The sequence below is a fragment of the Muscardinus avellanarius genome (assembly GCF_963383645.1).
Source record: "Muscardinus avellanarius genome assembly, chromosome: 15".
Taxonomy (NCBI): domain Eukaryota; kingdom Metazoa; phylum Chordata; class Mammalia; order Rodentia; family Gliridae; genus Muscardinus; species Muscardinus avellanarius.
Window position 1 is genome coordinate 15,485,198 of NC_137801.1, and position 144,179 is coordinate 15,629,376.

General features: G+C 42.1%; 2 protein-coding genes across 5 annotated transcripts; one reads left to right on the top strand and one right to left on the bottom strand.

Moving 5' to 3' along the window:
• Positions 1 to 2,592: 2,592 nt before the first annotated feature.
• GDF7 (growth differentiation factor 7) lies at positions 2,593 to 6,618 on the top strand (the record flags this gene model as incomplete). 2 transcript variants are annotated; one of them, XM_080711131.1, is made up of 2 exons in its annotated part: positions 2,593 to 2,914; positions 5,648 to 6,618. In XM_080711131.1, the coding sequence occupies 2 exons, from the start codon at positions 2,593 to 2,595 to the stop codon at positions 6,616 to 6,618; spliced, it is 1,293 nt and encodes a 430-aa protein (XP_080567257.1). The 2 variants fall into 2 exon arrangements, with proteins under 2 accessions (XP_080567257.1, XP_080567258.1); XM_080711132.1 differs by having other exon boundaries at positions 5,660 to 6,618.
• Positions 6,619 to 22,234: 15,616 nt separating this feature from the next.
• LDAH (lipid droplet associated hydrolase) lies at positions 22,235 to 102,593 on the bottom strand (the record flags this gene model as incomplete). Of its 3 annotated transcripts, XM_080711231.1 has the most annotated exons (6): positions 22,235 to 22,426; positions 36,789 to 36,871; positions 48,594 to 48,828; positions 81,948 to 82,108; positions 90,859 to 91,002; positions 102,440 to 102,593. In XM_080711231.1, the coding sequence occupies 6 exons, from the start codon at positions 102,591 to 102,593 to the stop codon at positions 22,235 to 22,237; spliced, it is 969 nt and encodes a 322-aa protein (XP_080567357.1). The 3 variants fall into 3 exon arrangements, with proteins under 3 accessions (XP_080567357.1, XP_080567358.1, XP_080567359.1); XM_080711232.1 differs by lacking the exon at positions 90,859 to 91,002; XM_080711233.1 differs by lacking the exons at positions 22,235 to 22,426; positions 48,594 to 48,828 and having other exon boundaries at positions 36,839 to 36,871.
• Positions 102,594 to 144,179: the final 41,586 nt, after the last annotated feature.

The window sequence follows — 144,179 nt, forward strand, 5'->3', positions numbered from 1 at the left end:
TCAGGACCAGGAAGGGTCTCTGGGGACCCAGGTCACAGGCAGGTCCTGATGCTGGTAGACAAATTGTTCCCCATGGAAGGGGCTGTGAGCTCCCCGCTGACCACAGCAGCAGGAAGGAGGCCCCTGGGAATATTTTCATACTCTTTACCTGGACCAGAGTTCCCTTCTCTGCCAAGAATGTTCCAGAGAGCCAGACCTGAAAGGCAGAAACTCTGGATCTGCACAGGGGTGTGGGGGAAGGGGTCCGTAGACCTAAGCTTCCCACAGTCCCATTCCCCCAGGATGGCAGAAGCCAGGGGTTGGGTCAAGACAGTTGGTGGCTCTGTGCTCCACCACTCATGGGGGTCACCGTGAGCGAGGTGTCGAATTTCTTTGCCACTTAATTCACTTTGTAAAATGGGAGTCAAACCTGTATCATAGGAGAGAGCAGCTGTAAGACCGAGGTGGGTCAAGTACAGTGCAGTAATAAAAAGTATCACTACTTACAGGGGAGGACAGGGGGGCCGGCCGGACACCCTCCCTGCCACCTCCTTTCTGGGCTGTGCTTGCTTTTCCTAGTCTCTTCTTCCCACCCTGAAACTTCTTGAGTTTGCCCCGAGCATTGCTGAATCCACAACACCTGGCATCTAGAAAGAAAAAAAAAGTGACTGGAGGGATGGATAAGTGATTGCCCGCAAGGTAGAGACCAGTGGGCCTGGGAGAGGGACAAGTCCTGCTGGGCACACAGCTGGAGCAGCAGTTCCTCTGGGGACATGAGCTACCCGCGGGCAGGCTCCCTCAAAGGCCTCCACAGCATATAACCTGTGCTAGGCAGCGCAGGGGAGCCCGGGGGTGGGCAGGAGTCGACTGGGGAGTTCCCCAAGCCAGGCCTCTTCCAGGGGTCAGAGTGGAGGCAGCTGGGGTCAGCTTTAAATGTGACAGCGTCCTGTTGACGCCGATCACCTGCTTAAAGCCATCATGAAGCACCCTGGTCTAGATATCCAGTTCAGTAACAAGCGCAATTTTGAAAGAAAAGGAAGCCGGGCGTGGCCAAGCATGCTTGTAATCTCAAGACTTGGGAGGCTGAGACAGGAGGATCACAGGTTCCCGAGAGTTTAGCTACTTAGGCCCTCGGCAACTTAGTGAGACCCTGTTTCAAAAATAAAAAGAAAAATAGGGCTGGGGGTGTGTAGCTCGGAGGTCCAATGGATACTGGTCCATTTGCAGTATTGCAAAAAAATAATAATAAAAAAAAAAGGCTGAGGGTGTAGTTCAGAGGTAGAATGCCCCTGGGTTCCACCCCCTAGTACCACAAAATAAATAAATAAATAAATGATAAAATAAAATAAAAAGGGGGCTGGAAAAGCAGCTCAGAGGTAGAAAGCCCCTGAGTTCCATTCCCAGTGTCGCAATAAAAAAAAGAAAAGAAAAAAAAGGAAACAAAAAGAAGTAAAGGAGAGAGAACAAGACAGACATAAAGACGTCTTCCCGTTGGGATGCTTGCGGCCAGTTTCTCCACCGTCTAGCATCATTCCGCATATCCTGCCCTAAGGGGATGCCGACCCGAGCTGACCCCGCGGACGCCCTCCCTCCTCTGCCTCCGCCAGCTGCGGACCCCTGTGCCCCGCCACTAGCGCGAGTGCGCGCGGGGCTTGGCGGCTGCGGGGCTCCCCCTCCGGGAGTGAAGCTGGGACGCCCGCCCCCTCCTCCCGGTTCTGCGCTGCTCGCATCCCCATCCTCTCTTCCCGACTTCTGTCCACGCCAGGACATTCCCATAGCGGGTGTCCATGATCCCTCCCGACCCAAAGAAAAGTACCTCTCCCACCGCCCCAGAAGTGGGGCGGAAGGTCGCCGCTTTACATAGCGTTGAACTCGAGAGTGCAGCTCGTGCAAAGCCCCCTCCGACCCCCCAACACACTACGCACGCGCCTCTGAAACTCCCCTGCTTGGCGAAGAGTTTGACCCTCGCTAGAGCGCAAGTTCCTCGCTCAAGCCTTTCCTTCCCGACAGCCGGCTGGCCGCTGTCCATCTGTCTTTCTGGACCGCCCTTCCAGCAAGTGGCTCCGCTTTCCCCTAGGGGTCCCCTCCCTGCTCTGGCCGCGGAACCCGATCTTTGGGGGCTGCGGCAGGACAGGGAGCCCCCCCCCCGGTGATGCGCAGCGCCCTCGAGGCTGGCGGACGCCCTGGTGGCTCCGGGGCGCCAGGCGCGGGCCGTGCGGGAGGAGGGCGGGTCTGCGGCGCCCCAGCCTGGGCCGAGGAGGGCGCCCCTGTCCGGGGGCGGCGGGGCGGGCGGGGCGGAGGGATGCTCCAGCCCCGGGCAGGAGCGGCGGGAGCCCGGGGCGGACATCCCTCCCTGGGCCGGAGCGGGGGCGCCGCGCTGCGGCGGGGGAGCCGGGACTGCGAGGCCGGCCGAGTGCGGAGCGCGGGGAGTGTTCAGCAGGGGGCGCTGCTCCGGGCGCCGGGCGGGGGTGGGGTGGGGTGGGAGAGGAGGGGGGCCGCGGCTCGCGGCGCTCACTTCCCCCATTATTAAACACTATGTTCAAAAGGCGCCGGGGGACTTCCCGGAGCCACGGAGCCCGCGCCGCGCGCCCGCCCGCCCGGCCCGCGGAGCCCATGGACCTGAGCGCCGCCGCCGCGCTGTGCCTCTGGCTGCTGAGCGCCTGCCGGCCCCGCGCCGGGCTGGAGGCGGCCGCGGTGCTGCGAGCGGCGGGGGCAGGGCCGGCCCGGAGCCCGGGGCGCGGCGGCGGCGGCGGCGGCGGGAGGACCCTCGTCCGGGCCGCCGGCTCCCGCTTCAGGAACGGCTCGGTGGTGCCGCACCGCTTCATGATGTCGCTTTACCGGAGCCTGGCCGGGAGGGCTCCGGCCGGGGCAGCCTCCGCCTCCGGCCACGGCAGCGCGGACACCATCACCGGCTTCGTAGACCTGGCGACACCAGGTACGCATCTCTCTTCTGCGCCCGCCCATCTTGTCCGATCCTGGGGCGGGCGAGAGCACCCCAGGAGCCACACTCCGGTTCCATTCTCTCTGGGGCCGCAGACCCCCAAGTCCCTGGACTCAGATGTTAGAAACTTCGCCGCCTGCTGAGGTCAACACACTGGAACCCGCCGCGCCTGGACCGAGGCTCGAGGGGTCGGGCCCTCGAGGGCTAAGGGGGTCCCTCTGCGGAGCTGCCTGGCCTTGACGGCCCGCAGGTCCCCTCGAGGGAGTCAGGAGGCGGCAGGCTGAGTCCCAGACCCGCTTTGGGGGTAAGGGTCTAGAGCGGCCTGGGCCCGGAGCCCTCCAGAGAAGGGCCCCAGTGGGCAATCTGCGGCTCCAGCCAAAAGGACGGGCAGGGAGGGACCAGGTAGTGGCTGCCCCCTTGCAGGACCTCCGCAGTTCTCAGTCCCTCGGGGGAGGCACACGTTGGAGGGAACCCAGGGGACTTGAGAGAAAGACGGGTATCAGAATAAAGAACACGGTGCTGGTTAGACTGGTGGCATCTCTAGGTAGGAGGAGGGCGTGTGTGGGGAAGTGAGTAGCTATGGGTCCCATGCAGGGGCCCCAGGGCGAGCCAGAGGCCAGGACTCTGCTTGTGTTGGGGAGGAGAGGCCTACCCCCCCCCCCCAGTCTGTAGAGGAATGCAGGCCTGTCTCCCTGAAAGCGCACCCCACCTCACCCTCTGCTGGGTCCGGTGAGACCCTGTGGTGCTTGCTGTAATCATCTGGATTTTATTAATCTCCACTGAAGCCATTAAAGCAGACAGATAGGGAAAATTCAACTAATTTTTCAGGCGGAAATGCAAGTAATTTTGGCTTTAATTCCGCCCAGCCAGAGACCTAGCATGGAAAGCAGGAGGAAAAGAAAGGCATGTTGGGCTGGGAAGTAAGGGTCCTGGTCTGAGGCTCAGGAGCTCCTGGCAGTTTACACACCTTGGGTGCCCAGCCTGGGGAAACAGGCAGCTGCCACTGTGCAGTGACCAAATCACTTACCCCCTACACCACACACACACACACACACACACACACACACACACACACACACAGACACACACACACACACACACACACACACACACACACACACACACACACGGTGCCTGTGCATAGACTATTTTATTTTGGGTCTATGGAAAGCCTGGGCACAAATCCCTACAATCAGATTAGAACCAGCAAAGTTTTCTGAGTGCCTGACATGGCCCTTGCCTAGGATTCTGGGATACTGATAGGAAATCCCAGTCCTATGAATGCTTGGCTTGAGATCTGTCTGCCTAGCGAGGTCCCAGGCTGCAGGAGATGGGATGGGATGAGCATGGGTCCTCAATTAGCAGAGGCAAGGGGATTTCTGAAGTCAGATTAGTTCTGCTATGGCTGTGGGAGTAGCTGAATCATCTCCTGGGAGCTTTGTTTGGTTGGCAAGGGTTGAGAGACCACCTGCCCATCCTTCCCTCCAGGTGGCTGCAGGGATAGCTCAGAGAGAAAGCTCAGTATGCCCCTGGGAGAAAGTAGGGGCTGCACTTGCTCAGCACCCTCCCGTCTCCCTCTCCACCCTGAGTCTTAACTTGGAGCAGGGTTGCCTGAGATTCCCAGAGACCAGGGACAACCACCCGCAGACCTCAGGCACAGGGCCTGCCCTCCATTGGTCAGCGAGCAGATCCCCAATGGTGGGGGAGTCTGCACAGTCTCTTTCTTTTGGGGGCAAAACGAAACCATATGACCCCCTTCAAAGGGAGCTCCTTATCTGCTTCTTAGTGGAATTTGAACTTTTTTGAGCCCCAAGAGGGGGAAAAAAAGTGCTCACGACCATAAATAAAATCCCAAGTCTGAGATAAGTTAGAGCAGAGCTGAAGAGTCAGCCTGCAAAAGGGACCACCACTCTTAGAAGCAGGACTGGCCGGCCTGCAGCTCTCAAGGGGCAAGGCTGCCCCAAATCCTTCGGAGAAGGTTCTTTGAGTTCCCCAGCCGCCTTTTTCCTCCTCCTAAGGCCACAGGAACACGGATAGGCGCCCAGCCTTGGGTTCCGGATGGCGACCAGCATCCGGCTCATGGCTGAGATCTTGGGCGAGCCCCGTCGCTATCCCCTTCGGCCCAAAGCGGAAGCTGGGCTAGAGGCTCTCAGCCTCAGCAGCGAGGCGGGGTTCACGTCCTGGATGACTCGCAGGGCACAGCTCGCAAGAGAGGCCGTGGATAGCCGGGATGTCCAGGCTGGGTTGGAGGACTAGAAGCAGCAGAAGAGGGAAAGCCTTTTCAGAGCACAGAACTTTCCTTTTCGCACAGCCGCGACTTGTCGCGGGGCTCAGCAAGGCAGCCTGGAGCTCGGGTCCAGTAGCGCAAGACCTCAGGGAGGGCCCCCGACTTCTAAAGCACCCCTACCCCTTACCTGCTGTTTGTCCCTGCTGGGCGTCTGGCTCCGACTGGGTCCTGCAGACCTATGGCTGCAGAGGCCTTAGATCTTGGCCCGGGACGCTGCACGGCTGGTCTTTCGGCTCAGCGATTATCCCGATGTCGGTGAGCCCGGTACTCCTTCTAGCAGTACTAGGACTGAGTCTCAGGTGCGGGGCCAGACACCGCCCCCCCGCAGCCTTACCCCTATTTGGAGGATGGCTGGGCCAGGTGCCCTCAGGGAGGCCCGCGTCGGGAGTGCGGCTTCGCTCTCACCCCACTCTTTCTCTGTCTTTGCCGGTGCCCCGTAGACGATTGGACAGCCGAGACCGGCCAGAGCTTCCTGTTCGACGTGTCCAGCCTTGGCGACGCCGACGAAGTGGTGGACGCAGAGCTCCGGGTGCTGCGCCGCGCGTCCCCGGGGCCGGGCGCGGGCAGCGCATCGTCCCCGCCGCCGCTGCTGCAGCTGTCCACGTGTCCGGGCGCCCCGGGCGCGTCCCGCCTGCTGCACTCCCGGGCCGCCGAGCCCCTGGACCGCCCGCGCTGGGAGGTGTTCGACGTGGCGGACGCGGTGCGAAGCCACCGCCGGGAGCCGCGCGCCCCCCGCGCCCTCTGCCTCCGGCTGCGCGCCGTGGCCGGCCCCGCGCGGAGTCCGCAGGCGCTGCGGCCGCTGGGCTTCGGCTGGCCGGGCGGAGGGGCCGCGGCGGCGGCCGAGGAGCGCGCGCTGCTGGTGGTCTCCGCCCGCACGCAGAGGCAGGGCAGCCTGTTCCGGGAGATCCGCGCCCAGGCCCGCGCGCTCGGGGCCGCGCTGGCCGCAGAACCGGGGCCGCCGGACCCGGGCCCCGGCCTGGGGTCGCCCGCGCTGGGGGCTGGCGGCCGCCGGCGGCGACGGACCGCCCTGGCCGGGACGCGGGACGCGCGGGCCGGCGGCGGGGGCGCGGGCCGGGGCCACGGGCGCAGGGGCCGGAGCCGCTGCAGCCGCAAGCCGCTGCACGTGGACTTCAAGGAGCTGGGCTGGGACGACTGGATCATCGCGCCGCTGGACTACGAGGCGTACCACTGCGAGGGCGTCTGCGACTTCCCGCTGCGCTCGCACCTCGAGCCCACCAACCACGCCATCATCCAGACGCTGCTCAACTCCCTGGCGCCCGACGCGGCGCCCGCCTCCTGCTGCGTGCCCGCGCGCCTCAGCCCCATCAGCATCCTCTACATCGACGCCGCCAACAACGTGGTCTACAAGCAGTACGAGGATATGGTGGTGGAGGCGTGCGGCTGCAGGTAGCTGCGGCCCAGGGAGGGGCCCCGCTGAAGAGCGGCCTCGGGCCGCGCCTGGCACCGAGCAGGGGGCGCGTCGGACTCCTCCGGTCCCCGCGTCCGCACGGAGAAGAGCACACGCTCGCACTCACACCCACACACTGGTGATCACGTACACACTTACCGGGGACTGCAGCACCCGAAAGCCTTGGGAGGAGAGGAGGGAGCCTGCGCTACCGAGTGTCACAGCCTTGCGTATTTTGTAAGCGGATGGATCGCCCTGGCGCCCACTGCCGTCTTTGGGGGGAGAGAAGGGTGTTTGTGTTGATGTGTAGTAGGCAACAGGCACGAAAACCGGTAGAAAGGGGTTAGGATTAAGGGCTCCAGAATGGGTCGCCTAAAGGGGTATTGATCGCACTCCTTTTTGTTTCTGGGCAGGTGCGGAGCGTGGCCCCCCAGGGGTGGCTGCGTTTCAGGTGCTGCCCCCCCCTCCCTGGGGCCCTTTGTAGAAGAGGATTGGCCTTTCTGGAAGTTTGTGTTGCACTGGGGGGCTTTCCTCTGAGAAGAAGCCGCTGCAAAAGGAACCCCCCTCCCCTCCAACTTTAAAACTTTAGCCTCCGTTTTGAAAGGGAAGTTTTGTTTGAAAGAATGTGTAGTGGAGCTTCCCAGATCTACGCAAAGGTCAGCACCGCCCCTTATCAAATTCCATTTGGGAGAGATCTCAATTGGAAAGTGTCGGAAAGGATATTTTTCTCTTCAGGGAAGGCGAAACGGGGGAGTCTGAGCTGATAGGACACTGCGGGTGGATTGGGATCTACCTGCAGTCCAGGCTTCCCAGCTGGTCAGAGGGAGGCCATTGCAGTGTCTTGGGGGGACAGCTGCTGCTTTTTCTAGACTTGCCAGGAAGGTTTTCTGAGAGGCTGGCAAGGAGGCCTGTTGGGGCTTGAGGACACAGGGCCAGCTGCCCCAGAGGAGGCAGGCCAGGAGGGCACAGCCCTCCAAACAGTGTAGCCCGCGTGGGCCGACTTGTGCTTGTGCTTAACAATTAAGCCTGTGCGGACTTTAACATGCTTTCTCCGTGTTGCTGTCGTTTTTGGCAGTGTGATAGTAATGGAAAATGAAGCCACGCAAAAGTGTTCTTGTCGGACTTCAGTGCACAGCCCTGACCTTCAGAGGAGGAAGGTCTACCCCCTTGGTTCTTCAGTACCGGCTTAGTCGCCCTGGGCGCTTCCAAAAGGCAGGAGCTGGGCTGGGGTGGGCGGACCCAGAGTCCTGGATGGTAGGATTTTGATCTATGTTAAAAGTGAGCGCCAACTCGCCAGCCTTCGTTGTTTTGTTTGATTTGCTCATGCCTGGGTCTTCTTTGTAGCCTTTAGTCAGTGGTGGGGAGAGAAAAGTTGGATTCCACCTGCCTGGGGAATCCCAGGGTTTCTTTGCAAAACCCCGCAGCCCTTCTGGGTACTGTTGGTTCAGTGTTGTGCGGGGGGCGGGCTTTCTCCTTTAGGGTCCTGGATAGGCACTGATATCCCCCTTGTCTTGGATACTAAGGTTTGGGACGTTTTATACACATTGTAATTCCTAGTGGTTACATTTTATACTCATGACAGATGGGAGCAACTAAAGATTTAGATACAACTAATTTATTTAAGGCCTCACCTGAGTCCTTTTTATTCTGTAAAATCCCCCCCCCCCAAGTGGATAAAACCCCACATATAATTTATTATTAAAATTAAGAAATTTCCCCTTTTATAATGTGAAATTTTTATGCTGTGGCCGGTGTGAGTAGCTAAAAATAACCAGAAAATGCAACTGGTTTCTTCAGGTTTAAACAAAAACCTAAAAGCAGCTGCTCCGGTACAACTCCATCTTATTTTAGCGATGGGGCAAAGATGGTGCCCAGATTTGTGGAGTTTGCCAGAGAAAGCCCCTTCTTGTTCTTTAAACGATGATTTTTAATAGTGATTGCATGGTGATTGCTCTGCTACCTGTCATTATGAAGACTTAAAAAAAAAAGAGGCACGACAGCTTTGCAAGTGGTAGACGTTGTGGTAGAAAGTTTAGAAAGGAAGTTAATGAAAAATCAGTTAAGGATTATTTTGAGGAAATTTTAAGGCATTCAAATCTTTGGACAAGAGCAAACATTTTGATACTGTTTTTTTTCCTGGTGACTAGGAAGAATAAGTTTGGGGCAAGAAATGTTCTGATTTAGTGGGAGCTTTTTAATATATATATATATATATATATATATATATATATATATATATATATTTCTTTCCCCCCTGTTTCCTTGCTAATGACCTCCTTCTAACAAGATGATTTGGGCTGATGCAGGCAGTGGTGTCTCCCTGCATCTTTTCAGGTGCACCCAGGGAGGGCTGTTTTCTTAGCACAATTCCCCCTCTGGCCCCTGAGGCCTTAGGTGTGCTTTACTGAGTGGAGGGAGTGTTTCTGGGTTTCTTTCTTTCTTTCTTTCTTTCTTTCTTTCTTTCTTTCTTTCTTTCTTTCTTTCTTTTTTGTGATACTGGGGTTCCTGGAAGCCCTTCTACCTCCGGGCTACGCTCCCAGACCTATTTTATATATTTTTTATTTGGAAACAGGGTCTCTTAAGCCAGCGAGGCCAGCTCCAAACCAGCGCGATCCTCCTGTCTCCGCCTCCCAAGCGCAGGGATTACAAGCATGCGCCACCACACCCGGCTTGTTTCTGGTTTTCAAGGGCCATGGTGCCTGCCAGGGTCCAGCTCTGCCCAGGCCTCTGGCTCCTCAGAGTCGGGCCTCTGGAGAACCAGTTTCCCTTTGTAAAAATGATAGCAGAGGGTTCACCATGTGTGGGGCAGACTGGTATCTACTGCTAGGATGTGGATAAACTGGCTTTCCGAGGATGGGAGGACAACATTCTGTCAGCATGGTGGGGCACAACCCTTATTATCTGCCTTCTAGGCCTGGGGAAGGGGCTGGGGTGGCCAGCACAAGTCCAGCTGTTCTGCAAGACTCCACAGCTGGACACTCTATCCCCACCCTTGGGGAAAAGGCTGCAGAGGGGTGAGCAGGGCTCAATTATGTTAGGACCCTTAGTGAAGGCATCCCCCCATCTGAAGTCATCAAAGTATCCCTGCTAAAATAAATCGAATTTTCCACTTTGCTGGGGAGAATTGGGTATTACTAGTTGGGATCATTGCAAGCACTATTTCCTGTGGGCAAGCAGGGTTTGGCATCCCTGTTCGGGGAGCGTGGGCCAGGCCAGCTGGGGCCCGGGGGGACTGCTGTGAGGGCTGCCAACATCATGACAGTCTGGTCACGGCTGCTTGAACTTCTGTCTTAGGGGAGATCCCCACTCTTGCAGCAGACATTTCCACAATTGACTCCCAAACACTGGCCTCGTGGAATTCTGGCTTTGCAAGCAGCTGGGCTGGCTCTTCTGGAGAGGAGGGGAGGACAGGCTTTGTGTCTTAGCTTTGCGGAAGCCAGGGTAGGGCTGTGTTCTTTCACTACAGACATGCCCACCCTGTACCCATTTCCCTGGTGTTTGAGTACGTAAGTGGATCAGAAAGGGACCAGGTGCAGATGATGTGACATTGGAACCCAGTCCCCAGAGTTCCCTGTGAGGTGTGGTGCTTCTCCTACAGTGCTCATGGTGTGGGCAAGGCAGGTGAGTCCTGAGGCGGGTGCCAGGAACCCTATGGATGGAACAGGGGGGTGATCCAAAGCCCACCAGGCCGTATCCTGCTAGCAGCCACACTCCACTCACAGCAGAAAATGACCAGGGTTGTAGACTGATTTTCTTCTTCAAGCAGGGAGCAAAACCAAGTTCTTTCCAAAGTAGCTTGTGCACAGAAAGGCCAGTTCTTTACTTGCTGGAGTCTGCTCTCCAGAAAAAAAACAGTGTAATGCTAGAGAAGGTGCCGCAGCCATCTCGGGCCTTGCTGATTCTGCAGAGAGAACATCCTCTTGGGAGAACTCCTGGCCCAAGAAGCCGGCCCCTCAGTGGGCGGAGGGCCAGGTGGCTTCTACAGGTGGGCTGGGAGGACCAGGCTCCATCTCACTGATGGAGGGGATGGCCTGTGTTTGTCTCTCAGGAAGTGTCTGCGTTGGGGAGGGAAGGGAGGATGCCGATGTTTGGGAAGGAGTGAGAGGTCACTGGATCCCCTTGGGGGCTGGCAAGTCTGAGCAGCACTGGAGTCAGGGCCCACTGTGGGCCTCTGCACACTCAGGAGCTAGCGCCCTCCACAGCGTGGCCTGCAAGTGCGGGGACGTCTCCTGAGGTCACCTCTCTGCCTAGGGTCACCTTCTGCCCCTGAACACAAGGACCTCTCCAGTCCCCGGTCTTAGGATCTTACTGTGTCCCGAAGCCCATTCAGATGATTCCAAGGCAGAACAATTGTGACTGAAGCTGGACAAGGTCCCCTTCTGACCCCACTCCCAGAGCCATATCTCATGAACATCGCAGCTTGTGCTGTGTGTGTGTGTGTGTGTGTGTGTGTGAGCGCATGCATCTTATTTCTCACTCCCAGCCTCTGTCAGCACTTCATGGATGCTGCTTTGATTTCTCTCTGGGGCAAGGCAGGTACAGGGAAGTCCAGACCTCAGGGGCGGAACTTGGCTCCCCCAAATCCCAGAACTACCTAGTGCCCCTGGCAGAGGGGCACTGCTCACCTGGCTTGCATTGTGCCCTGCCCACTCAACATGGGTCACTTCAACGTGGGCAGGGCCACACTCAGGCTGGGATTGCTCGGTGACCCAGTGCTGGGAGAAGGGTCTGACCTGCTGCTGGCACCTCTGTTGGGGCAGCACAGGAATAAAAAAAGATGGTTCATTTTGAACTTTGAAGACAGCTCTCTTTTTGCACCTGGAGCTGAGTTTTCTTCCTCCCTTCGTTGCTCTTCTGTTCCCTAATCTGTGTCCAGAGCGCAGAACTGCAAGAACAGGTAGCCTGAAGCAAAGTTCTGCTGAGAAGGCGGTTATCATGGGCTGCAGGGAGAGGCTGCGGGGCGACTTGAGGCCATGAGCTGTGACCATCAGTCAGGGACACACTCTGTTCATGATGTGCCTGCATCCAGCATCACGGTGCCGGCTCCCCTGTCTGCCATGTGCCTGTGCTGTGAACACAGGCTGCCTGGGATTTGGCACCAGACCATCAGCCAGTGAGACTTGGAGCTGGTGCTTCATGGCGGCGGCAGCAATGACATCTGAGCAAGCCAGGCTGGGAGGTCAAGGGATTCGAGGTCTTTGAAAAATGGGTCTGCACGGCAAGGCTTGCTTGCCGTTGCTGCTGTTCAAATTCACCCCCAGAGCAGCATGCCGAGTGGGATTCTGCCTCCTCTCACCCAGGCCAACCTTGCAGACCTTCTCTAGTGGCGTGGTTACATTTCTGTGACCACGAAAGCTCTCTTGGTTTCTCTCAGGAGAGCTGCAGCAAGCAGCCACAGAAACTTCCTGAGAGATGTGTTTCTGCTCAGGCAGGTGAGTTTGTTGGTAAGAATTGGACTGAATTTGTAAAAATCACCTGTCACTCTTGACAGGTGATTGTTCTTGTTCTGGATTAGAAATCAAATCTAGATTTGGAGAGGGCCGCCCGAGAGAAGTAGAGCTGCAGGAATTTTTCATCCTCTTTTAAGGGATGATGAAATAAGTTGTTTAGACACTCAAAGAAAAGCTGACAGCTGATTGGGAGGTACAGACCTTTGAGACAAGGCCAGCAGCTTTGCTTCCGCACCCCACCCCATTCCTGAGTCTAGAGATAGAGAGATGTGTGAGATGCCTCCCCCGAGTCTCTGCCCCTGACACTTGGCTGCAGGAATCTAAATCACAGTCATCTGTTCCTCTGCCGAGGTGTGCTCACGGCAGTAGCAGATTCTCCCGAGAGCTTGACTTCCCTAGGAGGCCCCGGTGGGCTGTGGCTGGCAGTCCTGGGTTTCTCAGTGGGTTGAGTCTGAGAAGCAGCATCAGGGTAGGTTGAGGGTCTTTCTTTGCTGCTGAAAGCTGCCAAGGCCAGAATATGGTGGGCTGTCCTTGCTTGGGGCAGCAACAGCTTGGTTGGAGTGGGGCTCCCCACAAACAGGGCTTATTTCCAATGACTTCTATTTCTGGGGCAGGGCCTGTTGGAGCTGGCGATAGTCAGCTATTCGGTGTTATGTTGAGGAACTGGTGGCCCAGCCCAGGGGAGGAGGACAGCTCAGGATGGAGCCTGCTTTTGGAGACAGTGAAGTGTTCTTATCAAGGAACAGAGACTCCAGAGAGGGGAATTTCTCAGGCATTCACCACCTTGGCTAAATCACAGATGAACTGAAACACAGGCACCCTTAGAGTAATTTTATTTTTGTATTTCACTTTTTAACGGTAGTGCAAATGGCTTTTATGTTTTGACAGAGAATCATAACTAAGTCACTTTAGGTCTTTTAGCTGGAAGTTTTCACCCCCAGTGAAAAGTTAATGCATCTTCATAAGGGTTAACATGCTGTCTGCGACTTGCCCGTTTAGCAGATGACCATAGGAAATTCTGATAAGTTTGGGATTGTTTTTGTTTTATACATAAAGAAGCAGATCCTTTTGCCCAGCTTCTCTGCACCTGCTTCCAAAGTGGATGCTGTTTAAGCAGGCCCTGGGTGGGCAGCAGGATTCTGCATGTAGTGAGCGGCCTGCAGCTTAAAAAGCAAATTTAATCCAGTTCCAATACCGTGATTTGCAAGAAAAGGCCAAACTCAAAAGTGATGGTAATGACAAGAAGACTCAATTACATGCCGTTCCCTCAGCAGGTCAAGACGAAATAAATGATTTTTAGGGGGAAGCCCCTTTCATTTCTCCCAGCTTGGCTTGGGAGTAAGGAGACAGAGGCAGAAGTAGGTTTAAAAACCAGTGGGTGCATCTGAAATCTCCTGTGTCGGCAGCCTGCCAGCTCTGGTTTGGACACAGCAGAACTCTAAAGCTGAAGACAGTCTGTCTCCCTGCTGCCCAGCCCCGCTCTTGGGTAGTCCTCACTGGCATTGTGAAATATTTATCTGTGACCAGGCCAGCGAGTTGGGGACCCCTTCAAGGGCAGGTATAAATCCATGTGTATATGTATTCTCAAATTTAAATACATTTGTACATATTGAAGTGTAAATGACCTATAAAACAACAAGCTCTATTTTTTTCTCGACTCTTACATAGCAGTATATATATTTGTTAAACATGCCCGTATGCTCTTCATTAACCATTTGGATATTTTGTACAGATAACGTTGATTAAATATTTTATTCATAAAACTGCTCCTGACTGGTCTCTAGAGAAGTGTCTCGGCCTTTGATAGCCAGCCTTTCTGTGTTAGTCTAGTCTTTCTTCTCCACAGCTGAGAAGGGCAGCCGAGCCTGGGCGTAAGGGATGGACAGGTGCTGCTGGCCTTTCTACCCACCGCTGCCTCTTGAACACGGGGGTCTCACCTGTGGATTCGGGGTTGTGGGGCTGCGGCAGCCCGCGTGAGCCTGCAGAGGACACGGCACAGCCCCACGCTGCATGGTCACTGCACAGGAAGGTAAAAGTCAAGCCTGGGTCCAGGGAGAAGCAGCCAAAATACAGTGGAAAACACGTTCTCTTTGTGAAAGGAGCATTATAATTCATAAAGAATGTGTATTCATCCCAAACCCAGTTGGAATGGCAAAGCTTTTGGTTTTCACACACTTCAGGCTGCTGTGGGACCTGCTTCACTCTAGGAAATGTTGAGCCTCATGGACCTTGCAGCCAGGCAGAGTCCAGCAGAAGCAGCTTCCTTTGCGAGACCAGTGTATTTTAGAGAAACCCATAAAAGCCGGGCGTGGTGGCGCACACTTGTAATCCCCACGCTTGGGAGGCTGAGACAGGAGGATCGCACGGGTTCGAAGCCAGCCTCAGCTACTTAGTGAGGCTCTCAGCAACTTAGTGAGACCCTGTTCCCAAATAAAATATAAAAAAGGTCTGGGAGTATAGCCCGGAGGTAGAAAGCCTCTGGGTTCCACCCCCAGTACCACCACCAAAAAAAAAAAAAGAACCCATAAAATCTCAGAACAAAGTTGACAGGCCATTTTGCCCAGCCCTCTTGGTGACAAGGATACAGATCCTGTGCTCAGCGACACCGCCTTGGGTCCTCCAGCACCTCCCCCAGACAAGGCAGGGTAGAGCCACGATGACAGGGCCTTCCCAGACTTTTTCCTACAGAGGTGTTGAGGAAGCGGTTTCGTCTCCTCCTTAGACATTTCTTAGACAGAGCGGCAGTTGTGAGAGGCTGACAGGGACTTGCCCTCATTAAGGCCTTGTTACCGGATCAACTCCTTGGGGACAGGGCGCCTGTCAGTGTGACCCACCTTTTTGTCAGAGTGATGGCAGCTCCGTGCCCTCTTGGATCTGTGTTTCCATATCATATGTTAATGTGAGTCCCTGGGGCCTGTGAGTTTCTCTCTGCTGAAAGATAGATTAAAAAAAAAAAAAAAGCGCTGTCTGCTCCTTAATTTCATTACGACTAAATGAAGGGAAATTTTTCTTTCTTTGGAAGAAAAATTGTGTTCCCCCTTTCACTCCCTTACTTAGCAGGTGCAATAAAAGTACAAACCCTGCGCCCGGCAGGAAAGAGTGTAAAGTCTTGTCATGCCGTTTACACCAATTCTCATCAATTTGTCATTGCTCATCTGCCTCCTTCTCCCTCTCTTGTTTGGAGATTCATCCTAGAGATATTCTTCCTTTAAGCTACACCCCCAGCCCTTTTAATTTATTTATTTTTATTTTGAAGCGGGGTTTTGCTAGGTCACTGAGGCTGGCCTTTAACCTGCCATCCTCCTGTCTCAGCCTCGCAAGTACTGGGTTTGCAGGTGTGCCACCATGCCAGGCCAAGTTTTCATTTTCTGAACCTTTTAGTCTCCACTGGGCCTAGTCCAACATGCTGTTCAGAGAGAGGTTCCACATTTAGCAGAGAAGGGCAGTTACGGGGAGAGAGGAAAGTCGGGGAGGCATTTAACATTTTATCCATCTTTCCAAACACGGATGAAAGCAAGTCTAAAAGGCTCTGCAGTGACAAAGGCTGAGGTCTCCTCCCTGCCTGGCCGCGCTGTGTCCCGGGTCTGCTCATGTCCGAGCAGGCCGTAGTGAGGATGCTTCCAACCACTGCATGCCAAGGGGGGTGCCTGGTGTGGCTATGGGTGCACGGAGCTCCCACACCCTGGGAACCTATCTGCATATGCTCAGAAGGCATGGGGGTAGGGGAGAAACTTGCCCATTGGGTTGTGTGACCAGTGCTCAGCCAGCAACTGTGGCTGTGGGCGTCTGCTGGCTCCTAATCACATGCAGGTGCACAGTCCTTTAGCAGTGGCCGTAGGAGGAAACCCAGATGTTCTGCAGAGCCTGAGCAGGGTGGATTTGCAGAGGCAGGACTCTAGTCCCTCTGCGAGGGAGGGAGACCCTGCAGGTGCACCCGCAACCCTGGCTGTAATGGACGCCCAGCCCTGAGGTCACAGTCCCATCCCCGAGAGGAGGAATTTTCCCATAGACTTAATGGGGAGGTCAGCACAGCCCCCTTTGCCAGAATGTTTGAGGAACGCAGTCCAGGAGAACGCTCTATACGATCCCCAAATGCAGTGCTGTATAGTTTTGCTGTAATTGCCACTTGGGGCGCTGCATGAAGTAACCGCTCAACAGGGCAGATTTGGGAGTTGCTAATGCCCAAACTCCAGAGGTTTTGTCATCCTAGAAGCATAGAAGTGACAGTTGCAGCCATACTGGACGAGAGGCAAGCCAGGAGGGGCGGCGGCCTTGCTTTCTTGGAGTTCTCTGGAGCCAGGGAGCAAGCCTGATGATCTTGCATCTATGTGACCCAGCGGTGCATAGCTGTGCTGGGGAAACGCTTAAGGGAGAAAAGAACAAGTGTACCTGCCTGACACTTCCACTGGCAGCCAGTTCAGGATGAAAAAGGCCTGCATGTAGTTTCCTGATAGTCTGGCCACATGTGAAAATCTGAATTTCTTGAGAGCTTGCTTATTTGGTATGGTAAAGCTTTTCTTTTTTCTTCTCTCCCCCACTTCTCCTTCTCCCCTTCCTCCTCCTTCATGGAGATCGAACTGGGGATTGAATTCAGGGCCATTCTACGTCTGAGCCCCACCCCAAACCCTTTTTATTTTGAAACAGAATCTCACTGAGTTACAATATACTGGCACCTGCGATCCTCCTGTTTTAGCCTCCCAAGTACTGGGATTATAGGTGCGTGTCACCATGCCCAGTAAAACTTTTATGAATTTAGACAAAATCTATAAAATATTCCACGTGGCAGGCCCTATTCCTGAAGCCTTGCAAGAATGGAGATGACTGGCTAAGGGATGAGTCCATCTTCTAGAACTCTCCTGGAAGAACAGGCCTCCTGGTGTGGGGGGGAGGCGTCATTCCTGCAGTGATGGCGGGGCTTCAAGGGACCTGGCCAGGGCACTGTGGGGGCTGGGCGGGCGGGAGGCACTGCTAGAGGAGGACGGGGAAGTTGGTGTTTTGGGTCTTGCCGCAAGGGAAAGTGTTAAGGACGGGCAAAACAGAAGCTGGTGCAATGAATCTCAAGGTTTAAGAGCTCAGCACATGTGCAGAGGAGCCCGCGAGAACGTGCTGCATTGGGCATGGAGCACCAGGTGACCAGGGAGGCGTGGCAGAGGTGGCCAGCCGGCGACCCAGCCCAGCAGCCCCACAAGCACGTTTCTCCTCTCAGCCCCCTGCGGGATGCAGCTTCTGCCTGTAGAACTGGTGTGTTACACCTTTCATTCTTTTCTTTCTTCCTTCTTTCTTTCCTTCCTTCCTTTCTTTGGTACTGGGGATGGAACCCAGGGGCATTCTACCTCCGAGCTATACCCCCAGCCCTATTTTTTATTCTTTACTTTGAAACAGGATCTCACTGAGTTGCAAAGGGCCTCACTAGGTAGCTGAGGCTGTCTGTGAACTGCAATCCTCCTGTCTCAGCCTCCCAAATGCTGGAATTGCAAGCGTGCGCCACCGCGCCAGGCTACAGCTTTCATTCTTTTAAAACGAATTAGTAATTACCAACATGGACTCTCCACTTCTCCTGCCACCGGGACCCTTTGCCCTTGCAGTGACTCCTCCTCCCTCTGCTTTTGCTAGGTTTGTTCACTGTGGCCTCTAGGAGGCAGCATGGTGTAGAGGACAGAGGAGATGGTGCGGGGGCTCTGGAGTGGAGGCCTGAACTGGAGCCCCAGTGTCACCCACCGGCTGCAAGTTCTGGAGCAAGGCACTTACCTTGGCACTGCAGCGGTAATCTGAGGTGGCAAAATGGGCCGAGCCAGTGCCTCTCAGGATCGGAGGCCCCCATGACACCGTGACAGTGAGGGATTCTTGCGCTCCTCCATTCCAAACCCATCCAAGTCCTACCTGTCCTTCTGGGACTGGGCAGCCTCCTCCCCAGGAGCTTTCTCTTTATAGAACTGTATCGACCCAGGGTGTTGTCTGGCTCTCACTCTCACCGGGCATCACAGTGACTCCAATCTTGCTCTGGAGATGCCTTCAGCCAGGCGGGAGGGGTCAGGCTCGTGGCCCACAGCTGCTCCCCATCTGGACCTTGTGATCACTCACCTACTGGACACCTGCAGGAAACGCAGCCTCCATGGGATGCGATCAGAAGGGCACTGGCAGGTGCTTTTCTGTCCTCACTCCTCCCTCAGGGGAGCTTTGCTTAAGGCCTCAGCTCAGTGATACATTTGTTCAGAGAGCACACTGACCCAGCCTCTGAGCTCTCTTCCAGCCCCAACCACAGGGCAGGAGCAGCCCACGTATGTCCTTCCTCTTCTCTCGTGCCAGAGGAGGCAGCAACAAGGAGCGTGTCTCATGCTATGTAAGCAATGTATTGCTTCCTGCATCTTTTCCAAGTCAACCGTGAGAGCATCCTGAACTGTGTGGGGAGGCTGAATGGCCCCAGGCCAGCAAGCCAGGCCAGGTGAGCATATGAGCCAGAAATGCAGAGACGACGAGAATCAAATTACAGGCTGGGTGAGACAAGGCAGGGGCTGAGCTAGCCTGGGGTCTTCTATTGCACTGGAGGGAGAAATTAAACAAAAAATGAATTTGACCTGCTTCCCCCTTAGGTACCATTTTATAGAGCATCTACTGTACTCCAGGCAAGATGCTAAATGCTACATGTATGACCTCACATTTTTCTCATCAAGAACAAAACAAAAATTCTTTCCCTCAAACCAAAACCCTAGAGGTGAGTACTGATATTATTCCAATTTTTCATTGGAGGAAATGGGGGCTGTGGAAGGTACAAAGTCTTCCACAGCATCACAGACCTAATAAACGAGAGATCTGGGGTTTGAACCCAGGTTTCCATCTACCATCTAAAAGAAATTTACTTTCTGGTAAAGAAAGAGTGAGAGGCGATGCAGGAGACAGCATGGTGCCTTAAAAATAATTACTAATTTTATAAACTCCCAAGCTATCTCAAATTTCCCCAAAGTTTGCAAGTACAAAAACATTATTTTTCCTTGAACTCCATGGACATGATGCCTTGGGATTCTCAAATGCTTCAGAGTTCTCAGCACACATAAGGACGTTCTGCTGCTTCTCCACAATATTACCACTGAAATTAGAAAACTGCCATCAGCATCTTATTTCCAGCTAATCTTCAGACTTGTTTAAATGGTCCCAATAATTTATAACAAAAACACCCAATATAGATTCAAGTATTAGGCTGTCATGTCTCTTTAAATCTGGGATTATTTTTGTGTTAATATAATGTACAATGAAGAAATATAATGCAAAATAAGCTGGCCTGGTGGTGCACACTTGAAACGCCAGAATTTGGGAGGCTGAGACAGGAAGATCTGTTTGGAGACAGCCTCAGCTACTTAATGAGGCCCTTTGCAACTCAGTGAGACCCTGTTTCGAAAATAAAGAATAAAAAAATAGGGCTTAGGTTGTAACTTGGAGGTAGAATGCCCCTGGCTTCTATCCCCAGTACTGCAAAAAAAAAAAAAAAAAAAAAAAAAAACCAAAAAAAAAAAAAAAAACCAAACAAACAAACAAAAAAACAAGCAACAAAATAAAACAATAATATAATGTAAAATAAAGAAAAAAGAAAAACCAAGACTTTAGAGGTGCTGGCTCTCCAGGGGTTGAGTGGGGAAGAGGACAGCGAGGCTCCGGCAGCCCTGGATAGGAAGCCTCGCCAGCTCTCCAGGGACTGTCCCTAGAGCTGCTCTCCTGGTCCCGAGTGAGCTAGGGACCGCTGTGGGCACTGGTCCAGTGGAAGCGACACCTTCCACTCAGCACTAGATGGCTCTGTAAGAAGTTAAGTCTTTGCCAAAGACCATGCCTGTGGAGAACTGAGGACACAGCAGAAACGCTTCTGGAAAATGGACATCTACTGTTCAACAATTGTTGTCTTCTGTATAATTCCTAATGAAAGCAGGTGAACTTCAGTCTCCTGAAATCTGGTTCTTCCTTATTTAAAAGAAGGTATTGTTTCTTGTTTGTTTGTTTGCAGTACTGGGGATGGAACCCAAGGGACATTTTACCTCCAAGTTACACCCCCCAGCCTATTTTTTATTCTTTATTTTGAAACAGGGTCTCCCTGAGTTGCAAGGGCCTTCTCACTAAGTAGCTGAGGCTGTCTGAGAACCGCGATCCTCCTGTCTCAGCCTCTTAATGCTGGGTATTACAAGTGTGCACCACCACACCCAGCTTTAAAAGAAGCTATTTAATAGTGAGACTTGGGTCCAAGTTTAACTCAGGGGAATTGCTACAAGGGAACCGTCCCCGTATACCCAGAGATCAGGAGAGACACAGTCATAAATGCTGGTAAAACATTTTATTTTGAAATCATTTGGTGTTTAGATGATCACTAGGAATTAAAAGCTGTATCTTTTTTTAAGCTCTAAACAACAAAAACAAAATACAATTTCCTGTGTGCAGATTTCTACTTTTAAAAGAAAAGGTGTGGGTGTTACTCTTTATTCCAGCAGGTCTCTTACCAGTACCTGTTCATGTGTGTGGATTTGGTCTACTGCGTATCACTCTATGCAAGGCACTCGAAGCCATGAATCCTGGCTTCTAACCTCTGTTTTCTAGAAGGCCTCCCCATGCAGATACCGTAAGGGCTATGCGGCCCATGCCCATGGCTTGTGCATCTAATGGCTCTTCACCTTGGGCTAACAGCACTCCTTGTCTGGAGTGTGGCTCCCCCTGAAAGTCATTTGCTCTGATGTGGAAGCCATGCCAAGGGCCCTGAACTCATCCAGCACTCACCACGGGGTGGGCAGCACATCAGAGCTCAGTCTTTCATCAGGGGCTTTAGGTTTTAAGAGGAAGGACAGCATCTCACTGTCTTTAAGGAACGATGATACCATGAGGGCTTTCCTCTGGGAGAAAACTGGAATGTTTCTGATAGTCAACTGTCACAGCAGCCAGGGGGATTTACTGGTTCCTACTAAGGTCTCAGGATTGAGCCAGTGTAAGGAAGGCAGAAATGTTGTTAGCCAACTCTCAGCTGGAGAACTCGCGTCTTCTCTACTGGACCTCGGTGTGTTCGCAGAAGACAAACTCACGTGATTTAATGGCTTATTTTGGTTCATTAGCAAAATTTAATTTCTTTCCAACGAATATACTTATTGCAAATGGAGAACCAACTTATGTTAATGCTCTACTCAGCAATTTAAAACACTTTCCCAAAAGTTATTTACCAGGAAACTTACAAGAAGAAAGGAATCATAAAGTGGCTAAGAACATCACCACCACCACCATCACCATCATCATCATCATCATCATCATCATCCATGGTTAGCACAGTACCTGGCTCCCTGCTGACTTCCAATAGTTTTATTGCAAGAATCACAGAAGGAGCGGCTGTGTGGTGGCCTAGACAGATCTGACCTGGGACAGCTCAGGGCCTCTCCTTGGTGCTGAGAAAGCGGTGGGGTGCTTGTTAGCTGCAGGCCAACGCTCTGCACACAGCTTGCTGGCTGTACTGTGGCAGGAGGCAGAGCTGAGATCTCTCAACAATTAGCTGACCATAGTACTTTCTGGTCAGAGAACTTTATTGTCTAACACAAATAAATTATGAAGTGACACTGACAATCTCAGCCAGGCCCTGTGCTGGGCTGATTTTCACCCTTCTGTCCTTAAAGGGCACCCAGGTCCACAGCCAATATCCGCTGTTCACGGCTTCCCGCTCCTGGAACAGAGCATGCTGGCTTCTCATGAGCTCCGTACTACACATCTCTGAGTTTATGTTCTACATTCACTGATGTCTTTTACCTTTCCTAGGAAGAATTTCCTAATTTCCTTCAGGAAAGCCGATTCCACGTGGTAGCGAGTACAACTAAAATGAACTTAAACTTAGATTTTCTTTTGTCTTCCAGGATTCTGCTGACCAAACGCCACTGCATGGTGCAGAAGAGGAGTCACTGTGGGCAGAAGGGGAGTCCTTGTACAGATCACGGTGTTCCCCTGAGTCTGGGAAATGCATTGCTGACCCTATGGAATGATTCACCGCCTGTGTGCGCTTCGCCGGTAGCAGGGGGAGCTGGGAGCTGGTAGTTTTTAAGCCAAGAAGTTCTCACTTTTTTCCCCCTAACATCAAACATCAAAAGGAAATACTGAGTCAAGCCTGGTAAGCCTACTGCCTCCATGAACTGGCTGTAGGTGCTTATATTCTACGTTAGTGTTTATATTTTGGACAGATTATCTTTTAACCAGTCAGCAATCATGTTGGCCATTTCCTGGCTGAAATGGAGGATAAAAGCATGAGGTATTTTTTTCTCACAAAGGCGAATATCTCCTTCTGGGAAATCTTTCTTGATGTCTTCATAAAAATATGTGGGACACCAGCGATCTATGGTACCATAGTAAAATGTCAGCTGAAAGGCAAGACAAAATATTTTATTAGAAAGACCTGCCCGTCCCGAAGCAGGTGTCAGAGTGGCTGCCCCACAGGCAGCATGTCTGTGCAGGTCACAGGAGCAAAGGAGAGGACCTGATGGAAAGGAGCCCATGGGGGAGACCCTCCTGCAGTAGGGCCCCCCAACTCACTAAAGAACTCACCAGCAAACTTGTGTGTTCTGAGGTTGGGAGGGATACTGGAGAGAAGGCAAACGAGAATGAGGATGAGGTAATGGTGACTCGGGACCACCGCGTGACCTTCATGGAGTTCATAAAGATAGGAGGTAGGCATCTGGGACATGTTTGTTCAATAAACACAAAGATAAATCTGACAGGCTCAGGTCTTGCAAGGTAGTTGATGAAATGTGATCAGGATCCTAAGAGTTTAGATGTTTGTAAGAAACAGCTCCATGCAACAGGAGAGTATTCTGAAGTTACTGGGAGGAGGTGCAGTTAGAATCCAGGTGACGGCGAGCAGGCTGGATGGGCAGAGTCTCCTCCGAGGTATTCCTAAGGTTTGTACTGAATATGGACCCACACCTGCTTGCAATATATAGAGCGCTAGGCTGCTGAAAAGTTGCCGTTTTAGTTTTGCATTTCTTTTTTATTTTTGCACTGAGGATTGAACACAGGGGCATTCTACCTCTGAGCTACACCCCTAACCCTTTTATCTTTTTTTTTTTTTTAAAACAGGGTCTTGCTAAGTTGCAGAGGGTTTCTGTAAGTTGCTGAGTCTGGCCTCAAACCTGCAATGCTCTTGTCTCAGCCTCCCAAGTACTGTGATCACAGGCGTGTGCCACCATGCCCAGCTGGGGCATTGGAAGGAGTTGAATACGACCGTGCTATCAGAGGTGAGCAATAAGCCTGGAGAGGCAGAGGGAGATCAGGTCGTGATGGTGTCTTCTGGGCATACCAAAAAGGGTGTACTTTATTCTCAAGTCTAGAGGACCTAATAAAAGACTTTGCAGAATGAAGGGACATGTTCAGGTCCTTAAGATAGAAAAGTTCCCCTGGCTGCAATGGGAAGAGAGACTGGAGTGGATCAAGAGGTGGGAGAAGGTACAGAAAACAGAAGTTACTGCCTATGGGCTGGTTTTATTGTATGAATCATTAAATGCATGATCTGCATATGGGGCAGGTGAGACTGCTTTTATAAAGGCACTGGCCTCAATTACAATAACATTATGACTTAACCAAAACTTGAAGAGACAAATAAAGAGCAAAGCGATGTAGAGAGGAAATTACTAATAATCCAGTCTTGAGGCCTAGATTTATTCTGCATCACTTCATGGGGATTTTTCTGGTTCTCTCTTGGGGCTCCAGTTTTGAATGCTGCAGAGTACCTAAGGCTGATAGACTTATTGGTTAATTTGTTATTTCCATTTTCCCATTTTTGCTCACTTTAATAATTTTTGGGTACTCTAAATCCCCTATAACTGACATTTATTTTGCCCGGTCCCTTAGCGGGATATGCACTTCTTATGCTTCTGGGAGAATGGGCGAGCCGGCAGTTGCCTGTTCTCCCTCTGGTCTCAGGACTTCCTCTGGCTCCGCACTAGCTCGGTCCACGGTGGCAATGGCATTGCGCCTTATCACCAGAGATGCCCGTTCCTGCCAGTCATGGAAACATACGCTTCCCCGGATCTCCCAGCAACTGCAACCACTTCCCCTTGAAACACTGTCTAAAGTACGAGTTGTCTGCAGGTATTAATACCCACCGATGGGGCTAATACTTTAAGTTCTCTCTGAATCATTTCCTCTACGTACCACCAGGAATCTTTTAAACTATATTCAGGAAATAGTGTCGGCAGCAGTCACCATACATGGTTATTCAGTATTTCCCGAGTGTGAAACAATGTTGAGACATCTAGAAATTTGGTTGGCTTCTCTGCTCTGAGGCACACTTGTGCCTGAAGATACCCAGACACGGAGGAAGCCACACTGGGATCCTCCCACCAGTACATGCTACGTAGGTGAGCCTGTGAAATCTGTAACAGGGAAGAGTCAGGCAGAGGAGAGCTAGGTAGAAAGATCTCTGTCTCTTGACAAGCGCATCCCGTCCACACCTGCTGTTGCTTTCTGCCTGCCATTTCAAGGACTTTTTTTGTGTGTGTGTGTGTGGTACTGGGGTTCCTGGAAGCCTTTCTACCTCCGGGCTACACTCCCAGACCTATTTTTATATTTTTATTTGGAAACAGGGTCTCTTAAGCCAGCGCGATCCTCCTGTCTCCGCCTCCCAAGCGCGGGGATTACAAGTGTGCGCCACCATGCCTGGCTCAAGGACGGTTTTTAAGAGGAATTTAACATTTCCTTTTCAGTGAAGTGATTATTAACTTGGAATACTTCCAATTAGATGCCCATCTTGGTGAGCCCTCCGCCCTTTCCTCATGCGCCAAGATGCTCGGTAGCTGAGCAGGGTATTCAACAGGCATCCCAAGAAACAAACCACATCAAGTAATCACGGAGCACGGGATGTCTGTGGCAGGTTACAGGGAGCGGCATTGGTGTTCAAGATATTGCAACAGGATTCTAGATTTCCCCTGTGTTCAGCTGGGTCTCTTTCTCAATTCTCCACGACTGCTAACTGTTTAGAGTAGACTCCATTTAGTTAAATCCCTAACTGATGGAGGGGGTCAAGGTTTTTAAAATTGTATTTTGTTTTAAAAAGTTCTTCTTCAGGCTATATTCACTGAATAGCTATGAAAATCTTAGCTTATAAGTAAAACATGTGCTTATCTAATGCCTTTATGAACACGGGCTTGAGATATTTCCTGTTCCTTATAGGTTATAAATCACAGGCAGTAGGTCTGACCAGAGGACTCTGCACTGTAACTATAGACAGGAAGAAGAAAACGTATGGGGTGTGTGGAGGTAGTGGTGGGGGCTGGAGGTGGACAGGTGGAGTGGAAAGAAAGGGAACTAACCGGATACCAAAACACGGTGACTAAGAGCCATGCTATTGTTAGGCTGGGATGCACACGAGTTGCAGCGACTCCTCAGCTACTTGTGGGAGCCGAGCATCATGTGTCAGTTTCCACATCGTAACGCACTGCATCCTTGCCTCCGTGCTGAGGGTGGCACACCATCTCTACACAAAAGGAACTTCTGCCTCAGTGAGACTCGCTTGCTTTGGTGCAGGCAATGGGTGAGCTGTAAAGCTGGGCTAGAAATCCAGAGACAACCGTCCTGATTGGTGCTTTTTATTATGCCATTTACAACCCACAGTGAAATGATCCATGTTAGGAAAACAAAGGACCTGACGAATAGGAGGTCTTAAACTGGATACGAAAACTGACAAAGCGTGATAATTGTTCACAGAAGCAAACCCAACTATATTTAAAGCCTCCTAAGACTGCGTGGTTCTTCCATGTGGGCGCTGCAGGTCATGGGGGTGGTAGCTGCTATAAAAACACTGGAATTGTTAACTAAGAATCTCAGGTTACCAGAGGGTGCTTATAGTAAAAGGTTTAGAAGAAAATAAGCGACTTCCAGCCGGGCGTGGTGGTGCATGCTTGTAATCCCCGTGCTTGGGAGGCGGAGACAGGAGGATGGCGCAGGTTTGAAGCCAGCCGCACTGGCTCAAGAGACCCTGTTTCCAAATAAAAAAGTATAAAAATAGGTCTGGGAGTGTAACCCGGAGGTAGAAGGGCTTCCAGGGACCCCAGTACCACCAAAAAAAAAAAAAAAAAACGAAAGAAAAAAAGAAAATAAATGACTTCCTATAGTCTGCTTCTCCTTAGCACTTGTTTTGACACTCAGGAGAATTGATAAAATACATGTTACTGAGGTGGGCATTCTTCTACTTTCAAAGTCTTGTCATAAGTAATCCATTATTTTACTAACACAAAATTTACACACGAAAATACACACAATGGAATTCTATTCAGCCATAAAGAAGAACAAAATTATGTCATTTGCAAGGAGATGGAAAAACCTGGAGAACATTATGTTAAGTGAGATCAGCCAAGCACAAAAGAAGAAGATACATATGTTTCCTCTAATATGCCCAAACTAGGAAACACAAAGATTACCAGTGGGACTCCAGTTATTGAAGGGGAAATACTAGCTAAGTTTGGATGGTAAGATAGGAGAGGAGGAAGGTTGGTCTTGATTAACGAGGGTCTACACCTGAACATGTGTAAAATTATGAATAAGTCATGGTTAACCTGGACAGCCATTGGTGGGAGGGGGGAGGGCATCAAATATAGTGTAAATGTATACTATTTACGTTCAATAAAAAATTGTTTAAATTAAAAAAAAACTAAAAAAAAAAAAAAAGAAAATAAATGACTTCCTATAGTCTGCTTCTCCTTAGTACTTGTTTTGACACTCAGGAGAATTGATAAAATACATATTACTGAGGTGGGCATTCTTCTACTTTCAAAGTCTTGTCATAAGTAATCCATTATTTTACTAACACAAAATTTAGTTCTCTCAGGTCTTCTAGCTTTGATTTCCCAGGACTGTACCTTTGCTTTTCTTGGGTTTTCTACAGGAAAGCAGAATTATGGTTCACACAATCTCTGTGCTCATGGATGTATTTTCCTTTAACACTTTTCTCCTAACATGTCCCTGTAAGTTGTTGTAACTTGTTCTTATACAGAAGCCAAATTTATTTATCATTTTTTTAGGTTTTACTTTTTTAGTTTATGAACTTTTGAATGAGAAATTGCTGAAACTGACAGATTCAAAAGAGTACTCACCGAGTTGAGTTGCTGGCTTTTAAGAGTTGATAATAGAGAATGAATTACTAACAGAACGGAGAAATATTGGAAACTCTTCTATGATTTGGCAAATAACTAACAAAAACAATTTTCAATGCCATATCAACATCTCAAAATATTAGCAATAAAAAGCAAACAAAACAACTCTATTTCTTCCTAATCAATTGGCTGATAGGAATACAGGTATTATTCTTATCGGTATTATAATTATTAGACTTGCCATTAAGAATAGCAAGTTCAGCCGGGTGTGGTGGCACACACTTGTAATCCCCGCACTTGGGAGGTGGAGACAGGAGGATCACGCAGGTTCGAAACCAGCCTCGCTGGCTTACGAGACCATGTTTCCAAATAAAAATTTAAAAAATAGGTGTCTGGGAGTGTACCCTGGAGGTAGAAGGGTTTTCAGGAACCCCAGTACCACACACACAAAAAAAGACTTCCAGGAAGATGGTGACGAAGAAAAGCGGGGCTTACGAGCCCCGCTAACAACCAATATCTATTATCACAAAATCAACGCCTTTCATAGCCAGAAAACACCATCAGCAGAGAAACAAAAAATGTAAATACAAGGGACAGAGAAATACAGGGTTGAAAAAACGAGACATGAGAAAGAAACCAAACCACAGTGCTGCGGCCGGAGTTGCAGTGTGAAGCGGCGGGTACCATCTTCCCTTGCAGCACCAGGCCCCAGAGAGGAGGGTGACTCAGAATGGAGCTCAGAGCCACAGAGGAGGTATGCCGGCCTCACGCCCGAGGACGCAGCAGCAGCACCATACTGTCGATGGAAGCAGCGAGCTCACCGGACGGCACCAGACCAGCGCACTCAAGGGCCCACCAGGCTCCAGAGAGGAGTGGCGGAGAGCGAGCCGAGGTGAGAAGCTGCGAATCAGCTGGGCGGTATTTGGCAGATTTTTCAGCGCAGGGAGTGTCTAAAGCTCCCAGGGGCTGGGCTCAGCACACCTTGCAGGGACTCAGAGCGGAGCTCAAAAACAGAAGAAATACGCCAGCCTCACGGCCGAGGGCGTGGCAGTGGTGCCATATTGCCACCGGCGGCAGCAGCAGCAGAGACTTCACCGAGTCCACTACAGCTCCATCAGTGCACTCAATAGAGAACGCCCAACCTTGCACCCCCCATGGTCTAAAGCAGCCTCAACTGTCTCCCTGGGTCTGAGTCTTTGCGATACAACCCAGTAAAGAAGTAGTGGGGACTGAGATACCACAGACTCGAGATCCAGAGCACCTTAAGTGAAGTCGTAGTGACCCAGGGAAGAACCCAGAGAAGGCACAAACTTCTGAAATTATGGGAAAGAGGAATAACAATGGAGCAATGAATGCCCACAACCCCACAACATCAGAACCTGATAAGACAGAAATTCAGAGATCTCTAGAAGATCAAATCAGGAAAATAACTGTAGATATAATAGAGATGTTTCGAAAAGAATTCAAAGAGAGCCAAAAAGAGATAAAGGATGCAATTAATGAAGTAAAGGCCTCAATTCAAAGTATAAACAACTGATTAGACCACATGGAGAATAGAATCTCGCTCCTAGAAGATGGTCACTCCAAAAATGAACACATAGTTTCTAATTTAGAAAAAAAAAATCCAACAGCAGGAATCTGACATTGAAGAAATATGGGCCCATTTTAAGAGAGCTAACCTAAGAATAATTGGAATAGAGGAGGGAAAAGGAGGTGAAACCAAAGGGATCAATAATCTCTTCAAGGAAGTAATAGCAGAAAATTTTCCAAACGTAGAGCAAGAGGTCGATACACAGGTCCAGGAAACTTATAGAACTCCCTTTAGACAGGATCGGAGAAGAGGATCCCCACAGCACATAATTGTCAAAATGACCAATGTGGAAGCCAAGCAGAGAATCTTAAAGGCAACAAAAACAAAGGGCCAAGTGACATTCAGAGACAAACCAATTAGAATCATTCCAAACTTCCCAAACCAAGTCATGAGAGCCAGAAGGGCTTGGAGTAACATATTCCAAACTCTGAAAGAAAACAACTTCCAGCCAAAAATTTCCTACCCAGCAAAACTTTCTATCAAATTAGATGGGGAAATAAGAAGCTTCCATGACAAACAGAAACTCAAGGAATTTATGTCTTCAAAACCAGCGCTAGAGAAAATACTCAAAGAGATTAACTACAAAGAAGAATTAGATAACACACACCAGAACCAGAGAAACAAGATTTTCCATCCAACAGACAACTAAGATTGGTTATCTGTGGAGATTCATTATTTATGTTAGTCCTTTACCTATCTAAATTGTATTGTTTGCTTTTATTGTTGCTAATTTTTAGGATTTCTAGTTGGGATATTAATATACCTTCAGATATAGCATTTGGAAATATTTTATCCCATTCTATCAGTAACTTAACTCTGTTTACATTGTCTTTGGATATACAATATTTTTTAATTTTTTAGGGAGTTTGTTTACCCTTCTGTTGCCTGTGCCATTGAAATAATATCCAAGAAATCACTGCCAATTTCAATGTTGTGAGGTTTTATGACCCAGATTTTCTTCTAAAAGTTTACAGTCTTAAGATATATATTTAGGTCTTTTATCTATTTTGAGTTACTATTCATATATGGTGTTAGGTAAGGGTCCAATTTTATTCTTTTTCATGTAATTATTATTTTTCAACAATATTTAGTTAAAAGATTAGTATTTCCTCCACCAAATGTTCGTGGAAACCTTGTCAAAAATAACTTGACAATATATGGAAGAATTTATCTCTAGGCTTTTATTTAGCTCCAATGGTTTATATATCTGCCTTTAGAACAGTACTACACTGTTTCAATTATTGTAGCTTTATAAGGTTTGAAATCAGAAAATATACATCTTGTAGCTTTGTTCTTTTTCAACCTCCAAGGAGGTCCTCCGAGGTCCTCCATCGCTTAAAGGTTCCATTACCTTTGCTAGCACCGAGCTGAGGACCAAGCCTTTAACACAAAGGCCTTTGGGGGACATCCTACCTGCGCTCAGGATGCTCCCACCTCTCAGCTAACTTTCTCTGTCCTACCATCGCCTCCCTGTTTTCATCCTTCCAACTTTCTGGGGCTCAGGGAACAAACTAGTAGGTCATCCAGTGCAGCCATCTCTGGGGTGAATCTAGGACAGGCTGGATGCCAGCAAGAGGCACCTGCGCTCCCCTCCTGGCAGAATCCAAGACACTGAGGCCTCCACCTTGCGGCAGTAAGAAAGGAAACCTACACTGTAATATAAGCATCTCCTTCAAGTGACTTAGTCACAAGTAGCCACAAAGCTTTGACACTTTACTGCGGTCTTTCTGAGCAACCTGAACAATTCTTTTAGAGTTTTGCAAAGAAAGGGAGATGGTTTAGAGTATTTAGTTTTCAACTTACCTTATTTCCTTTCTTCCATTTATCCCTATCTCGTTCAATTACCAGTCTTGAATTAAAATCTCCATAGAGGTGGAGGGGAAAACATAGTACTTCCTACTCATAAACCTGCTTCCCCCTGCAGGCCCCCAGGGAACAGGCTGGGGATGGAGGTGCCAGAGGAGCAGGGTCATTCCGCCAGGGCCCTGCCTGGCCCCGCTTCTGGCAGCTGGAGCAGCTGCGCACCCCAGGTGTGCAGAGTAGGGGCTCTCCTTCCTGCCTGGTGTAGTGTAAAGGCCAGAACTCTCCCTCCCTCGTGGAAGTCATAGAGCCTGTTAGTGACTAGCTTCACCTCTTACAGGGGACTGCAGTGAGACGCTGATTGAAGGTGTCCACTTTCCTCTGGTGAGGTAGCAGACTATGAGGTATTGGGAGCCAATTACCCCCCTGTTCTCTTCTCCTCCCTGGGCATATGCCACAGCAAAGTGAAGATGTGCTGGGATGGTCGTTCTTAAGCGAGAAAGGGATGAGTTCAGCTCATCAGAATCCTCTGCACTTGGGTACCGGGCCTGAGTCTTGGTAAAAGTGAAGTGCTGTGCGTTTTCCCTCATCATGGTTCCTATTCAACAGCTCCTGAGGGGGAGAGGTGTCTGTGACCTAGAATGGGCCTGGGGAGTCCAGGGTCTCTTGGCCAATACTTAATGTCATGAACAGCTCACACTGCACAATGAAAACACCTGGGAAGGGAGTGTGGATGGGAAGAAAGAGTTAGGCGAATAGTCTTTTTAAGAAGCACTCAGAGCAATATCGAGGCTCTGGCTAACTTTATAATAGCAACAAGGAACAGTCACTGACTGCTAACTGCATGCAGCTACTATTCTGAGGTCTAAAGGATAAGGTCTAGATTATAGCATTATACTTCTGGAACAACTGCATAAAAATACTAGTAGTAAATAATTTTATCGCTGAAAAAAGGAGGCACGGCGAGGTTCAGTAACTTAGGCAGGATCACGTGACCAAGAGCGGCAGAGCTGGAGGCTGCAGCTAGCTGAGCACTCTGCTTTCCAGTGGATCTCCTTCCGATCAGGCTCCCCTTGGAGAACTCAAGGGTATGTCAACACAGTCACCTCCAATGACGCTCTCGAGGTCAGAATGATCGAGATAAAAACAAACCTATCTGTTTCCAGGATGACATTCTGGACAGGCTTCAAATTAAACAAGCAGAACTAACGCAATCCGTTTCAGAACGGGGCTTGGCGGAAAGGCAGTCGTGGTCAGCTGGTCCAGGGAGCACTTCCTATGCTCCACCAAGCAGGACCGTGCATGTCAGAAGGATTTGCATGCCCATTCTGCAAGCAAGGCGTGAGGAGGGCTGTTCCCAAAGGCAGCGTGCACTCACCTCTGGCTAAGGAGGGTGGGAGAGCCTGTGATCCTGAGGACACTCTGCTCCTTTCCCAAGCCAGCATAGCCCTGGCCTCTGGGGCTGAGGCAGCTCGCCCCCCCCCCCACCCTGCCCACCTCATTCCCAAACCTGCGCCCATGTGTTCTATTGGGAACAAGTTCAGCCTCCTGTGGACCGATGGTAATGCTCAGATTCAGGCTGAGTAGTACACACCGGCTGTTCCCATAAGCCTGGGCCAGAGATGGTCACGGCAGTTTAGAATTTCCCTCCTGAGTTTTAAATGAAAACTTCAAGTTTATAACCAAACACTAATTCACTTTTCTATGAATGAGACATGTATCCCCTTATAGTTGAGACCAATGAGAGAACCAGGGAATGCTGACTTCTTGGTCGCCTTGGACAGGCCAGGTGCCTTATGAAGCAGGGCAGACCCCAGAGGCTCCCAGCCACACGGGGACTCGAGGGGCAAAAACATGCCAGTGGTTCTCTTCCCTTGCTTTTCTCCATTCTGGCTCCCATCCGCATCCCCGTCCCTTCATTCCCGGCTTACCCTTCCCCGCCCCGCCTTCTCCAAGAATCACCTCTGACCTCTTCTCTCAAACCACACACTTCCACAGATCACTGCCACCCACGCTCACGCTTCATCCCGGGGCTGTCACGCCCAGACCCAAGGGCGGCCCAGATTCCTCTCGTAAGCTTCATGCCATACATGCAGCTCTCTGGCAGACCCGTATTCACTTAGATGCTCCACAGACAGCTCAAACACAAGCACCAAAATGAACTGCTTTCTCAGCTGCCTCCCACAGCTCCGCTGCCTCCCCTCCGGGATTCCTTCCCTTGTCACCAAGTCCAGACACAGAGAAATATTCTTAGATTCCTACATCTCTCTTGTCTCATATCCTGTTTGCATTAGGTTCCTTTAATTCTACCTCCTAAATATTTCTACCCCAATCCCTCTATCTTCATTTCTCTACTGGCCTTGAAAATTGCCTTTCCACCTAAAGTTTCGTCACTTCCCAATATTCTGCCACACATTTCCCCCCAAGTAACCGAACCCCGCCCATCCTCAGGGCTGACAGCCATTCATAGCTGCTACGTTTCTGATCGGTCAGTGGCTATGTCAAATGCCTGTCAATATTCTGCTTATCGCCCTCATGGCTACCCCTTGCTGAGGCCCTTCAGTGGCACCCCAACAACTTACTGCCTGTTCTCAATCCAGGCTCAAGCTACCATGCATGCCATGTTACCTAAACTTTTCTAGTTTCTCTAATGCAGGGCTCCTTCTCTTGGGGTCTAGAGGCCCAGGCAGGTCCATGGGTTGGGGAGGAAGGTTATGTTAACTTGGGAAACAATTACATTTTATTTTTGTAACTTCTAAGTACAATTCAGTATTTCTCTCAGTTAATACAGACAACAAACCAGTATGCTTATATATCTTTTACCTATCAAATTATGGATATTTTCAAATTGCAGTAAACTTGTAGATAACTAAAAACATTAGTTATATTCATCAATACAAATTTACCGTAGTAGTCATAGCTAGTTTATTTTGTTGTTTGATGTGCTAATAAAGATGTACGTATAACTATATCACTACTTAGTTCTTAAGATATATTGATAATTATATTTCAATATAGTTGGCTTTTCTGGTAATCTCATGAATTTGTTTTATGCACTAAAATCATTCAACTACTTTATGAGAGAGTCAAAGAAATCCATGGCACAAAAGTGTTAGAGTTTACACTAGAAAGACTTCCTCATGGCTTTGCCGTCCACTTCACCCACCTAGCACACATTTGCTGATTATTTACTGGGTATAATGAATTGTGCTGGGTCTTAGAGGATATAAAAATGAGAATAATACAGTTCCTTATCTCAAGGTGCGAGAGGAAGGCTGACCATTTTAATAATATGTGACAAATACAACATTGTGTCTTTCCATATGGTGCCATGAGAGCTAAGGGGAAGGACATCTGACCCAAACCAGGGCTGGGCAAGGCCTCTTCAGGATGACACTGGAGCCAAGTTCCAAAGAACAGGTAGGATTTACTCCAGTGAAAACATCACATAACCTAGGATGCCAGACACCATGGTACGCTCCTCTGGAAACAACTATGAGTCTGACATATTTGCTCCAGGAGAGGGAAGTAACTATTCAATACTGGATATAAAGTCTTTAGGTCCTGGGAGGAGGATAATTAGGCTAGTGAAAATTTTAGTTAAAAAGGCCAAAATATCTCCAGAATGCTAAAATTCCTCTTCATGCAGACAATGGAAATCGAGTGGTAGAAAATTTGAACTAAAACCAAAGCCTGCTGGTTATGGTATAATTTTCTAGTGGAGGAGCTTTCTGGGTAATACAGTAGAGAGGCTATTTTTAGAATCACTTTCCTGTGGCTTTCTGGCTAAGTGGCAAAAAACCACATTTTTCAGAACTATTTTAGTTGAAGAACTGAGATATAGTGAATGATTTTTGCAACAATCTGTGGCTCAAAAACTCTATAATGGACAGGGATAAAGTTTGTGAATGCCTTGGTGTATCCTTCAAATATCAAAAATTGAGATATTTCTAATCTCAGGAACTGGCTTTCAGGTTTGACTGCTGAGGTGGCTGGAAGGCGGGAGTCAGGCACTCACTTTCCCTAGAACTATGTTCCTTGTTCGCTTCCCCACTTTCACAAGCAGACTGGGATATATTATGTTGATTCAACTTTTATCAATATTAAATTACAGCATGTTTCCCCTTTTTCATTACAGAAACAAAAAGTTGCAATAAACTTCCTGTCTTTCTGTGTCTAGTTTCAGTTAGGAACTAGAATTGTATTATTTGAGCAGAGAGCTCAAATTTAGCTGGCAGAATATATAATCAATGAACTGCAAGGTAGTTGTGAACCATTAAACTAAACAATACCCTGTTTCCCAAAATTCTACAAGTGTGTTTAATGCTGTCTCAGAAACAAAACTATTCCCCGGAGTTGGAAAAGTTTATTTCTATGACTGCGTGTTAACACTAACCTTGAAATGTCTGCCATCTACCATTATACCCCAGTATTTCTCCCATAACAGTTCCAAGTAAACTTACAGCCCTGACACAGTTACCATGAACAGACCTCTATCTGGGAATGATTACAGTTGCATATGGATTTAACTTAGCACAGGAATAAGTTAGCACCTTTCTCTGACCTCTTTCTGAGCACAACATACAAACAGAATACAGAACTGAGGAGTTCGTAACAGCAGCTGGCTTCCCCAGGTGGTAGGATGGGCTCCAACACAGGATGGGTCTAGTCATTCAGCATGTGTGAGTTTTGGAAGTGAGCATCTGCCAGTCTTATTATTAACTGGAAGTTAAATTGTTTTTTATGAACTTCCAACTTGGAGAACTTGAATGCATTTTTGAAGCAGACTCACTTGAAATTTAACTGAAAAACAAAATACTATTTTCTTGTGTTTTTACATCCCTCAATGGATGGAAGTCGTTGAGAGTCCTGGAGAGAGAGCTCTCCTGAGGCCCCCAGCTCCTGCATTCAGTAAGTGAGGGCTTGCTTCTGGTTCAATTTTTTTTTTTTTAAACCTCTAGACAGCTGCTATTTAAGGAATACAATGATCACTCGGGCCATATGACAGACACAGATTGTGAATTTCCAAAGTCCTTTCTGGGTGGATATTTTCAATATTCTGGAAATATATATTTTAAGAACACATATATTTCTTGCTTTAAGAAAACTGCATTGGGAAGTTACAGAACTATAAATGAACACTATGCAAGATTAAGCCAAATGTCTCAAAGTTTATGAGGAAATTCTAAATCTAGTAGGTATCTAAGAGTTTACTTCCAGGCTCCGGCCCTCTAAGAGTTGGCTGCTTGGCAGGGATTATTGTACTGTACCCAGCAGAGGTCATATTGTTTGGTACGGTACCAATTGTAAAGCTTTAGATCAGTGCTGTTTAACAGAAGGATAAAGCAAGGTAATTTTAAATTTAAAAAAATTTTTTTTAAATTAAAAATTTTTAAAAATTTTTAGTAACTATGCTAAAAAAGTATAAAGGAATGAGCGATTGACTTTTAATAACATATTTTATAGGTAAAATGTATCTATTATCATTTCAACATGTGATGAAAACAATTTTCAGGGACCTAGTTTTTGAAATTCAGTGTATATTTTACATTTATAGCACATCTCAAGTCAAACAATAAGTACATGTGGTGAGTGGTTATGGTATTACACAGTGCAGCTCTGGGCTCGGGTGAGGTCAGCGGTAGAGCGCCTGTCTGGCACACATGAGGTCCTGGGTTCAGTTTCCAGCACCATGAACAAAATAATAATGAAAAGAATGCAGCTCTATCCTATTCAGAATGAACAAATGATGCTGCAGAGGTGGTCCAGCTACCCATATTCTAAGGTGTTCAGGTGTCATTTAAACACGGCGGCTACCTAGTTTCAGAGACTGGTACTTCTTAATATGTTTGTGCAAGAGTCTAGCTGAGTATTTCAGAAAACTGTTTTCGAGTAAGAGTGAGGCAGTCTTACTTCAACATACTGGAGAACAGGACAGGTGGGCTTACTGCTCCCCAGGTCATACGCAATTTTAGTTCTTTTGCTATGTTTCCACACGCCTTGTTCCTTCTCAGTATAATGCATTTTCCAAATAGAAACGTACTAATTCTAATAAATTCAACAAAACAGGTTAAAACACAGTTAAATAACTAGGTAATCAGCTTTACTTACTGTACACAACTTCAAGGACAACGCTAATTTGAACTAGAACTCCGTCTGCACCTACAAACTCTTTAGGTCTTACAGACTGGTGCTTGGTAAAGATCTCTGCCCGCCTACTTCTCTGCGTGGCCCTGAAGTGATTACCTTAGATAAGTGTTCCTTTATGATGTCGTCGTCTCTCTTCACCACTTGCATCATTTCTTGGCCCCCAAGGTAGGCAGCATTAGCTACATTAAAAAACATAAAAGTCAAAACATTCAGCGTACATGGAACAAACAGCGAATTAATTTTGTTTGTTTTTTTTTAAATACGGGACACTTCACGAACATGTGTCATCCTTGCGCAGGGGCCATGCTAATCTTCTTTGCATTGTTTCGATTTTAGTATATGTGCTGCTGAAGCGAGCACTCAAATTAAATCTTAGTAAACCCATGTATCTCCCTTTTCTATAGTCCAAGTGTTATCTGATATGAGATATTGGTGAGGGCAAGAGACACACATGAACAGGTAACATGCAGAGTCTCTGGAAACAGGAGCATCTCCTTGAGAAGAAATGTGGCTCGATCTTGCTTGGCTTCTCAATAGCAACGCTTACTGGTCCAACCGTCTGGGGTCAGATTCCACAGTGGATGACACGTGCACTTGTACCTCATCAGTATGATTATGCTATGATTTAAGATTAGAAGTATAAATTGCTACAGATACATCATGTACATTAGGGAAACTCATACAGTTAGAACATAAAATTATACTTTTTTTTTTTAAGGAAACAACTAAAAATTTATTTATTTGTACTGGGTCTTTTTTTCTTTTTTTTTTGAACCTAGGGGCATTCTACTTCCAAGCTACACCTCCAGCTTGATTCTTTTTTTTATTCTTATTTTGAGAGAGGGCCTTACTAAGTAGCTGAGGCTAGCTCGAACCTGCAATCTTCCAGTCTCAGCCTCCCAAGCACCGGGATTACAAGTGTGCACCACTATGCCTGGCTCCCCTAACCCTATTATAGTTTTAATTTTGAAAAAGGATCTTGCTAGGTTGATGAGCGTCTTACTACTCGCTGAGCCTGTCCTCAAAGCTGAGATCCCCCTACCACAGCCTCCCAAGTACTAGAATTACAAGCGTGTACCACCACGCTTGGCTAGAATGTTTATTTTTAAACATAGGTTTGAAGAATCTTAAGAGTTTTTTAGTGAGGATTAGTCCCATTATACTGGTTGAAAAATAAGCAAAGTGACTCTCACTTCCAAGATGTCAAATAGAGGAAGACAGGAAGATTTAATATGAATTAAAAACATGGCTTTCTTATACATGTCAGAAAATTTTCATCCAGTGTGTTGTACCTTGAATTCTATTTTTTTTTTTTTTCAGTACTGGGGATGGAACCCAGGGGCACTGTACCTCTGAGCTACACCCCCAGCCCTATTTTTTTAATTATTTATTTTGAAACAGGGTCTCACTGAGTTGCGAAGGGCCTCACTAAGTAGCTGAGGCTGTTGGCGAACCCTGATCCTTTGGTTTCTGCCTCCCGAATGCTGGGATTACAAGCATGCGCCACCATGCCTGGCTTTGAATTCCATTTTGACTGGTGTCATTACTTTGTTTTCCCCCCATCCCATCCCCATCATGTAAGTCACAGAGGGCTGGAAGTGCAATGGAAAGGTCACCTGGACTTGTGCGGTGTGATACCAGGTAAGGAGGTGTGTGGGGAGGCCTGACTCTGGCTCATTCATGGCTGCCAAGTGAGATGCAGCCCAAGGTGCCTCCCACAATTGCATTACTTTGTAGCATTAGATGTGTGGTTTAATGCCCTCTATTTGGCATTTTGTTAATAGTTTTGTAGGGCAAGAAATAGCTAAAATGCAAGCACTGTTACTACAAAGACTTTTGATCTTCAGCTGTTTATAAAAACAGAACAAAACTTTTCCTCATGAAGTCTGTGACATGTGGTCACTTTTTATGAAGCAAAAATGTTTTCAGAGATGGTAAGGTACAATCTGCTCATAAGACTGCTGAATTATTAATATATAAGTCAAGTTTTTAAAAGTATTTGGTTCCAAAAATCTCAACTGAATTTTAATTTCATGTGGAAATGACTTCACATAGTTCTTCTACTTCTGAATATAGATTAAGAGGCGCTAGATTTGCCCTCATCTAAAACGAAAAACACAGCCAGGCGTGGTGGCACATGTTTGTAATCCCCACGCTTGGGAGGCTGAGACAGGAGGACCACGTAGGTTCGAAGCCAGCCTCAGCTGGCTTAAGAGACCCTGTTTCTAAATAAAAATATAAAAAAGCAGGTCTGGGAGTGTAGCCCAGAGGTAGAAGGCCCCTGGGTTCCATCCCCAGTACCACTAAAAAAAATATATATATATAATAAAATAAACATAGATAAAAATATGAAAACAGATTTCAAGACAAAGGATGCTGGGCCATGAAAAGATAGCCATCCTTGAGAAAAGCAAAACCCACGGGGTAACTCCTGTAACCACCTCCGATCACTGTGTGAAGTTTCCAGGCCGCAGTACAGGAAGGAAGAAGACAAGGAGAGCTTGGTAACCTCCCTGATTTGAGTGTAAGAATCATGTTTTTTATTTTCCATATTTTATTATGCATTGACATCTTGGGGGCCTTGCTGGCTGGGGCAGGACTACCCTCTGAGAATTAGCTAACCCAGAGTTAGCTAATTCTCAGTGATAGATTCTTTTCATATGCAAGCCAACTAATCCAAAGCCCATACCATGACCACCTCCTCTAGAAAACCTACACAGCAAGCCAATATTTTTTGTGGTATCTCATCCCAGGGTCAAGTACCAGCAAGGTAGCTGGAAACCACCCCAACAGACCAAAGCCGGCCCAAATTAATCCAAATAGCCCATCCTAAATCTGCCCAGCTGCTTGACCTCTCAGCCAGCCCTGCACCTGGAGTCCATAACACAGGCTCTGGGCTCCCTTGTGTCCCTTCTGCCTCCTGAGCCTACAGGTGCTTCTCTGTGTGGCCCTGTTGGGGCAGCAGGCCCCTTGCTCCTCTTGGAAACTGTAAGAAATAAACTCTTCTTTCAAAGGCAGTTGTTCTTATGTCTGTTACCTTACCATACCTGGCTGAAATAAAATCTAGGTACATTTTGAAACAAAGAGACAGGACTGATAGTGTAAGGAGGTGAATACAGTATTTGTTTTTTTAAAAACATAGACTAGTGGGGAGGAAAGGCACTAGAGACCCACTGAGGGTTTCCTTTGGCGTCAGCCAAGTACTGATCAGAACAGCTGTGTGAGAAACAATGAAGATGGAGAAAGAATCTTTTGAAAGGATTAGAGGAAAAACCCCTGAACTGAGAACAGTTATTATTCCTACCAGTCCAGTCCGGTAGAAAACCTCTTTTTCTTTTTTTTTAAATAGTCCATCAACTGGAGAACACAAAGGGATTTTTGTTTTAATGGTGTCCCCCTTGGACTCTTAGCTGGGGCTCGCCTGTCCTTATCACACTCGGTGCCAGCCACATGACCCAGGAGAGCTGGAAAGAGGATGGCTGTCCACCAGGGCCCGCTGTTGCAGGAAAGAAGTTGCTCACTGTGACCGCACTGAGAGCGCGGGGACAATTCCCACAGTGGAAGAAGGTATGTGCACGCCTGTAATCCCAGTTCTTGGGGGGTTGAGCTAGACAAGACCACAGGTTTGTGGCCAGCCTCAGCAACTTAGCAAGACCTTGTTTCAAAATAAAAAATAAAAAGGGCTGGGGGTTAGCTCAGAGTTAGAATGCCCCTGGGTACAATCTCCAATATGAGAGAGAGAGAGAGAGAGAGAGAGAGAGAGAGAGAGAGAGAGACAGACAGACAGACAGACAGACAGACAGACAGACAGACAGATACACACACACTCACACCCACACAGGTATCCAGGATGTATTTTAAAGCTTCTATAATCCAATAAAAAAAGACATGAGCAGGAATTTCAGAAGTTAGTAAAATTATGAAAAGGTACTTAACCGGATTAGTTGCCATAGAAATACAAATTTAAAAATCTTCCGGGCATGGTGGCTCATGCTTGTAATCCCCGTGCTTGGGAGGCTGAGACAGGAGGATCACACAGGTTCAAAGCCAGCCTCAGCTACTTAGTGAGACCCTGTTTCCAAAAAAATTATAAAACAGGACTGGGGGTGTAGTCTGGAGTTAGAAAGCTCCTGGGTTCCACCCCCTAGTACCACAAACACAAAAAAATCTGCAATTCTTCCAATATGATAGAATAGTCCCCAACTTTAGCTCTTACTCAGCTATTTCAAACCTTTTAGACCCTCTACTCTAAGCTCAAGTCCCATAGTAATATTTGATATTCCACAGATTTCAGAAGATGGTGATAGCCAATAAAATAGAGCATTAGACTCCTTAGTGAGTCCTTTTTACTTATTTATTATTTATTTATTTATTTATTTATTTATTTATTTATTTATTTATTTATTTATTTATTTATTTATTTATTTGTGGTACTGGGGTTCCTGGGAGCCCTTCTACCTCCGGCTATAGTCCTAGACCCATTTTTATATTTTTATTTGGAAACAGGGTCTCTTAAGCCAGCGCGGCTGGCTCCGAACCAGCGCGATCCTCCTGTCTCCGCCTCCCAAGCGTGGGGATTACAAGCGTGTGCCACCACGCCCGGCCTAGCTTATATTTTTAACGAAGCAAAATTAGACAACACTCTTCTGAATTATTCTCTTTTCCTTTTCTGCCTTTATAAGGAAAAACATTATTCAATTAATTAAACTGTTACTAACAAAATAAATCTTAAGACAGTAAAATACACACACACACACACACACACACACACACACACACACACACTATGCCTACTAGATGGATCAAAGTTAGAAAACAAAACAACAGACAAGACTAGTGTTGGTGAGCAAATGCAGAAACGTTGCCCCACATACATAGCTGGTGGAATATAAACTCTGTAACCATTTGTAATTCATTTGGTACTCTTTCCTAAGGCTGAACATATAAACTACATTTCATTTTTTTGATAAAAATTCAACAGAAATTCACGTACAAGTTCACTGAGAGGCAAGTATAAAAATGTTTTTCACAGTATTAATGTTAACAGTCCTAAACTGGAAAAAAAAAAATCTAAATGCCAGCAACAGTAGAATAAATTCACTGACATATATTCCTTCAGAGGCAAAGTATAGTCATAAAAATTAAAGAGAGATTGAAGCTACCTGATCAACTATAAGGGTGAGCCTCACCAACACAATGCTGTGTAAGAGAAGCCAGATACGATAGAACACACAAGTGGTATAAAGTTCAAAACCAGGCAAAACTAAGCAACGCGGGTAGATGTCAAGACAGTAACTACATTTGGGGGTGGGGGTGGGGGGTGGAGTAAGGGATCATCAAGGGCTTAAAGGAGGCTTCTGAGATCCAGGCAGAGGCCCCTGGGTTGGCCGGAGCTGGTCTTCAGCAGGGTAGCGGTTGCTGAAAGTTTTGTTTTGTGATAATTCATGGAGGTATCTGTCATTTCTAAATTATTGTTTTCTCTACCTGTACTGGTGCATTGTAATTACACGTCATAGTGCAGTTTGAAGTGATACAAACATACACACACTCATTTCTTGATGCATTTCCCTTTGTAACCCAGCCCACTCACCCTTCCTTCCTCCCAGTCATGTTGCGAGCCTGGTAGTAATAATTAAAAAAAAAAAAAAAAACGTAGAATTTAAATAACAGGGGAAATCTTACATTTCTTAAAATATATGTTTTCCCAATCAGGGCATGTATCTCTTCCCACCTTTATTCTTATTTATTTTTTCCTGGTAATTTCCTATCTAAGTCTACTTTTTTTTTTTTCTTAACCAGAATGCCAGTTTCTTTTCCAGTAATTGCTCTGAGGAAGCCATCTTTGTCACCCCTCAGAAATGCCCGCAATGCACCACAGTGGTCAGAAGTAATAACACCAAGTAGAAGTGTAACTTCCTCAGTGGAAAACACGTTTCTCTTGGCAATGACTGTCGACAGCATTCCTGGAGACCCAGTAGCATTCAGAATTCCAAGTGCCGCAGTGAAGGAAATGTCTAGTACCAAGAGTAATGGAAACAAAACCATGAAGGGAAGAGAATGATTCAGAAGAATGTTAATGATTTACTTTTCCTTCATTAAAAATAAAAATTCAGATGTAAACATGACTCACAGAGGAGTCTCATACTTTATTTTATTGGCTACCACCAACTTCTGAAATCTGCCTGATGTTCAAATATTACTATGGGACGTATGACTTATAGTGAAGGGTCTAAAAGGGTTGAAATAGTTGAGTTAAAGACCCATAGGACATTCATCTCACCGTTCAGTGTGATCACTGGGTTTTCCGAGTGAATACAATCTACAACAGAGGCTGCCTTCTACTTCCTCCTGTCACCTAACTTGATGCCACTGTCAGTCATATTCGAGTCTGAGCTCACTTATCTTCTCCTCCATTACTAATCCAGGTAGAAATGCTCCCATCTGAAATGCCCTCTATCTATTTTTATGACTGCCCTGTGATATATCAACAAAATTCACATCTGTTTCTTCTAGTGTACTTTCAGTAACTTTAAGGCAGAAGCTCTATTTCATTCATTATTTTCTCCTATGCATGTCTCTACAGAGAAGGGCTGTGGAATAGAAGAGCCAGCTGCCTCCTTTGAAGATGTTCAAGAGCTGACACTGTAATGGAGGCCAGAAGCAGAGGCTGAAGCACACGGACACTGCCGAGCCAGACTGGCTGGTGCTATTAAAAGTTGGATGAATACTCACTCACAAGGAAGAGGGCAAGTCCAGGTGTTTCTTTCTGTTCAGACCCCAGCTGAGAGGAGGCTACATAAGCACTAATTATAGCATCCAGGGACAATGCAGAGGCCACATACACTCACAGTGAATGACCAAAAGGAAGGTTTTGAAGAGGAGCATGAATAGATTTTGGAAGCGGAATTGGGGATGGGAAGCCGAGTCCTCCTCTATTTTAGGGGTATGTGTAAGCTCTCACCTTTGAATGCTCACTAGTAAGATCTCACAGTTGAGTGCCCTGGTTTGACAGAAAAGATGATTGGTTTTGAAGAACAGGGAATTACTGGAAATGGGCATTTAATTAGGACAGGTGAACTGTAAAGGTAAGAAACCTACCATACATAGGTATGCACACTTAAGTGTAAAATGTGATGGCTACTCCTGGTCTATTCTGAGATATTATTTGGACCACTCTGAGCTTCTTTAGAAAGGGCTGACAGAGTTTGTGTGTCTAAAACCACGATATTCACCAGCAAAAATGGATCTCTTAAAAGTGTTCCTTATAATATTTGGTGGGCAGAGAACGGGTTTGGTACATTCATCTTCATAATGGGAGGGTGGCTGGGGAGAGTAGTCATCAGTCACCCCGGATAGAAGTGAAACAATAAAATGTCCTATTTTAAGCTCCCTTTAAAAAAATACAACAATAATCCTGGGACCTGAGAGGGGCGCTACTTTGGACAGGTGCATCTGGACATGCTTTGAAGAGGACCATCAATGATTAAGAAATAAACTGTAGACCCTAGTCTGAGGTTATCTTGCCAGGGATTGTGAAGCTCAAAGATACTGTGGAAGGAGATATCTATGGTGGGTTTTAGTTATGGTGGACAGGAGCCATTTGCTGTATCAAGGAGTTTGGTACAAGAATTTAGAAGATGAGCCTCAGGACTAGCTAAGTAAGGATGCAGTAGATATGATGTGAGGACCCAAAACCCAATAAGAAATCTCTCATTTTCCTTGACCTCCCCTATGGAGACAGGGAAAGTAAAAATATATGACTTCTCCATACCCCTTACCAGGAGGAATGAGGCAGTTTTGATTTCTAATCTATAGGAAGGAGATCCTGCGGGAGGACCTCTCTTTCTTAATAAGCCGAAGCCTAATCAGGAATAAACCTTTGGCAACTCTTTCCCCTTCTCTGTCAGGACATCCCATAAGGGGCCGAGGGTTGCAGGAATAGTCCTGTGAGTGCTGGGAGGCCGAGCATGAGGGAGGCCTACATGCTGAGGACAAGAGAACAGAAATGTAACAAGAGCCCCATCCCTGATGGCATGGTGGGGATGTTGTTGTTATTATTATTATTATTAATTATTATTATTTTGTTGTACTGGGGGTGGAACCCAGGGGCTTTTCTATCTCTGGGCTATACTCCTAGACCTATTTTTGATACTTTATTTGGGTCTCACTCAGTAGCTGAGGCTGGCTTCGAACCTGTACGATCCTCCTGTCTCATCCTCCCAAGTGCTGGGATTACAAGCGTGCGCCACCGTGCCCGGCTGCTGTGGGGATGTTATTTACTTCTAGCTTACGTCTAGATTTTCTGGTGTATGAGAAAAATAAATCCCTCTGTTTGGCTACTGTAATTTTATTTTCTGCTAACTATATTCAATCTCAATCTCAGTTGATGAAAGTAAAGATAGGGCCTTTGAATTTTCTGGGTGTTTCTGGCCAGAGGACAGGGGATGTTGTGCTTAACTTCCATGAGAGTCTGGCACTAGCGTGGCGGGAAGAGGGTAGCCTCTTGCCACATCTGTATGTTTCTAGGGCTTCCCTAAGAGGAGGCAGAGGAAGCAGCTGACTAAAAAGAGCCTTTCCAAGGAAGCCTTTCCCTGCACATCCTCTGATGACCCTGATGGTGCTAGGGTTTGTTGGGTGCAGGTGGGGTTGGCGAGGGCAAGCCAGGCAGGTATGCATGCAGCAAAGTCTGGGGCCAAGGACATACTGTGAGAATGGACGGTCCTGGTAATATGAGCAGCTCCCACTGGAGCAGAGATCTACGCAGACAGAGCTGCTGACAGAGTAAGGCGGTTATTCAGAGGTGCTCAAACCAAGCAAGAAACTTGGATAAAGCTGCTGAACGGGGAAAAGTTTTAGCAGTTCTTGATCTTTCTGCAGTTATTTTCCATCTTTCCTAATGGTGCCACATGTGGCTTTTAACAATGTAGAAACCAGCCCCCAAAGAGAAATTCTCTCATTGTATAATTTCTACATAATATGTTAAAATATTTATTATTCATGCTATTTATTATGTATTTCTTCATAAGCCAGAACTCTGGTTATTATTACTATCCAATTTACTTGCAAATAGATAAATCTACTTAAATGGCAGTGTAGTCCCCAAGCAGGAAAACACAGCTCAAGGTGTTTTATGATTTAAAAAAATAGGCTGAAAGTTAACTAAAAATATAAGTAAAATTTCTTTAGAAAAATAGTATGACATTCATAGGGCCAGTAAGTTCTAAGACCAAAGATAATATCCTACCACCATAACTTAATCAGCTTTGCCCTAAATCCTAATAATGACAAAACCAAACCAAACCCAAACAAAACAAAGTTGTTTTTCCCTTTATTCCTGCATCTTAGATTGAACATCCATGAATCATTAAAAGCTGCAGTTGGATTTTATAAGCAGATTTTCACACGCTGCTCACATAAGAGAGAGAATAGGTAATATGGGAATCTGGTTTCTTTTTATTCAAAAATTATTCTAGGAGCCGGGCGTGGTGGTGCACTCTTGTAATCCCAGCTCTCGGGAGGCTGAAACAGGAGGATCGCACAGGTTCGAAGCCAGCCTCAGCTACTTAGTGAGGCTCTCAGCAACCTAGTGAGACTCTGTTTCCAAATAAAATATATATAAAAAAATAAGTCTGGGAGTATAGCTTGGAGGTAGAAAGCTTCTGGGTTCCACCTCCAGTACCACCAAAAACAAAAAACAAAAACCAAAAAAAAACCCCCAAATTATTCTAGGATTGAATTAAAAATATTCTGAGAAGAAATTTATGAGTCTAAGCTTGTGTTGTCAGTTCATTAAACAGTTCATTTTATATCACTGTAAATGTTTAAAAAGTTACTTCCATATTGATTAAGGAAAAGGAAAAGTTATAGAAGTTTCTTCTTCAAGATCGTATTAAGCAAAGTATATATAACCCATCAGGAATTCCCTATGTCTCTGTGCTGTGTTTTTCTAGTTAGATAACTGAAAGGAATTAAAACATCAATTTAGCCTAATGAAAAGACCTTAGAATATTCTTAAAAAGTTAATTATTTGATCTGTGATACTGCTGAGCTAAAATATATTTTCTTTTAGCTTTGATCAGAAAATCCAATTTAGCTGTCTCAGTGGAAAGTGTTATTTCTCATGAAATGGAAGAACATCTACTCTAAAGAAAATATGTAATAGCAAACATTCTATAATTGAAATTGAAGGGGAAAAATCCATGTGTGCTCCTTAAAAATAACACTTAAAACAATCCAGGCACACATATTACACCGATGAATACTGTGGTGATATTCGTAATGTATGCTAATTGAATTAGGGCTACTCTTCTCTGCAGGCTGGGTAGGAAACGACTCTTCATGGGTGCTGGCGAAGAATGTTAACGCCACAGAACTCAGCCTAAAGGAAAGGATGTGCATCTCGAGCAGAGGGCAGCAGCATTTGAAATACTTGAATATTTGGGTTCCTTCAGTTTTTCAGAACTTACAACAACAACAACAACAACAACAACAACAACAAAAATGTGTGTATAAACTAAAAGATACCGAAAAATAGTTTCTAGATATGGCAGGATTTATTATCCATTACTTGGATTAGCAGACTTCCTCCGTTTGTTTCCGTGAGATTTTTATAGAAGCTCAGACATTACATAATGTGAAAATATTCCAAGGCACCCTCTAAGACAAGCTGGCAAGTTACAGGTCATTGTCTGGATGACAGTCAAGTCACAGAAAGGCAGGTCTGCAGGGAGAATACCCAGCGGGGCCCGACATGCCCACTGGGAATGACCCTGACCTGGTCGTCTTTCCCTTTGATAATGCTTCTCTTCAGGTAACCTGGAGCCTCGGTGTCGGCTCGCGTGGCAGGCATGGGTATTGGCTACCATCACTGATGGACATACTCTCTTTGTACTTCACTTTCTTCATCTACAAAATGGGGACAGTGTAATACCTAAACCCCATTAGTTCTTCTGGAAACTCTAAGTAAAAGCGAGGAACAGTGCCATTAGCTTTGGCCGTTAACTGCTGTTACTGTTTATTGTACTAGATAAGACACTTTACATATACTTACTGCATCTGATCCTAGAATAAGCTTTTGAGGTATGAAACATTATTACCTTGATTTTACAGATTAACAAACTAGGATGTTTTAATATAAAAGTCACTTATAAATACAGAATAAATTAGTGTTATCTAGAAATACCTAAAGAGTGAAACAGCTAAAATAATGCTATGAATGTGCATAAAATTACAAATTCCAATCTCTAACAATTGTGGGCACATATTTTTTTCTATCACTCTATCCCCCAGTATGACATATAATTACAATGCACCAAATAAAAATTAAATAAAAATACAGATTATATTTTCAGACAACTTTTGGAGCTAAAAAACTACAGTAGCAAAAACATACCCTTGGTACATTCAGAATCAGTAAAGCAACCAGTATTAAAATATATTGTCACAATGATTAGCTTTCCTTTTATAATTTAAACCCTCCAAAACATTTAAGGGGGAGAAATAAAAGCATACCCTGTCCACTCTACCATAGTAATGGGCCTGATTTTTTTTTAGGCTGTTTTTTGCAAATCACTGAACTAACAGGGGACAGCTGGATTTCTGCAGGGCTTCACCAGCGCTATACACTACGTACAGAGCTGCTTCCCACTGTGCTGCAGCCAGAATGCAGCTCAGAAGCATAAGGGAAAATTAAAGCCTGCTGAGGCTTTCCCACTTATTCATCAAAAAGGACTCCCCTCACTAATGCCTATTTCTAGTTTTATTAATTTCTAGATTTAAACTTTGGGAAAGAAAAAAATCCAACAAAAAACAGCTTGCTTTATATCCACCCGCTGCCTGAGATTACTCTGTAAAAACTTCCTTATACAACAAGGAACAGATCACCTTTTCAAATATGCTTACCAAGGCAGAATGGTTGTAATAAATTTGTCTGTACAAGTTCAGTCTTTATGTTCATTATTTGAAGGCTCATTCTGATTAGCAAGGACTTGATTTTCTCAGGAAACGGTGTAAGTACTAAGTAGCCGGTGAAATAGAGAACATATCGGAACCAGCACAAGAGCGGAGTGGCGATCCTGCCGTTGGGCGACTCGGCCATCCGTTCAATTGTTGGAAACAGCAGAAAGGCATGGAAGATCTAAAAAACAAAACAAAACTTTGATGAGAGACGTTCTTAAGGGATAGCCCATTACGTGTTTCTTTTATACAGTACTGACAAATGACTGGGTGTTAGATGATGACTTGAGACCCGTGTGACTGAGGAGAGCCACTCCAACACATAACCAGGATATAAGGAGAGCCCCTGAGTTGTTGTGGTTAATTTTTAGGGTGGGGAAGAATCAGATTCCTAGATAACTCCTAGATTGTGATAGCAATTCAAAATTCTACTGAAGGATTCCTCCAAGTAAACTAACATACCATTTTAGCAGCTAAACCAACTTGGTTCACTTATAAAGGTAATAGAAGAAAGCACAGCCATTTGGAAGACTCTATTTCCCCTTCTAGCATAACAAAGGAGTCCAACATTCCTGATTCAGCAGTCATCGCTAGGATGTTGAGGACACAGGATAAGTGAGCACAGAGCAGCACTTTCAAACCGCAGTTATCTTTGAGTGCAGGGAGTGTGAGCAACGGCCCTGACAGCCCTCTGGTGTCTGTGGAGCTCTGGAACAGAAATCTCCCACCGTCGGAGTTGTGGTACAGTGGGTAAGCCACGACTTCATTTCTGCCTGTGGTCCAGTGGTATTTTTTCAGGATTGCTATCAGTTAGATCAAATTCATAAGCCACTTCTATCACTTTCAGAGATGGGGCATATGCCCTTCAGGCTGGCAAAGACGGAGTCTAACAATACCAAATACTGAAGGTGTGGATCAAGAGGAACTCTAGAACAACTCAACATTTATAAAGTATTACATTTCCCTCTTCTGTTGTGAAAGTGCAGTCACCTTGGTGACTGGAGCTCACATAAAAAGTAAGTTTTTATCACATTATCTAATGTTAACAGTAGAAGCCGGGGATATGCTATTTCACTTGGATACCAAGGAACATCCTTTCAGAATCTCCGAGGTAGAAATGATGAAAAATATTTCTGCAAATGGAGTGGTACTATAATTAACCATTGATTTTCCATCTTCAGATTCAGAGTTCTCCTGTGTTTCAGATTAATTCTAACATCATGAGTCCTTTTATTTATTTATTTATTTATTTATTTATTTATTTATTTTTGCGGTAATGGGGATAGAACCAAGGGGCATTCTACCTCTGAGCTACACCCCCAGCCCCGATTTTTATCCTTTATTTTAAAACAGGGTCTCACTGAGTTGCAAAGGACCTTACTAAGTAGTTGAGGCTGGCTGTAAACCACGATCCTCCTATCTCAGCCTCCTAAATGCTGGGATTACAAGTGTGCGCCACCACGCCCAGCTTCCTCTTATTCTTGAAAGTGCTACAGATGTTCTATTGGACTTAACTAGGTTTGATACTCCAGTCTGTGGGACTGGGGATTGAATCCAGGGGTATTCTACCTCTGAGGTACACCCTCAGCCCTACTTTCCTTTTTATTTTGAAATAGGGTTTCATTAAGTTGCTTAGGGCCTCACTAAATTGCTGAGGCTGTCTTCAAACCTGAAATCCTCCTGTCTCAGCCTCCCAAGTACTGGGATTACAGGCATGTGCCACCACACCCATGGCTTGATAGATTTGAAGCAGGGGTGTGTTTATGGAAAGCAGAATCTGGTCTGGAAAAAGGAAGGGCTTCTCAATGCTCAATGCGGTACTGAGGCCTTCAGGGTGATGGGCTAAGGAGGAGCTGCCTCCCATCCCACAGTGAGAGTTCTCCCTCCAGGCCAAGGAACAGGTTTCCTGGCAGCAGCTGAGGCGGCAGCAAACAACAAAGAGGCCAACTGCTCAGTTTTGGATAGTCAGCTCCAGCCAGCACTGCAGGAACAAGCTATAGTAAGAAATCCAGGTGGGCCACAGGTTACAGTGGCTGCGGGCCCCCAGGTGGTATCTTGGGAAGCTTGATGGTTTTGCCTTTCATTTAGGTCCATTGTCTACCTGAGACTGATTTCCATGTATGCTGTGAAATATGGATCTAATTTAATGTTTTTCCATACGGAAACCTAAATGTCTTCACACACGTAACTGTAACAGCTGCCCTTCCCTTGCTGTTCTGAAGAGACACTTCTGTTGTGCGGAGTGGACCTGTGTTAGGTAGGGCTTTCTAATTTGTTCCACTGACCTACTTTTTCGAACTCTGTGCTAAGACTATGATGTTGTATTTACTAAAGCTTCATAGTATATTTTGATATTTGGTAGGTAAGTCAAACTTCATCTTCTTGTTCTTCAAGAATGCCACACAGCCAGGTGTTGTAGTGACTGGGGAGGGTGAGGCAGGGGGCTAACAAGTTTGACACCAGCTGGGCAACTCAGTGAGATCCTGTCTCAACAACAACAAAACCTGCAGAAGGGCTGGTGCTGTAGCTCAGTGTTAGAGTGGCGGCCACACAGATGCTCTGGGTTTGATCCTCAGTACCGCAGGGAGGGAGGGAGGCCTCGGGATAGTGTTGGTTCTTTACATTTGTGTAAACCTACGAGAAGTGTCTATCCGAGCTCCACAACCATCTAGTTGAGATTCTGGTTACAACTGTATTAAATTTAGTGAGACCTTTACCATACTGAATTTTTTTTGGTACATGAACAGCATAGCTCTCCCTCAACTTTTAGTCTTCAAAAAAGTCTCTACATGACATTTTAGGCATTTTCACTGTCGGCATCCTGCACCACTTTTGTCAGCTCATTAGGGATTCACCATTTTTTATGTTACTGTTAGGGGTATTTCAAGTTCCATTTTCAAAATGTTTGTGGCTGATATGATACAAATAATAATTACATTTTGAATTTCTGTCCCGTAAACTTACTAAATTCCCTTTCTGGTTCTCAGATTGTCTATAGATTTCTTTGGATTTTTGAAATACACACTTCATCCATAGAGTTTTCTTTCTTTAAAATCCTCATGTCATTTATTTCTTTACTTATTTATTAAGTTGGCCTAATCCATATGTAAAATATTGAATAGAAATACTCTGTGCTCAGTCTCAAAAGCAAAGGTTCCACTATTATCACTTGAATGGGCCAGTAAATTAAAGCATGTGTGAAGGTTTTCCAGAGATATACTTTACAGATTAGAATTTTTCCCTCTATTCCTACTTCAATAATTGCTTTTTGAAATCATCAACTGATGCTGAATTTATCAAATGCTCTTTCTATATCTTTGGAGACAGATGATTATATGATTTTTCTACTTTCATTTATTAATGCAGTGAACTACAATAAGGACTTTCTAATATGAAACACTGCCCTTCCAATTTGAGATTAAACCCACCTTGGTCATTGTTCTTGTCTTTTTGAATATTACTACATTTGGTTTCCTAATATTTTGTGTAAGACTTTTGTGTGTTGATGAGTAAGCCTAGACTATATCTTTCTTTCCTCATATTTTTTTTTTCTAGGTTTGAACATAACAGTTTTGTTATTTTTTTAAAAAACTAAGTTGGAAAGCATTTGTATTATCCTGAAAATTTGATAAAATAAAAGAATCATTTATTCTTTGAATATTTGGTAGCACTCACCAGTAATGCCATCTGAGCCTGGAGTTTAATTTTTAGAAAGAAGTTTTGACTATTGATTGATTTGATTTCTTTCATCTGGGTTATTTCTTCTTCTTTTTCTTGTAGTGCCAGGGGCATTCTACCTCTGAGCTACACCCCCAGTTCGATTTTTTTTTTTATTCTTTATTTTGAAACAGGGTCTTATAAGTTGCAGAGGATCTCACTAAGTAGCTGAGGCTGGCCATGAACCCAGATCCTCCTGTTCCAGCCTCCCAAGTACTGGGATTACAAGCATGCACCAACCACACCCAGCTCCTTCTTCTTGAATCTGCTTTAATTTTTTTTTGTAGAAATGTGTTCATTTATTTAAACTTCTGAACACTGTCATAAATTTATTTATAATATCCTGCTATGAAACTTTAATCTCTGCACTATCAGAAGTGATGTTACCTCTTTTATTTGATAGTACCTGATATAATAAACCTTTTATAATTATGAAGTAACTCTTCATTTCTAGGAATGCCTTTTCCCTTAGGGTTTATTTTGTTTAACATTAGTATAGCCATACCAGCCTTTCTTTGGCAAAAATTTATAAGATATGACCTTTTCCACTCTTTTACTTTCTACATTTCTATCACCTTATGTTTATAGGATAGAGCTGAATTTTTTCTATATAAACTCTCACAATCTTTGTCTTTTCACATAATTTAGTTTATTAAATACATTTTCATCTAAAGTAATCGCTTATATTTTATGTAAATAAAAATGTAAATCTCGAGACAGGCATGGTGGTGCACGCTTGTAATCCCAGTACTTGGGAGGCCAAGACAGGATGTTCACAGGTTCTCAGCCAACCTCAGGTACTTAGTGAGGCCCTCTGCAACTTAGTGAGACCCTATTTCAAAATAAAGAATAAAAAAATAGGGCTGGGGAGGTAGCTCGGAGGTAGAATGAATGCCCCTGGGTTCCATCCCCCGCACCACCAAAAAAAAAAAAAAAAGTAAATCTCAAATCTTATTTTGTGCTTTACTTGTCCCTCCTATATTTCTTCTCCTCTCTTACTATCTTTTTATAAGGATATAAATAATAAATGGCATGCAAATCTATAAATGTAACAAGCCATATAAAAGAATGAAGGTGAAAAATAATGAGAGGCACTTGACAAAGATTTAACATCCTTTCATGATAGAACCTCTAAACAAAAGAGGCATAGAAGGAATGTGGCACACACTAAAGCCATCTATGACAAAACCACTGCTAACATGTGATGATGTTAGAAGGTTTTCCTCGAGACCAGAGATAAGACAAGATGCCCACTCTCAGCACTCTTACTTAACATAGTACTGAAAATCCTGCTAGATTGACTAATTAGGTAAAGGAAATAAAAGGAAATAAAAGGAAATAAATAGGAAAATAATAAGCAAAACGGTTCTCTTTTACAGACATTTTACATATTAAAACACTAATGACTCCATCTAAAATCTGTTAGCATTAATAATTTTGTAAAGATGCAGGATACAAAAAATCAGTAATATTTCTATATGCTAACAATTATCCAAAGGGGGGGTAAATCAAGAAAAGAATCTCATTTATAATAGTTTACAAAAATAAAAAAAAATTGAGGATAAATTTAACAAAGGAGGCAAAAAGACCTGTAGCTTAAAAAGTTATGGAACACTGATGAAGGAAACTGAAGGAAACACAAGCACATGGAAGGATATTACTCTGTGTTTATGGGTTGGAAGAATTAATTTGTTATGACAGCCATACCACCTAAAGCATCTATAGTTTCAATGCAACCCCTATCAAAACTCTAATGATATTTTTCACAGAAATATAAAGAACTATGAAATTTGTTTAGAACCACAAAAGACCCAAATAACCCAAACCATCTCAAACAAAAAGAACAAAGTTAGAAGTATAACACCATTTAATTTAACAAATACTGTAATTAATTAAAAAAAATATACTACCTGGTCTGGGGATTTAGTTCAGAGGTAAAGTACTTGCCTAGGACGCATGAGGTCCTGGATTCAATTGTCAGTAACACAATAAAACAAACACACAGACCAATGGCCCAAAAGAAAGAGACCTTCACAAATGTATGGTCAATTGATTTTCAACCAAAGTGTCAAGAACACACAAGGGAAAGGACAGTATCTTCGACAAATGGTGTTGGGACAAGTGATATGGACATTCACATCTAGAAGAATAAAATTAAACCTTATATCACAATATGTACGAAAATAAAATGGAAGCTAGATTTAAGCATAAGGCTAAAAGTTATAAAACTATTAGAAGAAAATATATAGTATGTTTTATGAAACTGGTAAGGGGAATGGTTTTTTTTGGATATAATTCTAAAAGCCCAGGCAAACAAAAGCAAAAATAGACAAATAGGATTACGTAAAATAAAAAGCTCCCGAAGCCAAGGAAACAATAAAAAATGATGCGAAAACCTACTGAACATAAGAAATATCTGTAAATCATACATCTGATAAAGGGCTAATATTCAAGATACATGAGGGATTCAAATAACTGATAACAAGAAAACAAATACTTTGATTAAAAAATTGGGCATAGAGCTGGGCGTGATGGCACATATAATCCCAGCATTTAGGAGGCCAAGAAAGGAGGACCACGGTTCACAGCCAGCCTCAGCTACTTAGTGAGGCTCTTTGCAACCCAGTGCGACCCTGTTTCAAAATAAAGAATAAAAATATGGCTGAGGGTGTAGCTCGGAGGTAGAATGACCCTGGGTTCCATCCCCAGTACTGTAAAGAAAAAAAGGGCACAGGACCTGAATAGACATGTCTCAGAAAAGACAGAAATGTCCAACAGGTGCATAAAAAATGCTCAACATCGTTAATCACCAGTGATATGTATATTAGGCCACAATGAGATATCACCTCACACCTGTTAAAATGGCTATCATCAAAAAGAAGAAAGCGCTGGCTAGAATGCAGGAAAAATATCTGCATTTATACACCACTGTAATAATAAAAAACATTCAAATTCAGAACTCTTAGTATTATCAAATTCTTTATTAGGAAAGTAAAGCTAGTTATATCCTATTTATTCTGTTTATGAATGCAGACAAATTTACTCTATTAAACAATTTTTAAATATCAGAGTTAAAAATAAATGTTCTTGTTTCCCCCCTTTGGCAAATCTCCAGTTAACCAGTGTCATCAATGAACAAAAATGATGTTTTCCAAGAAGTCTGTTCATTTAGTCACTGCTCACTTTAGTTTCAAGTTTATTCACTTCCAAATGAAGGGTTTCCCTCTAAAGATTTAGAGAATATATATGGTTAACTCAGTTACGGTCAAACTGAAAAATGTACCACACAGATTCCATACTAGTTATGTAACCCGCAGTACGTAAGGTCCTTCAGACTGATCAAATCAGCTGGCAGAAACAGGAAACAATCCATTAATTTTATAAATGATCCTTTACTGTGACCCATGTTAAACAAAACTGCATGCAAGGGAAACCAAACTTACATGAGCAACCACAGGCCTCTATCTGGCTGATCTGTATCAACAACAAATTGAGAATTAAAGTGCACTCTGAAATCATGGGAATAGACCAAAACAAGAAGGAAGTTCTAATCTGTACTCTGAATGCCCCATTGCCTCGCAAAAATCTAAGAAGACCGGAAGACTGTTTATCACAACGAATACTGAGATGACGAGAATGGTTTTCCTCCTTTGCCTTCGGAGAACAACAGTTATTATCTGTTAGATGAAACTTAAGCTTTCCCTAGATATCATAATTTCAATGAAATAATAAAATTTGGTAGGGTAAGTTACAATAATATGAATTTCTTGTATTCCTTATATAAAAACCTACTGGCCAAAAAAGAAAAAAAAAATCATTCGGGTCAAGGAAGTATACCAAATTTTATAACACAGCTGTGCAGAGAAGGTTTCCAATTTTTGTACATGACGAAATATTTTCTTATATTACTATCTTATTAAAGAAAGAACTTGCAGGCTGGCCAATTCATTCTACTCTAAGAAAACATTTCCACATATTTCACATTCTCTTTTGTAATTTACCAGAGTCAACTTTTGATAATGAAGCATAACTACGTTTTATTGGACAATACAGAAAAGTAAATATAGGTACTGGAGTTTTTATATTGGATACATTTGTGGGGGTTAGTGACAATATTATGTTTATTTTTCTTGAGTTTATTGTTAATATTAATCATTCTTTAGAAAGGTAGAAAAAATCTGAGGTATAGCCATAAGGTAAATAGCAAGATGCTAGCATGTGGTTCGTGTACAGTGTTTCACCAAATAGGATTTTCTTTCTTATAGTTGCACAGGGATGGAACTTCCAGGTGTTTTACCTCTGAGCAATACCTCCAGCCCTTTGTATTGTTTCGTTTTGAAACAGGGTCTTGCTACATTGCTAAGAGTCTTGCTAAGTTGCTGAGGTTGACTGAACCTACCATCCTGTTTCAGCCTCCCAAGACTGCGATTGCAGGCCTGTGACACTACACCTGGTTATAGGATTTCTTTCTTTCTTTTCTAAAAAAGGGTCCTTCGAAGCCGGGCGTGGTGATGCACGCTTGTAATCCCAGCATTTGGGAGGCTGAGATAGGAGGAACTCGGTTCACAGCCAGCCTCAGCTACTTAGTGGGCACTCCGCAACTCAGTGAGACCCTGTTTCAAAATAAAGAATAAAAAAATAGGGCATGGGGTATAGCTTGGAGGTCAAATGCCCCTGGGTTCCATCCCCAGACCTGAAAAAAAAAAAAAAAAAGAGAGTCCTTCATAAACTACACGATGTAGACAATGAACTGCAAATGTATTTGTTCCCTTGGGAGAACAACAGTAACACCAACGTCATGACTAAGCGAAGCCATGACAAGTAGTACGTCGCCATCTTTGAAACAGCATCGCCACTACCCTGTTTGTTTATTACGTTAGCAATGGCAGTGTGCTTCCCCACTCCATCAGCTGAAAACAAGAAAATGTCACACACAGAGCTTCTTTTCGTATGATTTCCAATGGTGTTAAGGCATGTCTTAGCAAACATAAAATATAAACCAGACAACCTTCAAAGATAAAGGTGCTAACAGAGTGTAGATCTAGAAATAATCTCAGTTTAGTTTCTCTCTGCTCCCCACAAGGCCTTGTTTTCCTCTTCTGAGCATCAGACTGGAAACACAAGCCTGTTCGGCTCGTTTAGTAAATATGCAGTTTATAAACTGCAAATGCAGAGTATTTTAGTCACCCATCCAGAGCTTGCTTTCATATTCTGTCTTTAAAATTTTATGTGTCAGTAAGACAGGAATAGGCCCTACAGTAGGGAAGTACTGAAGTAATGATTATTTACTATTTTTTAGGCACTACACAAATGCACTTTGTATTTACTATTTTACTTAATGTGCACAACAACTCTATGAAGCTTAGTAAGGCCCTCCACAACGTAGTGAGACTCTGCTGGGGTGTAGCGCAGAGACAGATGCCCATGGGTTTATTTCCAAGGACCACAAACAAACAAATAAACAAAACAAAAAAGGAAAGAAAAAACACCCCCATATTCTAAGAAGTATAGCTCCTGGAACAAAATCATGCCATTAAAATATGCTTTGGTTAAGATGATATTCAAGAAACTGATGACTTTTACCATTTTCCATTCATGAGAATTAGACTCAGGTCTTCTGGGGTAGAGATTTTTCTATACCTCAATTACCTGAATGTAAAAAAATTACCTGAATGTAAAAAAATCACTTCAAAGATTTAATCTACACATCAAAGCTGCTAATTACAAGGAATAATTACAAGGAATCCTTGCATATTTGCAGAGATCTTGTTATACAACTTATGATCACACAAATACTTAAAACATAGTTTCAAAATCACCTTTAGCCCTATTCTGCTTTTACTTTTATATACTTCGTATTTCTTTTATTTTGAATACAAAATGCTCTTTTCCTTAGCTTAAATCTCTTGGAAGCCCTTTTTTTTGTCTTTCTGACTCAGAACCACTAATTCATCCAGAAAATATTAATGTTCCAAGGCTCACGGCAGGTTATGCTTCCCAAGCTGCTCTGTAGCATGAGAGTCTCTTACGGAACACCCCTGATACTCTGAGCGACGTTCTCCTGGGCCTCAGAACCCAGTGAGTGGATGATGGAATCAGCAGCCCGCTCTCCTATGCACGGCCACAGAATTCCCACATTAACTGCGATGGCGGCTGACGCACCAGGCCCTTTCCATGAATGCTAAAGGACGGCTTTGAGGACCAAGAAACACAGGGATTCACACCAAGGGAGAAAGTCACATGGAGAGGCCAAAGCCCAGGGCCTGTACTTAGCACACAGCACCGGACAAGGCTTTCTGCTACAGAAACTGTTGGAGCACACTCCCAGCCTCTCAGAAGTCAACCGAAGGCATGGAGTGTAGCTTTCTAGTTCCATTTTATCTGGCAAAAAGCAAACCCATCAGTTTAAATTTCATGATAAATTTTCCGCTACTTTCTTCCTCACGGGTCTCTGGAGGGGTGCTGCTCCCCTTGACCCCCAGATGCGCCAGCCTGGTGATGGCAGCATCCTACCTGGCGGTGCCACGTCTCCAAGGCTCAGCCGTAGCCAGCGTGGGCCTGAGTCCCACCTCTGCCTCACTTAACAGTTCCACAGAGCTCACAGGAGGGACCCTGCCTCTGGGAAGACGCTTCCCTCCCCTGATAGGATTAGACAGCGTTCCCAAGAGTCTTCCAGAATCTCTGCCAGTGCTCAGGAATACTTGGCCTATAAATAAGATAGGCCACCAATTTATCAATTAAAAACCACTCCCGCTATCTGATCATGCTGTACGATGGCATTAGGAATTATATATTGTTACTGGTTTAGTCAGATACTAAAAAAAGTTCATTTAATTCAAAGGCCCTAGGCTGTTCAGGAAATACAGCTAATAATCTCAATTGATAAAATAATTGATGTTTTCCAAATGCCTACAGGGAAAGTTTACATTAAGTTATTAAACATATTTGCCTCCATAAATAAAAAGAAAACATTTTTAAATCATTCTATAATATGTTTAGTTAAGATCCATCTGTCTTTTAAAGGTAAGAAGCACTTTTGTTTTCAACATTGTACAATTTTTTGTTGTGTGGTACAGGGGATGAAACCCAGGGACATTCTACCTGTGAGCTACACCCCCAGCCCTATTTTTTATTTTTTATCTTGAAACAGGGTCTCACTGAGTTGCAAAGGGCCTCACTACATAGCTGAGGCTGTCTACGAACCGTGATCCTCCTGCCTCAGCCTCCCAGACACTGGGATTACAAGTGTGCGCCACCACGCCTGGCTAACATTGTACAATTTTTATAAAAAAGGCTCTCTGGACCAAAGTTTCCACTGGTAGAACACCAGTAAAATGAAAATAAATAGATGTAACCTAGTAGAAAAAAGAAGACAAGAGAACATGGACAGCAGATGAAAGAATACTGATAGTAGAAGAGAAAGGTCAACATATTTTCAGAAGTTTTAGAGCAGAGGAACAGGCATAATGATGGACGAGTAGCCAGTGTCTCCAGAAGGGGGTACAGACAAAGGCAATTCGCTCACAGAACCTGAACAGATGAAGGATGTTTGTTGAGGTACTAGCTTTCATTTCTCTCACTGCTGAAACTCCATCCCAGTACCAAAAAAAAAAAAAAAAGAAAGAAAGAAAGAAAGAAAGAAGAAAAAGACAGACTGTAAATAAAGTAAATGAGGTAAAATAGAAAAAGTAAGTAAATCTTGGCAAAGTATAAATGGAGTTCTTTGTACTATTCTTATTCTTGCAAGAATAAGAATAAGTTTGAAGTGATTTCCAAATAAAACGTTAAGCAATCACTCGCAGTCCACCACTGCCCTCTATCCCCCAGCCAAGGCACTTCCAACCCTTTATCTTGGCCCACTCTTACTTATCAAGGCAGGATGTCAATGTACTCATTTTTAGGCTCGTCTCCATCTTCCCGTAGTAGACTGCAACTCTGCAAAAGAATGGCTGAGTTCTCGTTCTATTCACAGACGCAGCCAGGTCCCTCACAGGTGCTCAGGGACAGCGAGGGCGCACAGCTGAATAAATGAATGAAAGTTTGGCTGAGAGGAGCCCACTCCCCATGACAGCTGCCTCACCCAGTACCCCAAGCAACTCCTCTCAATCCCACAGAGCCTGGGGGTGGATTTAGTGTAGAAATTGGAGCCAAGAGATTCCCAAGGTATTTCTGGCTAGAAAAAACTGGCAGAGAAAGAGACAGGGGTAAATGGGCATTAACAAGGGAGAGTAAGGGAGGGCAGATGAAAACGCTAGATGCTGAGACTCACGTGCGCGACACTAGCCCTCTGGGTGTTCATTGCAAGAATGCTGCCCTCGGGCAAGAGGTTTAAAGAGTTTTTCCTGGATAAACTTAATGGCTCTCGGAAAAATTCATATAGATGATGACACTGGGGAGCAGCAGACACAATGCGAGGGTCCCCGTCCAGTCACACTGCAGTGAAGCTGACAAGCAAAAACTCCACTTCCACAAAACCCCCAGCACGTTCGGTGCCTCATTCTTTTCGTGAAGATAACAAAAGGTCAGACAGGTGGGGAAAGCTTCAGTGAAAACAGCTTAACATAAAATATGAAAAAAGAATTCAGAAAGAATAGAGATAATGTAAGCCAAAGATCCAAAAATCTGCTTTCCTGAGAGAATCATGAAATAAAAGACACTATCACAAAGGGAACAAGAAATAGGAAGGAACTATTTGCATAAATGCTGAAACATCAGAAGTCCGTGTTTTTCATCATTGAGCACTAAAAAACAAAAGAGATGGATACTGGAAGAGAAAATGAAGAGAATCATGTTTTATAAAGGCATAACATGAATAATTAAAAAACCACACACACACACACACACACACACACACACACACACACACACACACACATGAGATGTTCTAACTAAGCAAGCAAGCCAGGTTTCCAGAATGGAAAAGGACAAAGAGTCCAAGAATTATCATCGTATTGGGGATGAAGTGAAGATTCTAAAACTTTGCAGAGAAAAAAATCAGTTCTCACATAAGCGTCAAAAACTCAAAATGACACGCAAATGACACGCTTCTCAAGGGCAGGGCAGCGGACTGCGAAGTTGGGCAAGAGCTGGTAAGGGTGTGGGTGGGGTGGGGTCTCGGCACACCTTGGTGCAAAGCAATCCCTGCTGAGAGCAGCTGGAAAAGTTGGGGCGCTCATTAAAAGTACCTTTGAAAGCACCAGAAGCAGAAAGGGAATCTGAAAGGGCCAAAGAGTCTAGGAAAAAAAGGAAACTCAGAGGGGACTGTTCAAATACCTTTTTTTTTTTTAAAGTCATTTACTGATTTGTCAGTAGCAGCTAAGAGGCCTGAGAACTGGAAAAAGTTTCTGGAAATGTCAGGGGGCTCAAAAGACAGAACGTGAGGGTGTGTGTTCAGTAAAGAGGAGGTGCCCTGGGCTCTCAGTGGGACTGCTGGCTGCTCCCTACCCATCCACAAGCCTCCCTGATACCTGGCATCCCGCTTCTTCCAACCAAATACAAGTAACCTCAGCCGGCCTGGAATGTGAGACCTCAAAGCAAACACGTTTTATTTTTGTGAAGCATCTTTCATTTAGTGCCTTCTAGGCTTTTTCCGTGTGTGTGTGTGTGTGTGTGTGTGTGTGTGCACGCGCGCACGTGCGCACGTGTACTACATTATTGCATATTATTCACAGATTTCCCATATAATCAGGAAATGAGTGTAAGACAATTTCATGCACACTAGATGACCAAATCAGAGAGCCTCTTCCTTCCTTAACGATAATAACTCTCCTATTTTTCATCTACACAAACATCTGTAAAGAAACTCCTGGCTGGAATAAACAATAGCCGCCAAAAGGCACTTTCACAGAATTCTCTTCATCTGTTCCACTCTCCTCCTTGTTATCTCTTCTCTGACGATTATGATTCATCCACTAAGACTCCGCGAATTTGCTCTTCTATGAACAAGGCTCCTGTGGCAAGGTACAAGCTGCATTTTTCAGACCTGTAGCCATCCAATTGAAAGAGAATTCACAAATAAGTTATTCTCCCTTAGCATGGGCCCACACTCATTTCGCTGAGCCGTGTGTGTATGTATGTGTGTGTGTGTCTGCACGTGCGCGTGTGTGTGTTCTTGAGGATTGAATCCAGAGGCATTTTACCTCTGAGCTACACACTCAGTCCAATTTTGTTTTTTATTTTGAAACAAGGTCTTTCTAAGTTGCTGAGGGCCTCACTAAATCACTGATGCTGGTCTTGAATCTGTAAACCTCCTTTCTCAGCCACCTAAACACTTGGATTATAGGCAGGGGTCGAGAAGCCTTTTAAAGTCCTATTATAGCTGGGTGTGGTGGTGCACACCAGTAACTCCAGTACTTTGGAGCCTAAAAAAGGAGGATTAAAGGTTGAAAGCCAGCCTTAGCAATTTAGCAAGAACCTCAGCAAATTAATGAGAGCCTGTTTAAGAAAATAATAAATATGGCTGGGAGTATAGCTCAAAGATAGAATGCCCCTGGGTTCAATCCTCAGTACCAAACATATACATTTAGGTATTATATATGTATAATACAATCACTCTCCCTTCCTCTTCTCTCACTATAAATCTCATTGGTTGGGTGAGATTTGATTATGACCATACTTTCAAATAAGTCTGCTCCAACCTAGCAGCAGAATGAATGATACTAATCTCCACCTGGGATTTTTTGAGACAGGGGTCTTATTATGTTGCCCAGACTGACCTTAAATTTATAATCCTCCTGCCTCAGACTCTCAAGTAGTTGGGATTATCCATCTGTAATTTTGTTATTACATAAAAAAAAATCAAGACACAAGCCATCAGAAAGTATACCTATCAACAACCCAAATTATTTGGGGAGTGGGTGGGTGAGGTAGTTAATAAAGGACTGTGAAGAAGGCCAGAGACCTAACTAATTGAGGAGAGCATGAAGAAGAGGGAAGACAGTGGGGGCAGAGCAGGGCAGGCGGTAGAGCAAGAAGCTGGGTTGCCTGCTCTTGCCCCAAACGCTGATACTGACTTAGCACTGCCACTGGTCGCAGAGGGTAGGTTTTCTTTCAGTTAACATCACCGTCTTATTTTCATTTTTTTTAAAATCTACTGATGTGTGACAAATTTATAAAAACCAGTGCCTTTGTTATCTCAGTTTTGGGGGCAGAAGTTGAAGCTTAGCCAGGTCCTCTGCTTACGGTCTCGGAGGGGTCAGGTGGGGCTGGGTTCTGCTCAGGCTCGACTGGGGAGGGACCCAAGATCACTAAGGTTGTGCAAAGAGCCTGGTGCCTTGCCGTGTAGGACCAAGCGCTTTGGCTCTTCATTGGCTGGAGGCTGTTTGCAGCTTCCAGTGGCCACTGTAATTCCTTGCCACGTGAGCCTCCCACCATAAACAACCTACAACATGGGAGCTTGCTTTTGAAACCAACACGGCAGAGATTTCAGCAGAAAGGCTGGGTACAATACTATGCATGTAAATCCCATATCTCCTCTCTATCACCTTTACTGTATTTTGTTGGCTAGAATAAAGACAAAAGTCAAACCTTCACTCATGGAGGGGACTCTACACAGATGACATCAGGAGGTGGGGCCACAGGAGGCCACCTCAGAGCCTGTCCTCTATGCTCCTAATCTCTTTCCTCTTACAGAGAGCAACATTTTGTATGAACACTGCAGTGCAATTTAAGAAATCTTTACTCCAAGGCCATATTTCCAGTTCTACCTTCTAGAACCTGACTTAGTATTGTACCCTGGATCTAGATGGCTTCTGTCCCCTGTGGCTGAGCTGCACTCTCTTTCACTGTCAAACAGGACAGTTATTTCCTTATGGCCAATGCAGGTGTTGAGGGGCTTTTCATAAACAGAAGTCAGGAGTCCCTACCCACCAGTGAGAAATTTACCTGGCAGCAATTGCTGAAGCTGAAACTGCCATATGGCTTAATTGACCTTAGTGAAGAAGTTATTTGTTGTCTTAGTGCTAAGTGTCTTGAATTCTTTGTATATTTTAGATATTAGTCCTCTGTTAGAGTAGTAGGTAGCAAAAATCTTCTCCCATTCTGTTTGCTCTTGAGGTTCTTGACAGTTTCCTTTGCTGTATAGAAGCTCTTCAGTTTAATGCAATCTACATATTGATTTGCCTTTTAGTTTCTTGTGCCTTTGGAGTCTTGTTGAGAAAGTTTGTACCTGTGCCTATGTGTTCCAGTGTTGGACCTATGCCTTCTATGCATAGAGCCCCAAGGTCTCTGGTCTGATTTCCAAGTCTTTGATCCATCTTGAATTGATTATTGTGCAGGATGAGAAAGTGGGGTTTATTTCCATTTTTCTGCATATGGTTAACCAGTTTTGCCAACACCATTTGTTGAACAGGCTATCTTTTTTCCAGTGTATGTTTTTGGTCCCTTTGTAAAATATCAATTGGCTGTAAGTATTTGTTTTTGAGTAAAGAGGGTATGGATGTCTTCTTTTGGGGATGTGTAAAAATATGTAAGACCCTATCCTAGAACTTGTAGGGACACAAAGAAAAAAGGACACCATCCGCTCTTCTTGGCTATGATTAAAATCAGACTTAAGCTACACGACACAATCAAAAAGATAACTGGAAATATTAGGATGTTTCCAATTTTTTTGTTATATTACATGATATTTTTTGCACGAGTATTTTCTCTTTGAGAATATTTTCTTAATATAAAATCCAAAGAAAAGAAATAACAAGGTAAAACAAGGTAAAAGGATATGAACACACTTTATGGAAATTACTTTTTTCTGATCTCAAGGTAGTCATTAAAAACAAGTGTTAACAATGTTGTCTTCACTTCAATGCATTCTTTACCCTTAAACATCAGGGATAACAATGATGTCCACCTGATGTTTACCTGTTCTGTCTTAATAAACATGTATACAAAAGGATACCACTTGCTCTTTTAAACTCTAAAAGTAGCAATTCATTTTTATAACTGTTGAGTTTTACTCATTCTTAAATGATAATATTAAAATATTATTATAATAAAATACTTGAGAATAATTTGATCTTTAATTACTATAGTCACAAGGAAATTATGAGCCTTAAATAAAATTTCATATCTTAATATCTTAATATTTATTCATATCCTAATAACTGACAATGGAGTATTACATTATTTCCTCTAAGGATAAAAATTTGAAGGACAAACTACTTAGTTTAAAAATGAGTTTTATGAGAGGAGATACACCGGCCTCATGACCTAGGGCGCGACAGCAGTGCCATATTGCCGGCAGCAGCGGCGAGTTCACGGGACGACTCCAGATTAGCTCACTCAACAACCCACCAGGCTCCAGAGAAGAGGGGTGAGCAGGGAGCTGAGGTGAGCAGTTACGGAACAGTCGGGTGTGATTCAGCAGTTTTTTTGGCACAAGGATTGTCTAAAGCTCCCAGGGGCCGGGCTCAGCACACCCTGCAGGGACTCAGAGCGGAGCTCAAAACCAGAGAAGAATATGCCAGCCTCACGGTCGAAGGTGTAGCAGCAGTGCCATATTACCAGTGGTGGCAGCAGGGAGTTCACCAAGTCCAAACAGCTATACATCAGCACACTCAACAACCGTGAGTCAAATTGTGGCTCCTAGAGGAGAAATCCCAGTACTGCATCCCCAGGGACTTGTGCAGCTTTGATAGTATCCCTGGGTCTGAGATTGTTGCACTCCCAGTGGGGGAGTGGTGGTGGCAGAGATATCACACCATAGTCGCAGCTCCCCGTGGGAGAACGCCAAGCCTGGCATTCCCATGGTCTCAAGCAGCCTCGATTGACTCCCTGAGTCTGAGACTTTGTGATACAACACAGTAAAGGAGTAGTGGTGACTGAGATACCACAGACTCGAGATCCAGAGCACCTTAAGTGAAGTCGTAGTGACCTAGAGAAGAACCCAGAGAAGGCACAAACTTCCAAAATCATGGGAAAGAGGAATAAGAATGGAGCAATGAATGCCCACAACCCCACAATATCAGAACCTGATAACATAGAAATTCAGAGATCTCTAGAAGATCAAATCAGGAAAATAACTGTAGAAATAATACAGGACCTTCTAAAAGAATTCAGAGAGAGTCTAAAAGAGATAAAGAATGCAATCATTGAAGTAAACCCAACAAACTCAACCAAAAGTCTTATAGAACTGATCAACAAATTCAGCAAAGTATCTGGATACAAAATCAATCTTAAAAAACCAGAAGCTTTCCTGGACACCAACTATAAAACCACTAAAAAAGAAATTCAGAACACTTCCACTCAGGATCTCCCACAAAAAAATAAAATACTTAGTAATAAATTTAACCAAGGAGGTAAAAGATCTCTACAAAGAAAATTATAAAACACTGAAAAAAGAAATCAAAGAAGATATTAGAAGATGGAAGGATCTTTCATGTTAATGGATTGGCAGAATAAATATCATTAAAATGGCCATCCTTCCAAAAGTGATCTACAGATTTAATGCAATGCCCATTAAACTACCAAGATCATTCCTCACAGACATAGAAAAATCAGTCCTTAAATTTATCTGGAATAACAAGAAGCCCAGAATAGCCAAGGAAGTTCTCAGCAACAAAAACCATGCAGGACGAATCACAATACCTGACTTTAAACTATACTACAAAGCCATTGTAATAAAAACAGCATGGTACTGGAAAAAACAACAACAACAACAACAACAACAACAACAACAACAAAAATAGATACATAGACCAATGGAGTAGAATAGAAGACCCAGAAACAAGTCCACACACTTTCAGACAATTGATATTTGACAAAGGGGTCAAAAACAAACACTGGAAAAAAGATAGTTTGTTCAACAAATGGGGTTGGCAAAATTGGTTAACCATATGCAGAAAATTGGAAATTAATCCCACTTTCTCACCCTGTACAAAAGTCAACTCAAGATGGATCAAAGAAAGACTTGGAAATCAAACCAGAGACCTTGAAGCTGCTTGAAGAGGGCATAGGTTCAACACTGCAACACATAGGCACAGATAATCACTTTTTCAACAAGATCCCAAAGGCACAACAAATTAAAAGGCAAATCAATACGTGGGATTGCATGAAACTGAAGAGCTTCTGTTTAGCAAAGGAAACTGTCAAAAACCTCAATCGAGAGCCAACAGAATGGGAGAAGATTTTTGCCACCTACACCTCTGACAGAGGATTAATATCTAGAATATACAGAGAACTCAAGAAACTCAACACTAAGAAAACAAAGCATCCAATAACAAAATGGGCAAGTGAACTCAATAGATATTTCACAAAAGAAGAAATTCAAATGGCCAATAAATGCATGAAAAAATGCTCAACATCACTGGCAATCAGAGAGATGCAAATCAAAACTACCTTGAGATTTCACCTAACACCAACTAGAATGGCAATCATTCAAAACAAACAACAGATGCTGGCAAGGATGTGGAGAAGTGGGAACTCTAAAGCATTGCTAGTGGGACTGCAAATTAGTGCAATCACTTTGGAAAAGAGTATGGAGAATCCTCAGAAGAATAGGAACAAATCTACCATTTGATCCAGCAATACCACTTCTGGGTATCTACCCAAAAGAAAGGAAACCAAACTACCAAACTAATGCATGTGTATCTATGTTCATAGCTGCACAATTCACCATAGCCAAATTATGGAACCAGCCAAGATGTCCATCAACAGATGAATGGATTACAAAACCGTGGGATATGTACACAATGGAATTTTATTCAGCCATTAAAAAAAAATCAATTACATCATTTTCGGGGAAATGGATGGAACTGGAGGACATTATGCTAAGTGAGATTAGTCAGTCACAAAAAATAAGAAATCAGATGCTTTCCCTAATATGTGAGAGCTAGGGAGAAATGGGTCATAGGAGGAACTCTAGATGAAAAAGCAAATTCTATAGAGGAGCAAACAAGACAACCTAAAGGAGGAGAAAGGAGGGGGGAAGAGGAAAATCTCTAAAACACAATGTACTTAAACATATAGAAGTCAACCACTAAGCCGAGCAAGGGAAGGAGGGATGGGGAGGGAATTGGGTAGGAGTTAAATCAGTGATGTGTACATGTATGTACACACAAGTTTTTTATCCCAATATGATGTATGAATATAATGCACCAATAAAAAATTTTAAAAAAGGAAAAAAATAAAAAATGACTTTTATAAATTCATGAACTCTTATGCCAGCTGCACCCTCAGGCCTATTTTATTTTTATTTGGAAACAATGGTTTGCTAACTTACTGAAAGCCTCAATAAATTGCTGGGGCTAGCTTCAAACCTGTAATCCTTCTGTCTCAGTCTCCAAGCTACTGCAATTATAAGTGTGCGCCACAAGCTTGGCTTCACATTTTTTTTTTTTCTTTAATTGCAGGACTGGGAATGGAACCCAGGGGCATTCTGCCTCCAAGCTGCACCCCCAGCCTTAGTTTTTATTCTTTATTTTGAAACAGGGTCTCACTGAGTTGCAAAGGGCCTCACTAGGTAGCTGAGGCTGTCTTCGAGCTGTGATTCTCCTGCCTCAGCCCCTCAAATGCTGGGATTACAAGCGTGCGCCCCCACTCCCGGCTCACATTCTGTTTCAAGAAGCCACTTATGCCAGTGTAAAAGCAATGTGTAGTACATACTGTGGAAGTCTCTCTGGCCACCACTTCAAAGTTATCTTTGCCTATTTAATTTTTTTCTACCTTCCTGAACTTTACAAATACCTTAACTTTTATCAGGGAGGGAGAAGAAACATTTAAAGGAGCACCTTGATAACCAATTGTAAAAAGACATTTTGGCGACAAAGAAAATTGGAATATGGACTGTAAATGATGGTAACAAAAAGTCAGCATCAATTTTTGTAGGTGTGATGACACCATATTTATATAAGAGGATATCCTTTGCTCACGATGCACGATGAAATAGTTAAGGGTGATGCATCATGAGGGCTATAATTTAGCAGAGAGTCCTGAAAAATGAAGACTACAAAATACTAGTAGCTACATCACTTCTTCTGGAAAATGGGTATTTGGGGTTTCATTACGCAATTATTTTTATTTCTGTTTGAAATTTTTAGTAATAAAAACTTAAATTATCAATTCAAAAAAGATGACCATTTTTTCCTTTCCCTCTCTAACAGTTTACATGGCTGCATATTTCACTGAGACAGGTTGTCGCTGAGAATACTTCTGAAATCCTTAAATTCACTTATGTTATTCCTAAATTTCCCATTCTTACACAGAAGGCTCACATAAAATAGATTGGTGGTTTTCTCCACCGGGCTAATATTCTCAAAATTGGCTACAATGCCACAGATACTGGAGCTTGCTGGAGTGCAGGGAACTACTGCAAAGCATTAAGATTGGGAACTTGCACACAGAAGAGCAGAGCTCAAACCAGCTTCCACTGGCAGACCTGATTTCTTGCTCCTTAAATCTTGAGACTTAAGATTTCAAAGAAATGAGAATGAAATACGTTCCAGTCCCATCCCAGGTCTGATCCAGGTAACTCAGGGAGATGAGAAAATACATCTTGCTAATATGTCTTGCTGATACTCTGAAGAAGCTGGGGCTTCTGTGCTTTGGAGAAGGTGGTAAGAGAAAGAACCAGAGCCCATGAACACAGAAAGAGCTTTCTTTTGGAGAACAGGATTCGTGCCTACCTCCCCACCCCGCTTCTAAGGCATGATGTGAGAAGACAGCTGATGTGTGGCAGAAAGAGCAAGGGCAGGCTTAACTGTCCACAGCACTTCAATGCCTTCAGCGTTACAAGTTCTCAAAACACTTGGGCTGGTGGTTCTCAACTCGAGCAGAACCACTTGCCCTAGTCCAGACACTGGAGCTTCCCATCCATAGGTTGGGGTGAGGCCCGAGAATCTGTATTTCCCCTAAAATCCAAGAGATGCTGATGCTGCTTTGACAAGTGCTGCTTTAGATCTCTGAGTCAAAACCCAATGTCATCTATTCTATTCATAACTACTCCTGGGCCAGGGAGAGATGGTGACAAAATGTGTGAGGCCGTAGTGTAAGGCGTTCTCTGGCCAGGTGCCATGCCTACCTGTCTCTTTAAACACATCTCATTAACTCTCAAGAGTTGAGAGGATGGGAAAATTTTCTACATCTGACAGTATATCATGGAGACGCGAATATTAAAATGGCTCAATATTTAAACCTGAAAGTGTTCAGAAATTCTCAGATGAAATGCATTAAAGTACTAAGTATTAACATGCATGAAGAATGTTCTATTATAAACCCCTGTCTTCACTTTCTTGCAGCTTTCCAAAAAATTAGCCCTTTGTGGTAAAATTTTCCATGCTTGGTTTCAGCCCAAAGGTGATTTTTTTTTTACAAAGTTTGAGAAAAATATATTAAAAAGTTTTTGAGTTATGAAAAGATGAAAAAAGGCCACATAATTTTTCCACTTTGAAAGCAATTTCAGGATTTAAAAAAATATGCAGATAACTAAAAATGGCTGAAGTTGAAAAGTTGAAACTTTCCATGTGTCTAGTTTTCAGCAAGGTATTCTCCTGGGTATGTCAGAAAAGATAATGTGCGTGCACATACAGAAAGAGATAAATATATTTAAATAAATGTCACTGGGAAAAGTGACATTTCACTATTTCAATACAATCTTTCCTCTGAGTAGATTTACGGTTTTCTGAAATGGAAACTCACAGATCAGAGTACTTAGGGGTTAGCTGCTTGACCTCTGGGGATTTTAAACACCAGGGTTCATTAATGGGTCACATGGAGACAGGTGCCAAATGATTATACACTGTGTTTGCTGAATCCTCCAATTTCCCTCCCACTCTAGCATCCCCCTCTGTTCCCAGCTCAATTCTGGGGTTCGGATCCACTGTCTGTGCAGCTGAACTCCTCTCTTGGCCTGGGCCTGAAGGCCGACCCCTTTATGTCCTGTGCACCACAACTCACACAGGCTCTCATGTCTCCTGGTGCTCTCTGAGCTCCCCCAAAGCATTTATCCAATTCCTACTAAAACCCTCCTGTGTACCTGAAGAACTGAAGCATTAAAGAGACAACAGGAGAAATCTTAAATTAAGGCCAACCAGGTTTTAATGGTTTGTGCAAGTAACTTACTAGTCATCTATAACCAAATCTGTCTTAATTCACTTGGAAAGCAGAACTCACAGTCCTGGTTCTCACTTACTAGTTCGACACATAACTCCTCATAATCTCAGTGTCATGTATAGGATGGGAAAAAATTAAGTTGTTAAGTGACCTTGTCACATGTGAACATGTACTATAAATTTCAAATGAATGTTTGGTAGAAATGATGATAACAGCAATTTGAAAATTAACTCGGGCTTCTAGACTGAAATGGAGAGCCAGTATAAGTCAGCTAGCCCTCTCCTTGGGAGAAATTTTTTTGCAAGGATGCAAAATTAGGAAACCTGCTAAAAAAATGTTCCGATTTCTCCTTCATTTTTAACATCTCCCTCTTCATGGGCCACTCCCTTCAGCTGATTTTAAATTCTCTCCCACTTGTAAGAAATAATGATCCTTCACCAGCTTCTTCCTTACCTTACCATCTTGTCTTCTCCTAGTCACTGGACAATTCCTAGATCGCTATCTGTTTATTTTACCACCTAACATCCTGCAGCTTCTTCCTCCCATTGTCTTACTAAAATGTTCTCTTCAAGGTCATCTATGACTCTCCAATTACTAATGCCAGCCCAAAGTCCTCATCCTTCTTAACCTTTATTACATTCAACGGTTACCTTGTTTCAGTTATCCATTGCTATATAACATACCATCTCCAAATTATGGTTTAAAACCACAGGAATTTTTTTCCCTCATGATTTTATGGGTCAGGAATTCAAACAGGTCTCATCTGGACAGCAATTCTGCTCCAAATGGCTTTGGGCTGGGATAATTTGCTTGGCTGCATTCAGTGGTGGATAGGATGGAATGGGAAGGTTCAAGAAACTCTCACTTCTATGTCTGCTGCCTCATTATCCTCCCATGGGGTCAGCTTGGGCTTCCTCACAGTGAGGAGGTCAGTGAGGAGGTGTCTTACATGGTAGATGGCTTCTAAGAGGGAAGAAACAGAAGGTCACAGACCCCAAGGCCTGGGCTTAGAATACCACAGCATCATATCCGTGACACCCTATTTGTGAAAGCAGGTCAGAGGCCCTTTGAATTTACTCAAAGAGGGGAAGGAAACACTTTACTTCTTTAGAGAGGAATGGCAAAGAATCTTTGGCCATCCTTAATCCTTCATATAACTACATCCTTCTGACATGCTCGTTTCTTTTCTCTTGCCTTCTGTGGTGTACTCTATTCCAAATTAATGGTTTTTAAACTTTTTAAAAAATCTGGACTCACAGTAAGATATACCTTCCACACCGCAATTTAACATTAGCACACACTTACAAAATGTGATATGAGTGTTCATAAATATATACCTTTATTACAATATGTTTTCAATTCTATTCTAGTTTTTTAAGGTATTGTTTTATTATTCACAAACATATGCTTTTCTTCTGTGGTGAGGGTTTTACTTGACAGCCTCACTGATAGCAGACTTGGTCATGTGACTTGCTCTGTCCAATGAAATGTTTGAGGAGTGATAACTCACTTCTATCAAAGATTTAAAAATACAGCATATAATTCACTACTTTCTTCCTGTCCCCTTTTATGAGACCAGAATATCCCAGGCAGAAGCTACTCCATCAGTCTGGGTTCTGGAGTAAGACTGCTTTCAAAAAACGACATAGGGACAGCCTACACTCAGAAGACGGGTATCACAAACAAGAAACAAACTTTGGTTGTTAAAGCCAATAACCCTGGCACAGTCTACTCTTGTCTTGACTGATCCAGTGGTTGCAACTCAAGAAGAAATTCAGGATCCACTAATGACTGCAGACAATAATCTGAAAAATTATTATAGCTTGTCTTTTTCTCTATTTCTTCCCCATTCTCTTTAACACCACATGAAGGCATTCCAATAATACACTTCTGTACCCTCTTTCTTTTCTCTCTTAACAAGTTCTCTTGGCAATTTTATTCCATACAGCCTTCATTATTTCTCATTCAGACTAGTAACTTGCCTATCATCTGGTTATTTGCCTTTTATCCTACATTCTCTTTCTCCCCCTTTCATTTTCCCTTTCCCTGACAGATGAACTTATCTGATGCATGGCTGTTATCATCAGAGATCTTCTGTGGCTGCTTGATGTCCAGGAAGTGAGAGCAAAAGGCTTTCAGCCTGGGTTCTCATGTCTGACGGTGCCCTCAACACATGCTACCCCGAAACATCGTCAAAACACCCCCTGCTCTCTGGTGATACACACCAGTTCTCTTTTTTCATATAGCTCCCACTTCTTCGAATACGTAGTGACCTGCCCACAATGAGATGCTCTACTTCTAGATACTACTGCACCCTTCATTACCCCTATTCAAATACTTGTTTAGAACAAGTAGTTTGTTCTAAAAAAGCTCTTCCATGTTTTTTTTTCTGATCTTCCCAGCTGGAGAATTCCTCACTCCTCCACACATCCAGAGCCTCACAGTACGCCCCCATTTTGCCTTCCATATCTTATTACTCAATCTAGGGACAGGCCTTGGGCAACAGTTACTATGATAAGCACATTCTCTTGTTCCTCCCCATCCTCTAGATGATGATTTTGTTGAACCCAATGTAGTGATGATATAGGAACGTTTCTCACAAACCTGTCTAACTTTGTTTGCACGCACGAAGGTTTGGCAAAATAGTGGAGCACACCATAGTCTCGAGCTCACTGTTGGCAGAACGTGTAAACTTATTTTTCTCCTAATATAGATAGGCTGGATTTCTGAAACAACACATACATGATCTAACATGCTACTCCAGCTCTTCTAGAAGTTTTTTAAGCTTCTCACTATAGTTGAAGCATGTTTTGAGTCTCTAAAATTTTAAGTACCTAAGACACTCAAATTTTATTATTAGGGAGGATCCCAAAGGAAACAAAAGAAAAAAGACTCGGAGTGATAATATCTATACACCTAATTTTGTCAGTTTTAGCTCTTGTTTCTTTATTTAGGACCTGTTCACTCTTACTAAGACAAATTATAACACAGCAATCTGTTTTCTAGCCACCCTTAGTAGATAAGTAGCAATAAGTAGGGAAATGGCACCTAACAGTGAAGGAGGAGATAGAAAAACAATACAAAAGAAAAAAAAAGCCAATCATTTAAGAAATTACAGGACATAAGCAAAATCTTTGACCACATTTTATTCTAGCTTTCAAAATGACAGTGTTATTGTTTCTGCCCTGGAATCACTAGGAAAACACTCCTCTATAGTTAACATGCATTCAGACAAGTAATATATTTTAAACAGGTTTTTATACACTTGGACAAAAGTCCTGCATTTAAAGGAGTGAGTCTAAGCAACCTGGAACTTTCATAGAGAAGATGCTCTTGCCAACCAGACAGACAAAGGAAGCTCCATAGTATTGTACATTTTCCTAAAGGAAGGCCAAATGATATAAAAACTAGACTTTGCAAAGGATCTGATATATCTGCAAGGGAAGGAATTGTTATCATTAAAAGCTATATACATTCTTAGAAAAAAATAAAAGTTAATTACTTAAAGTTTACACCACAGCTCAGTGAAGAGTCCAGGTAAATTCCCAATCATCAGTTTTTTGCAAATGATTTACTGGCAAAATCTGATGATACATTTTTAACATACAGAGGGCTGATGAGCAAAAGCAGATTTGAAAGAGTGAGGACAAGACCAATACTCTTCTCTTCCCATGTCATCTGTCCCCAACCCCAAATTGCCAGAGCACCGGTGGGGGTGGGTGGGGGGGGAGGCTCCTGCTACTCAAACTGTAAGAGAAGGAGTAATATAATCACAGTTGTGCATACTGCAGGGGCAGGTCATCAGACACACAGACTTGGCTATCATTCAAAAGCTGAAAGAGCCTTCAGACACCTTCTCAGACCCTCTTTACACCCACAGCTAGCATACGCGTACCCCACTGCAGGATCCAGACAGAGCCAAGGCTGGACACTGGCAAAGACTCTCTCACTTCTTACTATAAAGTGCAATGTGGGGCTAACTTGTCTCTAAAGCCCATTCTGGTTTTAAAAGCCTGTTGTGTAAAAGCAATTGTGCTTACTATTATAAATTATGAAAGCTACTACTTAGTCATCTTCCAATTAATATTTTCTTTTTAAATTCCCCATTATAGATAGTATTGTCAAAATATCTGAAGAATTTCTATAGCTTTATGTGTCAAACAAAATTTTTAAGTACCATATTAAAACACAGGTCAGACAATATATCTGACATATGGAATAAATCTCTTAATATGATTTAAGACCAAAGTTGCCTATAATTAGTTATAAAAATACTGCAAAGAACTGAACCAAAATAAAATCAAATAAACTAGCTACTCAACTACAAATATGACCTCAAAATCTTATGGGAGTCAAAAATTCCAGTAAAAATAACAGAAGAGATGGAAACACAAGTTTCTTATTATCACACTTCATATGTTATAAAACATAACAGCTAGCTTATTTTTGGCAAAATGATTAGGGATTGCAACACTCTGGCTTACACACACTTACTTGATTGTCAAATGTATCTCAAATGGAGCGTGTCATGCTAACTTCAGGCATGCAGGCACTGTGTTGTCTTAGAGTAGCCCAGACACACTGAAATTTCAACACTTCAGCAGGGATCACACCACAATATTAACTGGCCCAGGTGTTTAAGGGGGGGGGCAGGGGGAGAATTGCAATGATGTAGTTAACTGAAACCAGATAAAGCTTTCAGATAATAAAAAAATCATACAGAGCCTCCCCAAAAGCACCCTTTATGGACAATTTATTGCACATATAATTTTCTAGCACATACTCTTTTAAGAAGAGAAAATAGTTTCACATGTCCTCTGAAAACTCTACGATCATAAAATGAGTTATATCTCCACAAATAGACTAGGTTAAGCTCGTGGTTCATATTTTTCTTTTTTTTTTTTCCACTAATTTATCCCCTCCCTCCTTCCTTCCCTTGATCCCCCTCTCCTTCCCTATTCCCTCACTCTCTCCTCATTTCCTTCCTTCTTTCTACACCACTGCCCCACCCACTGGAGAACACCCTCAACCCTGTTCACTATTATTCTTGTAAGAACAAGAACCCAGAAAAGCAGGACAATAATTAGAAAGTTAAGAAGTTGGAGAAGGTACAAGAAGGTACATTATCCAGAAGTAAATAGTACTTCTTTCTTGACAGACATTGTGAAGGCAAGCCCCCCCCCCAAAAGAAAGAGGGTTCAAAACAAATGTGTCGAACATGTATTTTCACATATACACACATAACAAAAGTAGATATCATGTGTAGAATGAATCTGAGGCAAACAAATATAACCTAAAACAACAGATCTGGGAAGAAGTTAACACACTGTGATGAGCTCAGAGACGAATATTGTTCCCTGTGTCCGCAGAATAGCAATGCTATTATTATTAGTTCAAATATGTGTGTAGCCTTTTTAATATGCTTAAAGCTTAAAAAATACTGGGAACAGAGGACTTCCGGGAAGATGGCGACCGAGAAAAGCGGGGCTTAAGAGCCCCGCTAACAACAAACCTCCATTACCACAAAATCAGCGCCTTTCATAGCCAGAAAACACCATCACCAGTGAAACAAAAAATCACCAGGCTCCAGAGAGAAAGCGGACTGAGAACAGAGCCACAGAGGAGATAACCGGCCTATCGCCCGAGGACGCGGCAGACGCGGCGGCAGCAGCGCCATACTGCCAGCGAATTCACGGGACGGCTACAGCAAGCCGAGGTGAGCCACTGCGGAACAGCCAGGCGGGATTTCTCCGCGCAGAGAGCATCTAAAGTTCCCAGTGGCCGAGCTCAGCACACGCTGCAGGGATTCAGAGTGGAAACCAAAACCAAGAAGAAAAACACCAGCCCCACAGCCGAGGGCGTAGCAGCGGCGCCATATTGCCACCGGCGGCAGCAACAGAGAATTCAACGAGTTCAGTACAGCTACATCTGCGTACTCAAGAACAGTGAGTCAAATCCCAGTACTGTACTCCCTGGGACTTGACCCAGTGGGGGAGGGGCGGTGGCAGAGATATCACACCATAGGAGAACGTGCAACCTGGCACCCCCCACAGTCTATAGCAGCCTCTATCGACTCTCTGGGTCGGAGACTCTGTGATAAAACCCAGTAAAGGTGTAGTGGGGTCTGAGATACTACTGACTCGAGATCCAGAGCACCTTAAGTGAAGTCATAGTGACGAAAGGGAAGAACCCAGAGAAGGCACAAACTTCCTAAATCATGGGAAAAAGGAATAATACTGGAGCAATTAATGCCCACAACCCCACAACATCAGAACCCGATAAAACTGAAAATCAGAGATTTCTAGAAGATCAAATCAGGAAAATAACTGTAGAAATAATAGAGGTGCTTCGAAAAGAACTCAGAGAGAGCCAAAAAGAGATAAAGGATGCAATTAATGAAGTAAAGGCCTCAATTCAAAGCACAAACAACCGATTAGAACACATGGAGAACAGAATCTCGCTCTTAGAAGATGAGCAGTCCAAAAATGAACGCATAGTTTCTAATCTAGAAAAAAATATCCGACAGCAGGAATCTGATATTGAAGAAATATGGGCCCATTTTAAGAGAGCTAACCTAAAAATAATTGGAATAGAGGAGGGAAAAGAAAGTGAAACCAAAGGGATCAACAATCTCTTCAAGGAAGTAATAGCAGAAAATTTTCCAGACATAGAGCAAGAGGTCGATACACAGGTCCAGGAAACTTATAGAACTCCCTTTAGACAGGATCGGAGAAGAGGATCCCCACGCCACATAATTGTCAAAATGACCAATGTGGAAGCCAAGCAGAGAATCTTAAAGGCAACAAAAGCAAAGGGCCAAGTGACATTTAGAGGCAAACCAATTAGAATCACTCCAGACTTCCCAAACCAAGTTATGAGAGCCAGAAGGGCTTGGAGTAACATATTCCAAACTCTGAAAGAAAACAACTTCCAGCCAAAAATTTCCTACCCAGCAAAACTTTCTGTCAAATTAGAAGGAGAAATAAGAAGCTTCCATGACAAACAGAAACTGAAGGAATTTATGTCTTCAAAACCAGCACTAGAGAAAATACTCAAAGAGATTAACTACAAAGAAGAAATAGGTAACACACTCCAGAACTAGAGAAACAAGATTTTCCATCCAACAGACAACTAAGATTGGTTATCTGTGGAGATTCATTATTTATGTTAGTCTTTTACCTATCTCTAAAGGGTATTGTTTGCCTTTATTGTTGTTAATTTTTAGGATTCCTAGTTGGAATATTAATACACCTTCAGATATAGCATTTGGAAATATTTTATCCCATTCTATTAGTAACTGTTAACTCTGTGTACATTGTCTTTGGATATACAATTTTTTTTTTTTTTTAGGGAGTTTGTATACTCCTCTGTTGCCTGTGCCTTTGAAATCATAACCAAGAAATCACTGCCAATTTCAATGTTGTGAGGTTTTATGACCCAGATTTTCTCCTAAAAGTTTATAGTCTTAAGATTTATATTTAGGTCTATTATCTATTTTGAGTTAATATTTGTATATGGGATTAGGTAAGGGTCCAATTTTATTCTTTTCCATGTAATTATTATTTTTTAACAATATTTAGTTAAAAGATTAATATTTCCACCACCAAATGTTTGTGGAAACCTTGTCAAAAATAACTTGACAATATAGGGAAGAATTTAGCTCTAGGCTTTTATTTAACTTCCATGGTTTATATATCTGCCTTTAGAATAGTACTACACTGTTTCAATTATTGTAGCTTTATATGGTTTGAAATCAGAAAATATATATCTCCTAGCTTTGTTCTTTTTCAAGATCGTTTTGGGTACCTAGAGTCCATATTCCATATTAGGATAGATTTTTTTCTGAAAAATAAATATATAAATATATGATAGTTTCACCTAAAAAATAGAAAAAAAATATTCTCTGGTAAGAAAGAAAGCAAAAAGAAATATTGAAATGTTATCTTTAAGTCATCAAAAGCTTGGTATCAGACAAATGAAACTGTTATGTGAGATTATCATTTTTAATTTTAGATAAATTGCCATAATACTAGATGTCAACTACTAAGCCAAGCATGGGAGGGAGGGATAGGGAGAGAATGGGGTGGGGATTGGGTGGGGGCTGACTGGGAAAAGTGTGCATGTATGTCTACAAAAGTATGTATCCTACTATGATGTATGAATACAGTGCACCAATAAAAATAAATAAATTAAAAAAAAATACTGGGAACAACTAATAACCAAAATTATATTTATTATCAGTTGGCTGTATTTTATTTGACAGAACCAAGTCACTGCCTATAGCAAGAAATATATTCACTATTTTAATTATATGTTTATCCTTCTGTCTATTGACTTTATTACACACCACACAGGGGAAATGTAACCGTGGTGACTAGGCAGCTTGTGCCATGGCCTCCAATGGCCTCACCTCCCAGAACGCATGCCCGGCAGGATCCCACTCCTTGCCCGTGGGCTGCACGTAGTGCCAATTCCAACAAAAGACAACAGCAAAAGTGATGCGATATCGCTTCTGTAATGAGTTACAGCCCACGACTTCTGTCTCGCCAGTGGACTCCCTGGCCCTGCTCCCAGGCTTGCTCTGATGAAGCAAGCTAGAGAGGCTGACCTGGTAAGGAGGTGGCCCCCACCTCACTGCTGGGGATGAACCCAGGCCCTCAACCCAACAATTCTTAGGAACTGAATCTTGCTAAAGGAACACATAAATGAGCTTCAAAGCAGATTCTTCTTATATTTTCAGCAGAGACCACATCCCTGTAAGACACCTTGATTACAATCTTGAAGAGAGACTGCAGCAGAGGACCCAGCCAGAAACTGGACAGCCTACACGAGTTATCATTCTCCACTGCTGAGTTTTGGGGCAATTTGATGCTTAGTGACAGAGAACCGCAACAGTGCTTAACCTCATAACTGTGCCAATGATTCCAGTGTTGTTTCCACAACACTTACAGATAATGCTTACTTGGAACTTTTAAGTTCAAGGTACCATTCTCAATACTTTATATAATTCCTCATAAGAATCCTTTGAAGAACAAATTATTAGCCCTGTTTTACAGATAAGGAAGTTGAGGTAGAGGGTTAATAACTTGTCCAAGGTCACACGAAGAAAAACAAGACAGCAAGTATCGAGGTAGCCTGGGTGTCCTGGCTCTAAAGCTGGAGCTCACAGTGACTGTGAAAGCAGAAACACTAAAAGACAGGACTGGGCGCTCTAAAGACAGCAACCACAGACCACAGTGCTCCAGGAGACTTCAAAGGCAGAAAAGATCAGAAGCCACACAAAGTACTAGAAGCAAAAACAAAGCTTCCTTTCCTGAACACCTTATTTAGGGGAAACCCACAGAGTAGAGCAGCAATACAATGAATGGAGTGCAGTCTTGAATTCACACTTAGATATGAAATTTGTATTTTCCTCTACTCAATAAGAGAAAACTAAAAGCCTCCGTAGGCTAGTAAAAGCCACAGCGAGGAGGCTACAGCTGTATTTTTTTCCAAGGGCGATCATGAGTAAAGTGAGCATGTCCAGCTAGTAGGAAATGGGGCAAATTCCAGTGGGCTCCCAGACCCTGCTGGAGATACTTTATCACCGGAATAAGGGGGAAAGTCAAATTCCTAGGAGGGAGATGCTACGAGGCAGCGACTGTCACCACCACTGGCGAGCTTGTGTGCTGCTCAAGACTTGGGCTCTCTTACTTTCATGATGCCCTGGGATGTCGTCAAAACACAGCACAGTGCCTGATGCATGGCAGTGCTTAATATACATTTACTGACTGAAGAGATAAATTAGCTTGCGAGTCACAGCCATTCAATGGGTCACGTCGGTGGTATGCTGGCTGGTGAAAGCCCAAGCTTCCCTTGAAGTCTCTTGTATTCACTCACTTTCACAGGCACTTTGATAGGTCTTTATTACTACAGTGTCTCACTTAATATCTGGTGCACAGTGGCACCAGAGGATTGTTTGTGAAAGAAAGAACCAATGTACATCTCAAAAAGAAGGCCAAGCTACAGAACAGGTGAAGGTCCAGACTAATGACCTACGGCTTTATTACTGTCCATAAGGACAAGTACTGAACCACCAGTGATGATGATGATGATGATACGCTTTCTTGCTTCTGAAAGGAGATAAGGATATTTGCAAAAATAACCTTCCAATTAAAACAGATTCCTGTCTTCGTCTTATCAGTTAACTGCTCTGAAATATTTCTTTTTTTAAATAAAAATAACCAAGAGATAGCCAGGCGTTGTGGCGCATGCTTGTAATCCCCGCGCCTGGGAGGCGGAAACAGGAGGATCGCGCAGGTTCGAAGCTAGCCTCACTGGCTTAAGAGACCCTGTTTCCAAATAAGAATATAAAAAATAGGTCTGGGAGTGTAGCCCGGAGGTAGAAGGGTTTCCAGGAACCCCAGTACTATATATAAAAAAAAAAAAAAACCAAAAAACCAAAAAACCAAAAAAACAGCCAACAGAAAAGCAAAGGAAAGCTGAGGGGAACTGCGCAGTATGTGGGCAGGTCCCCATGGCGCTCTCCTAATGCATACTCACCGGGAGCTCGGGGGCATACTTGAAGATCTTAAGAGCAATATAGCTGCCTATTGAATGGCCGATGAGAATCAGCTTCACATCCTTGGGCACGTGAGTTCTCAGGAAAGCAATTTTGTGTTCTATTTGGCCATGCAGTCCATACACATCCTTAATTTCTGTATCTAAAAGCAAAAATAGGGCCATACTTTCATTTAATCACACTAAATTGCAAAAAAGTCTAAAAAAAATTTACCGACAGTAGCAGGTATTTATCAAAAATCTGCAGTGAACTAGTTAATAGTACTAGATACTCAAATTATACCAATCAATCCTCACATCAACCCAAGAAAAGAAATATCATCATTTTTATTTTGTAGGTAGAAAAAAAATCTCAACACTCAGAGACATTACATAATAGACCAAGAGTCACAGAACTAACAGGTAGAAGAGATGAGATTCAGACCTCGCTGGCTCAAGCAGCGGCCTGGATCAGTCCACCGGGTAGCCAGGCTACTATTGGGGCCATCAAGAGTGGGATCGGTACTTGCAACGCGGCATGCACAGAGAAATATTGCAGAAAATAAAAATCAGATGCTTCCCCTAATCAGCAAAAACTAGGAGGAAAGGGGCAACAGGAAGAGGTCGAGCTATAGAAAGGGCCCTATAGTGAAGCAACTAAGGTGACCAATCAGAGGGTATGGAATAGGGGAGGATGGAGCCTCTTTAAAATGCAGGAGGTACATAAACAAATATATCAAAGTTAATCACCAAACAAGCATGGGATCGAGGGAGGGGGAAATGGGATGGGGGCTGGATGAGGGCTAATTGGATGATGTGTGCTTGTATATCCTCTCAAGTCTTGTATTCCAATGTGATATATGATTACAATGCACCAATAAAAAAAAAAAGAGATGAGATTAAAATTCAGGTCTCTCTGCCATCAAAGTCCATGAACTTCCAAATCTTCATAAACTACTATTAGCTTGGGTTAGTGTTTCTCAAACTTGGGCATACAAGACTCCTCAAGAAGCTTGCTAAAACAGGTTGCCAGGTTCTGCCAAGAGAGAGTTTCTGACTCAGGTCTCAGTTGGGGCCCAAGAATCTGCATCTCTGTATCCAGGAGATGCTGATCTGTTGAAGCCAGAACTACAATTTAATAACCACTGGCTTAGGTGAATTTTCTTATTAATGGACAACAAAGATAGCCCATGATGTTGCCTGAGTATTTTAGATAATCTTTGTTTAATGAATTAAACACTTAGGTAGAAATGCTGTAAACTGTTCCTTTTCACCAGCACCGTTTTGACTTGAAATGTCCTTCCTTTCTGTGAAAACCAATTATTTTTCAGATTATTCAAGATCTGATTAAAAACTACCCTTGCCTTCAAGGAGATCACAGTCTGTCTAGGAAGAGGAAACATGGATAAAAATACCATTATAAATCTCTGAAGTATCTCAAGCATTTGCTTGGGAAAAGAACAAAAGTTTTTTGTTTTTGTTTTTTTTTAATCATAATAAAAGGTAACATTCCAAGCCGGGTTTGATGGCGCATGCTGTAACCCCAGCATTTGGGAGGCTGAGATGGGAGGATCGTGGTTTGAGGACAGCCTCAGCTACTAATTAGTGAGACCCTGTTTCAAAATAAAGAATAAAAAATAGGGATGGGCCGGACATGATGGCACACGCTTGTAATCCCAGCACTCAGGAGGCTGAGACCGGAGGATCGTAGTTCGTGGACAGCCTCAGCTACTTAGTGAGGCTCTCTGCAACTCAGTAAGACCCGGTTTCAAAATAAAGAATAAAAAATAGGGCAGGGGGTGTAGCTCGGAGGTCGAATGCCCCTGGGTTCCATCCCAAGCCCCCCACACCAAAAAAAAGAAAAAAAGTAACATTTCTTTGGATGATGAAAAGAACTGTATCTTTTTCCAAGTTACCCAAGAGGAATGACTAAAGAATATTCTTTATGATATGCATATTATAGAAGCATATCCATCTCATCATGTATTTGAAAGCAAGCATAACGATCTAAACTTAACCTTACATTTACACATATTGTGTGTCTACCCACCCAATGACGTAAGTGCGTGTGTTTACCTACTTCCACACAAACAGTATTTGCAAGTCCCCTGTGACCACAGCACTGATAAGACTGGAGCGTTCCCAAGCCTCTTGCTGGGACTGAACCTGTAGAACTCTAACTCTCTACATCTCAGGCCACAATTTTCTGAACTACTGAGCTCTTCCATCTTGCTCCCATCTTACACAGAAATGCAAATTTAATCAAACAACTTAGATGTCAAAATTAAAAGACTAAAACCAGAACTTCATATTTTAAAAACTTGCATGGAACAAGAAGAGTATACAGCTACTCCTTAGGTAATTTTTTTTTTTTTTTTTTTGGTGGTACTGGGGGTGGAACCCAGAGGCTTTCTACCTCCGGGCTATCCTCCCAGACCTATTTTCTATTTTATTTGGAAACAGGGTCTCACTAAGTTGCTGAGAGCCTCACTAAGTAGCTGAGGCTGGCTTCGAACCCGTGCGATCCTCCTGTCTCCGCCTCCCAAGCGCGGGGATTACAAGCGTGCGCCACCACGCCCGGCCTTAGGTAATATTTTTAGAGCATGCAAAAGAGTATCGTGCTATTCATCTTCCATACATGTATATGTAAAATATCTTCTATTCCTAAAAATATAAAAAGAGTCATGAGATGTTTACTCTCACTTCATGACAGTAGAACTAGAGATGGGCTACAAAGAAAAGGGAACTTTTATTGTATTATTATAATTCATTTATTTTATTAGCAAAAATATCAAAGTAAATATGGCAATGTTATTGGTCAATGGTGAGTACTAGAACTTGGATTGCTATGTAACTGTATAAACTTATCAAACCTTTCTATGTTTTTAGAAACATCTCAAAATAACTTTAAAAATAAGAATTCTCTGACTGTCCTAGATTTCTTATATTTACTTGACAGGGAACACCACTATTCTTTTTTTTTTTTTTATCATTCAAAGAGGGCTCAGAAGCTCCAAGTGACTCCCTGTTCACACTAGACACCAGTGAAGCAGGTGGATGGGACTGTGGTCCCTAATGCTTTTGTTCACTTAATTTGCCAGTCCTAAAGCCTTTCCTTTCCTAACTGTCCTGGGTTCACTAAGCGGATGTGGACATACTCTCACGGCTTAGGTTTGTTTGTCCTGAGCTCCCCAAGTATTCTGTAAACTCCCTGCATCTAAACATTGGTATAACTCTGCTCATTCTGAAAGCAGGCTACATACAGAGGGTATAGTAGACAGACATCCTTTAAAACTTCTTATCTAAAAACAGATTAAAAAATTACAAACCCCAAGCATAACATTTACAAAGAAAAAATTCGAAGTATAATTTTCTAAACAGATGGTGAGATCCAGGATCTTCAAATTGACTTGACTAACACCAGTGACATGCCAAGGACTTCAACAGGAGAAACAGGGAAAAAGGGAGAGAGGTTCAGAGGGAACACAGAGAAATTAAGGATTCACAGAGAGCAAAGGCAACAGGCACAGAAGTGTGAGGAGCTACTCCAGAAACAGCGTGAGTGGATGGCTCTGGTTACAGGCAGAGGTGGAGTAAAACGCTGGGGAAGGGAGCAGTGACCAGCCACATAGCACCCAGGAGATCACACCCACCCAGGTCTGGACTCCTGTGCACAGGGCCATCTCTAAAGGCTGCAGAGCGGAGCAGCGTGGTCCGGTCTGTGGGACAGGATGGGCACTGCCATGTTGACTCCCTAGTGCGCCCATCTGCCCTGAGTCCCAGCTTCTCCTCTTGCCCTGCCCTTTGGTTCTCTACTCCTCTCTACAGAGACCTGCTCTCACGGCTGGGGTCTGTGCCCGAGGCGGGGCTGGCCGGCTGTCCCAGCTCACCAGTCATTCTATGTTTCTTCCATGTTCTGCTGCTAGTCCCAGTCCTTGCAAGCAGAGAGAGCTCTACAGGTTTCTCTCTCTCTCTCTTTTATATTTGGGGAACTGGAATGGGGGTAGTTTATTGTTTCTTTAGATAAAACATGCCCCAAATTCATCATTAATTCTAAGATTCTATAAAATTCTGGGTAATGTTTTTATGTGCTTCAACTAAACTAGTATGATTTCTAGCTTCTATTTTATCCTTTTTGAACAAATGACTTTTTGAATCGTTGGTCATAAATTTTCCATCAAGTAAGCTGATTCTAGTAAATCAAAGCCAGAAAACAGTTTATACTTCTAATTCCTCAGATTTCCTTATCACTTTTTATACTTGAAACCTCCCCACTCACATCAGTGAACATGTGTTCTCTCAATTACATTCAATTAATGCTTGTGAGAGTGTGGTGCCAGTAGAATATTATTTCCAACTTTTCATAATTTTAACATGCGTTAATATAAAGTAAAACATACTGTCAACATTTGATGTGTCATTAAAGCTTTCTCTCAATAATTAAGCATTTTTCACATTATACTTTGCTTGTCAGAAAACCTGTACCTTAGGACAGTAATCTTGGATGGTGAATAATATATCTGCCCTGCCTTTGCAAAGCAATGTATTGTAGCACACACTTGCAAACACAGTCTCCAATAGTAAAACACATGCCAGGAGCACAATTGTTCTACTCCACTGGGGGCTAGTGAGGCCCAGGGCCCCACCCCACCCTTGGGGAACTTGTGGGCTACTCAGAATCCTTATCCTAAAGGTAGAGGCAGGCATTTCTATCTCTTCTTATTCCCCTGCAGCACTACAGACATAATCTAGTCAGCTGTGAATATATCCTTGATGCTGACAAGTTGCCCTTTCACCCCTCTAGACTTAGCAGCTTCCTCAGGTCCTGTGGTGCCCTCTGGGCTAACTCCTCTAGGTGGCACTGTTCTCATTAGTAGCGAGGAACTTGGGCTCTAATTACTAAGTTATTAACTTAGTATTACATGAACAGCACAAACAGCAATAATTATATTCAAAGTAGTATTATAAATAGGATGTCAATTTAAAACAAAAATTAGAGATATTTCCTAGAAATTCAGACACATAGCAGATACTGTGAGTGTGTGTGTGTGTGTGTGTGTGTGTGTGTGTGTGTGTGTGTGTGTGTGTTTTACTGGCTAGTGAACACAGGGCCATTCTACCTCTGAGCTATACTCCTAGCCCTAGTTTTTTTCTTTCAAAGCTAGAATTAGAACATTTATTTTTACTTTTTTTATTGGTGCACTGTGGTCATACATCTTAATGGAGTACAAGATGGTAGAGGCATATGTGCACACATCACTCATTTAGCCCTTCCCCAATTCCCACCCCTCCCCCCTTCTCATGTTTGGCTTACTGATTGACTTTGCTATGTTTATGAATGTATATCATGGATATTAGGGAATTTCCTTCTTCTTCCCTCCCATACCCCTCAGTTAGGTCACCTTATTTGCTCCTCTATGGTTTCTCCTTCCTCCTCTGGAGTTCTTCCTATGACCCTTTTTCTCCCTGGTTTCTACATATTTGGGAGAGCATCCGATTTTTTACTTTTTGTGACTGACTAATCTCACTTAGCATAGTGTTCTTGTTCCATCAATTTCCCCACAAATGACATAATTTTGTTCTTCTTTATGGCTGAGTAAAATTCCATTATATACATATACCATAATTTTGTAATAATTTATCTGTTGATGGACATCTTGGCTGGTTCCATAGTTTGGCAACTGCGAATTATGCAGCTATGAACACAAATGCACATGGAATTCGTTTGGTAGTTTGGTTTCCATTCTTTTGGGTAGATACCCAGAAGTGGTATTGCTGGGTCATATGGTAGGTTCGTTCTCATTTTTCTGAGGATCCTCCATACTGTTTTCCAAAGGGGCTGCACTAATTTGCCATCCCACCAACAATGTATTAAGAGTTCCCACTTCTACATGTCCTCACCAGCATTTGTAGTCTGTGTTTTGAATGATTGCCATTCTGATTGGAGCTAGGTAAAATCTCAGGATAATTTTGATTTGCATCTCTCTGACTGCTAAGGATGTTGAACATTTTTTCATACATCTATTGGCCATTTGAATTTCTTCTTTTTGTGAAGTATCTATTTAGTTCACTTCCCCATTTTTTGATTGGGTTATTTATTCTCTTATCCATGAGTTCTCTCTATATTCTAGATATTAGTTCTCTATCGGAGGAATAGTTGGCAAAAAATCTCTCATTCTGTTGGCTCTCTATTGAGGTTCTCAATAGTTTCCTTTGCTGTACAGAAGTTCTTCTGATTAATAGAATCCCACATATTGATTCTCCTTTTAATTTCTTGTGTCTTTGGGATCTTGTTGAGAAAGTTTTTACCTGTGCTTATATGTTGAAGTGTAGGACCTATGCCTTTTTCAAGGAGCTCCAAGGCCTCTGGTCTGATTTCCAAGTCTTTGATACATCTTGAACTGACTCTTGTGTAAGGTGAGAAAGTATGGTTTATTTTTATTTTTCTGCATGTGGTTTACCAGTTTTGCCAACACCATTGTTGAAGAGGCTATCTTTTTTCTTCCAGTGTATGTTTTTGGCCCTTTTATAAAAAATCACTTGGCTGTAAGTGTGTGGATTTGTTTCTGAGTCTTCTATTCTGCTCCACTGGTCTATGTGTCTGTTTTTGTGCCAATACCATACTGTTTATATTACTATGGCTTTGTAGTATAGTTCCAAGTCAGGTATTGTGATGCTTCCTGTATAGTTTTTGTTGTTGAGAACGACTTTGGCTATTTTGGGTTTTTTGTTCCAAATGAATTTAAGAACTGTTTTTTTTATGTCTTTGAGGAATGACCTTGTTAATTGAATGGGTAATGCACTGAATTTGTAGATCACTTTTGGAAGAATGGCCATCTTGATATTTATTCTGCCTAACCAAGAACATGGAAGATTTTTCTATCATCTAAGGTCTTCTTTTATTTCTTTTTTCAATGTTTTATTATTTATTTATTTTTGGTGGTACTGGGGGTGGAACCCAGAGGCTTTCTACCTCCAGGCTATACTCCCAGACTTATTTTATATTTTATTTGGAAACAGGGTCTCACTAAGTTGCTGAGAGCCTCACTAAGTAGCTGAGGCTGGCTTTGAACCCGTGCAATCCTCCTGTCTCAGCCTCCCAAGCCCGGGGATTACAAGCGTGTGCCACCACGGCCATCTTTTCTTTTTTTTTTTTTTTTTAAATATTTTATAATTTTCTCTGTAGAGGTCTTTTACTTTCTTGGTTAGGTTTATTCCTAAGTATTTCATTGTTTTGTGGGATATCATGAGTGGAAATGTTTTCTGGATTTCTTTGTTAGTGGATTTATGGTTGGCATACAGGAAGCCTTCTGAATTTTTAAGACTGATTTTATATCCGGACACTTTGATGAATTTGTTGATCAGTTCTATAAGCCTTTTGATTGAGTTTGTTTGGTCTTCTAGGTATAGTATCATGTCATCTGCAAATAGCAATAGTTTTATAGTTCTTTTCCTATTTGTATTCCTTTGATTTCCTTTTCTTGCCTTATTGCTCTGGCTAGAGTCTCACGTACTATATGGAAAGAAATGGTGATAATGGACATTCTTGTCTTGTTCCTATTTTTAGAGGGAATTCTCGCAGTTTTTCCCCATTTAATATGATGTTGGTTGTGGGCCTATTGTATATTGCCTTTATGATGTTGAGATATGTTCCTTTTATTCTGATTCTCTGCAGTGCTTTTAGTATAAATGGGTGTTGAACTTTGTCAAATGCCTTTTCAGCATCTATTGAAATGATCACGTGATTTTTGTCTTTGGTTCTGTTTATGTGATGAATTACATGGACTGATTTTTGTATGTTGAACCAGTCTTGCATCCCTGGGATAAACCCTATTGGTCACAGTGTGGGTAACATTTTCTTGATGTGGTTTTAAATGTGTGTTGCTAGTATTTTGTTTAGCAGTTTTGTGTCTAAGTTCATCAATGAAAATGGATGGAACTGGAGAATACCATGCTAAATAAGATAAGCCAGACTCAAAAAATCAAGGGCTGCGCGTTTTCATTCACATGTGGAAGCTAGAGAGCAAAAAGGAAAGAAAAGGACCCTTTGAAAATTAGGAGACCAGAAGAGTGGAAGGTGAGGGGTCAGGTGAGGGAAGAGGGGAGGGAAATGGAGAAAATAATGTTAGATGCGTATATGAATGTTACTCTCGTGTGCAATTACCATGTACCAATAAAAAATAATTACAATAAGAGGAGTCCCCAAGAGAGCTTGCTTCTTTTCTCACGGCACTGCCAGAGAGTGCCTGGGAGTTAAGAAGCAGGTCCTCACCAGACCCTGAACTGGCCAGTGCCTTGATCTTGGACTTTGATGCCCTGAGGAGCTATGAGAGCAAATGTACATTGTTCATAAGCTGCTCAGTTTGTGGAATTCTGATACAGCAGCCTCAACTGCCTAAGTAAGACAACCATTACTCCACCAATTATCACTGTGGGTTTACTTTGCTTGCTCTGTAGACAGACATATCATCGGGAGGCCAGGACGTGCTATGTGATCATTCTCAAAGCATGAGTGAAATGCTTCTTTTAAAAATTTACTGTGGTACACCCAGGGCTTTACAAATGCTAGATAAATGTGCAAGTATGAAGCTACATCCTTAGGCCCAAGAATGCTTCTTTAAAGTATTGTCTCTGCTATTCCTGCGACCTTGTAAATACGATATCAATGAATACATAGTTGTTTAAATAAAGAAGGCAAGTCACACAAGGATTGCTTGATCTACCCAAATTTTTACAGAAAATTATCTGCAGAACAGTTAAGACCCCTAAAAATCCTAAAATTAACAAAATGCGGCACCCTGGGCCTCATGCCACAGCACGGGTGTTCACTGGTACAACTCTTAGCCTTAGCATGCTCTCTAGAAGCAAGAACAGCCCTTCACTGTAAAGCAAAGCAGAGTTAACAAAGACTTACCCTCCGATGCTGTGAGAATCTTCTGGTCCTTGGGCATCAAGGCATGTCCAGCGTGACTTATGATCCAAACTGGAAAGGACCTGTTTGTTGAAGAGTACAAAGCCTTTGCAAATGGAATGTAATAGGAAGAGAAACCCGGGTTACCTAAGAACAGAAACCAAGAGCTTAGATTAATCAAAGCAATGAATCCATATAAGATAATTTGCAGACTGGAAAAGAAAGGTCTACTTCTCCTCACACTGTCCTCTACAAATCCAGGAACATTTTATACATATACGTTAATTTTAATGCTCTTTCTACTTTAAGTCTGTAAATAATAACTTAGAAAATTTTTGTTCCTGCTTTTTCTCCAATTGTTTCAGATAAGCTCTCTCTATTCCAGCCCCATGACTGGAACTACCAGTCATAAACCAAGTCCAAACACTAGGAGCTATTCTTGGTTTCTCCTTGTCCTTCACATCCAGTTGACCCATAAATCCTGTCATGTTATCTAACAAAAGGCACCCCAAATTTGTCTACTTTTCTCCGTAAGTGATTATTACTTCCCACCAGGTTTCCTATAGTAGTCACACACATTTTTTTTTTTTTTTTTTTTTTTTTTGCAGTATGAGGGATTGAACCCAGGGCCATTCTACCTCCAATCTATCTATACCCCCAGCCCTGTGTTTTATTCTTTATTTGGAAACAGTCTCACTAAGTTGTGGAGGGCCTCACTAAGTAGCTGAGGCTGGCTGCAAACCTTCAATCCTCCCAAGTTACGGGGATTACAATATGCTCCAGCATGCCCAGCCTCTAGTCACACACCTTTTCAAAAGACCCTTGAGTGGCTTCCCATTGTCATCTGGTAAGCCTAAAATCATTAATACTGCCTGTGAGGCCCTTCAAGATTTGTTTCACTGGCTCAGTTATTAAGCTTTATGAAAACTAAACAAACAGACCCGTCAACTCAGTGTTAGGATCTCACACAAAAAAAACTTTAAGGAGTCTGTTCATTGCTGACCTGTCATTTATCCCAAGTATGTATGTATATATGATCTTTGAGGGAAAAAACCATGAACTAATACATGGGTATTTTCTTGTGTATATTCAGAAGGTGTTTTTGACATGGTCTTGTTATAGAGAAATTGAATAAATGATCCTTTTGAAGAAGACTCAAGCCAGGCATGGTGGTGCATGCTTGTAATCCCAGTACTTGGGAGGCTGAGAAAGGAGGATAGCAGGTTTGCAGTCAGCCTCAGCAAACTGTGAGGCCCTCCACAATCTGTGAGATCCTATTATAAAATAAAGAATAAAATAGGGCTGTGGGGTGTAGCCCTACACCTACACCTGTGGGGTGTAGAATGCTTCTGAGTTCAAGTCTCAGTACTGCAAAAAGGAAAAAAAGAAAAAGAAAAAAAAGAAAATTCAGTCTGCTACTTCTAAAGAAGAAAGAGATCATGAAATGGGTTTTCATCCTGCAACCATCATGTTTAAAGTCTTTAGACCACTTCCATCAATATCTATTTCTCCAACTGATTTATCTGTTTCTTCATACATTCAGGTTTTCTTCCCCTCACTTGAACTGGTTCTGATATACTGATATAAATAACCACCGTCATCCTTATCATACTTTAAAAAAATTTTTTTTGGTAATCATACATCACTTTGGAATTCAAGACTTGAGAAGATATACAAGCACATATCATCCAATAAGCCCTCATCCAATCCCCATCCCATTCCCTCCCGCCCCTCGATCCCATGCTTAATTGGTGATTATCTTTGATAAAATTGTTTACACACCTCATGAGTTTTAAAGAGATTCCATCCTCCCCCATCCTCTCCCCTCTGATTGTTCACCTTAATTGCTTCTCAATAGGGCCCTTTCTACTACTCAACCTCCTCCTGTTACCCCTTTCCTCCTAGTTCTTGCTAATTAGGGGAAGCATCTGGATTTATCTTCTGTGCTATTTCTCTGTGCATGCCCCATTGCAAGTTCTGATTCCACTCTTGACGGCCCCAGCAGTGGCCTGGCCACCCGGAGGACTCTGATCCCGACCTCGCTGGCTCCAGCACCGGCCTTGCCTCATGGGAGGCCCCGATCCTGGCCTCGCTGGCCCCCGCACCGAACTAACCCCTCGGCTGGCTCCTCTTCCGGCCTCGCTGACCCTGGCACCGGCCTAACCCCTCGGCAGGCTCCTATCCTGGTTTCACAAGTCCCAGGTCCGTCCTTGCATCACAGAAGTTTCTGATCCTGACCTCGCTGGCCCCAGCCTTACCCCTCGGCAGAGTCCGATCCCAGCCTCAGAGGCCCCAGCACCGGCCTTGCCTCACGGCAAGCTCTGATCACAGCCTCGTTGGCCCCGGCACCAGCCTAACCCCTCTGCAGGCTCCGAACCCAGCCTTGGAGGCCTCATTAGCAGCCTTGCCTCATGGCAGGCCCCATCCCAGCCTCGCTGGCCCTGGCACTGGCCTAACCCCTCAGAAGGCTCTCATCCTGGCCTCGGAGGCCCCAGCACCGGCCTTTCCTCATGGCAGGCTCCAATCCCGGCCTCGCTGGCCCCAGCCCCGGCCCCCAAACCCTCTGCAAACTCCGATCCTGGCCTCAGAGGTCCCAGTACCAGCCTTGCCTCACGGCAGGCTCTGATCTTGGCCTCGCTGACCCCGGGACTGGCCTAACCCCTCGGCAGGCTCTGATCCTGGCCTCGGAGGCCTCAGTAGCAGCCTTGCCTCACAGCAGGCTCCGATCCCGGCCTCGCTGGCCCCGGCCTCACCCCTCAGCAGGCTCTGATCCGAGCACCCTCTTCACCCAGCAGGTTGTCCCACGTTCCCAAGGGTGCGTGGTGGTAGTATTCTGCCTCTGAGGTAATTTCTTCAAAAGTTCCAGGTGTATTATGTCAGATCTCTGCCTCCCCTGAGTACTTGCCACTGACAATGTGACTGCCTCCACCATTTCAAATCTTTCCCAAGCTCTTTTCCCATATAGCATAATGTCCAGTGTTCCTACATGCGATACAGTAGCATTCGACCTTTGGGGTGATTTCTTCAGAGGATCAGAGTGGGTTGGATCAGATGTCTGCCTCTCCCAAATCCAAGTCTCTACCACCATCTCGGCCACTGCTGCCGCCACCGCCTTCCTCCTAGGTCTCCACTAGACTCTCTCCTTACAGGTGATGTCTAGGATTCTTAATGATGTCGAGAAGCAGCAGTCCTCCTTCGAGGGGAATTTTTCCAAAAGTTCCAGTTCAGATGGAAATGTTTTGTCTGCATCTTCAATATTCAAGCTGCCGCCTGGGCCATCTTAACCCCTCTTGAATATTTTTCTTTTTTCGTTTCCCCCTTTTTTTTTTTTTAAATAAGAGAAGAGAGTATGTGTGGTTTGGGGAGGATGTGGGATCAGGCATTCAGTAGCGATAAAAATTTTTTTTTTTCTTTCCGGGTAGGAGGGGGTTCTCCTAAGGGTGCCCCGCCCTCACCCGCCCACCCGCCCACCCGCCCGGGGTTGGGGCCATGGGGCCTGGACCTCCGGGGCCTTCCGGGTGGGCAGTTGCCTTATCCTTATCATACTTAACTGATGTCTTCTCTACTGTTCATAGTCAGTATATACTTGAAACTGAGACTTGGTGCAGGTGAAAGGTAGAACCATCCAAAAGAGTGGGTACCCCTCCAGTCCCATTGCTATCTTTTATTAGTGTGTAATACACAGTACCTGAGCCCTTGAAGGCTTTGGGAATGCAATGCAAAATTCCTAACCAAGGTGAGCTAGCACTGACTTCCCTTGGGTCTCCACTACACATTCCATCACACCTGTTCCGACTCAGGCCATCACCTCCCCAGCTCCACTACTTCTTGTTTGTCTGTATAGTTAAGTAGAAAAGCACAAATGTTCTCATTATTTCTCAATTATTTCTCATTGGGTAAATATTCCTAATCAAACCCAAAAGTTTAGCTGGGCATGGTGGCACACGCTTGTAATTGGGAGGCTGAGACAGGAGAAACACAGGTTCAAAGTTGGCCTCGGCAACTTGGTGAGGCTTTCAGCAACCTAGTGTAACCCTGTTTCCAAATAAGATATATAAAATTGAGCTGGGAGTAGAATGCCTCTGGGTTCAATCAATAAAAAAACAAAACAAAACAAAACACAAAAATCTAAAAGTTTAACTTTTTTTTTGGTTATACTAGGGGTGGAACCCAGAGGCTTTCTACCTCTGGGCTATACTCCCAGACCCGTTTTATATTTTATTTGGAAACAGGGTCTCACTAAGTTGCTGAGAGCCTCACTAAGTAGCTGAGGCTGGCTTCGAACCTGCGCGATCCTCCTGTCTCAGCCTCCCAAGCGCGGGGATTACAAGCGTGCGCCACCACGCCCAGCTTAAAAGTTTAACTTTTTAAAAAGTAGCTATAGCCGTGTGTGGTGGTGCACGCTTGTAATCCCCGCGCTTGGGAGGCAGAGACAGGAGGATCGCTCAGGTTCGTAGCCAGCCGCGCGTGCTGGCTTGGGAGACCCTGTTTCCAAATTTAATAAAATGTAAAAATAGGTCTGGGAGTGTAGCCTGGAGGTAGAAGGGCTTCCAAGGAACCCCAGTACCACCAAAAAGAAAAAAAAGTAACTATGGTTTATTGTAGTTGGGTTGAGCATAATACTCATATAAGTCTTTTCAAACTGAATACATGGCAGAAACATGAAGATCCAAAAATAGCGGTAGAAAACGCAATGCAAAATGCTTAAACATCACTGCACGCTTTATACTTCATCACTTAATGTTAGGGCTTACGTTTTACTTTATTAACCATGTACCATGTACTAAACTTTCTGGTGAAAAATGCACAATGAATATTAGAGGGGCTTTCTTTGCTTATCGATCTATTTGCTTATTAGAGGGGCTTAACAATATTGGTCTATTTACCTACCTACTTATCTGAGAGCTCTCCAGATGTAGGGATGTTGGGGGAAATTCCAATACAAAAATGCAAGTAAAACATGTCATCAAAAGCTTATATCAAAATGTGCTATAAGCACATATTTGAATACATAATAGTCATAAATGCCCAAAGTATAACACAGACTGTAGTAATCATCTCTAGACACAGTCAATGAACTCTATTCAATGCAATTGTAGAGCTATGACTTCCAGTTAATGTTATAGGGGACAAAAATGCCAGATATCAAGTTAATCTGGCTCAGCACCTAAAGGTTGTCATGTGGACAGACCTTTGGGGTCTTCTACAGAGCCTTGTTTGCTAGATCTTCAATTATTGTAATCACAGCAGAAGACACTTCACATGATTCTATTATCCCCACAGTATCACTTGGGAATTATAACAATTTAGTATGTTGTATAGTGAGTTCTCAAATTGGCCCCTTTTGCTCAGTTCACTATTGAAAGAAAAGTCTGGGGACAATATCATGTACCTGAAGTTCTACATTTAAGGTTCACTAGAAAAAAATGAAACTAAATGAAAAGTTCTTCAATTTGAGGATTCCAATATATCATCCCTTATGATCATTATTAACTTAAAACTGAAGAACTAATTTTGCTAGCTGCAAAGCAAAATTATTTTGCAGAGTAATTCTAGCACTTGGGAGGCTGAGACAAGAGGATTACAGGTTTGAGGCCAGCATGGGGCTAACATAGTGATACTCTATTTCAAAATAAAAACATAAAATAAGGCTGGGGGTATAGTTCTGAGATAGAACACCCCTTGCTTCAATCCCCAGTATAACACACACACACACACACACACACACACACACACACACACACACACACTGACTTAAGATAAAGTGTTATGAGATGGACATAATATGTTATGCTATATACTGTTATGAGTGTTATCAGTCTTTGGAGATGGACATAGTATATTATCTATAGTGGCTTAATAATCCTTGAAATATGATAATCTTCATGTCCTCATATTCAATATAAAGGATCAATAATTATTAATGACTGAGTGGGATTCAAATAATATAGCAGTATCATTTAAGTTGTATATCCTCCCTTTTGATAAATAGATCTTAGTTCAAAAACCAGAGGGTAGCCACACACACACACACACATACACATTTTGGTTTTTGTCCATAGTTCTTGACTTCTAACTCCCTCCCTCAAAGCAAATCAGAGAAACTAGAACTTCTGTTCCTCAATGTGGGTTACAGAAACTCTAATCTTCCTCTGCCTTGCAGTCTTGGAGTTGACCACACAAAAATCCTGACTTCCCATGCCTGAGAGATAGTATGTCATGGGACATGCCCTGGAGACAAGACTGCTGTACAGAGAGACGCAGAAGCTGGTCAAATGGGCCTTGCTGGGTTATTAGAAATCATGCTTACACAAGAAGGCCCCATAGAAACTAAAGGTCAGGCTTGAGGAGCGTTTCAGGATAGCTGAGCACATGGAGAATCCTGCGGTGACAGGCCCAGAGAGGGCACAGAAGCACCTTGCCCCTTCCCATGCCTGTGCGTGCGTCTCTTCATCTGCATCCTGTTTAATACCTTTTATAATAAACTAATAAACTGGTAAAGGGAAAAACTGAAAAAATTCACACACACACACACATTCTAATTTCCCCCACAGTTTAAATAGACCAGGTCCATGAACTCACGAGCAGCGCCAGCCTACAGCTCTGAGGAATCCAGGGCAAAGGTCAGAGTGCAGCCAAGAGAAGAGGAGGGCGCAAATAAAAGAACCCCAGGAACAAACTGTAATCTGAAAATGCCGAAGCACCCTGAGCAAGATCATAAAACAGGGGATGCTTTCACTCCCTTCATCCACAGCGCCTCCCTGAAGGCCTCTACCCCCGCCCCAGCTCAGACCAGGCTGCGAGGGACTCTTCCTGTGGAGCCTTTTCAGGAGAGGCCCGCTCACTCTGCCCTCACACCTCATGTCCTGCAATGGGATCAGACACTTGTGCAACAGTGCCCCCCAACGCCAGGATGCAGGACACACGCCACTCTGGGTGGGGAAGTAGAGTGTCTACTAAGTAGGGCAGTAAGTAGACTGACTGCTTCACTTAACTTTCTTCACTTAACTTTAAAACTTAAACTTCTTCACTTAACTTCTTCACTTAACTTTAAAACCTCTCCTCCTTGAATATTCAAGCCGTCCACCACCACCTGTCAGCTTTTTTTGTCGCTCACACATTCCCTGGAAACTCTGACCCTTAAATGACAGTAGCACTTATGGCATACTGTAGAAGATTTCAAAATCTAGTTGGACTGCCTAAGCTAACACCTTTGTCCCATAATTCACAAGCATGATCAGATCTAAAGGGCTTTCTCTACATTACGCTTAAGCAACTAATTCCTTTGCCCAACCCTAAAGCAGATGTACTTATCACAATACCCCGGAAGGCTTTTTAAACCAATGGTCCCTCCCCCAAACTTTCTGGTTTAGAAGGTCAAGGACAGGGTCTAATAACTTGCATTTCTAATAAGCTCTCAGGTGATATTCCCAGGTCAGACACCAACTTCCACAAGAGCCATGCATGGTGGCACACCTTGTAATCCCAGTGCTTGGGAGGCTAAGACAAGGCTCAGTAAGGCTCTCAGCAACTTGGTGAGACTGTATAAAATAGGTCTGGGGGTATAGCCCAGAGGTAGAAGAAGGCCCCTGGGTTCCATCCCCAGTACAGCATGCACACACGCACACACACACACACACACACACACACATGCAAAAACAAAAAAAATCCCAAAGAACCATGATGGCAGATCTTTTTACTAGCCAGATATATTAAAATCTGGGCTGGGAGCTGGGCGTGGTGGCACACACTTGTAATCCCAGTACTTGGGAAGCTGAGACAGAAGGACCCAGGTTTGTGGCCCTTAGCTACTTAGTGGCCATCCACAACTTAGTCAGACCCTGTTTCAAAATAAAGAATAAAAAATTGAGCTGGGGTGTAGCTCAGAGGTAGAATGCCCCTGGATTCAATCCCCAGCAACACACATACGCGCGCACACACACACACACACACACACACACACACACACAATCTGGGCTGGGGATATAGATCAGTAGTAGAGCATTTGCCTAGTGCCTAGTGTACGTGATGCCCAGGTACACCCACACCACAGGAAAGCAAAGGACAACATAGAGGGCACCCTACTCTAACAGCCCATCTCCAGCTTAATCTTCTGTCCTTTTAAAACTCAGTCTCAATATACCTATTATTTGATCACAGAGCTGCTCAAAAGGCCATGGACTTCTTTTTGGTAGATAATTCTTTTCATCTGACACACCTGCTATTCTAAACACTAAGCACATTCCTCAAGGACACTAATCACCCTCCACCATCCTCATTCTCAAAAATAGCCTTAAGTCTTTTTTTTTTTTTTTTTTTTTTTTTTTTGGTGGTACTGGGGATGGAACCCTTCTACCTCCAGACTACACTACTAGACCTATTTTTTTTTTTTTTTTTTTTTTTTGGAAACAGGGTCTCTTAAGCCAGAGAGGCTGGCTTCGAATCTGCGCAATCCTCCTGTCCCCTCCTCCCAAGCGCGGAGATTACAAGCATGCGCCACCATGCCCGGAGACCTCAAGTTTTAGAAGACAGAGATCAGGAGTCAGGAGCGACTTATGTCCTTCTGACGTGTTTTCCCACTTCTTCCTGCTAGGCTTGGGAGAATGTCCTTTTTCTAGTTCAAGATAATTATTGTACTTATTTTCCTTACCCTATCCGATTCTACCCTACCCTACCTCCCAGTCTCTGTCCCAGTAAATAGCATTTGCCATGCTTACAACTTAAACGCTCCCTCATTAATGGAAAGTATGTGTATTTTTTTATTTTCATAGGTGCCACCAGGCTGAGTTCCAAAAGAATGTTACATCCTGGAAGAAGACTGGGAGTTTATTCCCAGAAGAGGTTAAATCAAAAAGAGATTCTGGGTCAGGAAACTCAGTCCAGCTGAGCATGGAAGAACCACCCTGAGAAGAGGCTGATTAAGTGTCACTGAAACTCCCAACGCTTCCTTTCCCCTGTTCAGCTCTGAAAGTTAGCAGACAGGCCTCCACTCTTCAAACTGAACACTGGACGATTCCTTTCTTGGGAAAACTGAATAACCAAAGAAAGAGTTACAGATACCGGAAATTGGAAACCTCCCAAGAAAATGCTGGGTTCCTACCACAAAACCCTAGGGCGAGGTTCACTCAAGAGCACAAACCTTCCTGTTTTGCCCAGGGCTGCCAGGATGTTAACAAAGACTGTCCTAGGCAAACCAGCATGGCTGGCCACCCTAGGAACACCTGTGGACAGTACTAACTCTAACTATAAAACCTCCCATCAGGTTTTTGCATCTTCCTCTTAAAAATGAACTGATAGTAAAAGATTACCAAATACTTAAGGAAAATTAAACACTACTGTAAACAGAAAAAGAAATTAAAAAAGAAAAAAGCACTTATATTAAGGATTTTCACTGTAAAACCTCAGAAACTTAGAACAAAGGAAACCTTTTAAAAGTTTGGGTGTGAGAAAAGTTTCATTTAGGACAAAAATCAGAATGATACCAATAACTTTTTATAAGCCATGGCCAGCCTGCTTTTTGTTTCTAAGGAACAGTTTTAGAGTAAATGAGTGACTAAAACATAAAAAACTAGACCAAAAAATAAAAAAAAAATAAGAAAGAAAAGAAAAAGAGAAAGACTGACACAATAATGAACCCAAGAAATACAATCATAATACTCTACAGGCGTTTCTAAATATAATGTGATATAATAAAAGATAACATGGTCATAATAAGAAAGCACTGGATATTGATCTAATTCCCAAACTGCAAAATAACCATTTTAAGAGACTGGGGAAAAGGGTTACATGATTATTAGCTAATCCTTACTTTTCACGAAGAAAGTCAACAGATAATATCTAATTGTGAAAACTCAAATAAAAGTAAGATAAGTACTACATTTAGAAATGTGAAGTAAAGACCAGAGAGGTACATCAGTGTTGAAGGTATCTGTCTCTGAGGATATTTGTTGGAACTAAAAACACTGTGATTTTTTTTTTTTTTAAACATCACTTTAACTTCTTTTTCTCCTAATGAGGGCTCCCCCTCCTCCATAGCAAATTCTGAGGCCAAATAAGCCAAAAAAATATTCTGGAAAAGAATAAAAGTAAGCAAGGACAAGATCTAAAAGATATTTAAAGGGATCATAAAGCTGTAGCTATTAAATAACGGGAAAAATACAGAAAGAGGCAGAGAACACAGAAACAAACAGGACAGTCTACTTCATGATCGAATTGCACTGCGGGACAGTGAAGACTGGCCATTTAAAACATGGTTGAGGAACAGTGAGTAGGCCATCTAAGGAGAAGAGGAAGAAAAGTACATCTCATCCTCAGTCCCTGCCCTTAAATTCCAGAAACATCAGACTTAAATATTACAAATAAAACTATAACAACATAGCAAGACATGACTGAATTGTTTTATGAACTTGGTATAGGGAAGGCCTTTCTAAGAAAGTCATACATCCCAGAAGTTTTAAAGGAAGAGACTAGTAATTCTGATCACTCTAAGAATGAAACTCACTTCTTCTCTCCCTCCTTCCCTCTTTTTTAAAATTTTTTTTTATTTTTGGTGGTATTGGAAATTGAACTTTTAATTCCAAGCTATAATCTAAGCCTTTTTTATTTTGTTTTGTTTTGAAACAGGGTCTTGCTACGTTGGCAAGGCTGTCATTGAACCTGTGATCCTCCTGTCTGAGCCTCCCAAGTACTGAAATTACAGGCATGTGCCACCATACCTGGCTGAAACTTTCTTTACAATAAAAAGCTATTACAAATGAAGTCAAAAGACAATCAAGGAAAGATTCCTGCCTTGGAAAATAGGAAGAACAAAATTTAACAAAAAAGAGTATTACATTTCCCCAGCATTATAAAAGATAAGAAATAAATTAAAAAGCCTATTAAAAATCAATAAGAAAAATATTGATAACACAATTGAAAACTGGGAAAGGATTTTAAACTGGCAGTTCACACAAAAAGCACTCTGCATATTTGTAACCAAACATCTATCCTTAACATTCTGTCAACAATAATCTAGCAAAAGTCACAAAAGACCAGCTACAAACCCCAGAACAAATAAACATTCTGGAATCAACACATAATCATCTTAAAATGAGGTGGAAAAAAGTTTTTAAAAGCTATTAAAAATAGTGACAAGGCTCTAAATATAAAGAAAAATTAAAAACAAATTATAAAACTGTATATATGGTATACTTCAAATTGTCACGCACCTAAAAAAGGTATATATTAGCCGGGCATGGTGGTGCACGCTTGTAATCCCAGCATTTGGGAGGCTGAGACCAGAAGATCACGCAAAAAAAAAAAAAAAAAAAAAAAAAAAAAATATATATATATATATATATATATATATATATAATAGATAACTTAATATACATAAATGCAAATGAAAAAACTCAGCTACCGAAAAATTAAAAGAGGTTGTTATGATTAAACTGAGTAATTTTATTTCCTTCCAAATTTTCTATAGTTACCCAATAGTAATTTAAAAATAAAAAATATTTATGATTTTCTGTATAAAGTATCTGTATTTAAATACGTAAAATGGTTATGATTATCTGCATAAAGTCTCCCCACCCTTTATACTTACCAGGAATAATGAAGATAAGCAGCTTAGGCTTGGTGACATTTTTATCATTAAAGAGGTCAGTCCAGGGTCCACATTTTAGAATCTGGGTTTCAACTCCGCCACAAAGAAAAAATTCCTCATGAACAGGGATTTCTTCCTTGATTTCTGAGTCCATTTCTAAATAAAGAGAGAAAAACTGTAAAATATAAAACCTCCAGCCAAAGGCAATACTGAAGAATAAAAAGGGTGAGTTTCAAAATACCCAGAAGGAAACGCCACAGGCAATACAGAAAATAAAAGACCATTTAGTTGTTCTTTTTCTGGGAGGGGTTTTCTGGGGATTGGGTGTCGGGATACTCTACTGCTGAACTACAACCTCAGCCCTTTTTAAATTTTTTATTTTGAGATGGGGTCTCGCTAAAGTGCCCAGGTGGGCCTTAAACTAGTGATCTTCCTATTTCAGCCTCCCAAGTAGCTGAGATTACAGGCATGTGCCACTGCACCTGGCAGCTATTCCTGATTACAGGATTTAAAAATAAACTAAACTGCAAGGGTACTACTTAGGGAGTTGGTGAAATAAAAGACCACAGAGGAGTTTGAATCAAAACCAGATAAGCCTTCCCCACAGTTCCCCTCTCCAGTCTAAAGTGACACTGTCTGCGGCTACCTTCCACTTTTCCTCTGCTGGAATTCTCACAGCCCTGTGCTCATCGCAGACAGGCCCTCCTACCTTCACTCGGTGAAGGCTGGTGAAAAGTTAGATTATGGCTCGCCCCGGTATTCATCCCCATAGAGACTGAACAGACTGAAAGACAGTGAATTTCTCTAGGGTTTCTCAATTTCCTTCTATCAATTCTCTCCTGTCCCAAATTCTATAAGCATATTTTCAAGTATTATCAACATGCCAATATTATCAAATTATGGAGGTGGTTAAAAAAAAAAACAACAACAGGATGAGATAACACCATGAACAACTTTCTGAGTAATCTTGGCATGGGCAAAAATGTAGGCCCAAATCGTTTCTATACCTTCTTCATCTCCGCCTCTGTCCTCCCTGTCTATCAACAGCAGTTAACTCCAAACCCTCAACAGTCTACCTTCCTCTTCAGTGAGCCGACGTACACTCAAGGCCCTCCGGAGTCAAGACTCGAGGACCCTCCGGCTTTTTCTTATCTTAGCACTTTGCTCCCCTGGCCCTTAGTCTGTCTTGTCCTTGCTTTTCTTTAGTTCCCCCATACTCTGCTCATATTTTATTCAACTACGTAAATGTATCAATTTATTGCCTTTCGGGTCCAAATTAATCTTTTATAACCTTCACTGAATTCACATCACAGATTTCCTCGGCCTTTTAAAACATTTTTCTCTTGCCGGCTGATCTGATGGTAAACTCTTATTAGTAGAGTGGGCTGGAGAGAGGCTGCGACAGGAGTTTTCTCTGCAGGTTTCTGGACAGCATTACTTCTTCTCCCCTCTGCTGCTCAGGCTATGAAATTCCTCTAACGCAGTGGGTTACGATTTCGTCTCCAGAAGATAGATCTGGAGCTATTTTTCATTGTCACAATGCAGGGGCGGGGGAGCTACTGACTTAGAGTGATTAGGGGCCACGGTGCTGTTAAACAGCTCCTCACAACTATCCAGCCTGAAAGGTCAATGCTGCCAAAGTTGAAAAACACTGGTGCCCACGGGGTACAGCTTTCGCCATAATTTGGCTGGTTGCCGTGTGCTTTTTTCCCCAGCTCCCCATACCAGCCAGCTACTTCCCATTCCCTTTCCTCGGATCCCCCAGCTCCCCATACCAGCCAGCTACTTCCCATTCCCTTTCCTCGGATCCCCCAGCTCCCCATACCAGCCAGCTACTTCCCATTCCCTTTCCTCGGATCACATGCTCAAGTCAAAAGCTCTGAAGGGCCGCCAGGCACCTGACCTTTGTCCCACACAGCAGCCTGGAGCTGCCTGGCCCCGACCAGATCCAATAGCTCCCTGGGTTGCTGTCTAGAGAGGCCTCTCCAACTTCCAGCTACAGCAATACTTAATGTGGTGCTGCCACTCCCTCTACACTCACCTGCCAGCCTCAACTCTCCTGTTCCCTAAGGCCCTCGCAAGACAGACCCCACTTGTCCTGCCCTCAGACCTGCATCAGTTCCGCGACTCCCTCTGCACACCCTCAGCTACAGTAACTGGGCACCAGCTTTGGTTTAGGCAACCCGGCATATTTCTCTGCCACGAACAACTCTGCAACCACGACTTCACTGATGTCTGAACCCTCAACTTTGTCCATCCTTGAGTACTTTTCTTTGTCCTAAGGTACCTTTGTAGAGTGACCTTTTGTACAGTAACTTTATGGCTTTTCTCCCATCATAGCTTAGTATTAACTTTTATTGGTGCGTTAGAGTTCACAGTGACAGTGACGTAGATGCACACAGCACTTGGTGGGCTTCCTCCCCTTCCCCACACAGGGTACTGAGACTGGTATTGGGATTATCACAGATGTATGTAATATCCACGGAAGTGATTCCTTCATTGATCCTCCCTCTTCCTTCACCCTTTCCCCTAGATCACCTCCCTGGCTCCACTGGACTTTCTCCTCCATTATCTGAAGTCTCTCTGGTTTCCTGATCACTCCCTAGCTTCTGCATATTTGAGAAACATATGACCCTTCACTTTCTGTGACTGGCTTATCTCACTCAGCATAATATTCTCCAAGTCCATCCATTTTCCTGCAAATGACATTATCTTGTTCTTCTTGATTGCTGAGTAGAATTCCTCTGTGTACCGTATATCCCATAATTTTGTGATCCATTTATCTGTTGATGGACACCTGGGATGGTTCCATAATTTTGCTGTTGTGAATTGGGCTGCTATAAACATGGATATGCATAATTACTATGAATTTCTGATTTTAGTCCCTTTGGAAAGATACCCAGGAGTGGTGTATCTGGATCACATGTTGGTTCCATTCTCAATTTTATAGTTTAGTAATTCTTTATGTTAGCTCACCATTTAAGTTATCCCATGGCTTCTTTCTCTTGATCCAAAATGATAAACTTCTACGTCTATGTAAAGTTTCCTCTATGTAACTACCAAATTTAGACTCAGCTCAAGTTCTACCTCCTACATGAAGTCTTTCTTGAGCACCCCGGGTAAAGGAAATCTCATCTTTCCCTAACTTCACCTTTAGTTGGCAGTGGTAACAGCAGCCAGGTAATATGTTTACCTGGTAAAACTTGCTACTTGTGTAATGCATACTCTCTCAGCGCATACTATCTCATAACAGCATTCTTTTTACAGTCAAGAAATTCACCTGCGCACCACTTGTCTCTCTCTAGACTGAACATCTTAAATATAATACAGTGAAGTGGGAAATTCCACATATTGATGGTAATAATGAAAACAGCCTTTGGAAAGCAACCCAGGCATGGGTTAATACCCATAAAAGGCATACACTCTGACTTAGTCACTTAAGGAATTGATTCTAAAACAAATTAAAAATATTTTTTAATACTGATGCATGGAATGTTGTTTATAATAGTAAAAAGCTGAAGATCCTAAATGGTCATTAATGGAGGAATGGCTAAGTAGATTACGATAAACCATTATGCAGACACTAAAAATTATATAATGACTCAACATTAGGGAATGATTAAATAAACTGTAGTTCAGTATTATGAGCAAATATTTTATTCAACCAAGACTGCTTTACTTTGTAAATTGGCTTTAATTTATCCATTTGCTTTCTAAAATTTCTAAGATTTCTCTTCTTTAGTCTGATACTCTGTTGCCTCTTCTATTCTGTTTATGCTGTCATTGCAGTGAATTTAGGGAGGAAGAAATATATATATATATATATATTCTACTTTTCATGTTTAACCAGTCATAAACTTTTTTCACTACTGGTGATTGAATTCAGGCACATTCTATTTCTGAATTACACCTCCAGCTCTATTTTTTATTCTTTATTTTTGAAACAGGGTCTCACTAAGTTGCAGAGGGCCTCACTAAGTAGCTGAGGTTGGCCGCAAACCTGTGATCGTCCTGTCTCAGCCTCCCAAGTACTGGGATTTCTAACTGTGCACCACCACGCCCGGTTATAAGCCATTTTTGTTAACTAACAATATTAAGAAAATAGAAAAATTCATTTAGAAGTTAGGCTGGCTTCGAACCTGCGTGATCCTCCTGTCTCCGCCTCCCAAGCACGGGGATTACAAGTGTGCACCACCACGCCCAGCAGAGACCACTCTTGAGTCAAAATATATTAACTAAGTAAATGTCACTCACTTTTCCTTTTAATTCACTAATAAATGTCACTGTAGCCTAGTGTCTAAAACTATCACAAACACGTGTCTTTATAAAGGTCTTCTGACATTTATAATGTGTTAGAAACAATATTGATAGAGCATTTATACACAGTATTAAATTAGTGCACTGACTGTAAAAAGGCACTAGCCACACTTAACACTTTTACCAGAGGGGAATTCAAAGTTATTAAATACATTCAACTTGCAAATACTTAACTCCAAGTAAATATAACATCTTGGGAGTTTGATCAGTCACAACACTAATGAGAAGTCCAGTAGATATAACCTCAAAAACAGTATATAAAAACTGGAAAACAAAAAAAGTAAATATAATTCTAAAACAGTTCAAATAAAATAGGACTAAGAAGCACAGCTTTAACATATGTATTTCTAAGGCATCTTCCATTTTCCTTCACTCTTGTATTTTTGATACCCATACCATTTTGTAAAAGAAGCAAAAGAAAACCTGAGGCATGAGAATCCAAATTCTTTCTTACCTAAAAATCCAAGGTAATTTGGTTCTGCAAGCAACTGTCAGGTTAACAAAGAAAATAGTGTTGCAACTATATATTGCTGAAGAATGATGGCTCCACCTTCAGCCTCAGCCAATGAGAAATCTTGAATGAAATAATTCTGATAAGCATCAACATCTAGGCTGGATGAAAGTCAAGTGAGAATACAATTTGTGCAATCGAGGCACACCCATTTTGCTAAATACAAGTGTTTATTTGTATCTGTCAGTGGTTTTCTAACTTTATAAAGGAAGGGATTTTTTTCTTAATTAAGTATTATATGTTTTCATTTTACCTTTGCTACTAGAAATTCTGCTTTATGCTTATGGAAACTGCAAATGACAAAAAAATAAAAAATAAAAAACTTGTACTGCAATGTCTGGGTAGTCTTCAAAAGACCCTGCAAAATACTGCTACTCTGATACCCAAATCAGTCAAAAACAGTTAAAAAAAAAAAAACTATGATAAGATACATCTTTTAACAAAATATTAGTAAATAGAATCCAGCAATGTATAAAAGGAATTATAGGAGGAAAACACACCAAAAGATGTTGTGTGCATATAAAAATGTATCACTTTGAATCTCACCACATGTGTAATTATATAACTCAACTGAATTCTAAAACTATAAAGAGAATTATATACCACAAATAAAATTTATTCTAGGCATGCTCAATGTTCAAAAATCAATGTAACTCACCATATCAATAAGCTAAAGAAGTCAGATCAATTAACTAAACACACACCATATGATCTAGCAATTGTACTTTTGGGCATTGTGTCCAGAGGAAGAAAAACTTTACATTCACTCAAAAACTTTTCACAAAGGCTCATGGCAGCTCTATTCATCATAGACCCCAACTGGACACAATCCAATTGTCTTTGAATGAGTGAATGACTAGACAGAGTATTAAGACAGCCATCCCATGGACTACTACTTAGCTGAAAAAGAAAAAAAATGACTGATAACATGCAATTTGGGTGGATCGCAAAGGAATTATGAGTTAAAAAAGTACCAGTCTCCAAAAGTCACATACTGTATGAGTCTATTTATACAACTGCCCAGGAATGACAGTTTTATAGAGATGGAGATATTTGTGGTTTACAAGAGTCAGAGATTGGGGTAGAACAAGAAGGTTGTGACTATACAGGGGCAGCAAGTCTTGTGGTGATGGAATAATTCTGTATCCTGACTACAGTGTACTTATAAGAAGTTATACATGTGATAAAAGTTGCATAGACCTGTGTACACACACAAATGAATGTTTATATAACTGGTGAAATATCAATAAACTGTATATTTACTTAATGCTGATATCGTGGTTTTAATTTTGTACTATAGTTATTTAAGCTGTTACTGCTCGAGTATATGGGGCAAAGAAAACATCTGATAGCAGGGAACAGGCTTTATTTAGGAATAAAACCTGGAAGGAGGCATCTGACCAGGGAAAGAGCCCACAGAGTCAGAAAGCCTGCCTCCTTACAGCCTAGAGACTTTTTTATGGGGCAAGGAGGGCGAGGAGACACGGGAGTAGTCATGTAAGCCACTGGTTGGTATGCCAGTGGCCAGGTCATCCTGAGGCAGGGCAATGGTCAAGAGGTGTTTTTCTTTCTTTGTTCCTTTGTTTTTCTTTCTGGGTGCTCCTCTGTCATGACCTCATGGCCAGACCTCATAGTGCTCAGTTACTGCTGGGGGAAGCTGTCTGAAAGGTGCCTGGAGACCTTCCTACAGTTTTTGGCAACTTCTTGTAACACTATACTTCAAAGCAAAGGTTTTTAAAAGAAAATATAAAATCTTCATTATAAAAGTATTTATTTAATTGCAATTTGTGTAAGTGGTCTGAAAAAAAATCAGGACTCATACTACATGGCCCCATGTAAACTTCAAAACAAACAACTGCAAGTCAACATATAAAATAGTCACATGGTGGTGCTGGAGCTTGAACCTAGGGGTATTCTACCTCCGAGCTATACCCCTAGACTAATTTTTTATTCTTTATTTTGAAACAGGGTCACATTAAGTTGCAGAAGGCATCACTAAGTAGCTGAGGCTGACCACAAACCCCTATCCTCCTGTCTCAGCCTCCCAAGTACTGGTATTACAAGTATGTGACACCACGCCTGGCTAAACAGAAGGTATTTTATAACTATTTGTTTCTATCCCATCTTTCTCCAAAATAACATGTCAGAGGAAGTAATTGTTTTCTATATCCTGACTTGATCTCACCACTTGCAACAAAACCACTTTATTTTCTGTAGTTCTATTCATTTGAAAAGTATATTCTTATCCTTTCTCATCTGATCTTACCAAGGCCTGCAAAATAGGCAGTACAATTGACAGAGTAAAAACTTGAAGGTCAGAGATTTTTATCTCTCTGTTTAAAGCCATTTATGGCAAAAACTTATTCTCTAGTCTTTGAACTCCTATTCCACTATTTTCCAGTCACATATAACTTCAAATTTTTATGTAATATTTAAGAATTTAATTAATAAATTGTATGATGCTGTAGGAGAAAGTCTGAAGGAATAAGTATATGTTCGCACCAAGATTCTATAGTCTTGTCTAAGCTTCTTCTACTAGATAAGTGGATATAAGACTAGCAATTTCACAACTCTCTTTTTTCTTCTCGTCTTCCTATCTGAATATCTGCCATTTGTCTTCTCAAACCTGTACAACTGGGTCAGAAAACCAAGCATATCTGATGAATATAAAATCCATCACTATTACTGAGAAAATATAAAGCTAAAACACACTCTTAACACTCAGGATGAATCTGAATTGTCTTGAAAAGACATTTTTCCTATAACTCCTTGGCTGCCTCTAATTCACCAGGTATTACATCAAACTTTATTTTAATCACACATCCACACATTTTTTTAATGTGCCAGAAAGCAACTTTAAGACTCTGGACATCAATTAAAGCCAGGTATTTCTCACTTTTGTACAAAGTACTCTCCTTGTATATTAAATACTTATTAAAAGTTTTAATTTCCCTTTGCTTGAAATAGATTTAAAGTATATTTCAAAATTATATGCTTAATACTAAAGATCTAATTATTTTAAGTGAGAAAATGCTGGATGAGCATCCGTGTTTTTTTTTAAATGAAGATTATATAGTTTGAAGGCCTTAGGTTATCAAAATATAAAATGTTTAAATGTAAAATTTCAAAAAGCACCTGTTGTGTTTTCTTGATTTCCCCTAAAATACTACATGCTGGGAATCAGGACTTAGCTCCTCAGCCCTTTCACCTTCAGATGAAAAAAAAAAAAAAGTGTTTAAACACCCAACGAGGCATCAGACACATCTAATTTTAGAAAGACATTTGAAGAACTGAAGATTTTTCGTGTGTGTGTGTGTGTGTGTGTGTGTGTCTCCATAGGGATGTGCTATCAGAACTAAAAAGGCTAAAAACTATGGCTTCAGGTGGTGGATTAGGAACTCTCCCAGTGTTGGCACACAGGACACACAACGCAACTGTCCAGTAATTCCTTGCAAGGAAGAAATGAATGAAGCAACCAAATGGTATCAATCGGCTTGAGCGGAGAGAAACTCCCCAAGGTGAGTTTAGAGTTAAGATCTTAAGGGTGAAAGCGAGGTGAGCACCAGGCATCTGGTGCAAAGAAGATCCCCAGGCAGACTTTGATCCCGCCAGCCACTTCTTGGGGGACGGGGCCCCACGTCTAGGCCAGCACGCCCATGGGGCCGCGGGAAGACTCGCCCGCAGCGGGCAGCGCTTGGCAGCATAGGGAGCCCCGCGACCCGGCAGTTCCAGGGGCTCCCGTCCAAGCTCTGGACCCCGAGCTGTCCCGCTCCGCTATCTCCAACGCCGCCGCCCGCCTGGCCCCGGCAGCAGTGTTCTCGCGCGGAACCCTGGAGAGCAGAGGGCTCCCGCGTGCCTGCCTCCATCAGGCAAAGTCACCCCGAGAAAGCGGCACCACCTCACCTGCCTGCCCGCAAGGCAGCCAGCGCGCCCGGAGGGTCCTGGGAAGTCGGCACAGGCGGCGGAAGTCCCGCCCTCTTGTGACGTCACAGCGCCGCGCCGCGCAATGCGCTGGGGCAGCTGACGCTTTTAGGGAGCGCAGCGTGCGGAAGTGACAGGGGAAGCCTGATCAAGTGGTCCAGACCCGGATAGAGTGCCTGGAGGAATGTTGACTTTTTCTCCCTTCTTTTAAATTGAATTTAATCCGCCTCCTGTTGTCTGTCATCCTTGATATGCTCCTGGCTTCCCTCTCATTTTCCCTCCATTTCAACACCTTTGTTTTCTGTGCCCATTTTCCCCTTTCTCCACCGCTGGTTACATCCCTTCCGTTCTCCACGCACACAGGAAGGTTTATTCTGAATTCATCTTATTAGCATTAGTAGATTCTCGACACTTTAGGATAACGCTAAAAGGGTCTATTCCTCAGATACGTTGAACTTCCCACACCCAAACTCCCTGAAGACAAAAGTTATGTCTGTGTTGTGACTCTTGTGTCCTCAGCCACTGGCACATAGCGAGGAGCATTAGATGCATATGACATCCATATCCATGGGGAGAAGCAGAAAGTAGACCCAGAAATGATTCACACACACACACACACACACACACACACACACACACACACTTTGGTTCTTTTTAATTCAACATTTTAGTAATCAGCACTACTATCTAACCAGTCCTTAGAAGAAGACTGAAAAATTCATTGTCTCCTCTCTTTCTAAATATATAAAAGTTAACCTTTTAATGGGTTTAGAAAAAAAAGTCATTTTATGATTCTAAGAACTTTTCATGAATTAGCTCATTTTAATCCTCACAGCAATCCATTGAGGTCAGTATTGCCAAATGACCATAGAGTCTGAGAGCACAGACAAATGTGTAAAGTGTTGATTACAGTAACATTACATGATATGTTTGAGGTGGCATTTCTCATTATTAATAGACAGTTCAATGTTTATATGAAAATCCCAACAACATGGTCCCTAATGCCGCATTTCTTCCAATCCTTGCATGTGTAGCTGTGGTGTGTTGTTTCAGGTCATTTATGTCAGCTTTCATTAAGTCCATGGCAGATAAAAATAACCAGAGGATTCAATCTTAAAGAACTTACCAGACCTAATGGCCACTGAGTATTATTTTCACAGAGAAATTAACTTTCCTAAGGTCATTATATAAAACAACAACAACAATAGCAACAACAACAACAACAACACACACACACACCACTATATTATACTTGGATGAGATACCATTATCTCTGTTGTGGTTCAAGCATTGCGTTTTCCACACCTGTTCTTGCAGCAATCTCTAAATTGTCCTTCATGTGTTCTCTATTTCCTTGCTATTTCTGAAATGCCATGCTTTCTCTAGTAAAGTCATACTTGTAGACACACTGTTCCCTCTGCCTGGGTTTCTCCCTTCCCTACTACCCACTCCCTTTTTTTAAACTATAACACATGATTCAAAATTCACTTTTTTTTGGGGGGGGCGGGTCTGGGGATGAAACCCAGGGCGCATTTGACCTCTGAGCTACAGCCCCTGCCCTATTTTTTATTCTTTATTTTGAAACCGGGTCTCACTGAGCTGCAGAGATCCTCACTAAGTAGCTGAGGCTGTCCGTGAACCGTGATCCTCTGGTCTCAGCCTCCCGAATGCTGGGATTACAAGCGTGCACCACCATGCCCGGCTCAAAATTCACTTTCAAATAGTGGTCCCTGATACCTCCAATGTGGTGAGTTCTCCTTTTTTAAACTCCTGTATCACCATTTGCATTTTTTATTGGGATACTTATTTGTCTCCTAGCATCACACTGTGAGATCCTAGAAAACAAGCACCACTTCCTTCTTTCCTTGTATTCCTTAGGCCTAGACTAGGCAATGATGTATGCCAAGCATGCTGAAAATCTATGTTTAAATGACTCCACTCAGAACTACTGATCTCCCACTCGTAAAGGCAGGAATCCGTTCAGTACAAGGTGGAAATGAGATTTGAAAAACAAGAGCTGAGGAAAATTCTCTATCTCTTAATTTTAATTTCCTCTGGAAATCTGTTTGATTCCCAGTCTACATGACAGAATATGGGTGTTATGGCTCATGCACTTTATTCTCTTAGAATGAGTCATTAGTGTTGTTCAGATAATTTCTACTTTGTACCTTCTAGATATATAGTGGGATTGAACTTGCCTCATAGTTGTGTGGATGAGGATGTGAAAATTTCTGCCAATAAGTTATGAAGAAAAATGATGGGTCACTTCCATGGTGAGCAGCTAATTACTCGTGTGAGGGCCTCTGAAACTTCACATTTTTCTTTGGCAAATGATGACCACATTCAAGGTTATTGCTATGCCAGTAGTCTGTGTCATGTGTGTGGATGGGGGTGTACTGGTGACTGAACTCACAAGCATTATACCTTGAGCTGTAATCCAGCCCTATTTGGTTTTGTGTTTGGAAACAGGGTCTTATTAAATTGTTAAGGGTCTCCCTAAGTTGCTGAGGCTGACCTTGAACCTATGATACTTCTGTATTAGTCTCCTAAGTCCTGGGTCTACAGGCATGCAACAGTACTCCTGGTCATTCTGTGTCCTTGAATAGCTGTTTTCGTCTGTCATTACCATCTTGTGATGACATTTTGTGAAAATGAAATAACCTTTGTTATTGAAAACTCCCAAGATTCTCACCGTTACTTGAAATGGTCATACAATATAACCTGTCCAGACTGATGCAGAGACTCAGCCACACAGAGATTCTTTTATTCTGTTGATTTTTCATTCCAAATATGTAAGAGCTTGGGGAGAATTTCTGATTGGTTTAGCTTGGGTCTGATGTCTAGCAATTGTTTATTCATCAATGACAAGTGCTAGCAGTCATATTAGTCCTTGGCCAACATGGGTAAGAGAATCATAGTGAATGGATTGGACATTCCACAGAAATGCCCAGAAGCACAAATGGCCATAACATCAGGATACTGTATACTGATTTTAAATTACACACTTTCACCTTTCACATAAACATTTTAAGCACTCATTGTTCATTCGTTTTTTATTGACCACCTACTACATTCCTGACACTCTTTCAGGCTGGGATACAAAAGCAATCCAAAGAAAAAAGAGTTCCCGATTTTACAGCATATAATGAACAAACTAAGTTAATACATAAATAAGTTAATACATAGTGACTAAAAGGTAAGGTTAGAGATAAAGAGCAAAAAGTGTATTTATTTTCTATTTAACAAGTTACTAAAAACAACTGCTTCAACCATTAAACATGTATTATTTCACAATTTCTAAGGGTCAGGAAACCAGGAGCAGCCTAATTTTGAGAAATTTTGGGATCCCAAGGCAATGCTCCGTGGCAGTCACTGTGTTAGTTTATGACACCAAGTAATACAGCAGAAGGGGAGGAAAGCACCTCTTGTAATGCAGAGAAAGTTGGCATGATGTCCCCGCACCTGAAATGCTTCCAGAGGACTGCTAATTACATGCATCAAGTACAGGAAGGAAGTTGTAGTATAGAATAGTACAGAACCTTATGGTATTTCATGGGCAACATCACTGAAGAGGAAAAGAGGGGGAAGTTTGCATTTATGGCATGGCCAAAATCAGCTATCAGGAAACCTTAGAGACAATTCCAAGGAATTGTTGGAGACCCTTTAGTGGAAGTGAAGGAGTATTTGTGAATACTTTTTCAGAAGACTGAAGATTCATCAATGAATTGTTTTATCTTAAGCATACATTTAAAATTAAGGTGTGTTCTTTTTTAGTTTATAAAGTATATTATTTTAATCATTAATAATCAAGGAGAATAAAGATGATAGCTAAAAAACTGACACAACTGTATTTAACTGCATTTAACATTACAGCTAAATCGTTTCTGGCATTTAATATGCAAATAGTCTAAAACCCAGTCAGCTTGATCTATGAGACTTAAAGATTTTTGCTAAAGGCCTTTTCATGAATTATACCGCCTTATGAGATGCATTTGGCTTATAAAAAGAATGAGCAACAATAAAAAATACCTGGCAAACACCAACATGTAGATATACCCATCATCAAAAATCACATGAAATGTGGGCTGGGCGTAGTGGCGCAGGCTTGTAATCCCAGCATTTGGGAGGCAGAGACTGGAGGATCACTGTTGGCCGACAGTCTTAGCTAAATAGTGAGGCCCTTCACAATTTGGTGAGAACCTGTTTCAAAAATAAAAAAAGACTAAAAAATAGGGCTGTGGGTGTAGCTCGTAGGTAGAATGCCCCTGGGTTCCATCCTCGGTATCGCAAAACAAAACAAAAACATGAAATGTGCATAAACGTATGTATTTAGAGACTAAATACATACATATTTATTTAGAGACTAAAATAATATTTTTATTTTAAGGGTTTAAAAATAATTCACCATATCTAGTATAACCATAACTCCAAATATTTTGTTTTAATCCATGCTATGTTACATCGGTCTCCCTCAATAAAACTACACTATAAAGAAGCTTTTAGTGGCTGGGCAGGGTAGAGTTAGGATAAGAAAAAATATGGGAGAGGTAGTTCAGCTCTGTCCATAAATTAAAATCAAAGTACAAATTGGGACTAATTGCAAATTAGTGCCCTTTAGAATACAGTATGTTCCCATTTTGTTGCATTTCTCAGTTTCATGCAACAAGGTTTTTGTGGGCTATTAATATTGCTACAGGATGTTTTACAAATCATTCCTTTTTAATTTTAATGGAGACTTTATATTCCCTAGTAAAACAAAAGAGGGATCTTTTTTTTAAAGATAAAAATACTTTCTTATACCATCCATCTGTCCAACTGTAGTAGACTGATAAAGGCTCTCCAAAGATGTCCATATCCTAATCTCTGACACCTGTTACATGCTACATCATTTGATGAAAATATGTTGCAATGTGATTAAGATGTATTAAAGATCTTGAGATAGGGAGATTATCTTGGAATAAACATGTGGGACCACTGTAATCACTATGGTAGACATAAGCAAGAGAAAAGAGGGACAGAATCACAGAAGATACTACCACGTTGACAGCAGGGGGAGAGAAAGAATACACTGGAAGAGGTAGTGGCCATGGTCAGAGAGTGGAATTGGAAGCTGACATGCTGCTGGTTTGAATGTGAAGAAAGGGACCATAAACCAAGGAATGTATGCAGTTAATTGCTGGAAAAAGAAAGAAAAATAAAATTTCCTCTAGAGCTTCTAGGAGGGAATACCTAGATTTTAGCCTATTGAAACTTATTTCAAGGTTCTGACCTCCAGAACAGTAAGAAAATACATGGGTGTTGTTTTAAGCAGAAATGAATATTTCAGCTAAATGAAGGCTCAGACCATTTATATTTCAAAAACAAGTGAGTAATATTCCCTAGGTAGATGTCAAGTCTCAGAATTGCAATAATAACAATAACAACATTATTATTATTAATTATTATTATTTCTATTGCCAGAATACTATTACAACTTCTCTGTTACATATTTTCTTTCTTAGATTTAGGTATCTTCAGAAGTCCTATGTTTGTCTGCCTGTTCTCAATCTAACTTCTAATCACCAAAATGTACTCACATCATTTGCACAAAGTTCAAATTCACACTTAGATTTAATTTTTGGACATAGTTATCTTCAGAATTCTTAACTGAAATCAACATTTGGATGTGGGCAAACCACATCCAGATCACAGTGATGGAGAGGAAATTTCAGCCGTGAGCACAGCACGGCCTTGGACGTATTAAACAACGTGTTCTTTTGAGTCAGCGCAGAGCCTTCTGGGCAGTATCTGTCTTGCCCATCAATGGTCCCCAAAGGACACCCAAACAGCAGCTGTTGTGTGTAATAGCCTCCTGGGGGGTGGGAGCAAGATTCCTCACATGGGTCTATCAAGAGATGTACACCATAGGCTAAAGATTAAACCAAATGAATTTAAAAGAAGACAAGCAAACAAATCCCACAAGCTGGAATATATTTTCCACTTCCAGTGTTTCTTTCCATGGTGAAATATCTTAATAAGTGTAACATTCCCGGCCTTCCCTTCCTTGCTCAGCCATGAGAAAGCAGAGCGAATTTTCTGATATGTAAAGTTTGGAAGACTAAACTACAAATCATCTATTTTCTTCTTAGAGCTAGTTTCCTACAGGGACTGGAAGGTCTTTGCTTCTCCATAATATAAGAATCATGAACAAGATATAACCTGAACAAGTCTCCTCCCAGCAGAACACTATCTGCAATTGTACAGGTGAGTATGTCAGATTTTGAGGTTCATTTTAAGGCCCTTCTGTCTCTCATACTAACTGTGGATCCTAATATAGCCTCAATTAGAAATAAAGATGGATTTTTGGTGTCCATGTGCTTTGTTCCTATCCTTATTTCTGTTTTTTATCCCCAGAATCCAGATTGTGACGAAGGATATTATTCTGGGGATTATCTCAAAGAAATAAAAAGTATAAAGTGTTATTTTAATATGCCACTATATTTGCTAATGTTTTATATGTGATTTATATTTATATTTTAAGGAGGGTTAATTTGTGGCTATCATTTAAGATTTTTGTTAAAAATGACTCTATATTCACAAAAATTTAGATGTTTTACCTTTTTTATTTTCTATGCTCTGGAAATATTTATATAATATTAGAACTATCAGTAGTTTCTATTTCCTAAAGGTTACCTACCTTTTGTGTGTGTGTGGGGGGGTACGGGATGGAACCCAGGGGCTTTTCTACCTCTGGGCTATACTCCAAGACCTATTTTATATTTTATTTGGAAACAGGGTCTCACTAAGTTGCTGAGAGCCTCACAACATAGCTGAGCTGGCTTCGTGCCTGTGTTTCAGCCTCCCAAGTGCTGGGATTACAAGCGTGCGCCACCACGCCCGATGGTTACCTACCTTTTTAATTCAGGTTCTCAGACTTGTTTCCTTAGAGTATAGAAAAGTAGTCACAAATCTTTAAATTTCCTATGTAAGTGGGGTGTGGTGGCACATGCCTGTAATTTCAGTACTTGGGAGGTTGAGATAGGAGGATCATTAGTTTGAGATCATCATCAGCAATTCTGTAAGATTCTCAGTAACCTAGTAAAACCCGTTTTTTTTTTTTTTTCGGTGGTACTGGGGTTCCTGGAAGCCCTTCTTCCTCCGGGCTACACTCCCAGACCTATTTTTTATATTTTTGAAACAGGGTCTCTTACGCCAGCACGGCTGGCTTCGAACCTGCGCGGATCCTCCTGTCTCCGCCTCCCAAGCGCGGGGATTACAAGCGTGCGCCACCACGCCCGGCTAAAAAACCCTGTTTTAAAACAAAAAATAAAAAGTGCTGGGAGTGTAGCTTGGATGTAGAATGCCCCAGGGTTCAATCTCCAGTACCAAATACATACATACATACATACATACATACATACATACATTTTATTTGTATTTGTGATTATTTCATTATTATTTTCTATTTTTGTACTATAATGCTACCTATCATTTTTCCAACTGATCAGAGGACTTAATGATTTATGTTTATAGATTTTTAGTTTTTTTATTTTAGTAGAAGCAGTGCTTGTATTTACATATTTATTCTACAAGCGTCTCTTCTAAAATTCTTTATCGAATGCCTTTTTACTTATGATTCTTTTCTTCTGCTTTCATTGGGATTATTTTTTGTACTTTGACTCTTATTCATGAATATAAATTTTCCATCTGTGAATTTTCCGTGATTTTTGCTTTGTAATCCTAGTACTTGGGAGGTTGAGACAGGAGAATCGCAGGTTCTTGGCCAGCCCCAGCTACTTAGTTAGGCCTTCTGCAACTTAGTGAGACCCTGCTTCAAAATAAAAGAAAAAAAATAGGGCTGAGGGTATAGCTTGGATGTTTTGGATACAATAGAGAATAAATAGTCATTTGGCATACAAGCAGATTTTCCTGTGTAGTGATCACCATCCTACAGAGAAGAGCATTGAGGCATCTCTCTTATGTAGGGTAAATATATTTACAGAAAATCTCCTTTTTTCCCTTTTTTTGAGACAGAGTCTTGCTATGTTGCCCAAGCTGGCCATGAATTTACATCCTCCTGCCTCTGCCTCCTGAGTTACAGGGGAATTATAGACATGACACCACACTCAGCTTGTTTTCAGAAAGACTCCTAAACAACTAGATTATTCCCAATAATTCCCTACCCTTCCCAGCATCAGATTGTCAGATTGTGCATCATGGACATCAGTTTGGCCATGTGACTTACTTTAGATAACGGATTGTTAACATGTTGCCCTTTGTAGATTTCTAGCATTGTGTAATTTTGCCGCTCTGTGGCCCCCACCACCGAGATCAGTACGTTACGTCACAGATTGGGTTGTCTTTTTGTTCTGAGTCCTATAATGAAGAAGACATGGAGTAGAGGTATAGTCCACCAGTGAAGGACACGCAATAGAGAAAGAAATAAACCTTTGTTGTTATAAACTGATAAGATTTTGGGGTTGTTTCTTATTGCAATAAAAACTACCAAAATGGATACAGTACCTATTGAATATATAATTATACAAAACTATCTTTATATACGATAGCAAATATATTGCATATAATGTGATATATCACACCTAACTATGATGGAATAGCATTGTTCTAACAAATCATGTATAGGTAGAACATCTTGTGGGACTCAAAATATATTTTTTTTCTATTTAAATTATGAAAGTTTACAGTTGTATCTTAGATTTTCCAGCACATTTTTTTTCTGTACTGAGGATTGAACCCAGAGGCATTCTACCTCCAAGCTATACCCTCAGCCCTATTTTTTTCTTTTATTTTGAAGCAGGGTCTCACTAAGTTGCAGAGGGCCTAACTAAGTAGCTGGGGCTGGCCAAGAACCTGCGATTCTCCTGTCTCAACCTCCCAAGTACTAGGATTACAAATATGTGCCGCCATGCCCGGATCATTTTATAGCACATTTATGGACATAATTATGACTTGTTTGATGCTATGTCTTTGGTTGAAACATGTTCCACTAATCCACCTGTGCATTTTGAAGAAATCCCATTGCTCTGTTGCCAGAGCCAGCCGGCAAAAGTACGGATTCCGAAGAGAGGTATGAGGATGAAGAATTCAACTCTTAGAATTTGATTCAAAGAATATTTAATTATAATGTGGGGAACCGCCAGCCTACTCTTTCTACTGGCCGACCCCTGCTCCTGGGCCAATATATCTACTGGTCAACGACTACTCCTGGGTCAGTATTCTCTATTGGACTGACAATGGGTTTATTTTTCTAGAGGTATTTATACAGTTACAGGTCAATCAATATCCTCGTGCTATCACCACCAGAATACAATAAAAACCAATCCAAAGCACATACATTACAGGTAGGTTAATCAGTACCCTCGTGCCATTATCACCTGATCTTCTCTCAGACCTTTTACTTTTAACTTTCCATCACCCCAAACCTTGTTGACTCTGGGTGAAGGGCAGGCAGCTGACTCAGAAATATTCTTTTAGGGGAAAACCTTAATGGCTTCCCACTCTCTATATCCATGAACTTTGGAGCATGGTTCTAGAAATTCAGTCATATGAAACAAGGATTGTACCTCTTCTTGTTTGCAATTAAAAATTATTACCCCTTAAAATCAGTGGAAATAATCTATAATCATGACATAATATATCTTTATAAATTTTATCTCCTACAGAGGAGATATGTAGTTTCCTAACAAATATATAAGATAATGGAATAGGAATATCTGATAGATATAACTATCAAATCTACAGCAAGATGAGGTAGGAAAATAATTTTTAAAAATTCTTCTATGTAGAAAAACAAAACATTTTGATTTTTTCCTTAAGATTATAATCTAACTTATGTAGTTTCCTACCAAATATATAAGATAATGGGATAGGAATATCTGATAGAAACAACTATCAAATCTATAGCAGGATGAGGTAGGAAAATAATTTTTAAAACTTCTTCTATGTACAGCTGGGCGTGGTGATGCATGCTTGTAATCCCCATGCTTGGGAGGCTGAGACAGGAGGATCGTGCAGGTTCAAAGCCAGCCAGCCACACTGGCTTAAGAGACCCTGTTTCCAAATGAAAATATAAAATAGGTCTGGGAGCATAGCCGGGAGGTAAAAGGGATTCCAGGAACCCCAGTACCACCAAAAAAAAAAAATAAAAATAAAAAATTCTTCTATGTAGGAAAACAAAACATTTGGTTTTTTTTCCTTAAGATTATAATCAAGAAGTCAGGTGATATTTAAAGATTTCAAAATGAGCATAATATTTTAACACCACATATTAAAAGTTGTATCTTTTGTTTTGGAAACAGAGTTTCAATAGATTGCTGAGAGTCTTATTACTTGCTGAGGTTATCCCTGAACCTGTGCTCTCCCTGTTTCAGTACTCCCAAATACTCTACTACAGGCATGCACCACCATACCTGGCTCAAATCGTTTTTTTGTGTGAGGATTGAATCCAGGGACATTCTATGTCCAAGCTACAAGCTGGGCCCTAATTTATTTTTATTTTGAAACAGTGTCTCAGTAGATTGATGAGAGTCTCACTACTTGCTGAGGCTGTCCTCAAACTTGTTAGGGTACTGATCCTCCTGTCTCAGCCTCTCAAGTACTGCGATTACAAGTGTGCACCAGCAAACCCAGCTTTAAAAATTGTGTCTTTGATTTGGCTACTGTTCATATAATTTTACAATTTTTTTCACATCATGTCTTATAGGTAGACATATGCAAAAAAATATATCAGAGAGAGATGCCCAAAATACTTGAAAATAGTGTTTTTAGTTAGTGCCTCCTGTATTATATGGCTGTCATTTTATGCGACAAAACTGATATAAGTTGAAAATTTGGTTAATTCTCTAACTTTGTTCTTTTAAACCCAAATTTTCTATAGTAGGGTACAAATCTGAGTTTTAGTGAGCTATTCTCCAAGGAATTGAATATGCTTAGGAAAAAATAATCTGCAGAGGAACTGCAACCAAGGACCATATGATTTACATTATTAGTGCTTTCTGTGTAATAATCCTACACACTGTTATCATTAGCAACACTGTTTCAATCATGAATATCACCAAGTTCAGAAGAAATCACTTCTGAACCTTCTCTATTAGACCATGATCAAGAGGAAAAAATACAAGGCTGAGTTTCCCTTTAGTGTTGTGTCTGACATTTTTAAATAGACTCATTTTCTGTGGTTTTGTGCAACCTATTACATTTGTCACTGGATGGCAAGGAGGCCTGTCTCTCATTAGCACTTCCGCTAGCACTTGAGAAAAATATCCTGGAAGAAAAAAAAAAACATTCAAATCCCCCCTTGATTTGGAGGCATTTGATTTTTTGAAAATTTTGGCAAATATCATCTTTAATTTTAGCTGAATACTCCTCACCATATGATGTTACAAGATATAACTAACATACTATCTGCCTAGAAATCTGCTTCTCTTTGATCCTGAAAATGGTTTTTGATTAAAAAATTGGCTTTCCATTATGTTTTGGGTGAGATAGGATTTAACTGTGTATGTGGGGGTGGGGAGGAGACCAATCTATAACAGACAAAACAAAAGATTAGATCGGGGTTAAATCTGTTACTTTTGAGATTTTTAAAATTTATTTGTTGGTAAAGATGTGTTAATTGTTCATACTAATGAGGCCGGCCTATCAATGTATACTATATGACTAATATATTGATAAATCATATTAAATCTGTTTTTTAATCTGTCTAGTTTTTCTCTTCTATTTATGTGAGTTCTTGTAGTTACTTGTAGGACTTCTTCAATTTTGGAGCATTGCTATACTAGATTGGTTTGGGGTGTGTGTGTGTGCATGTGTGTGTGTGTGTGTGTGTGTGTGTGTGTGTGTGTGATTGTTTTTGCAAGAAAGTTGCAGTTATTTGTCTTGACCCAGTTTGTTTAGTCTCTCATTGTCAGAGATGTTCTTAGCATTTATTTGTGTTTCTTTCCTGGGGTGAACCATTGAGACAATGCTGCCCCTTGAGCTATTCTGGACATATTCTAGGGTAACTGTTAAAAGATCACTCTCATGCTTAAAATTGCTGATCAATTCTCATGGTTAAAATTGCACACCTGCAATCCCAGCTACTTGGGAGGCTGAAGCAAAAGAATCCTTTGAGCCCAGGAGTTTGAGGTCAGTCTGGGCAATGAAGCAAGATCTTATCTCTTGATGAAGAAAACACTTCAAATGATACTCTGCACATAAACAAAATTAGCAATGCCGATCTCAATAGCACTGTGGGGAAGGGGTAGGAGTGGGGTTAGATGGGGGGAGCTTCACCAAGAGCTGAGTGCACGTATATCCCCGTCACTTTAAACTTCATTATGACAACGTGCTTACAATGCGCCAATAAACGTCTATTTAAAACAACAACAAAAACAAAATTACTCCTTAGTTCCCTCTCATCTACAAGATGAAACCTTTAGCATGTGAAGTGTTTATGATCTGGCCTTCATCTAAACTACCTAGAGTTTCTTTACCAGAATATATATATATTGTATATGTATATTGTGGTACTGTGGTACTGCGGGAATCGGGATTTTCTACCTCCGGGCTATACTCTCAGACCTATTTTATACTTTATTTGGAAACAGGGTCTCACTAAGTTGCGGAGAGCCTCACTAGCTGGCTTCAAACCTGTGCGATCCTCTTGTCTCAGCCTCCCAAACACTGGGGTTACAAGCGTGTGCCACCATGCCTGGCTATAAGTAATATTTTGACTCTGTCTACACATCCCATTTGTGTGGCCTAGGGTGTTCTTCACCAACTTGGGAGGCTAATTTTGGTCTTTTTTTTTTTTTGAAGCATAGATGTTTCTTTTCAGAGAAGCTTTTCTGCCTGCCTCCAGCATCCTCCACTCTTCCACCAAATATCACACATACCTGTTGAAGCAGATATGGCTCATCTACTGCCAGTCAAACATCTACTCACCCCTGCTTCTTTCACAATAGATTCCATATTTTATTTAAAGGGCCAGTTTGCCCAATTCCCATCCTTCCTGAAGGCAAGTGACCAGGTTCTGGTAAATATAGCACAAAGACATGCTATGTGGGACCTCAAAAATTAAAAAAAAAAAAAACTAAAAGGATGACAGAGAGCTGGCAATGGCAGTTTTAGTTTTATCTCCTTTTTTTATTTATTCTGCCTGAGTGAATGTGTTGGCCAGAGCACCAATAACCATTTTGAACTATGAGACTCTCTTGAGGAAAAATACCATACATTAGAGATAGCATAGAAGAAAAATGGAAACAATATTGGGACTGACACTGTGAGGCTGCCATACCAGTTTCAGACTGTGTATTTCTGTATTTATTTTATTTGAGAAATGAAGGCTTGCTTATTGCGTTTATCCCATCCTTATTGTGGATTTCTCTTATGTGCACTAACTCTAATCTTGACTAATATATCTGAAATGTAACAATTACCAAAGCGCATAATATTGGTGTATCTTCCTATATGTCTTCCCCACTGTATTATTTCTCTGTAGGAGTGCTAGTGATGATGTTCTTTGTTCTGAAATAATATGGCTATCATGATGAGTTCTATCCATGCCTGGAGCTTGAATTGGTGGGAAAGGTGGGAAGGGGAACATGGGGTCTTCTTCAAAGGTCACTCCTGGCGTCTGTCATCTTGAGAACTCAGGAAGATTGAGTGAGCCAAGGGCCCAGGGACCCCTCACACTAAGAGCATTTATTTCAAGTGTAAGGTCCCTCATTAAGGAATGTCTGAATTCCCCTTCAATTATGGACACAAATGGTGTTGGTTCTAGAAGAGCACATAGAAGCCTTTTGGTCCACTCTCATTTTATAGATGAGGAACATACATCTACAAAGTTTACATGTGCTTGCCTATATTATTGTCAGAGCCAACTCAATTTTCATACAGTACATTTAAAAAGTATGTGTTTGTGCCAAGTGTAGTGGTGCACACTTCTACTTCCAGTACTTGGCAGGCTGACACTAGAGGATCATAGGTTTCTGACCAGTCTTAGCAACTTATCGAGGCCCTCTGCAATTCAGTGAGACCCATTTGAAAAAAAAAATCAATCAATCTATCTATCTATCTATCTATCTATCTATCTATCTAGTAGGGCTGGGGGTATAGCTCACAGGTAGACTGCTCCTGGATTAATTGCCCAGTATCACAAAAATTATGTTTGTGCATTTCTATAAATAAATAATCAGTTTTAAAAATCAAACTTGCAAGGGCATCCATGAACCATAGCTATGAATAGTGAATGTGGGAAGAGAATCTCATTCCTTTCCTGGGAATTGAAATTCTAACAAGGAAGTCCTTCTCAGCCACCAACTCCATCTACCAACCAGTCCTCTGGAGAAAAATACTTGTGCTCTTACTGAAAATCTCATCTTACTAGTACTTAAGGCTCCGAGGGTAAAACACCTTTTCTAAAGGGGATGTTTGGAATGACAATTTGATCCTGGAAGCTGGCTCAGCCACTATGATTTCTTACCTGTGTTGGCTCAGAATATTCTCCTCATTTCCAAAGTGATTTTGAAACACATTTATTTGATATTTTATGCACCACACTTCCTTTACTCAAAGCAATTAACAAAAGACAAAATTCCAAAATGTTAACGTAATTGAGTGAGCAGATGGATGGATGAATGAATAATCAGAATCTTAAAAGAGGAGCATTTTCTATAAGCACAGCTGCAGATGGAGTCTATTATGTTGCTGTTTATCTTGACTGGGCTCTTGGTATCTCTAACCTGCTTCCTGTTTTTGAAATATTAGCAAACCCAGGTTTGTTCCTGGTCTGTTCTCCTGGCCCTTCTCCACTCAGTAATGGTGGGTATTCCATATTCCCTGCAGCAGGGTAGGAAAGACATCACAAAACACAGGAAGAGGGCAACCCTTGCTCTTTTTTGTTTAACAACTAAACCTTGGTGAAGAGAGGAAATCAATGATGAGGTAATAAATTTAGAAAACATATATAATAAGAGAAAACTTGAGGGAGATTCTTAGGTTGCTAGGGGTGGCAGAGAACAGAAGAAAACACCACAAAAGAGGGGGCAGCTTAGTTGAACTGAGATGGATCATGAGAAATAGAAGAGAGATGGTGTGAAAGACCATTCAGTGCCCTGCTTCAGCAAGCAGTGCAGACCTTCATTACTTACATGTCATAAAGGATTAAGTCAGTGCCCACAGGCTGTCTAGTCTCCTTTTGAGTATTCCCTGGTATGAAGAGCCATGGGACTTGTTCTTAGATTTAGCTTCTTAATAAGGAATTTCCTTAGCAGTGTGCCAACTGTGCCCCTCAGCGGTGATTACAGAAACTTTTATTGGTTTCTCTCTGCTATGGGTTAGGTTTAGAATGTTCCTTCCAAAACTCATATGTTGAAAGCCTAGTTCTCAATGCAGCAAGGTTCAGAGTTGGGGCATGGCTGGAGGAGTTGGGCCCCCGGCCCACCTCTCTTTCTCTCTGCTTCTGGCCATAAAGAATGGATTAGCTTTCTTCTTCTGCACCCTGCCTTCACAATGGTTTCTGCCTTGGAGCCAGTTGACCATAGACTGAACCTCTGAAACATGAGCCTGAATAAACCTTTTCTCCTCTAAGTTGTTATTGTCAAATATTTGATCACAGCAACTAAAAAGCCTAAACTGATATACTATCCAACCTCCTTTACAAGGGACCACCACTTTTTGAAGTCCTAGGGCATTAACAACCCCTCTGGTGGTGACTGAGAGCAAAAGTGTATGACCTTGGGTTTATGTTGAACAGATTCAGCTCAAAGTCTCCAGCAATCTTGCTCTGTGGTAAAGTATCCATCAATCGACTGTGTTGGGGAGCTGTTAGGGAGTTGCCAATAGAAGTGATGGTTGTTTGCAATGATAGAAACTCTGTACTTCCCTTTCCATCCTGTGGCAATGGTCCATCCAACTAGAGACCACCTCTACTTTATTTTCCTCATCTATAACTGCTTGTGAAACTTTACCCCTGAGAATCCTTAGGGAAAATGGTACAAGACATGGAAATGGACCAAAGAGACATGGAAATGTCTTGTCTTCTCTATGAGGTGCTGAATGTTTTTTCATGTACACTAGGGAAACAGTTTGATTGTAAACAGGTGTGATCCTTTTGATCATCCATCAACTATCTGTAGAAGTTAACTTGTAAAAAAACTAATTGTAATGAGTCTAATTATCACCCATAGCAGTGCCAGTGCATTTTGTTTGGTAGAGAATAAGTTAATTTCTGTACTGTAGAAGAGAAAAGCCTAAACATCAGTATTTTATTGAGCTTTAGAATATTAACTAGTTTTATATCTACTGGCAAATTGATTCCAGCATTGAAAAGACAGTTCAGATACATGACTTCCTTGTATATTACATATATGTATATCTTACAGAAAATTTTACAAAATTCCATTGTTTTAAATGGTCATAACATTAGATGTAAATGGAGAGGAATTTGGTTGGTTGCCTCAAGTACTACTTTATTTTTAAATTATGAGACATAAAATGCATTTACTCTTTGGGGCTTAGTATTGTTGGACAAGCTGTACTCATAAATCTAGCCAAACAATTTTTCCAGATTCATGTATCCAGAGAGGCTGGGCATGAGTAATTGTTAATGGAACCAACAATTATTATGGGAACAGACAAAAATATCACTTCCTTCTGCCTGTTATGCCTATGCTGAGCACTATAAACTTCATTAGAGTTTTTATTAGAAAAGGATGAAAAACAAGGTTCATTTGAGATAGAAAATTAGTATCTGGGAAACAGTGGGAGTTATGAAGATTGGAATCATCAACAGTGAGGAAAAGTTTTACTGCTTGGGCAGAAATTCTAAGGAGGAACATTGGGAGATAAGGCTGGGTAAATTAAACGACGGGACATGCTACAGGAATGAGAGGTCATGTTGGCACTAAGGGAATGGCATAGGAAGACTAATATGGTGGTGAAGTGTCAGGATGGATTTGGAGGGGGCTGACTTGAGGTGGGGAAGATAAAAGGCAGCCTTGAGAACTCCTAGTTGGAAAGTGAAAGACAGACAGAATTGTTGAAGGTTTAGTGACATTTGGAATGAAAAATCAAGAGTGTGATATTAAAGTTGACTTCAAGTTTGAACCTTGGGAATAAAGGATTGATGATGTTGCTGAAAGCTAGGGCCGACAAAATTTCTGTTTCGAGGGCTTCAGTCAGTGCAAGGCAAGTCTGACCATATAATCTTTTATGCCATTTGGTTTTCTTTTTATCTTCTTCAACTTTTTTCAAGGACAGTTGTCTCCAATTTGTCTCACTTGTTAGTCACAACAGTCTGCGAGGCAGGCATGGCAATTAAGCAACTGTTCCTCCTACAGTAAAAGGAATGGAAGCTAGGGATGTCAAGTGACTATGTGATTTATGCAAACTTCAAGGAGGTGGCCAAACTGGTGCGGACTGTGGTTTTCATCAAGGAAGTGGTAAAATACTGCACAAGCCTCACAGAGATTCAGGGTACTGGGTGAATACTTGGAGAAGTGAAAGGGCTCCATGTAGATGGTGTTTAAGAAAAAGTAGGGCCTTGAGATATGGTCAGTCCTCTTTTATATGTGAGAGATTTCACCATAGGTGTGAATAATTAAGCCTTCAAGATACCTGGAACCCGACTCTTTAGCATTAATACAAATTAGAACTAGGGTCATACTTAGTAAAAAAAAAACCAGTCATTTGTAAGATATTAAATATTGATCACTCAACTCATTAGTTTGGGGGCATTTTCTGGAATATGGTGTAGGAAGTTTCCCTCCTTTCTTGTTAATGAAGATAAACTTATTTATCTAAGCAAGAAGAACAATGGGAACAGCATAAGGCATAAAGCTAAATGTATGCGAGAAAGCAGTAAGAGACTCTGGAAACAAGGCCCTCCTCTAACCTTAGTATTGTCAGCCAATAAGAAGAGATGCCATTGTCATGGCCATCCTCTGGTTGGTACCTTCCAGAAATACTGCTAGATCAGCACTGCATATTCTCCAGCCCCATTCTCCATGGGCTGGGAAGCAGAAAGGTACTGAGGGAAGTGGGAGTGCTAATCAACTTTCCCTCTGCAGTTTTCCTCTCTGATAGCTAGTGCCAAAGGGTTGAAGCACGAGTAGCTTTTGCCAAAGCTATCATCTGTTCTCCTCCCATAGTTCAATGGGGGTTCTGACAGGTTACTTCTGCTTGAGTTAGTGTCTGTATGGAAATAAAGTGAGTTTTCAACCCTGTTCCATCACCCAAATTATATACCCCAGAGCTGCAATTTGAGTATTTAGTAGCAATGCCAATCAATGATAAATTTTGGCAGGAAAGAGCATGCACTGCTGTCACTTTCAGTAATTTATTTTTTTTAATTTTTAAAATTCTTTTATGTCTTTCCTATGTCTATAATCTCTTTATTGGTACAACTAAGTATAAAGAGCACAAAGAATCAGAATACATAATTTATGAATTAAGTTACACAATTACAAGCAAGATTAAATGAGACAGAAACACCTAAATGAGATCAGGTATCCTTTTCATTCATGTAAACTGTTCTCTGACTATGAAACAACAGTGGTGCTATCCAGACCTGATTAAAACTTGCTTCCCCTCCCTCCTTCCCTCCCTCCCTCCCTCCCTTCTTATTTTCTTTGGTACTGGACTTTCAGTAATTTATACATAAGAAAGTGTCAAGACCTTCCCAGGGCCTAGAGGAAGAGTGCTAATTCAAATAAATCCATAATGTTTATGGGCCTCATTCAACAAAAGAGAGAAACATATTTGCTGTTTGTCTGATAATAAAATTTAACTAAGCATCCTGTACATTACTTGGCAACTCTAGAATTCCAAGCACATGTCTGCCATTGGCTTTGTTTTCTCAGAGAATCATGGCTTTACAATGTGTTATTCTCATTATCTCATTGTTACATAACAAACAACCCTAAGATTTAATAGTTTTAGTAACAACCATTTGTTTTGTTAGTTGGGCAGAACTCCTCCAGAGGAGTTCGCTCATTTCTGTTTCATGTAGCATATAGCTCATACTCTCTGGTATTGGAGTAAGAGCCACTTTTAAGCTGGCTATCACAGACTCACATTAGCACTGTAGTTAGGATCTTGAATGTTTCCAGAGCTACTGGCCAGGAGCTCCATGTGGTCCTCTCGCAGACCATTTGAGCTTTTCAAGCTCCCCAACAAAAGCCAGGATCAACTGGCTCTGTTAATCAGCTTCCCATGACTCAATAAAACATCTGACATAACCAATTGACAAAGAAGAGAGGTTTCTTTTGGCTTGCAGTTTCAGAGGTTATGGTCCATGATCAATTGGCTCTACTGCTTTAGGTGGGAGCACATGCCAGAGAAAGCTGCTCACCTCATGATTGTCAGAAAGCAAAGAAAGAGAAAGAGGAGAAAATGGGTCCCAGTAGCTCCTTCATGGGCATGTTCTCAGTGATTTAACCTCCTCCCACTAGGCTCCACCTCTTAAGGGTTACACCCCCTCCCAATAACGCCATGAGCTGGGGCCAAGCCCTCAACACATGGGCATCTGTGGCACAGTCTTGCCTCATCATACCAGGATGGCCAACACTGTCAGCACTCTGCCTCCAGAAACCCCCAGCAAAAAAGCCAAGGATTTGAAATGAAGTAATTGGCTATAACTCATATGAATTGAAAGCAGCCGGGTCCTTCTTCCCTGACCCTGGCTAGGACCTGCAGCAGTCGTAGCCAAGCTCACCATGTCCTCCAGAGATCCAGAGTGGTGTTCAACAACACCATAAGGGAACCAGCAGACTCGGTGGGAGACTGCTCAGTGTAGATGCAGGGACTCGTGCAGCAAGTGATAGACTCGAAGGGTCTGAGACTTTGCAGTTCACCCTGGTGAGGGTGGGGGTGGCTGCTGTCAGATACAACAGAGGTATGGATTAGCACACAGCCCCCAAGGCCAATCAGACAAAAAAGCCTACAGTTCCCAGCATGCAGAGCCCTAGTAGGGCCTCTACAGACCACCACAGACCATCCAGTAGTGGTGACTGGGGAGAAGTAAGACCAACTCAGCCCTATTTGTGGAGAAGGAAGATTCCTACTTATACACCGAGTCTGGTCTTAGCAGCACCTGCTGCTTACACAGGCAGGGAGAGATGCAGGCTCAGGTTCTGTGGGAAAGCGTGGAGACCTGCACTTAACTAGATTCAGCTCCAGTGATACCGGCCACCTGTGTAGACTGAGAGCGTCTCAGAGACAGGTTCTTTTTGAGAGTTCAGAGACCCAAGCTTGTAGCAGGAAAGGTTCTGGTGGCACTCAGTGTCTGCACAGAGAGACACATCAGGCCAGGTTCTCAATTACTGAAGGAAACCAAAAAGCAGGATTATAAATTGACATCATTACTATATATTACAGAGCAAACGAGAGTTATTGGAACATGTTCAAGAACCTATTATAGAATGTGAACCTTAAACAGCCGAAAGAATCCATGTAGACCCAGGAGGACTGTAGAGGCCAAGTCTGCTCATTTTGCATATATTTGTAGGGCTTTATTTTGTTCGTGTGTGTGTGTGTGTGTGTGTGTGTGTGTGTGTGTTTGTGTGTGTGTTTGTTTGCTCTCTTCCACAGCCCTTTTACAAACTTCTTTTCTCATTTGTATCTACCCTCTTCTTTCCATCCCTTTTCTTTTTAAATTTTCTTTTCTTTGTCTTGTATTAAATATACTTCATACAACTATACTAAATACTCTACATTAGTTACTAGAATCCTCCTACATATTCACTATCTCTAATTTTTACTATATATTACCTTACTAAACTCAAACTCATTCTGTTTGATCCTATTTGCTACTTTACCCTATTCTTGCATTTATTACTTCATTACCTTCTTCCACATTCAACCTTTACTGCTGAATACAACACAATTGCCTTTATATATACCAGTTGACATCTATAGAGAGAAAGCTATCAAAAGCAACAAAGATACAAACTTTAGAAAACTGAAATCATGAAGAGAAATAGCAAAAAAGCAATAAGCTCCTACAATCCTACAATAACAGAAATCAACAACACAGAATCTCAGAATTTACCAGAAATACAAATCTGAATTTTTTTTTTTTTGGTGGTACTGGGGTTCCTGGAAGCCCTTCTACCTCTGGGCTACACTCCCAGACCTATTTTTTTACATTTTTTATTTGGAAACAGGGTCTCCTAAGCCAGTGTGCGTGGCTGGCTTCAAACCTGCGTGATCCTCCTGTCTCTGCCTCCCAAGCACGGGGATTACAAGCGTGCGCCACCACGCCCAGTGAAATCAGAAATTTAATAGTAGAAATGATACAGGATTTTTGAAAAGAATTTAGAGAAAACCTGAAAGAAACAAAAGAACAAATAAAGAATCTGACACCCTGAATGGGAATCAGAAAGAAGCTCTGAAGGAAGTGAAGGATGCAGTCATTGAAGTGAAGGCATCAATATAAACTATAAATAATAGATTAGACCACATGTAAAATAGAATCTCACTCTTAGAAGATGACCACTTCAAAAAGGAACATATAGTATATAATTTAGAAAAAATCAATTCAACAACATTAAATGGACATCAACAAGATATGGGCCCATCTTCAAAGAGCAAACTTAAGAATAATAGGCATAGAAGAGGGAATAGAATGCAAAACCAAAGGGATCAAAAATATTTTCCAAGAAGTAAAAAATTTCCAAAGATAGAAAAAGAGGTCAGTACACAGGTACAGGAAACGTATAGAACCCTTTTTAGACAAGATCAGAGAAAAAGTTTACCAGGCTACATAATAGTCAAACTGACTAACACAGAAGCCAAAGAGAATTTTAAAGGCAACAAAAGCAAAAAACCAAGTGACATTCAGAGGCAAAGCAATTAGAATCACTCCAGACTTCCCAAACCAAGTCATAAAAGACAGGAGGCCCTGGAGCAACATATTCCAAACTCTGAAAGAAAACAGCTTGCAGCCAAAAATTTCCGACCCAAGAAAACCATCTTTCATATTTGATGGGGAAATAAAAATCTTCCACAACAAGCAGGAACTGTAAGAATTTATGTCTTCCAAACCAGGACTAGAGAAAATAAAAAGAATAACTGAAAAGAAGTAATAAGTAATAAATGCCAAAACCAGAGAAACAGTAATTTTCATCAAACAAACAATAAGCAAAGAAAAACAAATGCTACCTAAAACTGAAGTTAAAATTCAAAATGTTAGGAATTAGAGCCAGGCATGGTGGTGCACGCTTGTAATCCCCATGCTTGGGAGGCGGAGACAGGAGGATTGCACTGGTTCGAAGCCAGCTGCGCTGGCTTAGGAGACTCTGTTTCCAAAAATAAAATAAAAAAAATAGGTCTGGGAGCCGGGCGTGGTAGCGCACGCTTGTAATCCCCGCGCTTGGGAGGCAGAGACAGGAGGATCGCGCAGGTTCGAAGCTAGCCGCACGCGCTGGCTTAGGAGACCCTGTTTCCAAATAAAAAATGTAAAAAATAGGTCTGGGAGTGTAGCCCGGAGATAGAAGGGCTTCCAGGAACCCTAGTACCACCAAAAAAAAAAAAAAAAACAGGTCTGGGAGTGTAGCCCAGGAGGTAGAAGGGCTTCCAGGAACCCCAGTACCACCAAAAAAAAAAATGTTAGGAATTAAAAATTATGTCTTAGTGATCATGCTGAGCAAAGAATGGACTTAACTTCCCAATAAAAAGACCCAAGGTGGCAAAATGGATTAAAATCAAAATCTATCGCTGGGCTGTCTGCAAGAAACACACCTTCCAAGAAAAGATAGCCATAAACAAAAGGTGAATGGCTGGAGTAAGGTCATCCATGCCAACAGAACTTGAAGACAAGCAGGAGTAACAACTATGATATAGACAAAATAGACTTCAAGCCCAAGCTTATCAGCAGAGACAAAGCAGGTGATTTTTAATTGAGAAAAGGAACAATCCAGCAAGAGGAAATGAGAGTCAATATTTATGCCTCAAACGTAGGTGCTACCACTTTCATAAAACAAACTCTTTCTCTTTGTGACATTAAGTCACAAATACATCCCAATACAAAAATACTGGGAAACTTCAACACTCTTCTCACACCACTTGACCATTTCTAGATAAAAGGTCCGTAAAGATACCTCAGACCTAAAGAACACCATAAACCAAATAGAACTATTAGACACATACAGAATATTCCACCCAACTTCAAAGAGTTCATATTTTTCTCAACTCCTTACAAAACCTTCACCAAAATAGACCATATTCTGTACCATAAGGTGAACACTAGCAAATTAAAAAAATGTGACACACTCCCCTTTGTCTTTTCAGATCACAATCAAATTAAAATAGAAATAAATTGTAAGGAAACCCAGAGTAGCCACATAAACACGTGGAGACTGAACACCATATTGCTGAATGAGGAATGGGTCACAGAAGAAGTAAGAGATGAAATTAATAAATTCCTAGAAACAAATAAAAATAGAGACACAACATATCAAAACCTTTGGGACACCTTGAAGAAAGCATTAAGAGAAAAAATTATAGCCTTGAGTGCCCACATAAGAAGAACATAAAATAACCTAATGACACACCTCAAAGCCCTTGAAAAACAGGAACAGTCTAACTCCAAAGTCAGTACAAGACAGGAAATTGTTACAATCAGAGCAGAAATCAATGAAGTAGAGAAAAATAAAAGAAAATCAACAAAAATAAAGCTGGTTTCTCAACAAAAAAATAAACAAGGTTGATAAACTACCAGCCAACCTAAACAAAAGAATCAATTCAAATTACTAAAATGAGATATGAAAATGGAGATATTATCACCAACAGTGTGGAAATCCAGAGGATTATCAGAAACTACTTTGAAAAACTATACTCCAACAAAATAAAAGACTAGAAAGAAATTGTCAATTTTCTAGACACAAACAACCTTCCTACATTGAATCAAGAAGATATAAAAAATTTAAACCAACCAATAGCAATCAAAGAAATTGAGGCAGCAATAAAGAACCTACCATCAAACAAAAGCCCAGGACTAGATGGATTCCCAGGTAAATTTTATAAAACCTTTATAGGAGGGCTTATCCCAATATTCCTCAATGCATTTCATGAAATAGAAAGAAATGGAACCCTTCCAAATACATTCTATGGAGCCAATATCACATTAATGCCAAAACCAAATAAAGACTGATCAAGATAAGAAAATTATAGTACTATATTGTTGATGAACTTAGATGCAAAATTGCTAAACAAAATACTAGCAACACACATTCAAAACCACATCAAGAGCCAGGTGTGGTGGCATATGTTTATAATCCCAGCATTTGGGAGGCTGAGACTGGAGGATTGAGGTTCACGGACAGCCTCAGCTACTTAGTGAGACCCTCTGCAACTTAGTGAGACCCTGTTTCAAAATAAAGAATAAAAAAAAATAGGGCAGGGGTGTAGCTAAGAGGTCGAGTGCCCCTGTGTTCCATCTCCAGACCCACAAAACAAAGACAAAAACAAAAACACACACACACATCAGGGAAAAAAATCAGGCCAGGCGTGGTGGCACATGCTTTTAATCCCTGCACTTGGGAGGCAGAAACAGGAGGATCACGCAGGTTCAAAGCCAGCCTCGCTGGCTTAAAGAGTCCCTGTTTCCAAATAAAAATATAAAATAGGTCTGGGAGTGTAGTCCAGAGGTAGAAGGGTTTCCAGGAACCCCAGTACCACCAAAAAGAAAAAGAAAAAGAAAAAATCATACACTATGACCATTAGGGTTCATATCAGGGATACAAGGCTGTTTTAACATACAAAATCAGTCCATGTAATTGGAATTGAAGATAAAAATAACATAATTATTTTAATAGAAACTGAAAAAGCATTTGACAAAATACAACACACATTTATGCTAAAAGGACTGCAGAGAATCAGAATAAAGGGAACATATCTCAACATCATAAAGGTAATATACAGTGGGCCCATAGCCAACATCGTATTAAGTGGGGGAAAACTGCAAGAATTCCCCCTAAAAACAGGAAAAAACAAGAATGTTCATTAGCACCACTTCTTTTCAATATAGTACTTGAGGCTCTAGGCAAAGCAATAAGGCAAGAGAAGGGAATCAAAGGAATACAAATAGGAAAAGAACTAAAGCTATCACTATTTGCAGATGATGTGATACTAAGAAGATTAAAAAAAACTCAATCATAAAGTTTATAGAACCAATCAACAAATTCCTTAAAGTCTAGATAAAAAAAATCAGTCCTAAAAACTCAGAAGCTTTTCTGTATGCCAACCATAAATCCACTGAAAAAGAAATCCAGAAAACACTTCCACTCAGGATATCCCACAAAAAATACAATACTTAAAAATAAACCTAACCAAGGAGGTAAAAGGTCTCTACAAAGAAAATTATAAAACATTGAAGAAAGAAATCAAAGAAGACCTTAGGAGATGAAATTATCTTCCATGTTCTTGGATTGGCAGAATAAATATCTTCAAAATGGCCATTTTTCCAAAAGTGACCTACAGATTCAACACAATACCCATTAAATTACCAAGATCATTTATCACAGCCATAGAAAAATCATCCCTTAAATTCATTTGGAACAACAGCAACAAACCCAGAATAGCCAAAGTAGCTCTCAGCAACAAGAATCATACAGGAGGCATCACAATACATGACTTCAAAGTATACTATAAAGACATAGTAATAAAAACAATATAATATTGGCACAAAAAGACTTAGACCAATGAAACAAAAGAGAAGACTCAGAAACAAAATCTGAACACTTATAGCCAATTGATTTTTGACAAAGGGGCCAAAAAACATACACTGGAAAAAAGATCACCTCTTCAACAAATGGTGCTGGCAAAACTGGTTAACCATATTCATAAAAATGGAAATAAACTCCACTTTCTAACCCTGCACAAGAGTCAATTCAAGATGATCAAAGACTTGGAAATTAGACCAGAGACCTTGCAGCTTCTTAAAGAGGGCATAGGTCCATCACTTTAACACATAGGCACAGGTAAAAACTTTCTCAACAAGACCCCAAAGACACAAGAAATTAAAAGGAGGATCAATATGTGGGATTGCTTTTAAACTGAAGAACTTCTGTACAGCAAAGGAAAGTATCAAGAACCTCGACCAAGAGCCAAAAATGGGAGAAAATTTTTGCCAACTACTCCTCCAATAGAAGATTAATATCTAGAATATGCAGAGAACTCAAGAAAATTCTAAGAAAACAAACAACCCAATTAAAAATGTCAAATGAACTAGACACTTTACAAAAGAAGAAATTCAAATGGCCAATAAATGTATGAAAAAATGTTCAACATTCTGAGCACTCAGAGAGATGAGAATCAAAATTACCCTGGGATTCCAATTAGAATGGAAATCATTAAAAACACAAGCAACAACAAATGCTGGAGAGGATGTGGAGAAATGGGAACTCTAATACATTGCTGGTGGGGTTGCAAATTATTGCAGCCACTTTGTAAAACTGTATGGAGGATCCTCAAAAGAATGGGAACAAAATTGCCATATGATTCAGCCATACCACTTCTGGGTATCTATCCAAAAGAAAGGGAACCAAGCTACCAAATTAATGCATGTGTTCACAGCAATAATTCACAATTGCCAAATTATGGAACCAGCCAAAATGTTCATCAACAGATGGATTTTACCCAGCCATAAAGAAGAACAAAATTATATCATTTGTGGGGAAATGGATGGAACTGGAGAACATTATGCTAATTGAGGTTAGTCAGTTACAAAAAGTAAAAAATCAGATGCTCTCCCTAATATGCTAAATCTAGGGAGAAAAAGGGTCATAGGAGGAACTCTAAACAAAGAAGGAGAAACCATAGATGAGCAAATAAGGCGACCTAACTGAGAGGGATGGGAAGGGAGAGGAGGGAAATTTTCTCCTGTATATGATGCACATTCACAAACATACCAAAGTCAATCACTAAGCCAAACATGAGAAGGAGGGAGGAGGGAGGGTATGGGGTGGGAGCTGGGGAAGAGCTAAATGAGTGATGTGTGCATATATGCATCTACCATCTTGTACTTTATTAAGATGTATGACTACAATGCACCAATTAAAAAAAAATACGTGGCCAGGTGTGGTGGTGCACGCTTATAATCCCAGTACTTGGGAGGCTGAGACAGGAGAATTGCACAGGTTTGAAGTCAGCCTCAGCTACTTAGTGAAGCGCTCGGCAGTTTAGTGAGACCCTGCTTACAAATAAAATATAAAAATAGGTCTGGAAGTATAGTCCAGAGGTAGAAAGCTCCTGGGTTCCATCCCCAGTACCACAAAAGAAAAAAAAAATAGGTGATGATGAGTCAAGTAATTTGATTGTAGCAATCATTACACAATGTCTATGTATATCAGTGAATACTTGTAGACATTTAATATATTGTCCTTGTCAATTAAGTATGCTTAAATAAAATTATGTGAAAAGAAACAAAGTGAGATTAAAAACAAAAGTATTTTGTCTAGAAATTTTAGTGGCATTTTTAGAATGGGTTATTCACAATGTTGAGTCTATATTGGTGTTGGGCATAGAAATAAGTTAATATCTTCTCTTATAGCCCTTGAGGTAGACAATATGGTGAACTACTTAGTTCCTAAATGAATATTTTTATAAAATTTTGATTTTTAGGAAATGTGCCTTTGATTGGTAATACTCATTTATTTTAAATCTATTGAAAGTAAATATCATGCCGGGTGTGGTGGTGCACGCTTGCAATCCCCTCGCTTGGGAGGCGGAGACAGGAGGATTGCACAGGTTCGAAGCACATCATTGGCTTAAGAGACGCTGTTTCCAAATAAATATAAAAAAATAGGTCTGGGAGTGTAGCTCGGAGGTAGAAAGGTTCCCAGTACCACCACCAAAAAAAAAAAAAAAAAAAAAAGAAAGAAAAGAAAAGAAAAGAAAAGAAATATCATCACTACACTTCAAAGTTAATTAAAACACTAGTATTGCTAAAACCAGGTCCATTTCCTTATAAGGCAATGTTCATTCTTGAAAAGGTATTAACTAGCTATCTTACAAATTTATTCATAACATTAGCATGTCACTTCTCCCAGCATCTTTTTTTCTTTGCTTGCTTATTTTTTTAAGTGAAAGAGGGAGCCATTATACATAAAAATCAGACTTATTGAAGAGAAGGGTGATTTAATTTCATGTTATAAAATGGTCCATTTTAACTTTTCCAAAAAGCTTTTCTGTATTTGCTTCAGATGCAATAAAATATAGATTACCTCACTGAATCCATATATTTCAAAAGGAAAGACTTTTAAGATAGCTTAATTTGAAATTATGGTACTTGAGCTGTTTATGTGATTAGCAAATATTAGGACGATTCAAAATTTCCTCGAGCTATGAACATGAACAGAAGCATACTATTCAGGATTAGAAATGTTTATTCAATGAAAAAATGAAATTCAAATAATCTTATTAATTAATGAGAAATATTTGAGCAGTCCTTACCAATGCACAAATGTACTTCATTAGGAGGTCATGAACCATTATAAGGTACCATAGTGCTTTCTCTGTCCTGTATGATTGACATAACATGATAGCCAATATTCACTGTACACATGGTCCTTTTATGGCCCAAAGTGTCAAATTTTCACATAGTAGATTTTCCATTTATCAGCAATATAAAAGACGAAAACAAAACTCAGATCTTTGAAAAAATATATCTCTTTGTAGTCTCAAAATGTGCTCCTGGACCTGGTTTAGTGCAGTTGTTATTCTTGGCACTTAACATTTGCAGCCAGCTCCACAGATATTATTCCAAACAGGTCTGTACATCAGTGCAAAGATTTTATGCAATCTTCATCCAAGGAAAGCTTAGTTTTTTATCAGCTGATGTTGGGTCTTCTATCTTCCAAACTTCACTATAAGTTCTCTTATGTTCTTGATTTTGCAAAAGGTTTCAGATGAGCTGTTGGTTAAAAGTGAACACTAGTGGGACTTTTACCAGATCAAACATAATCACTACTGGCAAAGATACATTTTGAAAACCATCATGATTTTTAATGATTAAGTGTGGAAACCTGAAAATATAGCTTTGTTAAAATAGGAGGGATATTCTCATACAACCCTCAAAAACCTTTCAGTCTCTAAGTGTATTTCTCAAATTTTCTTTTTAACTTAATTCCTAGTTTCCAACAGCTGCATGAGTCTTTGTAGCTAGCACCTCTCAGAGTGTTTGCTTAATACAAATTTGTTGACTGAAAGAATAATCAGTAGTAAACTGTGCAGGAGAACATGTTGGCAGATCTCTTAGATCTGCAATGGTTTAGAGGGTGGTCAGTTAGCAGAGAATTTTTAACTTCAGTAATTTTAATATAGAATGATGACCATAAATCTTTGGTTTTTAGGTGAAAAAATTATCCTCATAGTTGAATAGAAATAGTGTAGAAAGCATAGGTGACAGTGCTAGGCAATTTCAAAAGTAATTCTAAGAATGTGAAACATTTGAGGGCCAGAGTTATGGATAATAATCAAAGGAAACTAAGCATATCACAACTACATGATATCTGATATGAGATATCTGTGGAAACCTTGAAATGCCTTTCCTTTGCTCACGCTCATGGGGGTTTTAGTTTGCATCTGTGGGTGTAGTTCCTGTCTGAAACTCGCAACAGTCTTAGGGAGCTTAGAAAGGTCCTGAGGCAGTTCAGAAAGATCCTGTCCCTTTGAGGGGCAAGGAGTATGAACCTCAAAAGGACTGACTTTCTAAGGTTTCCTGGAATTATTGGGAGAATTCAGACTGAAATGCAGACCTCTGGACTCTTTGCTGTGTGTTCTTTCTTATTAGAATATCAGGAGAAAAACAGGCATGGTGGTGCACACTTGTTTTTTTTTTTTCTTTTTTTTTTTAATTTTATTTTATTGGTGCACTGTATTCATATATCATAGTGGGATACAAACTTTTGTAGACATACATGCACACATCGCCCAGTCAGCCCCCACCCGATCCCCACCCCATTCTCTCCCCATCCCTCCTTCCCATGCTTGGCTTAGTGGTTGACATCTAGTATTATAGCAATTTATCCAAAATTAAAAATGATAATCTCACATAACAGTTTCATTTGTCTGATACCAAGCGTTTGATGATTTAAAGATAGCATTTCAATATTTCTTTTTGCTTTCTTTCTTACTAGAGCATATTTTTTTCTGTTTTTTTAGGTGAAACTATCATATATTTATATATTTATTTTTCAGAAAAAAATCTTTCCTAATATGGAATATGAATTTTAGATACCCAAAACGATCTTGAAAAAGAACAAAGCTAGCAGATATATATTTTCTGATTTCAAACCATATAAAGCTACAATAATTGAAACAGTGTAGTACTGTTCTAAAGGCAGATATATAGACCATTGGAGTTAAATACAAGCCTAGAGCTAAATTCTTCCCTATATTGTCAAGTTATTTTTGACAAGGTTTCCACGAATATTTGGTGGTGGAAATAATAATCTTTTAACTAAATATTGTTGAAAAATAATAATTACATGGAAAAGAATAAAATTGGACCTTTACCTAATCCCATATACAAGTATTAACTCAAAATAGATAAAAGACCTAAATATAAATCTTAAGACTATAAACTTTTAGGAGAAAATCTGGGTCATAAAACCTCACAACATTGAAATTGGCAGTGATTTCTTGGATATGATTTCAATGGCACAGGCAACAGAAGAATATACAAACTCCCTAAAAAATAAAAGAAAATATTGTATATCCAAAGACAATGTAAACAGAGTTAAAAGTTACTAATAGAATTGGATAAAATATTTCCAAATGCTATATCTGAAGGTATATTAATATTCCAACTAGAAATCCTAAAAATTAACAACAATAAAGGCAAACAATACAACTTAGAGATAGGTAAAAGACTAACATAAATAATGAATCTCCACAGATAACCAATCTTAGTTGTCTGTTAGATGGAAACTCTTGTTTCTCTGGTTCTGGTGAGTGTTACCTATTTCTTCTTTGTAGTTAATCTCTTTGAGTATTTTCTCTAGCGCTGGTTTTGAAGACATAAATTCCTTCAGTTTCTGTTTGTCATGGAAGCTTCTTATTTCTCCATCTAATTTGATAGAAAGTTTTGCTGGATAGGAAATTTTTGGCTGAAAGTTGTTTTCTTTCAGAGTTTGGAATATGTTACTCCAAGCCCTTCTGGCTCTCATGACTTGGTTTGGGAAGTCTGGAGTGATTCTAATTGGTTTGCCTCTGAATGTCACTTGGCCCTTTGTTTTTGTTGCCTTTAAGATTCTCTGCTTGGCTTCCACATTGGTCATTTTGACAATTATATGGCGTGGGGATCCTCTTCTCGGATCCTGTCTAAAGGGAGTTCTATAAGTTTCCTGGATCTGTGTATCAACCTCTTGCTCTATATTTGGAAAATTTTCTGCTATTACTTCCTTGAAGAGATTGTTGATCCCTTTGGTATCACTTTCTTTTCCCTCCTCTATTCCAATTATTCTTAGGTTAGCTCTCTTAAGATGGGCCCATATTTCTTCAATGTCAGATTCCTGCTGTTGGATATTTTTTTCTAGATTAGAAACTATGCATTCATTTTTGGATTGCTCATCTTCTAAGAGCGAGATTCTGTTCCCCATGTGGTCTAATCGGTTGTTTGTGCTTTGAATTGAGGCCTTTACTTCATTAATTGCATCCTTTATCTCTTTTTGGCTCTCTCTGAGTTCTTTTCGAAGCACCTCTATTATTTCTACAGTTATTTTCCTGATTTGATCTTCTAGAAATCTCTGATTTTCTGTTTTATCAGGTTCTGATGTTGTGGGGTTGTGCACATTCATTACTCCAGTGTTATTCCTCTTTCCCATGATTTCGGAGGTTTGTGCCTTCTCTGGGTTCTTCCCTTGGGTCACTATGGCTTCACTTAAGGTGCTCTGGATCTCGAGTCTGTATTATCTCAGACCTCACTACTCCTTTACTGGGTTGTATCACAGAGTCTCCGACCCAGGGAGTCGATAGAGGCTGCTTTAAACTATGGGGGGTGCCAGGTTGCACGTTCTCCTATGGTGTGATATCTCTGCCACCACCACTCCCTCACTGGGTCAAGTCCCAGGAGGCCCAATACTGCGATTTCTCCTCTGTGGCCCGCAATTTGACTCACTGTTCTTGAGTACGCAGATGTAGCTGTACTGGACTCGGTGAATTCACTCCTGCTGCCGCCGCAGGTGGCAATATGGCGCCTCTGCCACGCCCTCAGCCATGAGGCTGGCGTATTTTTTCTTCTCTGGTTTTGATTTCCACTCTGAATCCCTGCAGCGTGTGCTGAGCTCAGCCACTGGGAGCTTTAAATGCTGTCTGCGCCGAAAGATCCCGCCTGGCTGTTCCGCAGCGGCTCACCTGGCTTGCTGTAGCCGTCCGTTGAGTTCGCCGCTGCCGCCGGCAGTATGGCGCTGCTGCCGCGTCCTCGGGCGCGTGTGTCTCCTCTGTGGCCCTGAGCTCTGTTCTCAGTCCGCTTTCTCTCTGGAGCCTGGTGGTTTTTTTTTGTTTTTCTGGTGATGGTGCTTTCTGGCTATGAAAGGCGCTCTTTTTGTGGTAATGGATATTGGTTGTTAGCGGGACTCTTAAGCCCCGCTTTTCTCGGTCGCCATCTTCTGGAAACAGCTGGTGCACACTTGTAATCTCAGTACTTGGGAGGCTGAGACAGGAAGATTTCAGGGTCATGGCCAGCCTCAGCTACTTAGTGAGGCCTTCTGCAACTTAGTGAGACTCTGTTTCAAAATAAAGAATAAAAAATAGGATGGAAGCCGGGCGTGGTGGCGCACACTTGTAATCCCAGTATTCAGGAGGCTGAGACCTGGAGTATCACGGTTCACGGACAGCCTCAGCTACTTAGTGAGGCCCTCTGCAACTCAGTGAAACCCAGTTTCAAAAATAAAGATTAAAAAATAGGGCAGGGGGTATAGCTCGAAGGTCAAATGTCCCTGGGTTCCATCCCCAGACACACACACACACACACACACACACACACACACACACAGAACCCCAAAAATA